The sequence below is a fragment of the Salvelinus fontinalis genome, chromosome 12 (genome assembly GCF_029448725.1).
Source record: "Salvelinus fontinalis isolate EN_2023a chromosome 12, ASM2944872v1, whole genome shotgun sequence".
Classification (NCBI taxonomy): Eukaryota; Metazoa; Chordata; class Actinopteri; order Salmoniformes; family Salmonidae; genus Salvelinus; species Salvelinus fontinalis.
The window spans coordinates 16,357,573-16,479,468 of record NC_074676.1 but is presented as its reverse complement, the minus strand read 5'-3'; the positions used below and the strand labels follow the sequence as shown (position 1 = coordinate 16,479,468).

Sequence of the window (121,896 nt, the reverse complement as noted above, 5' to 3'; positions counted from 1 at the left end):
GTGATTCTGCATGTGGTGACCACAGACCACTTCTCAGTTCCTATGCTTCCTGGCTGATGTTTTGGTCACTTTTGAATGCTGGCGGTGCTCTCACTCTAGTGGTAGCATGAGACGGAGTCTACAACCCACACAAGTGGCTCAGGTAGTGCAGTTCATCCAGGATGGCACATCAATGCGAACTGTGGCAAAAAGGTTTGCTGTGTCTGTCAGCGTAGTGTCCAGAGCATGCAGGCGCTACCAGGAGACAGGCCAGTACATCAGGAGACGTGGAGGAGGCCGTAGGAGGGCAACAACCCAGCAGCAGGACCGCTACCTCCGCCTTAGTGCAAGGAGGTGCACTGCCAGAGCCCTGCAAAATGACCTCCAGCAGGCCACAAATGTGCATGTCAGCATATGGTCTCACAAGGGGTCTGAGGATCTCATCTCGGTACCTAATGGCAGTCAGGCTACCTCTGGCGAGCACATGGAGGGCTGTGCGGCCCCACAAAGAAATGCCACCCCACACCATGACTGACCCATCGCCAAACCGGTCATGCTGGAGGATGTTGCAGGCAGCAGAACGTTCTCCACGGCATCTCCAGACTCTGTCACGTCTGTCACATGTGCTCATGTGCTCAGTATGAACCTGCTTTCATCTGTGAAGAGCACAGGGCGCCAGTGGCGAATTTGCCAATCTTTCTGTTCTCTGGCAAATGCCAAACGTCCTGCACGGTGTTGGGCTGTAAGCACAACCCCCACCTGTGGACGTCGGGCCCTCATACCACCCTCATGGAGTCTGTTTATGACCGTTTGAGCAGACACATGCACATTTGTGGCCGGCTGGAGGTCATTTTGCAGGGCGCTGGCAGTGCACCTCCTTGCACAAAGGCGGAGGTAGCGGTCCTGCTGCTGGGTTGTTGCCCTCCTACGGCCTCCTCCATGTCTCCTGATGTACTGGCCTGTCTCCTGGTAGCGCCTGCATGCTCTGGACACTACGCTGACAGACACAGCAAACCTTTTTGCCACAGTTCGCATTGATGTGCCATCCTGGATGAACTGCACTACCTGAGCCACTTGTGTGGGTTGTAGACTCCGTCTCATGCTACCACTAGAGTTAGAGCACCGCCAGCATTCAAAAGTGACCAAAACATCAGCCAGGAAGCATAGGAACTGAGAAGTGGTCTGTGGTCACCACCTGCAGAATCACTCCTGTTTTGGGGGGTGTCTTGCTAATTGCCTATAATTTCCACCTTTTGTCTATTCCATTTGCACAACAGCATGTGAAATTTATTGTCAATCAGTGTTGCTTCCTAAGTGGACAGTTTGATTTCACAGAAGTGTGATTGACTTGGAGTTACATTGTGTTGTTTAAGTGTTCCCTTTATTTTTTTGAGCAGTGTAGTTATGCACATTCACAAACAGGATTTATCTACAATTATAAACGGTGTGGTTTGAGCCCTAAATGCTGATTGGTTGAAAGCCGTGGTATATCAGACTGTGTACCACAGGAAGGAGAAAAAATATACTTTTTACTATTCTAATTACGTTGGTAAGCAGTTTATAATAGCAATAAGGCACATAAAGGGGTTTGTGGTATATGGCCACGGCTAAAGGGTATGTCCTAAGAACATCCAAATACCACACCTCCTCGGCCTTACTGCTTATTAATAGCAGTCAAAACAAGTTAAATCGACATCCATTTATGGAAAATGATCTGGAGAGTTTAATAATGTATCTTTTCTCTTGCGAAATTCTTAAACTCTCAATTATTTTGATGATAAACTAAATTTAGCTTCTTAGCCTATATCGTTAAAATTACGTCGATATTTAGCTTGATAACGTTATGGAAAAAGGTTTTGATGGATAAATGTGGCAACTCGTTTCTCGCTGAAAAAAAATAAAACGTCGGCTAGTTTTAAGCACTTGTGAGCTGGTTTTCAGAGCTCACTGGTTAGACATGTTTTGCTAGAACCTGGCAACCCTGCCATCGCAGCGGGTGGTTAGTGAAGAAACTGAGGCGAAGTTCAGGCTTTTTCTCTCGCGAGGAAGGACGCCGTTATCGAAATCCCTACAAACAACACGAGAATTCAACATTCACACGGTAATATAACCCAATCTAACACCGTACATACCCGGTGAGCCAGAAGTGGAGATACTGTATGCTTTGAACCTGCATTCAACATTTCATTTTGAGGACTATTAATATAAGATAAACCACATAAATTTACAACGCGGCCACGGATATGGGCATTGAGGCCTAGTGTACCATTGTATTGCGTGCTTGTTGAACTTGTGGCTAGCTAATGCGAATTATAAATGGTTAACGTTAGTTAGCTAGTTTAGTGTACCTTCTACAATGGCAATTGTTTTTGCCCTGATATATTACATATAATTACACAACTCTGACTGAATTTGTAGCCTCCTTTTTGTTGACGTTTTGTAAGATATGGCAGCATTCAGAAATGTTATTCCTTATTTACCATGCAAGTTAGCCCAGCTAGCTAAGTAGCCCACCTGTCGGGTAATGTCTGACATGTTAGTTAGTTTACTACTGTAATCATGGTTTGTCATGCAATAGTTTATCGTTCAGAATTTCTGCTGTTAAGAATACACATATACATGGATGAATCTAGGCTTATCTAGAATGTAAATTAGACGGGCTAACTAGCGAGTTTCTTTACAACTCACTTGAATTGGCCTATGTCAACGTTTCCCAAACTTACTGGGGGACCCCAAAGGCTGTACGTTTCTTGTTTAACCCTAGCAGTTCACGGCTTATTCAAACAATCAAAGTTTGATCATTTGAATCAGCTTTGTGGGGTTTCGAGGACCGAGTTTGTGAAACGCTGGCCTAGATATTAACTAGCTAGCTACATGCAATGGTGGACAGTCTTGATTTAGGCTCAGGGACTTATTCATTAACGTTACGTCGATTCTGTGGAAAAACCTTAAACGGAAGCAAACCGGGAGGGACCTACCTAAATTTGTCCAATAGAAACTCGAATTCGTTGCAAAACTGAACCGTTTGGACTGGTGATTACACCATAGGTTTTAGCTAGTTTAGAGTCAATATCAAGACTTAGAATATCTGCAACTTTCTTGTTTAAAGTTAGGTTGTAAACATATTGTCAGCGAATGAAGACATGCTGTATCATTTGTGCACAGTCGCCTGTTCGTTCAAGTTCAGACATCTAGCTTTAATTGTATTGCCATACCTATATTTACTATTGCCAACAAGATAATGACCATAATTAAGTGTAAATTGTTGATAAATAAAGCTATTTATTTTCACACCCCTCCACACAGTGGTGTTCAAACCAAAATCCAGATATTTGCAATTAGGTACAGGTGGACCCTTTGCGCCACTGTAGGCTGCTACACAATATCCCATGTTTAGTAGGCAAAGTTGGACACATGACACATAAGCTATGTTTGAATGCCCATACTGTATACTACATATTTAATGACTATATACTATTAGTTCATTTTAGTATACTGTAAACCATGGGTGGGCAACTTCAGTCCTCGAGGGCCTGATTGGTGTCACTTTTTCTTCATCCCTAGCAAACAGCTGATTAATCAAATTGCATTCTAAACTGAAGATCATGATTAGGTGATTATTGGAGTCAGGTGTGTTAGCTGGGGCAAAACTGTGACAGGCCCTCGGACTGGAATTGCCCACCCTGCTGTAAACAAACGGTATCCTTTCAGTTGAGCGTACTAACGCTTCGCCTGTCTACCTGAAGTTGGTGCTGTTGCTATGCAGCCTCTTGCTAGCGTAACAAATTACTAGCTAGACATTGTATGACTGTGTGTGTTCTTGAATTCAATCTGGAGTGCCAGAGTGCACTCTGAGTTACTAAATTCAGAGAGTTGTCATTTTTAAATTCAGAGCGTTTTTCCCTGGGGGCGTTCAAGGCACACACTGGACGCTCTTACCGAGGAGCAGTGTTGTTTCGTTCTGACCTTAGAGAAGCAGTCAAGCACCCAAGCTAACCGGCTAACTACTTCCAGACACAAATGAGAGAACACCTCAATCTGACCATTTTACTCGCCCTAGCAGAGGTGGTTGGCAGTTTTCATGTTATCCAGAGCATTGGTGACTGTAAATGTGCTGCTGGCAACAATTTAATTACGCTTTGTTTTGCCAACGTTTAATTACACAGGCCATATTCAATGGGTGTTGAGTGTTTGTAAATTCATCATTTATTCTGTGCTCTGTAACACTCAGGCGAGAGTGCTCCGAACGGAGATAGCCAGATCGAATTTACAAAAGCACCTGAATATTCATTGAGAACGCACGACGACTATACCATTTAGTTAAGAATGACGGGAATAATCAAGTCAATAAATGTTGGGTAGTTCATTAGATAGCATATAGTTAATATACTGGCAAGTTTGATGTATTGGTAGCCAACTAATGTCAGATAGCTAGCAAACATACCTGCTGTAATGATATGCTATGTGGCTCGTAAGGATAGCGTAGCTAACAAATTGTCAGCCAACATTACGTGTAAGGTAACTTATTTGAAAAGTCATTATTTTATTACATTGCTCTACATTTTCTTAACATTTGTCATAATTAGTTAAAGCAATGAATTTGTATCCACTCTCGTCGGACTTCGGCTGCATATTTTCTTCAAAACTGAAAATGTTGTGAAGCCACACCCATTTTCTGAAGAATTGCATTATGGGGCCTATACTTTGTATTTTGGCGAATGTAGTACGACATCCGGGGACTTTTGCCATACTAACTATATATGTACTATGACCAATAAGCATACTATATACACCATCAGAACATTCACTTTACATAAGTGAATGCTTATGTAAATCAGATATTTTTGTATTTCATTTTAGAAAAATTTGCTAACATTTCTAAAAATGCATGAATCCATTTTGAATTCAGGCTGTAACTCAACCAAATGTGGAATAAGTCAAGGGGTATGAATACTTTCTGAAGGCACTCTACATCTCATTATAAAGTAGCTTCTTTGTCTTTCTAGATGAGAAGACGAGAGGATACCACTTAAGCAGTGGTGTAAAGTACTTAAGTAAAAATACTTTCAAGTAATACTTCAGTAGTTTTTTGGGGTGTCTGTACTTTACATTTTTGACGACTTTTACTTCACTACATTCCTCAAGAAAATAATGTACTTTTTACTCCCTACATTTTCCCTGACACCCAAAAGTACTATTTTGAATGCTTATCAGGACAGGAAAATGGTCCAATTCGTGCACTTATCAAGAGAACATCCCTGGTCATCCCTACTATCTCTGTTCTGGCGGATTCACTAAACACAAATGCTTTGTTTGTAAATGATGTCTGAGTGTTGGAGCGTGCCCCTGGCTATCTGTAAATGAAAAAAGAAAAAAAAGATAATAATAGAAGGAATTTGAAATTATTTATACTTTTACTTTTGATACTTAGGTACATTTGATCAATTACATTTACTTTTGATACTTAAGTATATTTAAAACAAAATACTTTTGGACTTTTACACAAGTAGTATTTTACTGGGTGACTTTCACTTTTACTCAAGTCATTTTCTATTAACTTAACTATGACAATTGGGTACTTTTTCCACCACTGCCCTTAAGACACCCACATTAGGATGCTTGCTCAACAAGAAGCCAACACTCTACCTGTTATTATTAGTTCTATGACCCAGACCCACTCAGGTAAAACTGCACACAGGGAATAGAGCAGGAAATAAATCAGACTCTTTCTCAGTTGTTTTCTCCTTGAATCTGGGGCCCTGTCCAGAACCCAAGAGGAAAAAAATCAAGGACAATCAATAAAATACTTAATTCAACCTGAATTTCAAACAGGGTTAGGGTTGAGTGCCCTCTGGTGGAAATCTGGTATTTTGACAAATGGAACCAGACAGTAACCACTTATTACTATTACCTACATTTGATTAACTGAGTTTATAGATATTTAATAATATTGACAATAAAATGTATACTTTTACTAGCTACAAGGCTAAGAGCACATTCATTTCTCAGTTGCAGGGCATAGCTCAAGTAGTCAGTTCTTCAGTCATCTTATATCAACCTTGAGGTAATTTGCCTGTTATTTGCAGGTTGGAATATTGAAATGATGAGTTACTCATATTCTATGCCATGTCAGGATATGCGGCCCTCTAATCAAGCCTAGTAAATTCACATGACTCAACCAATATTGAAACAAATGTATCCCAGTCCCCAATCAGTGAGTGGTGATATGTGCCAAACTATTGAATTATGAGGTCCAGTTAAGCAAAAGGAACAGAACAAATCACATTTTAATTGTCACATGCTTCGTAAACAACAGGTGTAGACTAACAGTGAAATGCTTACTTACATTTTGCTTACTGCATCCCAACAATGCAGAATACAATAAATAAATAATATTTTTTTAAATTATTATTATTATTATTTTTATTATTATTATTAACACAAGGAATAAATACACAATGAGCAATGATAGCTTGGCTATAAACATAGGGTACCAGTACTGAGTCCATGTGCAGGAGTACAAGGAATTAGGCTATTGAGGTAGATATGTACAGATAGGTAGGGGTAAAGTGACTAGGCAACAGGATAAATAATAGACAGTAGTAGCAGCAGTGTATGTGATGAGTGTGTAAATGTGTGTGAATCCAGTGCGTGTGTGCATAGTCAAAAGGAGTTGACTCTTATTTTTATTTTTCCTCCCCCAATTTCGTGGTATCCAATTGGTAGTAGTTACAGTCTTGTCTCATCGCTGCAACTCCTGTACGGACTCGGGAGAGGCGAAGGTCGAGAGCCATGCGTCCTCCGAAACACAACCCAACCTAGCCACACTGCTTCTTGACACAACGCACATCCAACCCGGAAGCCAGCCGCACCAATGTGTCGGAGGAAACATGCACAGCGTGCACTGCGCCCGGCCCGCCACAGGAGTTGCTGGTGCGCGATGAGACAAGGATATCCCTGCCGGCCAAAACCTCCCTAACCCGGACGATGCTGGGCCAATTGTGCGTCGCCCCCTGGACCTCCCGGCTGCGACGGAGCCTGGGCTCGAACCCAGAGTCTCTGGTGGCACAGCTAGCACTGCGATGCAGTGCCTTAGACCACTGCGCCACCCGGGAGGCCACCGTGCCCTCTTCATGACTGTGTTGGTGTGTTTGGACCATGATAGATCCTTAGCGATGTGGACACTGAGGATCTTGAAGCTCTCAACCCGCTCAACCAGTTCGGCCCTCCGTTTCCTGTAGTCCACGATAAGCTCCTTTGTCTTGCCCACATTGAGGGAGAGGTCTTTGACCTCCTCCCAGTAGGCTGTCTCATAATCGTTAATGATCAGGCCCACCACCTTCGTGTCATGGGTGAACTTGATGATGGTGTTGGAGTCGTGTGCGGCCACACAGTCATGGGTGAACAGGGAGTACAGCAGTGGGCAAAGCACGCACCCCAGAGGGGCCCCCGTGTTGAGGGTCAACGTGACGGATGTGTTGTTGCCTACTCTCACCACCTGGAGGCGGCCCGTCAGGAAGTCCAGGACCCAGTTGCAGAGGGTGGTGTTCAGTCCCAGGAACTTAACTTAGTGATATCTTGGAGGGCATTATGGTGTTGAATACTGAGCTGTAGTCTATTAACAGCGTTCTCAAATAGGTGTTTCTTTTGTCCAGGTGGGAAAGGGCTGTGTGGAGTGCAATAGAGATTGTGTCGTCTGTGGCTCTGTTTGGGCATGAAGTGAATTGGAGTGGGTACAGGGTTTCTGGGATGATGGTGTTGATATGAGCCATAACCAGCCTTTCAAAGCTTTTCATGGCTACAGATGTGAGTGATATGGGACGGAAGTCATTTTGACAGATTACATTGGTGTTCTTGGGCACAAGGACTATAGTGGTCTGCTTGAAACATGTAGCACAGACATCAGGTTTTCTTTTTAGAACAACCCCCTTTGTCAAACTGTTTTATTCGCTTATTGCTGATTGTCATAGATTCACTGACATTGGGAATGAAGAGCCAGAGAATGTCAATGATCTTTTTATTTGCAATAATGATGTTGTTTTGTGGTCCTCTGGCTATACAGGTCTGAATAATGTCGGAACAAGATTTGGCGGAGATAGTGCAGATAGCAGTGGAGGACTTGGGCCAGGGCGACCAGACTGGTAAGATCTATATTACAGACCACAAAGTTCTGTCCAATCACCATAACTAGGGCCATGTGACCTGACAAGGAAAACCACAAGGGGGAAATTGCTGGCTCTCGATAAATGTCATGCTAATACATCCAAAAATGTCTCGATACATCCTTTTGTGTGTATTGAAAAGGAAAGGTTCACCACTGACTAACTATCCATTGGCTAATGGTGAAGCTTCACTTCTGGCTTTAGATGTTTTATTTTAATGGTAGCTACTACCCATGTGTGTACATTAGCAACGGTCATCGAAATTGTTAAAAGGTTTTAAAAACAATTCTAAAATTGAAAATTGATTTTTACAATCTATCAGATATCGACAGAATAATAGAACATCATCTTTTTTACTGGCATGGACAAATAATGTTGGGTCATTGTCCTGTTGAAAACAAATTATAGTCTCACTAAGGTCAAACCAGATGGTCGGAATTCGGGTGTTAAATTTGTCAAATTTCACTTTTGTAGAATGCACATATAGTAATGTATGTATGTATGTATGTATGTATGTATGTGTATATATATATATATACACACATACATACACACATTTTGTTAATGTATCGAGTATAACAAAAATATTCTTTGTTAAAATAAAGTTAAAGATATTTGCATAAATAAACCAGGTTATAACCGTTGCAGAAATGTTACACTAAATATCTGCGTGCACTATTTCTGAAAAGACTGCACGCTGTCGTGGAAATTTCCTTTATTACTCAATAAAGAGAGAGAGAGAGCCAACCACACACAAGTCAGAGTTAAATTTTATATTCCATCTTTAATATATATATACAAGCTTCACCAAAGCCCTTTAATGACTCTCAGATCAATTCAGTGTCTATAAATGAATTCTCTCAGAGTGCTTACAAAACAATTCTTAGTTTCATTTATAGCTAAGATACACCCCTCTCAACTTACAAAGAATCCTTTACCCGAAAGAAGAGTATCCTATCGCTAGACAGCATCAGCTATAAATCATCGTTCAGTTTGATCTCCCAAGACCACGTTTAAATCTCATGCTTGATACTTCACTGTCTACCAAAACATTACCTCATTCAATGGCATATATCAATTGTCATTTCTACATACTCCCAAACCTGGACAAACTCAAAATCAGACAGTGAGCCCCTTAGGTCAAATACTAGGTCAAGATAAGGGCAACCTCAGAGGGGACATACAATGGTTCCAAACACGGCCAAACTCCTTCCCCCTATGAGAAAAGTAGGGAGTGACTGGCGTACAGACATTGTATGAGATAACTAACTGGTTTCCCAATTAATAACTCCATCCCATGGTTTTAGGAATAGAAATAAACAACGTTCCCATAAGAAACCAACATTCCACTCTGTCCTCCTCCCCTTCTAATATTCTACTTAGCACCACATGGTTTAACAGATAGATTGACATATGAAGACCAGCCTGACCTCTCCCCTCTCTGGCCCCAAGTTACCAATCCCTAGCTCAGAAGATTCTAATGACAAGTATCTCACAAGCATATGATGAAAATAACATCTTATCTATCTGTTACTTAGCTAAATCTGATTCTTCCACGACAATGCACACACAAATATTGAGATTTATAAACTTGGCACATGCCATACATACACATGTTTCCCATTATAAATCAGACCTGAATGAAAAAGTGTGCACGCGTAAACACGCATTATAACTCTTCCTGAATAGTGCCCATCATTCACCTTTTATGGTGATAATAATGCTGTTATTTGCTGTATACTTTGGAATTAGGCCAAGACAGTATATATAAAGGAAATATCAATGGCGAACTTGATCAAATGTCTTTGGCGGTGTTGGCAAAATATTTTTTTTGCAGTGACATTTGCTGTATCTGACCGTTTCAAATTGTTGTGGACCTGTAAACAGATTGTTTGAATTCAATAATGTTTTGCATTTACTTTCTCCTGAACCTAAATATGCTGGACTGCCTGCGATTTCTGAAACATTGTCTACTCTGAAAAAAATGAAAAACAACAGTAGGCCTATTTAAAGTGGTAGCCTATACACTTCAATGCAAAAGATCAACTGTCTATTCACCTGTTAAATTCTACTGTATGTTATAAACCGTGCTTCCTTTCGGATGCATAGAGCAAAAACGTGAAATTATAATAATCTAATATGCCCAATGAAATGAGAGATGCACATGGTAATTTGTTGTATGGCTATTTCGGGAATATGAACTCATGGCCAGAAAAGGTAGAATGGTTATGATATACAGTACCAGTCAAAAGTTTGGACACACTTACTCATTAAGGGTTTTTCTTTATTTTTACTATTTTCTACATTGTAGAATAATAGTGAAGACATCAAAACTATGAAATAACACATAGAATCATGTAGTAACCAAAAAAGTCTTAATATTTTATATTCTTCAAAGTAGCCACCCTTTGCCTTGATGACAGTTTTGCACACTCTCGGTATTCTTTCAACCAGCTTCACCTGGAATGCTTTTCCAACAGTCCCGAAGGAGTTCCCACATATGCTGAGCACTTCTTTGCTGCTTTTCCTTTACTCTGGGGTCCAACTCATCCCAAACCATCTCAATTGGATTGAGGTCAGGTGATTGTGGAGGCCAGGTCATCTAATGAAGCACTCTGTCACTCTCTTTCTTGCTCAAATAGCCTTTACACAGCCAGGAGGTGTGTTGGGTCATTGTCCTGTTGAAAACAAATTATAGTCTCACTAAGGTCAAACCAGATGGGATGGCGGATCGCTGCAGAATGCTGTGGTAGCCATCCTGATGTAGTGTACCTTGAATTCTAAATAAATCACTGACGGTGTCATCAGCAAAGCACCATCACACCTCCTCCTCCATGCTTCACGGTGGGAACCACACATGCAGAGATCATCTGTTCACCTACTCTGCATCTCACAAAGACACGGCGGTTGGAACCAAAAATCTTACATTTGGACTCATCAGACCAAAGGACAGATTTCCACCGGTCTAATGTCCATTGCTTGTGTTTCTTGGCCCAAGCAAGTGTTTTCTTCTTTTTGGTGTCCTTTAGTAGTGGTTTCTATGCAGCAATTTGACCATGAAGGTCTGATTCACACAGTGGTATCTGAATAGTTGATGTTGAGATGTGTCTGTTACTTGAACTCTGTGAAGCATTTATTTGGGCTGCAATCTGAGGTGCAGTTAACTCTAATGAATTTATTCTCTGCAGCAGAGGTAACTCTGGGTCTTCCTTTCCTGTGGTGGTCCTCATGAGAGCCAGTTTCATCATAGCGCTTGATGGTTTTTGCGATTTTCCGCATTGACTGACCTTCATGTCTTAAAGTAATGATGGACAGTCGTTTCTCTTTGCTTATTTGAACTGTTTTTGCCATAATATGGACTTAGTCTTTCACCAAATAGGGCTATCGTCTGTATACCACCCCTACCTTGTCACAACACAACTGATTGTCTGAAATGTTTTAAGAAGGAAAGGAATTCCACAAATTAACTTTTAAGAAGGCACACCTGTTAATTGAAACGCATTCCAAGAGACTACCTCATGAAGCTGTTTGAGAGAAGGCCGAGAGTGTGCAAAGTTTTCATCAAGGCAAGGGGATGGCTACTTTGATGAATCTGAAATATATTTTGATTTGTTTAACACTTTTTTGGTTACTTGATTCCATATGTGTTATTTCATAGTTTTGATGTATTCACTATTATTCTACAATGTACAAATTAAGAAAAACCCTGGAATGATTAGGTGTGTCCAAACCTTTGACTGGTACTGCATGTATTATGTTTATAAATGAAATAGTCTAGGCTACTCGATAAATTTGACTTTACAGTTTTCAGACGTAGCCTACAAATGTCAATAGAAAAGGTGAACAGTCTGTTCAACCGTTAAACTGTGCTTTGGATTGTATAGAATGGTAGCCTATACAAACTTGTTGTAGGCCTATAAGCTATTTTGCGAGTATGAAACCATCACAGTCAGAAAAGGTGAGGAATTTATTCTGCAATGATCATGGAAATGAAATAAATAATTGGAAATAGATATGTAATTATTTTAGAATGCAAAGATAAAATAAGTCTACTTTTGCTCTTCTCACTAACAGCAAATTATCATATTATATTTAGCTTCCTGTTTTTTTGTTATGAATATGTCAAGATATAGTTCCCATTTGCACAAGGCTACCATTAGAAATTGCGTACACATGGTCTAAAGGTGGCGGGAGGATAAGCACATTCTCACATCAAGTTCAGTTTTTATAAGGCCAATTAATGCGTGAACTGGCGCATGCATGTTTTGGGGAATATTTTGTGTTTGCACAATGTTTATAAACGAGGCCCCAGGTTTTTTTTAAATATATGATTTAACATAAGGGTAGAACAGGGCTGCCACACAAGCTCTATCTACCTTACCTGCTCTGTCTAGTCTGTCTCATTAGTTACTGTTGTCATATTTTCTTGCATAATTCAACAATTGTGTCAATAGCAGGATACACTCGGATTAAAAATCTAAATCTATCTAAACATACTTTACATTGTTTGCGAGATCAAAGATAATATCACAATAATCCGTGTTCATTTTTGGAAGTAGCTTGGAAGTTCAAAATGAAAGCAATCATTCCAGTGAGATGTAAGTGACTGGTGGATTTTTGCACCCCTCAAACACAGGAAATAGATTGTTCAAAAAGACAAATCCTTAGGTGGGTGGGGTGGGGGGGCTGCTAGGGTACATTTGGATAAATCACTTTGAAAGAGCCATACCAGCAGCAACAGTGCATCTTTTTTTTTATGATTGTGTGTGATGTGTTAGATGTGTTGGAAAATCATGAAGATTCTGATGACAAGCCTGACAAGAAAAGGCCAAGGGTGGACAACAACACCCAGGATGCATCTCTAAAGGTAGGTTACTTGTGGACTACTTCGGGGGTATATTGGATATGATATGCAGTTCTAAGCTGAGTCAGTCATGTGAGCATGTCAGTTTGTTTGTCCTATGAAAATAAATCAAATTGCATTGATGTAGTGTTACGTTCCCAAACATGAACTCCAAAAAAACACTGCTCAACAGAAAAATTGAACAAACTAATGAGCCACTGACAACCAGTACAAAACAGGTGGAGTTTTAAAATGGGTTCTGAAAGGCATCTACGGGGGGTGCCTACAGTCTGGGTGCTGGCCAAGTAAGCTCAGGTAGGGTCTTAACACCCACCATGGACGCCTATGAGATTTGCCATATAACGGAGAAACAAAAAGGAAATGAAAACCCACACCAGCTTCGGTTAGAAAGTGAAAATAAATATGGCGGAGGGATACATCCGAGGTGAGGATTTACAGATTTACTCCTGTGTACACCTGTATCACAGCTGTGGTCCGCCCCTACATATAGACCCTATGGCCGCGACACACATTCTCTTTCATTTTCTCAGCGGACGTCCGTATCGTTTGAGGTAAAAACTTTCTGAAGTTTGCTTGGTATGTCACTGGTAAGTGTAATATCTTGCGTGGAAGTATACTCACTGGCTGTTTGCAGCCTGGAGAAGCTGGCCACATGCCGAGCACCTCCTCTTGAGTGCTCCACTCGCTGCACGCGTTTGATCTGTATCTTCCGCCCCTGGTTTGTCGTACTTGTGTTTCGCTAGCGTTACACTACGACTCCGTGTGCATCCATTAGTATGGTGGCTCTTTCTGCCACAAACTAATTCACCTTACACAACTTGGCCACTGGCTTGTTCTATGTGTGTGTTGTAAATTGCTTTAACATGCTGCTCCCGATGCCATAGGTGCAGGTTTTCTGCTAATTTCCCTGTGGGCTTTTTGTCTTGTTCTTTCCCCTGCAGAGTGTAAGAGTATCGCGGTGGGCTTTCCACTACGTTGAGACATTAACTTTGGAGTTCCTTAACGGAGTTACTCCATCATATGGTGCTGTTTTTACTGTTTGCATATTAAAACCAGCTAGGTAATATTGCAGTTGGCGTAAAACACAAACAAAAAAACTAATAAATCAAATCCATGACCTGGTTGCGTTTTTTTTGTCTGCCTGCTTTTCCCACACGGGTCTTCTCCGTTTTTTGCAGAGGTACTGGGTAATTTATCCCTCACCAGGTTCCTATTCCTCTAAGCGGGTCACAACATAGCTCTCCCAGGGCGTCGGACCCCTGCTCCGTGGTCTTGTTGGCTTGGCTGAGCTTATGGCTTCCCTTTGTGACAGGGGTGATGGTGGTATGCACTGACTGGGCTTGAGCCACGCGGAGAGGTCAGTGGAGCGCGGTGTGTATGCACTGACTGGGCTTGAGCCACGCGGAGAGGTCAGTGGAGCGCGGTGTGGTGTGGGGTTCTCAGAACGCCTGCACCTGGCACGATTGGAGGCCATGGACGAGTGGGTCGGCCAGGCTCGGGCTCAGGCTGGGGACGAGCTCCCTCCCTCAGGAGTAGTGTACCAGCGAGCTGTTAGTCCCTCTCCTGGGCCCAGTATCCCTCCTAGGAAGCATGGCTGGAGCCACCGCAGGCATTGCCCATCTGCTGCCAGTCCTGGACAGGGGCAGGAGTCGGACCTCTGGCACCACCTTAAACGGAGGGCGCATGCCCTGCATCAGGAGGTTGATAGCTTCGATGGCGATGACAGCTGTTTCCTGTTGACCAGTGATAAGGCTGTTCCTGGGTGACGATGCTGGCACTGTTCACCCCCGTGAGCGGGGCTACAAGGCTGACAGGCCATCAGAAGCCGGCAGCAGGGCTTCATTGCCCCCGGCCTACTCGCTCTGATGTCCAGTGCAGTGGCTACCCAACTGGTGGACAGAGATGACTCTCCATCTGTCCCCATCTCTGCTGAGTTCTGCGAGGCCTTGCAGGAGAACTTGGCCTCTGCCAGGGGGCTCTTCCGACTCACAGCAAAGACTGGACCATGGAGTTATGTTACGAGTCACTCGGCCTCCGGGAGTACACGACCATGGATGCCATGATAGCTGCCATGGTCTTCCCGGACCGGGAGATTATAGTGTGGAACCCGCGACTGAAGCCAGGACCCCCATCGCCTCGTGCTGAGGGACGACAGCGGGGAGGGGCACAGTGTGGGGTGGAGCAACAACCTGTCAACTGTCACCGCTATAGGGACATGCCTGGGGGATCCAGGCGCTCATGGTGCCAGAGGAGAGCCATGGCAGGACCCCTGACACACCCTTCCCCGGCCGCTTCTCCCAGTCTCCAAGGGCAAAGTGGGGAGGAGGGTGTGGAGTCTCCCTGGGTGTTGTCCAAAATGCTTGAGGGGTACCGACTCCAATTCCGGTGCCGACCCCCGTCCTTCAGGGGCCTTCGTGTCACCATGGTGTCTGAACCTACCTGCGGGTGCCATCCGCAGGATCAAGACATCAGAACGGCTAGGTGGGTTCTACTCCACTTATTTTGTGGTCACAAAAAGAGACGCAGGATTTCGACCGATTCTGGACCTCCGCAACCTCAATGGGTACTTGAAGGTACTGAGGTTGTACATGCTGTCCCCAGCCACGTGTTGCAGGCCGTGTCCAGGGACCAGTGGTTTATGACGCTGGACCTGAGGGATGCGTACCTCAAGGTTCTTGTTCACCCAGCTCATTGGCAGTACCTCTGATTCACTTTCGAAGGGGCGGCTTATGAATTCATGGTTCTTCCCTTCGGTCTCTCCTTGGCATCCTGCACTTTCACAAAGTGCATGGACGCTGTCTCTGGCACCTCTCACGTCGAGAGGATTGTTGATCCTCAATTACCTGGACGATTGGCTGATTTGTGTCCCCACCAAGACCCAGGTCCTGTCAGACTGAGACATGACCCTGACCCACATCGGTGGGCTGGGTATTACTGTAGTGGCGCAGTGGTCTAAGGCACTAGAGATCCTAGTTCAAGTCCAGGCTCTGTCGCAGCCGGCCGCGACCGGGAAACCCATGGGGCAGTGCAAAATTGGCCCAGCGTCGTCCGGGTTAGGGGAGGGTTTGGCCGGCAGGCGTGTTCTTGTCTCATTGCGCTCTAGTGACTCCTGTGGCGGGCCGGGCGCAATGCACGCTGACACGGTTGCCAGGTGTCCGGTGTTTCCTCTGACACATTGGTGCGACTGGCTTCCGGGTTAAGCGGGCATTGTGTCAAGAAGCAGTGTGGCTCTCGACCTTCGCCTCTCCCAAGTCCGTACGGGAGTTGCAGCGATGAGACAAGACTAACTACCAATTGGATACCACAAAATTGGGGAGGAAAAGGGGTAAAAGTTTTTAAAAAGGTGGCCTTTGGCATGGAACTGGACTCAGTCCTCATGAGACCACGCCTGCCCACCAGAAGGGTTCAGGCGATCTTATCTTGTCTCGACCACTTTTGGCAGGGGTGGGTGGTATCCACCCTGACCTGCCATCGCCTGTTGGGCTTGCTGACGGCGGCCTCGTTGCTGATTCCCCTGGGCCTGCTCCATCTCCGGCCTCTTCAATGGTGGTTCAACTCCCACCGGCTGCACCCAAAGCGTCACCGCCAGCTGCAGGCGACCGCGCAGTTCCTCAGGGCATTGTTGAAGTGGCGCTGTCGCTCCTTTCTCTCAGGTGGGGTGGAGATGCTGAGGATGTGCCGCTAAGAGCGGGTCAGCACAAACGCCTCCCAGATTGGCTGGGGGGGTGTGACCAAGGGCAGGTCGGCAAGCGGCTGTAGGCTTACCCCCTTGGAGCGGCAGCCACATCAACACACTAGAGCTCCGAGCTGTACAGCTGGCCCTGCGGTCTTTCCTTCCACATCTGAGGGGAAGACATTTCCTGGTGAGAACGGATAACACCACAGTGGTGGCTTGCATCAACCATAAGGGTGGACTGAGGTTCCACCACCTCCATCTTATGGCACGGGAGCTCCTTCTCTGGGCTCAGGGACATCTAGCGGCTCTACACACAGCGCACGTACATGGCATCCTGAATGCGGCAGCGGATATGCTCTCGAGGGAGGGCCTGCCACCTTGGGACTGGAGCCTACATCCCCAGGTGGTGCAGCACCTGTGGGGCAAGTTCAGGAGGGCGCAGGTGGACCAGTTTGCCTCCCTGGACAATGCATACTTCCCCTTGTGGTACACCATGTCGGAGCCACCAGGGCCTCTGGACTTGATGCTCTGGCTAATGATTGGCCAGGGCTGGAGCTTTACGCATTACCTCCTTTTCCCCTGATCCAGGCTGTGCTGGACAGGACCTGGATGGCGGAGCATCGTCTGCTAGTGGTGGCCACATACTGGCCCAGACGACTCTGGTTCAGCCTTCTCCTGTCCCTGTTGTCTGGGACACCTTGGCAACTGCCCCTGAGACCCGACCTGCTGTCTCGGGCCGGGGGAACTCTGTGGCATCCAAGACCACACCGCCTCAGTCTGTGGGCTGCACCAATGGTCCATGTTAGGACTACAGGAGGGCGTAATGAAGACCATGCAGAGCGCAAGGGCACCGGCTACAACCGTGGCATACCACATTGTTATACTTTTTGTGCACTGGTATTGAGGTTGTGCCCGAGTCATGTGGGGTGCAGTATGTCCTCCAGTACCTGCAGTCTCGCTTGGATGAGGGCTTGGCAGCCTTTACACTGAGAGGGTATTTGGCCGATACTTCTGCCTGCCATGTGGGGTGGATGGACAGGCCAGTTGGGCGCCATCCCTTGGTCTCTAGGTTTACGAAGGGGGTTCGTTGCCTGCGTCCAGCTAGGACCCGCTCAATGGCGAGCTGGGATCTGGTTGTGGTCTTGGCTGCTTTGGCAAAGCCGTTGGAGTCTGCCTCACTGAAACACCTCACTATGAAGGTGGCTTTCTTGGTAGTGATTACTTCCATGAAGAGGGTGGGTGAGCTCCATGCTCTTTCGGTTCGTTCTTGAGTGCTACCAAATGGACCACGGTGGGAGGAGTATATCTCTCTACCCCAACCCATCATTCCTCCCAAAGGTTCCGTCAGACAGGCATGTGAACATCCCTTTTATTCGGTCTGCTTATGACCCACTGGCAGTGGCGGGGGAGTCTGCGGGCACTGGCTACCTATGTGGAGCGGACACGGTCAGTGAGAACAACAGGCCAGCTCTTTGTCTGCTATGGTGAGAGAGTCCTGGATGCTGTGCTATCAAAGCAGAGGCTCTCTCACTGGATCGTGACACGATTACGATAGCATACCGCCTTGCTGGCAGGCCAGTGCTGGGATCTGTGCTGGCATATTCAACATGAGGTGTGGCTGCGTCCTGGGCTCTACTGAGAGGTGTACCCCTCGCTGATATCTGTGCTGCAGCCTGCTGGGCTTCCTCTTGCACCTTTGCTAGGTACTATCGGGTAAATGTGGCACCTCCCTCTGCGGTTGGTTCAGCAGTCCTGGGCGTCACCTCCCCTTCTGGGGATGGTGCCGGGACCCCCCTTCCACATTGACGGCCCCTGGATCTCGATCCCGCGCTGGGACTTCGCTGCTGGCTGGCCAGGTACCTCTAGCACCGACAAAATCTGGTACGGGTATACCAATATATTGTAGTGATCCAATATAGTTAACTTCTTTGGGCTGCAATCCCGTTAACGGGATGATATGACAACAGCCAGTGAAAGTGCAGGGCGCCAAATTCAAAACAACAGAAATCTCATAATTAAAATTGCTCAGACATACATGTGTCTTATAGCATTTTAAAGGTAATCTTGTTGTTAATTACACCAAAGAGTCCGATTTCAAATATGCTTTTCAGCGAAAGCACCACAAATGATTATGTTAGGTCACACCAAACCACAATAAGCACAGCCATTTTTCCAGCCAAAGATAGGAGTCACAAAAAGCACAAATAGAGATAAAATTAATCACTAACCTTTGATTATCTTCATCAGATGACACTCATAGGACATCATGTTACACAATACATGTATGTTTTGTTTGATAATGTTCATATTTATATGAAAAAACTGAGTTTACATTGGCGCGTTACATTCACTAGTTCCAAAAACATCCAGTGATTTTGCATAGCCACATCGATTCAACAGAAATACTCATCATAAATGTAGATGATAATACAAGTTATACACATGGAATTATAGATATACCTCTCCTTAATGCAACCGCTGTGTCAGATTTCAAAAAAACCTTACGGAAAAAGCAAACCATGCAATAATCTGAGACGGCGCTCAGAACAATAGTCAAATTAGCCGCATGTTGGAGTCAACAGAAACCAGAAATTACATGATAAATGTTCCCTTACCTTTGATCTTCATCAGAATGCACTCCCAGGAATCCCAGGTCCAAAATAAATGTTTGTTTTGTTCGATAATGTCCGTTATTTATGTCCAAATACCTCCTTTTGTTAGGCGTTTGGTATACATATCCAAACGCTCGTTCTGGTTGAGCGTTACTTCGGAAAAAAACGTCAAAAAGATATATTACAGGTCGAAGAAACATTTCAAACTAAGTACAGAATCAATCATTAGGATGTTTTTATCAAACATCTTCAATAAAGTTCCAACCGGAGAATTCCTTTGTGTCTTGAGGAGGAACGGAACGCAAGTGGATATCATGTGGATATCATGCGTGACCAGAAAATGGCTGACTGCCAGACACCTGTTCATTCTGTTCTTATTCAGTCCCACAACACAGTAGAAGCATCATTCAAATTTTTATAGACGGTTGACATCTAGTGGAAGCCCTAGGAAGTGCAACTTCATTCATATCTCAAGGGGATTTCAATGGGAACTGTGTTGAAAACCTACCAACCTCAGATTTCTCACTTCCTGTTTGGATTTCTCCTCAGGTTTTTGATTGCCATATGAGTTCTGTTATACTCACAGACATCATTCAAACAGTTTTAGAAACTCCAGAGTGTTTTCTATCCAATACTAATAATAATATGCATATATTAGTAACTGGGACTGAGGAGCAGGCCGTTTACTCTGGGCACCTTTCATCCAAGCTACTCAATTCTGCCCCTGCAGCCATAAGAAGTTAAACATAACCAATGTTCCCTATGTAACCACGGTTATGTGAGCTATATGGATCACTCCAATCCTCTACGGTGCTAGAGGTACCTCAAATTATGTAGAGAATGTGAGTTGCGGCCATTGGGTCTATATATGGGGCGGACCCCAGCCGTGACACAGGTGTACACTGGAGTAAATCTGTAAACCCTCACCTTGGATGTATCCCTCCGCTGCGGAGTGATACCAATATATTGGAGTGATCCATACAGCTCACATAACCGTGGTTATATTTGTAACCTTCGTTGTGGTGCCAGCTGCAGAGAAGTATTTGGGATTACAATATTTTACTGCGGATGCGTTACAGGGGGTGTTGAATGGTAGTGTTCTGTCCTCCCAGGATGTCGGCCTGGGGTAGGATTAGATGGTGGTAAAGTAGTGCAATGGGGTGGTGTTTTTTTAATGACGGTTAATAGTTGGTAGGGTTTTTTCCCCTTTTTCTTCTCCCTTTTCCCTTTTGTATCACCAAGTACACTGCTCAAAAAAATAAAGGGAACACTAAAATAACACATCCTAAATCTGAATGAATTAAATATTCTTATTAAATACTTTTTTCTTTACATAGTTGAATGTGCTGACAACAAAATCACACAAAAATGATCAATGGAAATCAAATTTATCAACCCATGGAGGTCTGGATTTGGAGTCACACTCAAAATTAAAGTGGAAAACCACACTACAGGCTGATCCAACTTTGATGTAATGTCCTTAAAACAAGTCAAAATGAGGCTCAGTAGTGTGTGTGACCTCCATGTGCCTGTATGACCTCCCTACAACGCCTGGGCATGCTCCTGATGAGGTGACGGATGGTCTCCTGAGGGATCTCCTCCCAGACCTGGACTAAAGCATCCGCCAACTCCTGGACAGTCTGTGGTGCAATGTGGCGTTGGTGGATGGAGCGAGACATGATGTCCCAGATGTGCTCAATTGGATTCAGGTCTGGGGAACGGGCTGGCCAGTCCATAGCATCAATGCGTTCCTCTTGCAGGAACTGCTGACACACTCCAGCCACATGAGGTCTAGCATTGTCTTGCATTAGGAGGAACCCAGGGCCAACCGCACCAGCATATGGTCTCACAAGGGGTCTGAGGATCTCATCTCGGTACCTAATGGCAGTCAGGCTACCTCTGGCGAGCACATGGAGGGCTGTGCGGCCCCCCAAAGAAATGCCACCCCACACCATGACTGACCCACCGCCAAACCGGTCATGCTGGAGGATGTTGCAGGCAGCAGAACGTTCTCCACGGCGTCTCCAGACTCTGTCACATGTGCTCAGTGTGAACCTGCTTTCATCTGTGAAGAGCACAGTGCGCCAGTGGCGAATTTGCCAATCTTGGTGTTCTCTGGCAAATGCCAAACGTCCTGCACGGTGTTGGGCTGTAAGCACAACCCCCACCTGTGGACGTCGGGCCCTCATACCACCCTCATGGAGTCTGTTTCTGAGCGTTTGAGCAGACACATGCACATTTGTGGCCTGCTGGAGGTCATTTTGCAGGGCTCTGGCAGTGCTCCTCCTGCTCCTCCTTGCACAAAGGCGGAGGTAGCGGTCCTGCTGCTGGGTTGTTGCCCTCCTACGGCCTCCTCCATGTCTCGTGATGTACTGGCCTGTCTCCTGGTAGCGCCTCCATGCTCTGGACACTACGCTGACAGACACAGCAAACCTTCTTGCCACAGCTCGCATTGATGTGCCATCCTGGATGAGCTGCACTACCTGAGCCACTTGTTTGGGTTGTAGACTCCGTCTCGTGCTACCACTAGAGTGAAAGCACCGCCAGCATTCAAAAGTGACCAAAACATCAGCCAGGAAGCATAGGAACTGAGAAGTGGTCTGTGGTCACCACCTGCAGAACCACTCCTTTATTGGGGGTGTCTTGCTAATTGCCTATAATTTCCACCTGTTGTCTATTCCGTTTGCACAACAGCATGTGAAATTTATTGTCAATCAGTGTTGCTTCCTAAGTGGACAGTTGGATTTCACAGAAGTGTGATTGACTTGGAGTTACATTGTGTTGTTTAAGTGTTCCCTTTATTTTTTTGAGCAGTGTATAATAGATTGTACAGAAGGTGGTGGCATGCAGCTTTAACTTTTGTTTGCGGACCGCCATAATACTATAGAAGAAGAACGAAAACCGAAGATTGTTAGAATAGGTCTACTGTAGTGCTTAGTCTCTAAGCTCATTGTAAAGAAAGGCACTTACTTCATCCACCACCAATGTGTAACATGCATTTGCACGCACGCACGCACGCACGCACGCACGCACACACACACACACACACACACAATTAACTTTCTCTCACTCTCACTCTTTACCTCTTCTGCTCTCCAGACCTTGTTGTACTCCATCAGCCAAACGATCTGCCAGCGTCTGGACAACATGGAGGCCAAGTTGCAGCTGGTAGAGGTGACGTGCCGGACCCTGGAGAAGAAGCTGGATGCCGTGGTCAACAAGAACCAGGCACCCATCCAGGTCCCTATGGTGGCCGGTTCCCCTCTAGGGGCCACCCAGACCTGGAACAAAGTGCGCTGGTGAGTTGAAGTGTGGACCCGGGTCTATATTCATTAAGGTATATCGCAGCAGGCCATTTTGCCACGACAAACAAAAATGAGAGTTTCTTATTGGACATGTTCAGGTAGTCTTTTCTGTCTCAGTCTGTTTTCTTCTGGTGCCTAATGAATACAACCTGGTTAGGACTGGGGCTCATGATGGGATAAAATTCTGGGACTGGTCAGGGTGAGATGAGGACTTGGAGACAAAGGGTGATACACTGGAGGATGTTGACACTGGTTGACTTGTACTTTATGAGGGGTGAGGGAGTACTCATTCCCTTACAAGTGAGTGCTTAAGTAGAATGCGCCTTTTCCCATGAACACAATTTGACACTGGAGCCTGTTGTGGTATTTGACACAGAAGAATTCCCCGTCTGCCCCTGCAGTGTTGTTCCACAGACCAATGTGATAGTGAGCCAAGACCGACCGAAGGGTCAGGAGGAGTCAGTAACTCGAGGTGCAGATTCACTGGAGAACCTCCTTAGCAAGTGAGTGACTGACACCTGTTTTTTTAGAATCGTATATAGAACAAATACTGTTGTGCATGAAACTGTGATCTAAAGTCTGATCTACACAGAACCGGCGTAACACAGTGGTCCTATGAAACCTGCAGAGTTTAGTGACTCAAACAGAACACAGTGGAACGCAGTTTGGCTCGGCCCATGGGTCCCTGTGTTGATACCTCGCTCTAACTAAGCCTCTGTGTTTTGTTCCATCAGCACAGTGGGCGGGCGGAGGCAGAATACGTTCCTGGTGAAGGTGCCGGCGCCAGAGGACAGCCAGGAGGAACAGGAGAGTGGTTCAGAGGCCAGCGACTCGGTGTCCAACAGTGGCCAGGCCAACAACTCCCAGAGCACCCAGAACGTCACCCTCATCACCCTCAACTCCGAGGGTACGACCCTGTCGGAGCGTGCACAAGTGATACATGCATGCACATACACAAACCTTCACAGAAAACCATAAACATGCACGCACAGAGAAACGCAGAAACCACAGATACACACACACACACACACACACACACACACGCGTCCCAAACATTGTAAAGAAAAAGCCACATGATCTATTCGTCCCTGTCCCCATTTTGTGAATCGGGCTGGAGTCTTCTTAGTTAGACAGATACATCAACACATTTGAACTCAAATGCAGTTGGAATTTGATTTGATATGTTGCCTAGCACTTCTTAACGCCCAAATACAACCACCTGTGTTCGTGTATAATGGTGCTGTGTTGACGTTTCAGTCTGTATCATTACCAGCGTAGACATCTGTTGTAGCTAGTGTCTCACAAAGACTGTTTTTAAGTCTTCTAGGATGGTCTCACTCTGTCGAGTCAGCGGCTTTCCCAGTGGTCACTGACACGCCTGAGGAGAGGAAATGTTTTTCTGATTGAGCAAAGTCTCTCACTCTGCAGCTCATGCTGTTGTTTTTGTTGTTTGGGCTGTTTTGAGTGGTTTCTGGAAGTTCCTTGGTTAGCTTCAAAGACGTTCCATGCATGCATGTTCATTTATTTGCAGCTGCAAGTTTCCATGACGACGTGTCTTTGTCGGTGTTAGCCGGAGGGCACCATGTGGTTTTCAAAAAGGGTGTGCGTGCGTGTGTGAAAGATCCTTCAACTTTTTATTTATTTATTTTTATTTGACTAGGCAAGTCAGTTAAGAACAAATTCTCCACACCTCTCAAAAGCTTGGAGTCACTTAAAAATGTCATTGTTTTTGAAAGAAAAGCAACATTTTTTGTCCATTAAAATAACATCAAATTGATCATAAATACACTGTAGACATTGTTAATGTTGTAAATGACTATTGTAGCAGGAAATGGCTGATTTTTAATGGAATATCTACGTAGGCGTAGAGAGGCCTATTATCAGCAACCATGTTCCAATGGCACATTGTGTTAGCTAATCCAAGTTTATCATTTTAAAAGGCTAATTGATCATTAGAAAACCCTTTTGCAATTATGCTAGCACAGCTGAAAACAGTCGTGCTGATTTAAAGAAGCAAATAAAACTGGCCTTCTTTAGACTAGTTGAGTATCTGGTGCATCAGCATTTGTGGGTTCGATTACTGTCTCAAAATGTCCAGAAACAAAGACTTTCTTTTGAAACTCGTCAGTCTATTCTTGTTCTGAGAAATGGAGGCTATTCCATGCGAGAAATTACCAAGAAACTGAAGATCTCGTACAACACTGGACTACTCCCTTCACAGAACAGTGCAAACTGTCTATAACAGAATAGAAAGAGGAGTGGGAGGTTCCGGCGCACAACTGAGCAAGAGGACAAGTACATTAGAGTGTCTAATTTGAGAAACAGACACCTCAGAAGTCCTCAACTGGCAGCTTCATTAAATAGTTCCCGCCAAACACCAGTCTCAACGTCAACAGTGAAGAGGCGACTCCGGGATGCTGGCCTTCTAGGCAGAGTTGCAAAGAAAAAGCTTGACAGATGCCATCTGTCAAGCATGGTGGAGGCAATGTGATGGTCTGGGGGTGCTTTGGTGCTGGTAAAGTGGGAGATTTGTACAGGGTAAAAGGGATCTTGAAGAAGGAAGGCTATCACTCCATTTTGCAACGCCATGCCATACCCTGTGGACGGCACTTAATTGCAGCCAATTTCCTCCTACAACAGGACACTGACTCAAAGCACAGCTCCAAACTATGCAATAACTATTTAGGGAAGAAGCAGTCAGCTGGTATTCTGTCTATAATGGAGTGGCCAGCACAGTCACTGGATCTCATCCCTATTAAGCTGTTGTGGGAGCAGCTTGACCGTTTGGTAAGAAGTGCCCATCAAGCCAATCCAACTTGTGGGAGGTGCTTCAGGATGCATGGGGTGAAATCTCTTCAGATTACCTCAACAAATTGACAACTAGAATGCCAAAGGTCTGCAAGGCTGTAATTGCTGCAAATGGAGGATTCTTTGATGAAAGCAAAGTTTGAAGGACCATTATTATTATTTAAATTAAAAATTGTTATTTATAACCTTGTCAACATCTTGACTATTTCCTATTCATTTGGCAACTCATTCCATGTATGTTATCATGGAAAACAAGGACATATCTAAGTGACCCCAAACTTTTGAACAGTAGTGTATATACACTGAGTGTACAAAACATTAAGAACACCTTCCTAATATTGAGTTGCACCCCCCATTTATCCCACACAAAATCCCCAATTCATCGGGCCATGGACTCTACAAGGTGTCAATTGCTTTCCACAGGAATGTTGGCCCATGTTGACTGCAATGCTTCAACAGTTGTGTCAAGGTGGCTGGATGTCCTTTGGGTGGTGGACCATTCTTGATACCCTGATGAAGACAGCTTGTCTGTCGAAACGTTGGACATAAATATTTTTGCATCTGAGCTCCTAGAGTGTGTGGCTCTGCTTTATTTTTTTAAGTGTTCCACTCCGCTATCCAGCACCTCGCCTAAATAGGTGTGGACCATTCTTGATACACACGGGAAACTATTAAGTGTAAAAAACCTAGCAGTGTTGCATTTCTTGACAAAAAACAGTGTGCATAGGCACCTACTACCATACCCTGTTCAAAGGCTCTTAAATATTGTCTTGCCCATTCACCCTCTGAATGGCACACCTATACAATCCATGTCTCAATTGTCTCAAAATCACTCTTTAACCTGTCTCCTCCCCTTCATCTACACTGATTTTGACGTGGATTTAACAGATGACGTTAATAAGGGATCATGGCGTTCACCTGGTCAGTCCATGTCATGGAAAGAGCATAATGTTTTTTTACACTCTGTGTAGATAGATATAGCTATCCCATAGGAAGTGTGTTGTTCCTTGTTGAACTCTGTAATGCCCCAGGGAGATTCCTATTGTTAGAGAATGTCACAACACCCATAATAACCTGTAGAACTGAGTGTTGGTGTACTCCTGATGCTCTCCACAAGGCTGTGCTGTGGTATCAGCAGTAGCAGAGATAGTGGAGGTCTAGGTTTATTATTATAATTTTTTATATATTTACATTTTTTACCAAGTATGTATTTGCGTTGTCATATTTTTGTTAGGGGGGGTTACACGTACATTATTGATGTCAATTTACACTTAATTTATACCTCCATGTATCTATCTGTAGGCTGCCACAAAATACATTCATACAGAGAAAGGATCATATTGATCACACAGAAAAGAGATACAAGACGTGGTGTAGGCCTACCTGTGAAGTATTTTTTCTCTCTGTGTGTTTGCTTATGTGCATGTGTGTTACTGTGTCTATATATAGAGTAGACATCAGAATATATATTAATTAAAACATTTAGCCCAAAAACCTTCACCCATGAAAAAGTGTTAGAGCTATTACTGCTTTACACAAATATGTATTATAGACACCGACCTACAAATACACACATACACTACATACACGACCAAAAGTATGTATTTTATTTGTATTTATTAAGGATCCCCATTAGCTGCTGCCAAGTCCTTGACAGCAGCTACTCTTCCTGGGGCCCTGCAACACTAAGGCACTTATATGCAATTAAAAATATTGCATGACATTTCATAACATTTTCTACAACACATTGTGTTCCCTCAGGCCACTACTCTACTACCACGTGTATATACAAAATTAATGTGTACGTGTGTGTAGAGTGCGTGTCTTATCATGTGTAAGCGTGTGCCTGTGTCTCTTCATGGTCATTGCTGTTCCATAAGGTGTATTTGTACTGCTTGCTTCAGTTACCTGATGAGGAATAGAGTTCCATGTAGTCATGTCTCTATATAGTGCTGTGGGCCTCCCAAAGTCTGTTCTTGACTTTGGTTGTGAAGAGACCTCTGGTGGCATGTCTTGTGGGGTCTGCATGGGTGTCTGATCTGTGTGCTAGTAGTTTAAACAGACACCTCGATGCATTCCGCATGTCAACACTTCTTACAAAAAACAAGTAGTGATGAAGTCAATCTCTCCTCTACTTTGAGCCATGAGAGATTTACATGCATTTTATTAATATTAGCTCTCCGTGTACATTTTAAGGGCCAGCTGTGCTGCCCTGTTCTGAGCCAATTGTAATCTCTCTTTGTGGCACCTGACCACAGGACTGAACATTAGTCCAGGTGCGACAAAACTAGGACCTGCCTTGTTGCTAGTGTTGTTAAGAAGGCAGAGCATCGGTTTACTGTTATGTGGACACCTGCTCGTCCAACATCTCATTACAAAATCATGGACATTAATATGGAGTTGGTCCCCCCCCTTTGCTGCTATAACAGCCTCCACTCTTCTGAGAAGGCTTTCCACTAAATGTTGGAACATTTCTGCAGGGACTTGCTTCCATTCAGCCACGAGCATTAGTGAGGTTGGGCACTGATGTTGGGCGATTAGGCTTGGCTTGCAGTCGGCGTTCCAATTCATCCCAAAGGTGTTCGATGGGGTTAAGGTCAGGGCTCTGTGCAGGCCAGTCCAGTTCTTCCACACCGATCTCAACAAACCATTTCTGTATGGACCTGGCTTCGTGAAAGGGGGCATTGTCATGCTGAAATGGGGAAGGGCCGTCCCCAAACTGTTGCCACAAAGTTGGAGGCACATAATCGTCTAGAATGTCATTGTATGTTTTAGCGTAAAATGGTCCCAGACAATTATTCCTCCTCCACCAAACTTTACAGTTGGCACTATGCATTGGGGCAGGTGGTGTTCTCCTGGCATCCACCAAACCCAGATTAATCTGTTGGACTGCAAAATGGTGAAGCGTAATTCATTACTCCAGAGAACTCGTTTCCACTGCTCCAGAGTCCAATGGCGGTGAGCTTTACACCACTCCAGCCGACGCTTGGCATTGCGCATGGTGATCTTAGGCTTGTGTGCGTACGGCTGCTTTGCCATGGAAAGCCATTTCATGAAGCTCCCAACGAACAGTTCTTGTGCTGACGTTCGTTCCAGAGGCAGTTTGGGACTCTGTAGTGAGTGTTGCAACCGAGGACAGACAATCTTTACGCACTTCAGGACTCGGCGTTCCCGTTCTGGGAGCTTGTGTGGCCTAACACTTTGCGGCTGAGCTGTTGTTGGTCCTAGACGTTTCCACTTCACAATAACAGCACTTATAGTTGACCGGGGCAGCTCTAACAGGGCAGACATTTGATGAACTGACTTGTTGGAAGGTGTCATCCTATGACTGTGCCACATTGAAAGTCACTGAGCTCTTCAGTAAGGCCATTCTACTGCCAATGTTTGTCTATGGAGATTGCATGGCGGTGTGCTCGATTTGTATATACCTGTCAGCAACGGGTGTGGCTGAAATAGCCGAATCCACTAATTTGAAGGGGTGTCCACATACTTTAATTTATATAGTTTTGGGGGTTATACCGAGTAGTCTTTGGGGGTTATACGCAGAGTAGTTTTGGGGGTTATACCTTTTATCACTGCACCCACCCACCCACTTAACTCCCACTTTCACCTCTCTTTATAGACGACTACCCAGCAGGTACGTGGCTTGGCGACGAGAACAATGCAGAGATGTGTGTGCGCTGCCCAGTGTTGCCAGGCGACATGCTCCACCTCAGCACCAACTGTCGCACGGCGGAGAAGATGGCGCTGACACTGCTGGACTACCTTTTCCACCGCGAAGTGCAGGCCATGTCCAACCTGTCAGGACAGGGCAAGCATGGCAAGAAGCAGCTGGACCCGCTCATGATCTACGGCATACGCTGTGAGTCACGCACACCAACCCACTCACTCACACACACTTGACATGGCACCAACTGCCAGTGACTATTTGATCAATCTTTCCCCATAGATGTATCATAGGCAGGGCTCAATCCCTTCACCCTCTAGCACTTAGGTTACCCTTTGACCCTGTCATCAACCACTTGTCACAACAGCCACACCCTCAACTCCAAATGCTCCTGTGTTACCTGTTAAGATAGCACTGACCCATGTTGTAGTGTTGCTCCAGTTCCATCCAGTGAGACCTGAATCTCTCTGCATTCCCCAGGCAGGTTAGAACAACACATGCATTCATGCGTAACACATTTTACAACATACCAAACTCCAATTGACAAGCACATGTAGGTCGGAGTGTTCATGATGGGGCCGTAGCTAATGCGCTGACCCCTTTGATTCCTAATTAAGCTTAAATGGGTAATGAGGGAAGCTGGAGGGGAGCCAGGGGAGGGGAGCCAGGGGAGGCTGGCTGTGGTAGAGGAGTATTTATTGGGAGTAGTCGTGTGTGTGTGTGGTGAGGGATTTGGACTCTGTCTCCCCACATCTATTACTGTCTGTTGATCGCAGGTGCCGTGCAGGAGTGGCGGAGTGTGTTGGTGTGTGTGTGCACTTGTGTGATGCAGGTGTTTTGTGTGTGGCTTTGTGTAATTCAGATGTGTGTTTATGCAATTCAGGTATGGTGTGGATGAATACCTTTGTGTGTGTGTACCTGTGTGTGTACCTGTGTGTGGAGACAGATTTGGGCTGACACTGAGGTATGTGGGGGCTGGGGCAGGGCCAGGTGACTCACTCACAGTAGGCAGGTTTCCATTGACCCGGGTTTATTTGGCAAAAGCAATGACACAAAAATTGTTGCATGTCCAATGGAAACGGCAGATATAGCAGAAATGTTCGAAAGATCGACAACATTTTGTATCTGTTCGACAGGTTAATTTTTTTGTCGACAAACTTTCTTTATTGCGATAAACTATGATGTAAACTGTTTTTTTCCCTAATAAATGATGATTGCCAAATCATTTTGAAGGTACACATGGCACAAAATGTCACCCCGTAACTATAATGCTCCACCCAACATTTAATTTTAAATGCCCAATACTATTTTTCTTACTATAAAAATGTTTACCCATAACTGAATTGCTTTTCTGTTTGGCTGGCAAGTTTAACCATCCAATTATTTCAGATGTACAGGAGTGCAAGTGTCACCAATGCACAGACCGTGGGGATACTTTGGCGCATAAGAATTGTTAGAATATGGCAAATATAAATGATTGCGTTCTATCGATGCTGTCTTTCACGGGCTACCTGAGACCTGAAACAGCTAGGTGGAAGGGCATGCAGACAGTTGCCAATGTATTAATAAGCAATTTGCCTAAATGGGTAAACACTTCAACCACTACATTTCTATTCGACACTAGGTTTTTCTACAAAATGTTTTGTTGGTGTGACGTCATTACGTTCAGCTGTTTTTATTGACACGATGGTTAAATGGAAGCTCACACAAGCAGGCAATTGTCGCATCTATTTTAAATTCGACCTTTCTAATGTCGACTAAAAATCGCTGGACAAGTTCATAGGAACATAGCTACTCCTCTGCCTGCCTGTCCAACTGGGACTGGTGAGGGAGCACCTGCCTTTCGTGCCTGTACACGACTGTCAGGCGTTTTGTGTGTTGGTGTGTGCGTGCTAGAGGCTAACCCCCACACCCCTTCCCCCTCCTCGTGTCTCAACTCTTCCCCTCGGGTGATAGCAGCCTCGTTAATCGGGGTAGAAAGAAGCTGTCAACTCCTCCGTCTCACCCTCAAACCAGCTGCTAACATAACCGCACCCTCTCTCATGTTATATATCCACCTACATGGTCCCCAGTGTCGGAGATTGGGATGATATGAGTACTAGCAGTGGTACCTGACCACCTGTACCTTGACCACCAGATTTAGAATCTAGCTAGAGTTTTCAGTGCTTCTGACATTTTCACAGTTCAGGCAGAGTTGCATTGTTAGTGGGACAAGGTTGCACTGTACAAACTACACACACAGACTTGGCATGAACCGCTCTCCATCTTAAGCAATTATTATGACCATTTCTACCTTGTCATGGTGAGTTAACCATCTTAAACTGAAGTCATCCTAACATGTGCCCTCGGTCCTTGTTCCCCTCAGGTCACCTGTTCTATAAGTTTGGCATCACTGAGTCGGACTGGTACCGGATCAAGCAGAGCATCGACTCCAAGTGTCGCACGGCATGGAGACGCAAGCAGCGCGGCCAGAGTCTGGCGGTCAAGAGCTTCTCCAGACGTAGCACCAACGCACCGGGCAGCTCAGGTAGTCATGATACCTGGGGTCATTACACACACACACACACACACACTTTATAGTAAAACTAGTCTTTCCTCTCACTTATGTAAGTGTTGGTGTATAAGGAACCCAGTGTGTATTGCAAAGTGTAGCAGATGGTTCTAATCTTCACAACACAACAACGCCTCCTGTCCTCCCCTCCCTGTGATCCATCACCTCTCACCCCTGACCAGAGAGAGTGGGACAGCAGGGGAAACCCAAATATCCTGTGAGCCCACACAAGGGGTGTACAGTCACAGCCCGCTCTTTTCCCAGGCCACGCACCCATGCACCCTGCAGAGCACGTTCTCTCACACTCCCCTTAATAAAACTGCTTCGACATTTAAACTAACTTTAAACAGTTATTTGTTAATGTAGAGCGAGGGCTAACACCAAAAGTACAGTCTCCACAAGCCACCAGGCTCTCGCCTCACTGCCAATGGCTGGGCTGGGGCTTATTTACATACTACAGTTCATGGTCTGTGTCCCAGATGGCACCCTATTCACTATATAGTGCACTACTTTTGATCAAGGCCCATAGGGCTCTGGTCAAATGTAGCACACTATATAGGATTAAGGGTGCCATTTGAGAGACACCCGTGGTCATGCTGAAGGTGGGAAGATGGACCTCTTACTGGCAGGAAATACAACACATAGCTATGACAGGAGCTGTCCCAGTCAGATGTCTGTGCATCGTGTTTTATATACCATGATAATATTATTTTGAGAATGAGTCATTTAGGCCTGCTTTGTCCCTTTTATGATCAGTGTGGTGGGATGTAGGCCTACATCAATCTAGCAACAAAACCCCATATTCTCATAGCTAGCACGCACGCACCAGTGTAAACTAATCACACACACCAAGCACACACACCCCCAATGAGATAATAGATGGAGCTATAGTGGGCTGATGGGGGACGTGGGTGTGATAGTGGTGGGTGTTTAGACTGAGGCCGGGGGGTTTGTGTTTGGCCGCTGGGTCATGAGTCTGTTTGGACTGCTAGCTTGAGAGTCCTTGTTGTGTATTTAGACATGATTGATACAGTATAAACACACACCATCATCCAGCAGATGGCCTGAGCTGTTGCCAAGTATTCCTCCAGAGGTGAATGGGCTTTTATTTCAGTTTGCTATCCCTCCCTTTCCACATAATGGATCTGGGGGAGTCGGTCAATAATCTGGTCCTAGATCTGTGTCTGAGCTGGGTAGCTTCTATCCGGAGTATACCTTACTGTTGTTAACTCTATTGCATTACACTAGTGCCTCATCCTGCCCTGTGCTAATGCCCTTCCTCCCCAGAGGGTGGCGCTGTGGCGGAGGTGGCTCACATGGAGGGGGTGACCCAGCAGACTCTACACTACACCCTGGCCAACCAGGCCGTCCAACAGGTCCAGATCCACCGCATAGGAGAGGACGGACAGGTCCAAGTGGTGAGTGTCACAGTCTCCTCTCCAACCTGCCCTACAGCCCTGATTTATTTTGGTTGATCTTTCATCCTCTTTTACTTCTCTCTCATTCTCTTACCTGCCCTGTTTCTCTCTCTGGCTTACTCCCTGTCTTCTATTTCTCTCGGTCGCTCTTTTTACCCTCTTTTTTTTCTTTTGCGCTCCCCATTTCTCTACCTTTGGTCTCAGTTCTTCTCTTCACAAACCCCTGCGCGCACACAACTTAGCATGATGGCTAGGAAAAACTCACTAGAAAGGCAGGAACCTAGGAAGAACCTAGACCAGTCCTCTTCTGGCTGTGCCGGGTGGAGATTATAACAGTACATGGCCAAGATGTTCATAAATGACCAGCAGGGTCAAATAATAATAATCACAGTGGTTGTAGAGGGTGCAACATGTCAGTAGGCTTTTCATAGCCGATCACTCAGAGTTAGAGACAGCAGGTGCGGTAGAGAGAGAGTCCAAAACAGCAGGTCCAGGACAAGGTAGCACGTCCAGTGAGCAGGTCAGGGTTCCATAGCCGCAGGCAGAACAGTTGAAACTGGAGCAGCAGCATGACCAGGTGGACTGGGGACAGCAAGGAGTCATCAGGCCAGGTAGTCCTGATGCATGGTCTTGGGGGGTGTGTGTGAGAGAGAGACTCCCCCCAGATATAACAGACTGACCCTATCCCCCCGACACATTAACTATTGCAGCATACTTACTGGAGGCTGAGACCGGAGGGGTCAGGAGACACTGGCACCGTCCGATGATACCCCCGGACAGCACCAACCAGGCAGAATATAACCCCACCCACTTTGCCAAAGTACAGCACCCACACCACTAGAGGGATATCTTCAACCACCAACCTACCATCCTGAGACAAGGCCGAGTACAGCCCACGAAGATCTCCCCCACGGCACGAACCCGGGGGGGAGGGGCGCCAACCCGGACAGGAAGATCACATCAGTGACTCAACCCACTCAAGTGACGCACCCCTCCTAGGGACGGCATGGAAGAGCACCAGTAAGCCAGTGACTCAGCCCCTGTAATAGGGTTAGAGGCAGAGAATCCCAGTGGAGAGAGGGGAGCAGGTCAGGCAGAGACAGCAAGGGAAACAGTAGGTATGTACGGCAGGACCAAATCAGAAAGATGGGTGGGAGCAAGCCCACGTAATGCTTTGTAGGTCAGCAGTAAAACCTTGAAGTAAAACCTCAGCCCTAGCTTTAATAGGAAGCCAGTGTAGAGAGGCTAACACTGAAGTAATATGATCCAATTTTTTGGTTCTAGTCAAGATTCTAGCAGCCGTGTTTAGCACTAACTGAAGTTTATTTAGTGATTTATCCGGGTAGCCGAAAGGTAGAGAATTGCAGTAGTCTAATCTAGAAGTGACAAAAACATGGATCACTCTGATCACTTCCTGTTGCCTGTGCACCTTCATGGAGTCACAATGTTGCTTTGTTCCAATGTCCACACTATCACTTAGAATGAAGACAGTGCTTTGACCGTTTCAGTGATAATGAAGGAAAGGATCTTAGTAAATGTTATGTCTGCCATTGAAATATATTGAAACCCAACTAAGGAGTAAGTACTGTTCTACTACTCGATCTCACGTCTTCCACCAGGCTGTCCTGTGTTATTGAGGGAAGCATTAGCTTGATAGCCTGAGTGACAGACTGTTTGTGGTTTCATGCCAACTCCGTGTCAGTTATTGCCATGTCAAGTTGGGGAAAAGTAATGTTTATATGCTATTTGAAGATTGCTGTGAGGCCAGTAAGACTGTTTTTGCTTGACAAGGACAGCAAAAGAGTTGGCAAGAGCACAAACAGATCTGGGATCAGGCTAGCAGCTTGACTCTGTTGTATATGTTTAGACTTGAAGAGGCAGAGAGCGTTACGGGAAATGCTGGTAATATTATAATCTATGTCAGGTCAGAGTGTGCTGAAGCTGGCAGTGCCCCGCGCAGACGAAAATGCTTTCTCAAAAGTCCGTAACCGGTTTCTCAAAAATTGACTAGTTATTTGGGAGAAGTATAGTTGTACATACAACGACAGGCTAAGAACAGGCTATGGCCAGAATTCCACCTTTGCGGACTATAAAAAGTAAATGATCATTATTTGTGAAAAGTATAGTTTTCTCGGTTGACCCAGAACTACAATCTTGCGTAATTTGGTCAGATGCTAGTCTGTCCATGAGAGATTAGTTTTGCGTTAATATCCAATGCAATATTATCATATATTGCATTCGAAAAATTTGAAAAATATGTATTAGTGAGTAGACCTGGGTTAAACTATTTGAAATAATTGTAAATACTTATGTGTTTGATTGAGCTTGCCTGGCTTAATGGTCCAATGTAGTAGTCCTAAACTGCAAAACTCACCCATCTGGCACTCCAAGCAGGCTAGAGCAAACGCTCAATGTACATTTTGAAAGATTTCAAATAGTATTTGAATCTAGGCATAGTGGGGAGAGAGTGAATCATGATGGGGAGCTTACCGTTGGGCAGTTATTACCCTCTTGATATTCTACAGAGTATTAGCGGGTGCAGCCAAGCCTGAAATTTACGAGTGCTGCTAATGCAGTGGAGGAAATGTAAAGCATAGGATCTGTCAGGCAGCGACTGCAGCAGGGCTCAGACTAGAGGCTGATGGTGGAGGGGTGGGAGTGGATGTATATGTTAACGGTGCCACACACACATTGTGAGTTCTTGTTCTCTCTCTCTCTCTCTTCCCCCTCCCCCTCTCGTTCTCTCATCTTTTTCTCTCTCTCGCCTTGTTCTCATCTTGTTCTCTCTCTCCATTATCAGATCCCTCAGGGACACCTCCATATTGCCCAGGTCCCACAGGGGGAAGAGGTGCAGATCACACAGGACAGTGAGGTAAGTGTTTCTGTCTGCCCGTCAGCCTGTCTGTCTATCTGGGTATCTCAGTGAGTGACTGAGGGCCACTTTAATAGTCAGTAATGGTAGCCAGTATTAAAGTCATTAGGCAGAGTTCACCGTCAACAGATGTTTAATGTTAACGGTGCTTGTTTATATCTACCGCCTGCCTATGCATGGGTTATTATACTATTTGTTTCCAAATAATACCCAGATGGTCTGTGTCTCTCACTAGACAGCCTCACATGCACACAATGGGTTGGCTCTAAGAGAATCGGACTCAGAACCACACAGTGTCTGAGAAATAATGATCTGCCTCAGCATTATAGTTAAATATTTTGAATAAGATGTGGGGTAGAGATTTATTTTGAGGCGACACTGCGCGCGCACACACACTTGAGTAGACATATACATACACACACATACACATACATGCAACCATTGTGTGTGTGTACACACACACACACACACACACACACACACACACACACACACACACACACACACACACACACACACACACACACACACACACACACACACACCTGCACTGCAAATAGGGCTGACACATCGTCCAGGTATTCTACGGAGGTTCCTAACCTGTACAACCAAGACACAGGGAGGAAGACAGTTTGAGAGAGACTGACGAAGAAAAGCTCTGAAAGCCTTTCCTGCTCTTTGTGATCGGACGCCAGAAAATAATTTTTTTCACTCTATGATTTTGTTTGTTTTGGAAGTTCAAAGCTTAGCAACAAAATCCCACTTTTCCCAACTGTCGCTCAGTGTGCGTTTTCATTAGAAACAGGGGCCTCTTCATCAAAGCCATTGGTTTCAGCATGTTGGAAAAGGAAATAAGGCTATTTGGGAGAGATTACCATGCTGCCTGTCCATATGGCAGCTCAGACAGCATTGAATAAGAAATAGAATTAGGAGTGAAAACAGCACAGGGGAATATAGGCTAAATTGGGCTTGTTTTTCATGTGGTCTTGTTAATGTCATGGTGTCTGTGTGATTTGTTTATGCTGTGTGTGTGTGTGAGTGAATGATGCTGTGATTGGTATGTTCATTATGCAGTATGATTAGTGTGTGTTTACAAAATGTATGTGAGACTGTGATGCTCTCAGGCTGTCTGAAGGATCCCTCTCTTCTCTCTCTCAGGGGAACCTTCAGATCCACCAGGTACATGTTGGGCAGGATGGACAGGTAAGTCCCTTCACCCCCTGCAGTAACTTTATCCTCAAGCTTCATTATGGAAAACACTTTAAAACATTTTGCAACAGAACACGTGAAAACGTGAGCTTTTCTTCAGTTTGGTCCCTAATGAACACGACCCATGGAGGTTTAAGGTTTAAAGTTCCCACGGATTGTTCATTACTTCTGGGTTACCTCAGTGTGCTGGTCCCCCTCTTTCCTGCAGACCCCTTAAATGCGCACCGAGAGGAGCTAGCTCTCTATCCCTGTCTGGTCTGCCTCTCACTCTGGCTCTCTCTTTCTCTCTCGCTCTCGCTCTCTCTCTCGCTCTCGCTCTCGCTCTCGCTCTCGCTCTCGCTCTCGCTCTCGCTCTCGCTCTCGCTCTCTCTCGCTCTCGCTCTCGCTCTCGCTCTCGCTCTCGCTCTCGCTCTCGCTCTCGCTCTCGCTCTCGCTCTCGCTCTCGCTCTCGCTCTGGCTCTGGCTCTGGCTCTGGCTCTCGCTCTGGCTCTCGCTCTGGCTCTCGCTCTGGCTCTCACTCTCACTCTCACTCTCACTCTCACTCTCACTCTCACTCTCACTCTGGCTCTCTCTCTCTCTCGAATGTCTTTCTTTCTAATCTCTCGTTCTCTTGCTCTTTCTCTGTTTTATGTGCCTCTCTCTCACTGTCTGTCTCGCATGCTTTCTCAACTTCCTGTCAGTCTCCCCCCCCCCCCCATCTCTCCATCCTTCCCAACTCTCCTCTCTGTGTGGATAGAGGAGAGGATGGTGTGTTTAGTACAGAGGGCTCTGTTCTTCCTGTTTCTCTGTTCTTTCCTCTGGGATCAAAGGGAACCTCCTGATCAAAGCACCAGGGCTGTGTGACGATCGCAGATCATACATCACAGATGGGCGCTGTGCAGACCAGGGCATTATTTCATATTCATGATCTCGATCGTCTAGAAGCCTGGCTGTAGAGGAAGTGGCTCGCTCTCTTTCTCACGCTCCCTAGACTGTTTTTCTTTCTGAGGACAGGTGCGTGTGTGCACAGCACCATTTGTGTGACGTTAACTCTTTCTCAGCTTATGAGTTCTGCTCTTACTAAACCCAAGCTATTTCTCAGCCAATTAGCTCATCCCTTATTCCAAGGTGCTGTCATTGTTTGGAGAGCAGCTAATGTTAGGTAAGGAACTCCAACAGTCCTGGCTACTCAAAACTCTAGACTTGGCTAGCTAGGCTAGAGTAAATGCCCCTATGTGTGCCAATGGTACTTTCCACAATATAATAGTTTATCACTTGTCATTTACCTAGCTTGAACTCCAGCTGTTTTCGGTATCTCCATAACTCATTGAACTTGGTGATTCTCAAATTAGTATGTGTTGATTGCGAGACTACCTGGCTTAGAGCTAGCCTGGATGCCAGTCTGTTTCTGCTCTCTTGTCATGCCAATGTTGTTTGGCTTGACGATGGCAATGGAGAAGGTACACACTGAGACTAAGACACACTCACGTCCTCAGTTGAACCGGTCGTTGAGTCCGGTGGGCCTGACAGCAGCATTCCTGTTTCTCTCTTGCATCTTGGCTCCGGTTGCAATTTGGTACTGGTTCTGATTTTGAAGCCAACAAAAGCGGAAAAAGTTATACAGTAGTGGTACAACGCTGTTTCCAATGTTATTTAGCACTAACGTGTTGTTAACTCTGTCTTTCTGCTTAATTTAGTACATCTCACTTGTCAGGTCATGGCTAGTTCCTCATTGTTTTCACTATTAAATGTAAGACTATCAAATGCACCCCCCTCCCCACACTCTGATGACATTGTAAAACACCTTCTGCCATTAACACTAGATCCAGCCACTCTGTGTAAACACACTGTGTAGTGCATTGAAGAGCAGAGTGTGTCTTAGATTGTAGTGCCCCTCACTGTGCCAGAGTGTAGCTAACTAGGCCTGCGTCTCAAATGGCACCCTATCCCCTATAATATAGTGCACTACTTTTGACTACATAGGGAATAGGGTGCCATTTGGGACGTGCCCTAGCTGTGTATAGGGACTTAACGAGGCAGGGTCCTATCCCCCTGGCAGAGCATGGAAGCCTTGTCCAATAAAGACCCTCTTTTCTTTTCCCCCTTAACTTTATTCATAGTTTGCACCTCTGTCACGCCATTGTTTTGAACGTTCTCAAGCTGCCCTCTGTTGGTGGTGCCATAGTGGTGCCCTAAAGTGTTGATAAGACAAATATTTAGTAGGAAACAACTTTGCCATGTTGTCAAATTTACTTTTGACAGATGGCAATGTTGCCATTAACTAGCAAAGTTTGTCAGAAATAGCTAGCAATACGAATGTTAGCTAACTAAAATTGGCCTACCCCAAATTTTAGCTAGCTAGCTAATGTTATACTGCATCTAAGTCAATCTGGTGACATCAAAATGATGACAGGTTTCTACTAATTATTGAGTAGAATGAGTAGAATGACAACTTGCAATCCATGAATAGCTCGTATTTTTGATTGTATCTGTAAAATGATATGAGGCCCGCGCCAAAACAAACACACTGACTTATTCTTCTAGCCTTGTGTTCCAGGTTGGCTTTTCACACACCCACACACACATAGACATAGACACAGACACATGGCACACACGCACATGCACAAACAGTGACTCAATGGCATTTCCCTGCCTTGCTAGTGTGTTTTCCCAGGGAGTGAGACGAGAATAGCACTAGCTGACTGTCAGTATTGTTCATATAAGAGCGTAGTGTTTTTGTGTTTGTGTAATTGCTCTGAACATGGATGCAACCCAGATCAAATAAAAGGAAGGACACAGACATTCTCTCTCTCACACACACACGCACACGCACACACACACACACACAGAATAAAAAGGCACATAATAATGGCGCGTGAGTCACTTCTGACTTATGAGTCACTTCAAATCAAAGTTTATTGGTTGCTTACACAGTTTTGCAGATGTTATCGCAGGTGCAGCAAAATCTTATGTTTCTAGCGCCAACAGTGCAGCAATATCTACCGATAACAATACACACCAGTGGAGGCTCCTCAGAGGAGGAAGGAGAGGAGCATTTTTTTTTTATAGTGAAACATTAGTTACCCTTTTTAGATAAAACTATACTAAATATATTCACGTCACCAAATCATTTCTCAAAACACACTGTTTTGTAATGAAGGTCTACAGTAGCCTCAGCAGCACTCTCTGGGGCAGCACCATGGGGTAGCCTGAGGACAGCTAGTTTCCATCCTCCTCTGGGTACATTGACTTCAATACAAAACCTAGGAGGCTCATGGTTCTCACCCCCTTCTATAGATTACACAGTAATTATAACTTCCTAAGGACGTCCAACTACCTGTCAGAGCTCTTGCAGCATAGGCCTCCCGAGTGGGGCAACGGTCTATGGCACTGCAATGCTAGAGGCATCAGTACAGACCCTGGTTCGTTCCCAGGCTGTGTCACAACCGGCCGTAATTGGTAGTACCATAGTGCGGCGCACAACTGGCCCAGCATCATCCGGGTTAGTGGAGGGTTTTGCCCGGGGGGGGTAGGCCGTCATTGTAAATAAGAATTTGTTCTGAACTGACTTGCCTAATTAAATAAAAAATGTATGAACTGGCATGTTGTCAACCTATCAAAGGATCAGAGAATGAATCTAGTACTGAAAGCCTAAGCTAGCAGTGCATAAAATGTGGTGAGTTGTTGACTCAAAGCGAGAGAAAGACAATAGTTGAACAGTTTTGAACAACTGTATTTCTTCAAAGAGGAAGAGAGAGCTAGCTATATTTTTGTATTTTTTTCACTTTCACTTAATTTGCTAGCGAATGCAGCTAGCTAGTTTAACATACTCAATCATCCTGCTCAAACAGAGAGGGATGCTGTGTTAGCCAGGTGGCTATGGCTATCCAACACTGGAGCTCTTCCAAGTCAAGGTAAGTTTTTGTTTTTATTAATTTATTGCAACCTGGGCCCGCTGAACTGCTTACTTTACTGTACACTGTACTGCATGATTGTTTGCGTGTGAGTAGGGGTGTATTCATTCTGCAGATTCTGTTGACGAATGTTTCTTAACTTCTTATGGCTGCAATCCAGGTAACGGGATGATATGACAACAGCCAGTGAAAGTGCAGGGCGCCAAATTCAAAACAACAGAAATCTCATAATTAAAATTCCTCAGACATACATGTGTCTTATACCATTTTAAAGGTAATCTTGTTGTTAATCCCACCAAAGTGTCCGATTTTCAAATATGCTTTTCAGCGAAAGCACTACAAACGATTATGTTAGGTCACACCAAACCACAATAAGCACAGCCATTTTTCCAGCGAAAGATAGCAGTCACAAAAAGCACAAATAGAGCTAAAATTAATCACTAACCTTTGATGATCTTCATCAGATGACACTCATAGGACTTCATGTTACACAATACATGTATGTTTTGTTTGATAAAGTTCATATTTATATTAAAAAATCGGAGTTTACATTGGCGCGTTACATTCACTAGTTCTAAAAACATCCAGTGATTTTGCACAGCCACATCGTTTCAACAGAAATACTCATCATAAATGTAGATGATAATACAAGTTATACACATGTAATTATAGATATACCTCTCCTTAATGCAACCGCTGTGTCAGATTTCAAAAAAACTTTACAGAAAAAGCAAACCATGCAATAATCTGAGACGGAGCTCAGAACAATAGTCAAATTAGCCGCCATGTTGGAGTCAACAGAAACCAGAAATTACATGATAAATTTTCCCTTTGAGGATCTTCATCAGAATGCACTCCCAGGAATCCCAGGTCCACAAAAAATGCATGATTTGTTCGATAATGTCCGTTATTTTTGTCCAATTAGCTACTTTGGTTAGCGCGTTTGGTAAACAATTCCAAAGTCACGAATCGCGTTCACTCAAACCTGACGAAATGTCAAAAGGTTCCGTAACAGTCAGTAGAAACATGTCAAACGATGTATTGAATCAATCTTTAGAATGTTGTTAAAATACATCTTGAATAACGTCCCAACCGGAGAATTACATTGACTTCAGATGAGCGATGGAACGGAGCTCCCTCTTATGTGAAGGCGCATGGTGAAAGAATGGTCAACTCATGGCAGTGGTGACTTATTCCTGTCTTCTTCGGCCCCCCTTCACAGTAGAGTCTACAGACTGTTGACATCTAGTGGAAGCCGTAGGAAGTGAATACTTATTCATATCTCGCTGTGATTTCAATGGGATCTTGGTTGAAACTCGACCAGCCTCAGAATTTCCACTTCCTGTTTGGATTCTTTCTCAGGTTTTTGCCTGCCATATGAGTTTTGTTATACTCACAGACATAATTCAAACAGTTTTAGAAACTAAAGAGTGTTTTCTATCCAATACTAATAATAATATGCATATATTAGTAACTGGGACTGAGGAGCAGGCCGTTTACTCTGGGCACCTTTCATCCAAGCTACTCAACACTGCCCCTGCAGCCATAAGAAGTTAAACGGAAGCAAACACGAGGAAATGGGATAAATATACCTGAATTTCGCTAATAGAATCTCTTGTTTGCAACTGTTAGACTGATGATTACAACTTAGATCAGATAGATGCAGGCAAGAGTGTGCAAGGCGGTAATGAATGTCACGGTCTCTCACTTTGATTACTCAAATTTCTCAAGATCTGTGCAACTACAGTGGGGCAAAAAAGTATTTAGTCAGCCACCAATTGTGCAAGTTCTCCCACTTAAAAAGATGAGAGAGGCCTGTAATTTTCATCATAGGTACACTTCAACTATGACAGACAAAATGAGAGAAAATACTTATTTTCCACCATAATTTGCAAATAAATTAATAAAAAATCCTACAATGTGATTTTCTGGATTTTTTCCCCTCATTTTGTCTGTCATAGTTGAAGTGCACCTATGATGAAAATTACAGGCCTCTCATCTTTTTAAGTGGGAGAACTTGCACAATTGGTGGCTGACTAAATACTTTTTTGCCCCACTGTACATTAATGAGCCGTTTGGGACAGGCACTACAAAGTCAGCCCAATTCCCTTAGCTCGGGTCCTTATCCTGCATACCCGGAAGCTACAGAGATGGAGAGAGAGAAGAACAGAACAAACAAACAAGCGCTCATCCACAACATCAATAAGTATAATAAATATTGCTTATATTAAATATGAACACTGACATAAGTGTGAAATGTATGTACTAAGACAGAGAAGTTAACTTGTGTGTCGACCCACATTGTTAACTTATCTGATTATTTATTTTATTTATTTATTTCACCTTTATTTAACCAGGTAGGCAAATTGAGAACACGTTCTCATTTACAATTGCGACCTGGCCAAGATAAAGCAAAGCAATTCGAAAAAAGTAAAGTACCAAATGCGGCCCGCGGCCAGTGACGGACCTTTACGTCACAGAAGACATATCAGAACAGAATATATGCATGTGAATGGTGTGTATGGACAATTTAAGTTAAGACACTTATAAGTGAAGTCAGATTTATCCAAATAACTCTACTTGATTGCATTCCGGATTGTGTTCTGTTAATTGGGCACTGGTAATGCTCGAACATGGTGAGGTCATAGCACACATTGTAAAAAGACCATAGAGAAATGTGGTTGTCCATTTGCAGCATATCCATTTAGGCCTGTGAATGAATCTGCTACAAGGCCTGTTTCTGAGTAGGCAGGCTACAGCTACACTTAGGCTCTGTGATGTCATTGTTCTTCCAGTGCAGTGGGATACTGCTCACTCAGGCTATGTTAGCGTAACTTATAGCACACTGCTGGAAGACTTCCACATCTCCACCCTCCCTCGTCTGCTCTCTTATCTGGGCCGCTCCTTCCTCCCTTTCTCCATCCCACTCCTTCTGCTATAGATAGACTGGCCCTGTCAGGCAGAAGCTGGGTGCTTCCCTCTGCACCTCTCACTTCCTCTCCTCACAGCTGCTGACCGCTGCCCTCTGAGGTGCGGTGGGGATGCTATGTTTCATGTGGTGACTGATGTTTCTGTGGCGGTGGGATCCACAGTGGTTGTTTGGGGGATTGTGGCTTGTGTAAGGGGCGTGTATTCATGGTCCAGACTAGAGGTCGACCGAATATGATTTTTCAACGCCGATACCGATTATTGGGGGACCAAAAACCGCTGATACCGATTAATCGGCCGATTTTTAAAAATGTATTTGAAATAATGACAATTACAACAAAACTGAATGAACACTTATTTTAACTTAATATAATACATCAATAAAATCAATTTAGCCTCAAATAAATAATGAAACGTTCAATTTGGTTTAAATAATGCAAAAACAAAGTGTTGGAGAAGAAAGTAAAAGTGCAATATGTGCCATGTAAGAAAGTTAACGTTTAAGTTCCTTGCTCAGATCATGAGAACATATGAAAGCTGGTGGTTCCTTTTAACATGAGTCTTCAATATTCCCAGGTAAGAAGTTTTAGGTTGTAGTTATTATAGGAATTATAGGACCATTTCTCTCTCTACCATTTGTATTTCATTAACCTTTGACTATTGGATGTTCTTATAGGCACTTTAGCATTGCCAGTGTAACAGTATAGCTTCCATCCCTCTCTTCGCTCCTACCTGGGCTCGAACCAGGAACACAACGACAACAGCCACCCTCGAAGCAGCGTTAGCCATGCAGAGCAAGGGGAATAACTACTCCAAGTCTCAGAGCGAGTGACGTTTGAAACGCTATTAGCACGCACCGTGCTAACTAGCTAGCCATTTCACATCGGTTACACCAGCCTAATCTCGGGAGTTGATAGGCTTGAAGCGCAGCGAAGAGCTTCTGGCAAAACGCAGGAAAGTGCTGTTTGAATGAATGCTTACGAGCCTGCTGCTGCCTACCACCGCTCAGTCAGACTGATCTATCAAATCATAGACTTAGTTATAACATAATAACACACAGAAATACGAGCCTTAGGTCATTAATATGGTCGAATCCGGAAACTAAACGTTTATTCTTTCAGTGAAATACGGAACCGTTCCGTATTTTATCTAACGGGTGGCATCCATAAGTCTAAATATTCCTGTTACATTGCACAACATTCAATGTTATGTCATAATTACGTAAAATTCTGGCAAATTAGGTGGCCCAAACTGTTGCATATACACTGACTCTGCGTGCAATGAATGCAAGAGAAGTGACAATTTCACCTGGTTAATATTGCCTGCTAACCTGGATTTCTTTTAGCTAAATATGTAGGTTTAAAAATATATACTTCTGTGTATTGATTTTAAGAAAGGCATTGATGTTTATGGTTAGGTACACATTGGAGCAATGATATGCACCGCATCGATTATATGCAACGCAGGACCCGCTAGATAAACTAGTAATATCATCAACCATGTGTAGTTAACTAGTGATTATGATTGATTGATTGTTTTTTATAAGATAAGTTTAATGCTAGCTAGCAACTTACCTTGGCTTCTACTGCATTCGCGTAACAGGCAGGCTCCTCATGGAGTGCAATGTAATCAGGTGGTGAGAGCGTTGGACTAGTTAACTGTAAGGTTGCAAGATTGAATTCCCCGAGCCGACAAGGTAAAAATCTGTTGTTCTGCCCCTGAACGAGGCAGTTAACCCACCGTTCCTAGGCCGTCATTGAAAATAAGAATGTGTTCTTAACTGACTTGCCTAGTTAAATAAAGATTATATAAAGGTGTACATTTATTTTATATATATATATATATTTTTTTTTATCGGCCAAATCGGTGTCCAAAAATACCGATTTCCGATTGTTATGAAAACTTGAAATCAGCCCTAATTAATCGGCCATTCCGATTAATCGGTCGACCTCTAGTCCAGACACAACAGTTGTAGTATAGGCCTGAGTCATTGCAGTGGTGTGCAACATACTGGGGATTGTGACTCCCTATCACAGGTCTAGTTAATGGCTGAGGGTCTACAGTCTGCTCTGGGTTTAGAGAGGAAGACTAAGAGAGAGGGTTTTGGCCAGAACAATACAGACGGAGACTGGCCCCCATCTTGCCCTCTCCGCCCTCGCCACTTTACTGTGACTGCCATAGTTTCTGGACATTTCCTGCCTGCTAAGAGACCGCAGCACGGTATATCACTTACCCTGTGCGTGTGCGTGTGTGTGCGTGTGCGTGCTTGTAGGTTTGTGCACTCGAATGTGTGTCCATCCCTCATTGCCAGCTTACTGCCAGTCTATGGCTGTTGAGGTCCTGGCAGGGCTGGATGATGGATCCAAGCAGTCCGATAACTTATTCATGATGCTGGAAGAGCAGGCTGGCCTGTGAAACCATAAAGAAATACTCTTCTGCAGCACTCCCCCTCAGCCCTCCTGAAACCTCTCATCTGCTGCCCTCTGTCCTCTCTGCTCTGATCTAACCATACCTTGATGGACACTGAATGTGTGTGAGAGAGAGGGCTCTGTCACACCACCGGGAGCTGAACCACATCTCACTCCTGGAGATAACCATAGACATCAGCCTCTAAATTTACTGGCACCTTCTTCCAAGTCTGTGTCATTCACTGAGGCTGTACCAGAACATTCCGAATCCATGGGGTTCAGGGAGTCCTCCCTCCCTCACTCCCCCCATGCAACCTCCGGTAGAGCCTCGGACCAGGCCACCTCCTGTCAGACAGATGTTGCGTAATACCTGGAACATCCTAAGGTTCTGCTGTTGTGGATCAGCAGTGGGAACCGGGTCAGGGATCAGTGGTCCTGGCCGGACGGCTCAGTGTGTCCTGGAGTCTGTCCAGAACCCCAATCCCCTCTCACTTCCCCAGGCCCATCTGTCTGTCAGGGCCTGTATATTGTACACCAGAGGGAGAGAGCGATAGGGAAGGGGAAAGCTGGAGCGATAATTGGATGGGATGGGGGGGGGGGGGGGGAACAAGAGGAAGCTGGCAGGGGAGAGAGAGGGAGAAATGGTGGTTCAGATGAAGAGCGGGAGGATGGGACAGGTAGAGGGAGATGAGATACGGGGGAAGCAGCACCATATCATAGCAGGGCTGTTTGGAACTCAGCTCCCTCTGCTTCTAATCTGTTTCTTCCCTCTGGGGCTCTGCGCTGGACTCTGGCTGGACTGTACTTAGCTCATGGCCCAGAGAACACAAGAAAAGCACCAGGAGATGGCTGCACTCAAACTAGTGAATGCCATTTGGCAGTTTGAGTGCATGTGCACTTTTAGAGTTCACAAGCACGTGTGTAGGAGTTTGTGCTTGTTTGTTGGGTGTGTGTGTGTTTCTAATAGCAGGTTGACATAAGTTCCTCTCACAGACGGCTGCAGTGAGTTTGCAACAAATTAAGCCTAGGTGTGGACCTTCAGTCACCATGTCTCTACTGTCACTAATGTTTGACACAGAGCAGATGTTTAGGAGGTCCACAGGGTTAAGCACACAGACTTAGACACTCCGGATCGAACTGCTGGACCACAGCCCGAATTGACATTTAATCATCCTATTTCTCCCTGTCCAAGAATGTTGTTGATAATATCAGACAGCTTGTTGAGCATTTTGGGATCCACAATGTAGGAAGGAAAGAGAGGTGGGAGACCGAGAGATGGGAGACCGAGTGGGGAGAGAGACAGTTGAAGATGGAGTAAATGGCTCCCCCCGTAAATAATGTCCATGGAGGGGAGGGGGAAGAGGGAATTGGATAATTGAAAACCGAGTGATATACTTACAGAGATACATGGGACATAAAACATGCATGTTAGCAGTGTAGGATTTAAAGCTGGTGCTATTACAGAGGATCCCATTTCAAAGGAACTGTTTTTAGGGAGCCTGCACTATCTCATATAGACCTATGGCATTATGGGAGGAAGATAAGGGGCTTTCCCTCAGATCACAGATCGTTCTGTAGATCTCCAAGATCATAGATGGTCACAGATCGCATGCCACAATGTCTGTCTAGTTGGTTTTTGCTTTGCTGTGTAAGTGTTGGTGCATATATCATTGTTTGATGTTTATGTATGTGTATGTGTTTTTCAGTGCAAGTCTATGTGGGGAGAGTCATTCCTGTGTGTTTGTACTGGGCATAGCCGAGAAGTACTCGATGTCCCTGGTAGTGTGTTAACAAGAACCAGATTTCTCTGGTAGCAACTTCACTGTGCCTGGAGCACAACCACCACCACACTCAACCTCCAGACTCCTGCTGGGTTCTAGCCCACAGCCACCCCACGAAGATGCAGGGCTTAGTGTCTCAAATGACACCCTATTCCCCATTTAGGGGTTAATCATAACTACTACCTAGTGTGTTTTCACACATAGTTTTGAGCTATAGTTATAATCAGAGTTTATTTGTTACATTGTGTTTTTTTTATTTGGCCCATTTTGGTTTTACATTGTCAAACCACTACAATTCCTAAGCAAAACCACTTATCCATGCAAGTAATTTGTTAATTGGACACAAATGCTCACCTTAAATCCATCTATGATTATCATGAAGCATCACTTGTGTCCAAATCTTCATATTACTTTCGCTTTTGTCTTCTAACAACATGATGGGAGGAATTCGCAATAGCCGCTCTAACTTCAACTTGAATAGGTTATATTCAGTAGCCTATAGCCCCTGTCTCCCCTAACCTGCATCGGATACATTCATCAATGCACTGCTACTCACAGAATGTCTGAGATATCAAGTTATGATGCTGCATGCATTTTGCAAACAACTAGTAATACTGCGCGACTGGTTATTTTCCTGTGTTTGGTCTGGACTGCATTCTCACCTGCCGCTGAATCGGACCAAGATCACCCTTTTTGAGCAAACCACGGTGCATTGTGTGGATAGTGTTCACACCAGTCCAAAGGAACCGAACTAAGGGTGTAAACGCACCAGAGTTCTGAAAAAACGCTACAAACCAATTAAGTGTGAAAGGCCCCATAGTCACATTTTCCTTGGTGTCTCATTTACATCAATGCATGACTACGGGACAATTTGACACATTTTGGAAAAATTCCTCTTACTTGAACTTGTCTGTAGGCGAGTAGTGACGTCATCCACAATAATCTGTTGTTTACTTTTGCCACAGCCAGGAGGTAGCATGATTAGCATCTTCCCCCCCAAAATGATGTTAACAAAGCTGCATTGCAAGCCATAACTTCCTAAGTGTCGATACCATATTTTATTTTCTGCGAGAATGTTATTTGTTGCAGTAATATCTGAATATTGCAATGCTCTCATAGTTTCATCAAGCCACCGGTGAGTTTTGCAGCTGGTAATCAATCTGCGTCTGAGTGCCCAACAGAAAAGGAAGCACACAATACAACTTTATTGTCCATGTTACAGCAAACAGACTGATGTGGCTGTGAGAATACATAAGGAAATAGTTCCAGTTTTGCGTAACAAAATCCCAGTGACTATTACAGAGGTATGCATGCAAATAAAAATGTAAAAAATTAACCAAACTTAGTTTGAAGTGTTTTTGAGGACGTTTCGACTTGCAAGGCAGCTTTGCTAACATCGGTACCATGAATTACATGCATTCTTTTGAGATGATGCTAATCATGCTAACCCCTGGCTGTGACAAAAGTTAACAACAGTTTATTGTGAACTCAACTCAACGTTGTATGTGTAGGCCAAAGAGGAATTTGACCCCAAAATCTATTTTGGATGTTTACATTTACATTTAAGTCATTTTGTGTGTTAAAGGGATGTGCTATCCCTTTAAGAATACACAGCCAATAAACACACATGTTCCATCCCATCCCGCTTTGATGACACAAGCAAGCAAAGATGATGAAGAGGATCCCTTTAAAAGGGTCCATCTTTTGTTTTCTTTTTCTGATGAAGACTGCTCGTATAAACAGCAGTAAAGAAACTGAATGATGCCTCAATATCAGGATAAAGAGGCTTTTAGTTACGTCTGTAAATAAGCCAGAGATGTTCTTTCATGTAAGACAGTTGTATCGTGCGCCATGTGGGCGGCATGTGAAAAGCACGGAGGCGAGGGTGCGGCCGCTCCCTCCCAGGCTCCTCAGAGCGGGGTTGCCAGAGGTTGCCGGGAGGTCAGAATGTTTTTTTGGTCTTACGGCGTATATATCACATCTATCTAAACAAACACGCTAATTAGAATCATGATAAAGTGATCATTGTAAATAATTATTTTAAAGGCCCTCGTAAAAATCTATTTGTCAATCAGCTAGGCCAAGCTAGATTTTTGAGCCAGAGAACAGACACGAGTGTATATAGTACACTGGGGGCCTGCCTCGTTAAAATAAAAAGGCCCTGCTAAATTACAGAAGTTATTTCAGTCATCGCAGAGGTCGACCGATGTCCTTTGATTATACTGGTCCTGGATCAGAATTCAAACCGATCTGGTTTAGTCAAAACCACACTAGCCTTGACTGAAACTAGTCTACTGAAAGGCATGGGAGTTGGAGGAGAGAAAGAAAATAATATAAAGCAGGGTTAGTGTTAATGGAGGTGTCAAGCCTGTGTTTAGAAATGGTGTCATCGAGTGGGTGGAGGAGAAACCGAAGATGCAGCAGAAAGTGTGAGAGTAAGTGCCTTTAGGACAGATTTACAAAGGTTTGGGCTTTATTTTCATTTGTATTTCTGCGACTCCTCACATCCTAACTCCTTGCCGCCTCCTCTCTTGAATATTAAGATGGTGGTTACATGATAGTGCCAGGAGTTTTTCCCTTGCCACCTGACGATAAAAAAAAAAAAACACTTGAGCCTACCTACTGTAGTTATCTACATGTTTTTCCTGGTCAGGTCATGTGGTTAGGAAAAACTCCTGGCCTTAGTTCTATGACTTGAACTGATTCACTCCGGTAGGCATTCCACTCATAAGCAAAGCAAAATATTAAAGTTGTGGAGATGATGACAGGTGGATTTCAGGGCGCTCTCTTTCCAGCTGTGGAGACTGTACAGATGTGCTATCTTATTTTGATCACTCTGATGTCGCTGAGATTTTACTGCAAAGCAGGACATTCCAATGAGCCTTGTGATTTGCATAAATTCACTGAAAACCCTCAGTTCTCTTTCTTGCTCGCTCAAATGCTAAAGCACCAAACAGAAGAAATGTCCTACTACTGTCGGTCCTACTCTACTACGGCAACATTCAAATGTACAAAAATGTATCTGAAGGGCAGCCATACACATCAACAACCATAATTTTATATAGCTTGACACAAGATAGATATCGGTCTTCACTACGACGTACAAGTGTATCTGAAATACAGCCATAGGGTACACCTAAACTGTAACCTATTTTTAACCTATCAAAATTAATGAACTTTTTTTTAAAATATATAATCAAATCCTCCTGCTGCAGGATTATTTTTCTCCTGTGATGATAACTGATCAAATTAATATCCGACTGTAGATCTGTGTTGAGAAAGTTATTTAGTGGGGATAGTTGACTTGGAGAGGGTATTTTTCAACTGACGCTCCAGGGGTAGGCTTAACTAATAGAGGATCTTCAGTGTGACTGAGTGTTGGGTTTACATCTGAGCATTGAATTCTATAGAGGAATACAGCAGACTGACAGACTTTTGGAAGGATTGAGTAGGAAAGGGGACTCAGAGCATCAACTCCAGCTGCTCCCTCTGTGTCCTGATGCCCCCCCCCCCACATCTGTCCTGACTGGCTCAGGAGAGCTGCTGCAGATGTTGTTGACGGGCTATAAAGCAGGGAGGAAGTTCCAACCTCTCAAACTCCAAACGTTTATTTTTCCTATTCTTTTCTTTTTACACGTTAGATCTGAGAGGATATGAGTGATTCTATTGGGACTGATAGAAAACAGATTGGAGTGGTGCCTCTGATTTATTTGAGCGGTGCCTCATAAAAGTGTTTGTGTGTGCTTGTAGGTCTTTGTGTGTTTGTGGGTTGCAGTGAGACAGAGCTCTTTGACAAAACATGCATTCATGCACTTAGATAAATGTGCACACACACACTACCCAGTGCCAGAGACCTGGGTTACAACACAATTCATGATTTCAGATCAATTGCACAGTCAAACTTTAACCGTTGAAGACCGAATGGTTGTGTACAAGTTAACAAAACAAATATGCTTTATTTAGTTTTCTAACAACTGTCTTATTGCCCTGTATCTTTTCATTATTCAATCTAAACCAGAATCATATGCAACCAAAAGTGCAGTTTGAATTGGGACAACAAAAAAGAGGGTGGGCTGGGAAAAAGGTCCTTGTTTGCACAGTTGGTTATTGTGTTTCAATCTGGCCCTCCCTGGCTGTTTTTTGCATTAAGATGTATTTGTTGTTTGGTTCTCTGCCTTGCGCCCGACGCTGTATTTCTTCAGTATCCTGTCTCCATTTCTGTTGAAAGCATTATGGCATAAAGAACAAAAAAAGATAGATTTATCCACTTTTCTGTTCTTTTCAGAAGGTCATCGCAACTAGCAAACTCTGCTGAAGTGAATTTAAGCTGACTTGTTTGTTCGTTGTATTTTCTCCTCCAGCTCTCTTTTGGCATGGAGACAGTGTGGGCTGTTCTGATGCAGCCTTCTAATCCTCCCTTCTACACACACACACACACACACACACACACACACACACACACACCTCATTGGGCCCCGCTAGTATGTTACCGGTGTGGACAGACAATAAGAAATACTATTTAGGGGCCCCAATCCCACAAGCCGGAGGACAACAGTAACTAATGCACTTAAGAGCAGCCAAACTACCAGGTCCTATTCTCATTTATGTGGTTTCTCTCGCCAGTTAGATTGTTCTTTCTATTGGGTGTTTTTTTTCTGACAACTCACTGCAAGTGGATGTGATTTCGACTTGCGTAATGCGTGCGAACTTGGGTCTAAAGCACAAATTAGGCTATTGGAAGCAGTGCAAGAGTTGCGTGCCTGTGTAAAAGTCAGAATATGGCACTGAATGGATTGGCCCTCCCGGGGGGCTGCATGTGTCTGACTGTGTCCAAGTGTGAGATGGTGTGTAGTTTATGCCGTATCGCTAACAGATCTCTATCATGTGTTTGGGTTAATGTGGTTGATGTGTTTCCCGAGTGTCAGACCCATAATTTCATACTACAGTATGAGTGTTTTTGATCAGAACACAGTCCCTCCCCTCCTGACCTTTTCCTACAATGTGTTCTGAGAAGAAGGTGAGGAGACCGGATTTGAGGAATCAGGGAATGTCAAATTGGGAAAGTGATGAGTTCTTTTTGCATACCAAGTAGTGGGACAGGAAGTGGTCCCTGGGAGACTTCCTGTATTCACTGTAGAGATCTCACACAACGTTCCAGAACATTAAACCCCTCTGCTCTCTGTGTGCTCAGATCCTCACAGCTGAGAATGCTCTCATGAAGGTTTGAAGTCCCAACCTTTAATTGAATTGTACAAGAGTTAGTCAACCCTGGAATCCCCCGTCCTCCTTGATTGCACACTTACAGTGCATTCGGAAAGTATGCAGATCGCTTGACTTTTTCCACCTTTTGTTACGTTAGAGCCTTATGCTAAAATAGATTTTTTTTTTTTTTTTTAAATACCCTCATCGATAGCAAAACCAGATTTGTAAAAATGTTTGCACTTACTACAAATAAAAAAACTGAAATCACATTTACATAAGTATTCAGACCCTTTATTCAGTACTTTGTTGAAGCACCTTTGGCAACGATTACAGTCTCGAGTCTTGGGTATGACGCTACAAGCTTTGCACACCTGTATTTGGGGAGTTTCTCCCATTCTTCTCTGCAGATCCTCTCAAGCTCTGTCAGGGTGGATAGGGAGCATCACTGCAGTCATTTTCAGTACTCTCCAGAAATGTTCAATCGGGTTCAAGTCCAGGCTCTAGCTGGGACACTCAAGGACATTCAGAGACTTGTCCCAAAGCCACTTCTGCGTTGTCTTGGCTGTGTGCTTAGGGTTGTTTTCCTATTGGAAGGTGAACCTTCGCCCCAGTCTGAGGTTCTGAACGCTCTGGAGCAGATTTTCATCAATGATCTCTCTTTACTTTGCTCTGTTCATCTTACCCTCAATCCTAAATAGTCTCCCAGTCCCTGTCGCTGAAAAACATCCCCACAGCATGATGCTGCCACCACCATACTTCAGTGTAGGGATGGTGCCAGGTTTTCTCCAGACGTGACGCTTGGCATTCAGTCAAAATGGTTCAGTCTTGGTTTCATCAGACCAGAGAATCTTGTTTCTCATGGTCTGAGAGTCCTTAAGGTGCCTTTTGGCAAACTCCAAGTGGACTGTCATGTACCTTTTACTGAGGAGTGGCTTCCGTCTGGCCACTCTACCATAAAGGCCTGATTGGTGGAGTTCTGCAGAGATGGTTGTCCTTTTGGAAGGTTCTCCCATCTCCACAGATGACCTTTTGGAGCTCTGTCAGAGTGACCATTGGGTTCTTGGTCACCCCCCTCCCTGATTGCTCAGTATGGCTGGGCGGCCAGCTCTAGGAAGAGTCTAGGTGGTTCCAAACTTCTTCCATTTAAGAGTGATGGAGGCCACTGTGTTCTTGGGAATTTTCAATGCTGCAGAAATGTTTGGTACCCTTCCCCAGATCTATGCCTCGACACAATCCTGTCTTGGAGCTCTACGGACACTTCCTTCGACCTCATGGCTTGGTTTTTGCTCTGACATGCACTGTCAACTGTGGGACCTTGTATAGACAGGTGTGGGCCTTTCCAAATCATGGACTCCAATCAAGTTGTAAAACATCTCAAGGATTATCAATGGAAACAGGATGCACCTGAGCTCAATTTTTGAATGCACCTGAGCTCAAGGATATTTGAATCTCAAAGCAAAGGATCTGTATACTTTGAAATAATATATTTCTGTTTAAAAAATATATACATTTGCAAAAATGTCTAACAACATGTCTTTGCTTTGTCATTATTGTGTGTAGATTGAGGATTCTTTATTATTTAATCATTTTTAGAACAAGGCTCTAACGTAACAAAAAGGGAAGGGGTCTTAATACTTTCTGATGGCACTGTAAATATACTAGTAGACACTCAAATGCTACACCTAACACACTTGGAATTTCGCTTTACCTATCAAGGTCAGAATCAATTAATTATTATTCGCTAATCATTAAGTACCTGCCCTGCCATGTTTACCTACACTGTTACTCCCTACCGCATACCAGCTCCACCATTTTCACCCAATACCTACTATAGTTCCTTACTTACCTGCCTTGTTGAATTCATTCATCATGTTGTAAGTTATCATTTATTTGCTCTTCATCTATTACCATGTTCCTTTTCACCTATTATCCCCCACACACCAGCTCAACTATTTTCCGTCATTACCCACCACATCTACCTGTCAGTCTTTCATTACCTCACAGAATTACCTGCTTTCTCATTTTCACCTATCACCCCTCATATACCAGCTTAAGCTTTTTCATTTAGTACCAACTACATTCCTAGAATACTGTCATGACATTCCTGCTCCACCTGTATGTAAATGACGGGTCGAATGTGTGTATCCCTAATAAACCGATTAAGCCTAGTGTCTTTCTACAGGGTTCGTATGACTGATTTATTTATGTCACAGCTGTCTGTCTTTTTATGCAGAGCTGACTTGAACTTTTCATGTAACAGAATGTTTACAATCGATTTGTCTGTCTGTAAAGACCCTTTGTCAGTCTGTTTTGCTGTGGTCAGTTAGTATATACACAATCACTCAGACTACAATCTGCAGCCTTCAGTTTGTGTATGTTCACTCAGATGACTCTCAGCAAGACCACTCTCAGACCAAGGCTATGATCCTCTAAGTGGTCAGTGTGTGTACGGACCCCTTGTCAAGCATTTCGCTACACCTGCAATAACATCTGCTAAACATGTGTATGTGACCAATAACATTTGATTTGAATCACACACACCCTGTTAGTGTGTGCGTGTATATTACTATACCACAGAGCAGTGCCCCTAGAGCAGATTTGGGGGGTTAAGTGCCTTGCTCAAGGGCAAAATGGTAGTAGGTAGGACATAGGATATTAGACCCAGCAACCCTCCAGCTGCTGGCTCACTCCTGCAGGATTCCTCTGTCAGTCCTGGGATTCGAACCGGCTACTCTTTGATTACTGGCCCGTCTCTCAAGGCTACCGTCACACCAAATCAGCCGGTCTCTAGTTCACTATGTCTGTCTAATTTTGTGGCACTGATCTGGCTAGCGTAGCCATTGAGGCTTCCTTTTCATCTAATAGTTCCCATCAGGCTGGCTGGGAATGGTGTGTTCTGGCTGCATCAGACATTGTGGTGAAGTGAAAAAATCTGTCTAAATCTCCTGGAGCCAACCCCCCCCCCCCCCCGAGCCCGGTGGGTTAACACGACTCACAAAACACATTACAGAGTCAGCAACTTCAAAGTGAAGGTCGAGGTTTGGTTGGGGGTGGAAGGGGGCGGGTTGGTAGGGCAAGTGGGTCACATACAGCATCTGTAATTGGGGTTTTTAAGGTTTAGTTTTTTTCTGCAAATTCTGAGTCATCCCCAAATTGGGAATGTCTGTTAGGCCTGCACCCAGCTGCTCTACTCTACTAGCATGGGAGTAAGTCAGACTGGGTTAGAGCTGGAGACGGCATCAAATACCAGAGGAGCTTCACATCATGCAAGAGGTAGAGAGAGACAGACCATGTTGTAGTGTAGAGTATTAAATGCAAGCGAGAGCCATGGTTTTATTTACACACACACAGCTGTCTTACTATACCTGTGAGGACTTTTTGGGTACCAACAGTTGATTCACATTCAAAATCCTATTTGCCTTAACTCCTAATTATAACCCATACGCCTTAAATGGCTTTTTCACATTTTAGGATCGGCCATAATGTCCTCACTTGTTCGAATTCTCCTTGGTTTACTATTCTTGTGAGGATTTCTGGTCCTCACAAGTATAGTATCAAACACACACACAGCTCACTTAATATTTCCCTCCATCAGTCTTGCTGGGTCAGATGTGATTGTATGTTAGCTTTGCATGTCTGTTTACACATTCAACAACTTATTACAGTTGGCCTACTGTATGTTATCCAATAAGGTCTAGATATCATAACTCTAAACCTATAGCCCCGGTTTCCTATAGTGTGTGTGAATGTAAATCTACAGGAATACCCCACATCATGTTTCAGTTGCCCCATCGGGCTCTATTATTAATGAGTGTGTTAGAAAATGAGCTTTGGCACAGCTTGGCTGTAGTTCAACACAACAGGGTTTAGGGGTTTCCCCTCTCTCTCCTCTTCTCTCTGTTTTATCTTTCCCTCCCTCTCCCCCTTTCTCATTTTCTCTCTCTCTCTCTCTCCTCTTCTCTCTGTTTTATCTTTCCCTCCCTCTCCCCCTTTCTCATTTTCTCTCGTTCTCTCTCTCTCTCTCTCTCTCTCTCTCCATGGCGGCTGTGCATGGGAAACAAAACACTTTTTCAAATGGTAGGGCTCTTATTGGCTGATCTGTCTTTAGCGTTCCTTATTGGTCCGCTGCGTCCTCCGAGACTTGTTTGCTAGATTTTCCCTAAAGAAAGAGCATTCTCTCCTTCTAGTCACTGTTACCTGTGTGTGTGTGTGTGTGTGTGTGTGTGTGTGTGTGTGTGTGTGTGTGTGTGTGTGTGTGTGTGTGTGTGTGTGTGTGTGTGTGTGTGGCGCTAGTCTGTGCTTGTTACACCCTGATAGTTGTGACTAATAAAATAATGTAAACACACATCGGAGCATAAATGTCTTTCTGCTGTTTGTTTTAATTGGCCTCTCTTCAGGGAAGTGTAGCCAGCCAGTTAGTTACAGAGCAGACCCAGGTCCTGGCAGTAAACTCTTGATTCAGAGCATTAGCTAGCTGGCAGAAGCAGCTAACACTGACTGCATCTGAAATGGCACCCTATTCTCTATATAGTGCACTACTTCTGACCAGAGCCCTATGAGCCCTGGTCAAAATCAGTGCACTATGTAAGGAATAGGGTGCCATTTTGGCTGATGCTAAGCAGACCTCTTCTTGGGGTCGTGTGTGTTGAAGTTTGACACACAGACACATTGGTTGACCCTTGCACAAGCACTCACCACAGGCAAAATTGTTACTTCAATTATATTAACAATAGTTTTGTGATTAATTTAAGCAAATTAATTGTGATAAAGATTCACTCTATTTTTTTCAATTACATTTTATATTAATATCTCCCTTTCGCTCCCCTCTTCCTCCCTATTTTTCTCGTACTTTTTCTCCCCCTCACATTCTATCCCACCTCCCCTCTTTCTCTCACGTTCTCCCTCCCTATCTCTCCTCCCCCTGGTCAGGTGCTGCGTGGGGCCCAGCTGATAGCAGTGGCATCAGCTGACGGAGGGGCCACAACAGTGGAGGGCTCCCCCCTACAGGCCAGTGACATCCAGGTGCAGTACGTCCAACTGGCCTCCGTCAACGAGCACACCGCTACTGTACAGGTGAGGAACGCACACAAACACACAGAGACACACGTCCTTGGATGAACTGGCCATTGAGTCCGGTGGGCCTGACAGCAGCATTTCTGACCTTCTCTTTTGGATCTTAGCATCGGTTCCAACTTCCTGTTGCTCAAATTCCTGAGGTACACCTTTTACATTTACACACATCCAGTAAAGTAGACTGCGAAGGTACATTAGAGGTCTGTGCGGGACTGATTTCCTCATCACGCTGCTGCAGCTTTTCATACTGTAACAGCCTGGTCCCGCTGGCTTTTTGTCGGATTTCTACCCGCTTTCGCAAGAACTGGTCCCGAACCCAACCTCAGTCCCACAAATGTTATTTTAGGTGTATGTGACGCAGATCACTTGACAGCCATGGTCCCAGCTATTTTGCATTCAGTAGGCAATACAAAAATGTGCAAAAAATAACCCAAGAAATAGGTGAAATTCCCAGAGTTTCTCATGTGGCCCATTATTTATATTAGGCTATCAGTATTACTGGGCTACGTCAGCGAATAGGCTAAACTTAGTTTGAAAGAGAGACAGAGTTGGCTCAAGAATGGACACTTGCACTTTCTCTTGAGCTATGTGTTGCATAATAGCATACCTTAATAGGAGCAGAATGCTTGGAGGCAGAGACAAATATGAGTGATCAATATTTATTACCAGACAATGTGGTAGGCTTAAACTTGAATCATATTTAGGACGTACATTTCCTTCATTTCCTTGCATATAGCCTACTCTATTTAATAGAGACCACACGCGCAGCGGATCTCGCAAACCCAACTAGGAGAGGTAGGCTACTTAACTTGAAGCAGCAACAATGATGAGAGCGGATACATGCACTTTCTTTTACATTTTGCATAGCCTATAGCCTACCTTCTAGGAGCGGGGCGATTTGCAGGCAGAGACAAATAAATGGGTTATCAATATTCACTGAAAAGGAAAAGGCGCATCCGTGCACCTTTTCAATGATGATCAAATGTTTTAGTTGCATCTCGACTCGCGTTGATTGAGCGCCTTCCACTTCTTTCCATTATCAATATTTATTTCCAGACACTAGTAAACTCTAACCTTAACATGATTAACCACCACTTGATGGTGGCATCACAGGCCTCTGGAGGGGGGTGGATTAGTGTAAGGTATTGTGGAGGTGAGGGGGAAATAAGGAGAGGATATGGATGAAGTAGGTATTTGTAGATGATGTTAGAGTAGGTGGTTGAATGGGTGTTGTGTTTTTATTTATTTATTTATTTTATTTAACCTTTATTTAACCAGGTAGGCAAATTGAGAACACGTTCTCATTTACAATTGCGACCTGGCCAAGATAAAGCAAAGCAGTTCGACACATACAACAACACATAGTTACACATGGAGTAAAAACAAACATATAGTCAATAATACAGTGAAATAAATAAAAATAAATAAGTCTATATACAATGTGAGCAAGTGAGGTGAGATAAGGGAGGTGAAGGCAAACAGATATATGTATAAATAAATAAAAATATAAAAAGGCCATGGAGGCGAAGTGAGTACAACACAGCAAGTAAAATAAAACTAAAAAAAACACTGGAATGGTTGGTTTGCATTGGAAGAAAGTGCAAAGTAGAGACAGAAATAATGGGGTGCAAAGGAGCAAAATAAATTAATAAATAAATACAGTAGGTAAAGAGGTAGTTGTTTGGGCTAAATTGTAGATGGGTTATGTACAGGTGCAGTAATCTATGAGCTGCTCTGACAGCTGGTGCTTAAAGCTAGTGAGGGAGATGGGTGTTTCCAGTTTCAGAGATTTTTGTAGTTCGTTCCAGTCATTGGCAGCAGAGAACTGGAAGGAGAGGCGTCCAAAGGAAGAATTGGTTTTGGGTAGGGGTGTTAAAGCTGGTTCAGATGTTAGGGACATTAGGGGTAGGTGAGGTGGGGGAGGAGTATAGAGGGTTGGGTTCTAAATATACCTGAGTGGTTAAGAGCTCACACAGACATTCAGTCTCTCACACCCCCTTTAAATGACTCACACCATCTTGTACAATATCCCAGTAAAACTATGTGGTGCGATGCTCTTTCTCCTTATAATTAGTGACATGTTGAAATCAAAATGCCAGTGTAATAATTAGCAATTTCACCAAACTGCTTGCAGGTACTCAACACTCTGCTTTTCTCCCTATTGTCATGCTTTCATTCAAAGCGAATGCCCTTCTCCTTTAAGTCCTACAGTTGGTGTTTTAATTTAACAATGTAAAATGCACAGATGCATCTTCAGAAAGAGGAAAGTAATAATTACTAGATTAGCTTTGAATCCCTTGATGGTTGAGTTCAGAGAATGGGAGCCATGTGTTGAAAGCAGTAAGGGTACACAGGCACCCACAGCAGTCCCTCCTTTTATGTGGTCAAATTGGCAAGGCCAGAAACACAACAAAAGAACGAGACCTTCGCTTAGTTTTTCACTCATGTTTTGTTTTTGAAAACCATGTTGAATGCCACATGTCCTCCGTAATGCTTGGTTTGCTCACTTCCCCAAAAGTCAAGTTTTATATGGATATCTCCGATTCGTCCCATCGCCGATTCGTCCCTGCGTGACATTATAAAAAGAGTACCCGAAAAAAGCTTGGCTCTTTTAAAAGTGATTTGTTTGGCTGTTTGTAGAAATGCCAGTCCTGCTCGGAGTTGGAGTAATTTGAGTCTCCTTGTTCATTTGGACTGATGTGATTGTATACCTATGCATACACAGAGAATATCCTGCCCGCCACCTATCACTTTTTTTGGGCGACTAGCTGAATGAGGCATGGCATCCTCTGTCATCCCTGGTGTCATCTGGTCCTCCCCACATCACTTTGTCAGTTCTGTAATTTGTCCCACCTGTCCCCCATTCCCCTCTTGGAACCATAGACATCCTAAATTAATACTTCCACCAGGCTTGTGTTTGTGATGTTTCTATAGATGTATACATGATTGCCACCCCATGCATTGTGTTGAGCTGCGGTCTGGGTTCCATTTCACTTCTCTCCCCTCTCTCAGCAATCAGACCGTTGTTTGTGTACACTTTTGTGAATGGGCTTTATTTGTTCTAATGGTTGATTGTACACAGACAGCTTGACAGAAATCAACAAAGTTGACCGGGCCCTGATCAATCTCCAATTTTCTGTTCCCAAGAGATGAAATTAAGCCTCTTGGGTTAACCAAGGGCATATGGACCAGGCAGCGGAGAGAATACAACTGGCTACTCAAAGAGAGACTACTCCATTGTCATTTAACAAAGTTTTAGAGCCCACTCTTTATTTTGAAATTCAACAAAACGGTGGCCACCAAAATTTCACCTTGTTTGCTATAAAGCTGAAGGATTGGTGTTTGAGAAATGTTGGCTAACATTCAAATTCATATAAAAACGTCTGTAAATGTCAGAGTGGGCCTTTAAACATTTAGCAAATCAATCACAGTGGGCTTGTGAGGAGATGTACACTCAAGGCCAATACTGACCGTTGGGGTGCCACCCTTTCCAATTCTAAGGTCATGGAAAGGTCACTACATTTTCCCCTCCCTGAAATGTGTCGAACTGTTTTCCCAAACATATGGTAGCATTTATAACTAAGCTCTTGAAAAATTACTTCAGCTTTTTATTTATTTATCTTTTACATTTTTTCTCCCTCTTTATTTAATAGTTTCCATTACACAAGCTAGATCAAATAAAGTACACAAGCTAGATTCAAATAAGATATTTCCGAACAGGAAGGCCTGTTTGGCCTCGTGACAGATTATGCTATGTTTTTTTACATTTAGCCTTGTGATGGTTCAGACACTGGTCAGGTCTAAAGCTGGCCCTATTACACCCTAACAGGGTCTGGTCCTGGGCGGGGTCCTCATACGGTGCCAGAGATGCCTGTTATAACCAGATGAAAAACAATTGCGTAGATGAATAGAAAGAGTTTTTTTAGTTTGACACCTGGGTCATATTCATTAGGCACCAAATGGAAGAAAGCTGACTGAAACAGGGAGGGACTACCAGGACTTGCTCAATAACAACCTCTTGTTTTATTTTTCTGTTGAAAAACACATTTAAATGGTTTCCTATGGTGTGCTCTGATGGATACGATCCTGGGATATGCTTGGGAGGTGGTACAACTTACTATTAGATGTGTTTGGTTGGATGCTGTAGCAAGGTGGTCGCATAGTTTAAGCTGTGCGCTTTCTGTTGCAGGGCTGATTTCATGGCTGTTACTTATGTTGATGTCATGAGAGTTTGGTTTAATCTAGTGAAATCTTTTCAGTGTGGATATAATACTGTTGTCCAGATCAGACACCAGCTGGTATCCACTCACCTTTGTCTTGTGTTGGCTAGTCTGGTGCACCAGACACTTCTGTGTGCAATAGCTTGGGTAACTTGGGGATCAGTGGAGGCTTCTCAGAGGAGGAAGGGGAGGACCATCCTCAGTGAATTTCATGTACAACTATGCTAAATATAATCTCATGTCACCAAATAATTTATTAAAACACACTATTTTGCAATTAAGGTCTACAGTAGCCACACCAGCATGCTGTAGGGTAGCACCATGGTGTAGCCAGAGGACAGCTAGCTTCAAATCAAATCTACGTTTATTTGTAACATGCGCCGAATACAACAGGTGTAGACCTTACAGTTAAATGCTTACTTACAGGCTCTAACCAACAGTGCAATTAAAAAAAAAGAAGGTAATATGTGAACAGTAGGTGGTAAGTAAAGAAATAAAAACAACAGTAAAAAGACAGTGAAAAATTACAGCAGCGAGGCTATATACAGGCACCAGTTAGTCAGGCTGATTGAGGTAGTATGTACATGTAGATATGGTTAAAGTGATACTGCATATATGATAAGCAGAGAGTAGCAGCAGCGTAAAAGAGGGGTTGGGGGGGCACACAATGCAAATAGTTTGGGTAGCCATTTGATTACCTGTTCAGGAGTCTTATGGCTTGGGGGTAAAAACTGTTGGGAAAAAAACTGTTGGCTTTTTGTCCTAGACTTGGCACTCCGGTACCGCTTGCCATGTGGTAGTAGAGAGAACAGTCTATGATTGGGGTGGCTGGGCTCTTTGACAATTTTTAGGGACTTCCTCTGACACCGCCTGGTATAGATGTCCTGGATGGCAGGCAGCTTAGCCTCAGTGATGTACTGGGCCGAGCAATTGCGGTACAAGGCAGTAATGCAACCAGTCAGGATGCTCTCGATGTTGCAGCTGTAGAACCTTTTGAGGATCTGAGGACCCATGACAAATCTTTTTAGTTTCCTGAGGCGGAAATGGCTTTGTCGTGCCCTCTTCATGGCTGTCTTGGTGTGTTTGGACCATTCTAGTTTGTTGGTGATGTGGACACCAAGGAACTTGAAGCTCTCAACCTGCTCCACTACAGAGCGTGCTCGGTCCTCCTTTTCCTGTAGTCTACAATCATCTCCTTAGTCTTGGTTACGTTGAGGGATAGGTTGTTATTCTGGCACCATCCGGCCAGGTCTCTGACCTCCCTATAGGTTGTCTCATCGTTGTTGGTGATCAGGCCTACCACTGTTGTGTCGTCTGCAAACTTAATGATGGTGTTGGAGTCGTGCCTGGCCATGCAGTTGTCGTGTCTTTGGCATCATTAAACTGAAGACTGTTATTTTATCAAATCAATTCTCTGTAATTATTATTACGTGATTAAACTAATCACGTAAATGTAATTAACTAGGAAGTCGGGGCACCAAGGAAAATATTCAGATTACAAAGTTATAATTTTCCTAATATAACTTTCAGATACTTTAATATCTGATCAATTAATCTTCTAATTAATGAATTATTCTTTACCTCACATAAGTCTCATTCCAAACATCGTAAATTGTTGGTTATCTGCACGAACCCAGTCTTCACTATGAATCATCCATACATCAATTGTCTCAATCATTTATTTATTAACTAACAAAATAATCACAGAAATGCATAAACAAACAAACAAAGTAGATATGGTTACAAAGAAATGATAGGGGATGTGCCCTAGTGGGCTAAACTGGTATGGCGGCTTGGTAGACAAAGGGACTGAGAAGGCGCGAAAGACAAAAGACACTACACAGTTGATAATTCTAACAATTGAAATGCTAATCCTTTGCACATGAACGCTCACTCATTCGGGAATAATTGCAATCAATATATATATTTACGCTCAGTGTGTCGTCGTCATCTCTGTTGGAATTGTCCTTTTCTGTTGGAGAGTTCAGCCGAGATTCTCTCTGCGTCCCTAGAGTCTTTGGTTAGAATGGATATTTCAGAGTAACATTCAGAAATGTTCTTATAGATAGATGTTTTGGCGGTTGTCGGTCTTCGCGTTCAATGGTAGAATTTCTAGCTGCAGACTAGTAATTAGTATCAAAGATTTGCTCTTATTCTGTCGGTATCAGTTAGTCTCAGAGTTTAACCACATGGTATGGTTAAAAGATTCAGCAACCATTACAACCTTAGCTCCCTCGATGGTTGAGGTACACATGGTCTGTATTCAAACCTTAGCTCCCTCTGTGATCGAGGTACTGGTCTACTGGGAAATTCCCAATGTGGGGGTTATATCCATAACCGTAGGAAAGGGCTGTCCCATGATGCCAGATCAATGTCTGTGCTCATGGGGCGGGCCTATGACTTAGTTAAACTCCAACGGGAATTGGAGTTTCCTTCATTAACTTCTTTGGGATACCCCCCCCTTCTCTCAATTTCTGCCTGAAGACATACCCTAATCTAACTGTCTGTATCTCAGGCCCAGAAGCAAGGATATGCATGTTCTTGGTATCATTTGAAAGGAAGCACTTTGAAGTTTGTAGAAATGTGAATTGAATGTAGGAGAATATAGATCTGGTAGAAGAAAATACAAGGAAATAAACATACGTTTTCTGTTTTTTTATTGTTGTTGCATCATCTTTCAACTGAACAAGAACAGCCAAACATTCAGATATGATGCTGTGGATAATTTCGATACAGAACATAAGATGGCAACAGTATTTGAAAAAAGTTTCAGAAAGATATCTTCAGGAATGAGTGAGCTACATGACATTGAGCATGTAGTCACCCAGGTGTCCCACACAAGTTGCCCAAATGTACCCAAGTGGCCGAATTGGTACAGTGAGAAGAGAGAAGGTTTCACAGGAGAACAAAGGAACCTCTTCTCCATCATAGAACTTGAGAACTGTCTGGCTATGAGGAGAGAGACTCCTCTAGGAATTTATGACCTGCGATAACAGAGCCTGGTTGTTGGGGGAAGAGATAGAGGTGGTGAGAGAGAGAGGGGGGATGGTGGAGAGAGAGGGGGATGGTACTCGCTATCCCCAAAGAGGGTCACATCATGACACAGTCGTGGTTGAACAGGGAGTACAGGAGGAGACTGAGCACGCACCCCTGAGGGGCTCCAGTGTTGAGGATCAGCGTGGCAGATGTGTCGCTACCTATCCTCACCACCTGGGGGCGGCCCGTCAGGAAGTCCAGGATTCAGTTGCAGAGGGAGGTGTTTAGTCCCAGGATCCTTAGTTTAGTGATGAGCTTTGAGGGTACTATGGTGTTGAACGTTGAGCTGTAGTCAACAAATAGCATTCTCAAATAGGTGTTACGTTTGTCCAGGTGGGAAAGGGCAGTGTGGAGTGAAATAGAAGTTGCATCATCTGTGGATCTGTTTGGCGCTATGCAAATTGGACTGGGTCTAGGGTTTCTGGGATAATGGTGTTGATGTGAGCCATTACCAGCCTTTCAAAGCACTACAATGGCTATGGACGTGAGTTCTACGGGTCTGTAGTTATTTAGGCAGTTTGCATTCGTGTTCTTGGGCACAGGGACTATGGTGGTCTGCTTGAAACATGTTGGTATTACAGACTCAATCAGGGACATGTTGAAAATGTCAGTGAAGACACCTGCCAGTTGGTCAGCACGTGCCCAGAGCACACGTCCTGGTATCCATCTGGCCCCACAGCCTTGTGAATGTTGACCTGTTTAAAGGTCTTAGTCACGTCGGCTACGGAGAGCGTGATCACACAGTCGTCCGGACCAGCTGATGCTCTCATGTATGCCACAGTGTTGCTTGCCTCGAAGCAAACATAGAAGTGATTTAGCTCATCTGGTAGGCTTGTGTCACTGGGCAGCTCGCGGCTGTGCTTCCCTTTGTAGTCTGTAATAGTTTGCAAGCCCTGCCACATAAGACGAGTGTCAGAGCCGGTGTAGTACGATTCAATCTTAGCCCTGTATTGATGCTTTGCCTGTTTGATGGTTCGTTGGAGGGCATAGCAGGATTTCTTATAAGCTTCCGGGTTAGAGTCCCGCACCTTGAAAGTGGCAGCTCTACCCTTTAGCTCAGTGTGAATGTTGCCTGTTATCCATGGTTTCTGGTTGGGGTATGTACATTCGTGGCCAAAAGTTTTGAGAATGACACAAATATACATTTTCACAAAGTCTGCTGCCTCAGTTTGTATGATGGCAATTTGCATATACTCCAGAATGTTATGAAGAGTGATCAGATGAATTGCAATTAATTGCAAAGTCCCTCTTTGCCATGCAAATGAACTGAATCCCCAAAAAACATTTCCACTGCATTTCAGCCCTGCCACAAAAGGACCAGTTGACATCATGTCAGTGATTCTCTCGTTAACACAGGTGTGAGGGTTGACGAGGACAAGGCTGGAGATCACTCTGTCATGCTGATTGAGTTCGAATAACAGACTGGAAGCTTCAAAAGGAGGGTGATGCTTGGAATCATTGTTCTTCCGCTGTCAAACACGGTTACCTGCAAGGAAACACGTGCTGTCATCATTGCTTGCACAAAAAGGGCTTCACAGGCAAGGATATTGCTGCCAGTAAGGTTGTACCTAAATCAACCATTTATCATCAAGAACTTCAAGGAGAGCGGTTCAATTGTTGTGATGAAGGCGCCCAAGAAAGTCCAGCAAGTGCCAGAACCGTTTCCTAAAGTTGATTCAGCTGCGGGATCGGGGCACCACCAGTACAGAGCTTGCTCAGGAATGGCAGCAGGCAGGTGTGAGTGCATCTGTACGCACAGTGAGGCGAAGACTTTTGGAGGATGGCCTGGTGTCAAGAAGAGCAGCAAAGAAGCCACTTCTCTCCAGGAAAACATCAGGGACAGACTAATATTCTGCAAAAGATACAGGGATTGGACTGTTGAGGACTGGGGTATAGTCATTTTCTCTGATGAATCCCCTTTCCGATTGTTTGGGGCATCTGGAAAAAAGCTTGTCTGGAGAAGACAAGGTGAGCGCTATCATCAGTACTGTGTCATGCCAACAGTAAAGCATTCTGAGACCATTCATGTGTGGCGTTGCTTCTCAGCCAAGGGAGTGGGTTCACTCACAATTTTGCCTAAGAACACAGCCATGAATAAAGAATGGGACCAACACATCCACTGAGAGCAACTTCTCCCAACTATCCAGGAACAGTTTGGTGACGAACAATGCCTTTTCCAGCATGATGGAGCACCTTGCCATAAGGCAAAAGTGATAACTAAGTGGCTCGGGGAACAAAACATCGATATTTTGGGTCCATGGCAAGGAAACTCCCCAGACCTTAATCCCATTGAGAACTTGTGGTCAATTCTCAAGAGGCGGGTGGACAAACAAAACCCCACAAATTCTTACAAACTCCAAGCATTGATTATGCAAGAATGGGCTGCCATCAGTCAGGATGTGGCCCAGAAGTTAATTGACGGCATGCCAGGGCGGATTGCAGGGGTCTTGAAAAAGAAGGGTCAACACTGCAAATACTCTTTGCATCAACTTCATGTAATTGTCAATAAAAACCTTTGACACTTATGAAATGCTTGTAATTATTCTTCAGTATTCCATAGTAACATCTGACAATAATATCTAAAGACACTGAAGCACCGAAGCAGAAATTAATATTTGTGTCATTCTCAAAACTTTTGGCCACATGTATGTAAAGTCACTGTGGGGACGACGTCCTCGATGCACTTATTGATAAAGCCAGTGACTGATGTGGTGTACTCCTCAATGCCATCGGAAGAATCCCGGAATATGTTCCTGTCTGTGATAGCAAAACAGTCCTGTAGTTTAGCATCTGCTTCATCTGATCGTTTTTTTTGTAGACTGAGTCACTGGTGCTTCCTGCTTGTAAGCAGGTATCAGGAGGATAGAATTTTGGTCGGATTTACCAAATGGAGGGCGAGTGGGAGCTTTGTACACGTCTCTGTGTGTGGAGTACAGGTGATCTAGAATTTTTCCCCCCCTCTGGTTGCACATTTAACTTTAATCGAAATTAGGTAGAACTGATTTAAGTTTCCCTGCATTAAAGTCTCCGGCCACTAGGAGCACCACCTCTGGTAGAGCGGTTTCCTGTTTGCGTATTTCCTTATACAGCTGACTGAGTGCGGTCTTAGTGCCAGCATCTGTCTGTGGTGGTACATAAACTGCCACGAAAAGTATAGCTGAAAACTCTCTAGGCAAATAGTGTGGTCTGCATTTTATCGCAAGATCCTCTACTTCAGGCGAGCAAAATCTAGAGACTTCCTTAGATTTTGTGCAACAACTGTTGTTTACAAATATGCACAGACCGCCCACCTCGTCTTACCGGAGTGTGCTGTTCTATCTTGCCGGTGCAGCGTATATCCCGCTAGCTGAATATCCATTTCATCATTCAGCCATGATTCCGTGAAACATAAGATATTACAGTTTTTGATGTCCCGTTGGTAGGATATTCGTGATCGTACCTAGTCTAATATATTTTCCAATGATTGCACGTTGGCGAGTAATATTGACGGTCATGGCAGCTTTCCCACTCGCCTTCTGCGGGTCCTCTCGAGGCACCCCGCTCTGTGTCCTCTGTACCTACGTCTCTTCCTCTTGCAAATAACTGGGATGTTGGCCTTGTCGGGTGTTCGAAGAATGTCCTGTGCGTCCTGCTTGTTGAAGAAAAAATCTTTGTCTAATCCGAGGTGAGTGATCGCTGTCCTGATATCCAGAAGCTCTTTTTTTGCCGTAAGATATGGTACATTGACTTGCTTTTTTGCCTTAAGCTTCTGGGTACATTGACTTCAATACAAAACCTAGGAGGCTCATGGTTCTCACCCCCTTCCATAGACTTACACAGTAATTATGTCAACTTCTGGAGGATGTCATCCAACCTATTAGAGCTCTTGCAGCATAAACTGACATCTTTTCCACCCAATCATTTTTTGCTGTTTTAAAGCTAATTTCCTGTAATTCTACACATTTGCCATGAGGCAGAGAGAAACAAATTCTGTTTTAAAGCTAATTTCCTGCATATCTAGAAAGTTTTACCACGGGGCTGAGAAAAAAATGGCCGTTTTTAAAGCCAATTTCCTGTTTTTAGTTGTTTAAGTTAACACTGAATGTTTTCCCACGCTAAATCATTTTCAAAAATGCAGAAAAAAACCTTGCAGGTACGCTGTTGGGGAGAACTTTGGCATCTCGGCCAGGAAAGAATGACTCAACGCTGTTCTCACTTTCTGTCTCTCTCTCTCTCTCTCTCTCTCTCTCTCTCTCTCTCTCTCTCTCTCTCTCTCTCTCTCTCTCTCTCTCTCTCTCTCTCTCTCTCTCTCTCTCTCTCTCTCTCTCTCTCTCTCTCTCTCTCTCTCTCTCTCTCTCTCTCTCTCTCTCTCTGTCTCTCTGTCTCTCTGTCTCTCTCTATGTCTCTCTCTATGTCTCTCTCTATGTGCACAGTGACTCTTCCTTGACTCATCTTTTACTGGGGTTTACCCATTCCACCTCTCCGTGCCTCTCGGATCGGAGGTTGGCCCAGGAGATAATACGTCTGCATTTTATTAGAGACTATAGCCCTTCCCTGGTGAGGATAACAAGCACGCAGAGGAGCTTCCCTGAGACGATTTCTGACATTTTGTGCGGGAATTCTACAGTTGTGTAAGACAACAGTTTCATCAGCTGTCCGGGTGGCTCGTCTCAGGCCATCCCGCAGGTGAAGAAGCCATATGTGGAGGTCCTGGGCTGGCGTGGTTACATGTGGTCTCCAGTTGTAAGGCCCTTTGGACGTACTGACAAATTCTCCAAAACGATGGAGGCGGCTAATGGTAGAGAAATTAATATTCAATTCTCTGGCAACAGCTCTGTTGGACATTGCTGTAGTCGCATGGCAATTGCACGCTCCCTCAACTTCAGACATATTTGGCATTGTGTTGTGACAAAACTGCACATTTTAGTGGCCTTTTATTGTCCCCAGCAGAAGGTGCACCTGTGTAATTATCATGCTGTTTAATCAGCTTGATATGCTGGGGATATGTCACACCTGTTAGGTGGATGGATTATCTTGGCAAAGGAGAAATGCTCACTAACAGGGATGTAAACAAATGTGTGCACAACATTTCAGAGATGCATTTTGTGCGTATGGAAATTTTCAGGGATCTTTTTTATTTCAGCTCATGAAACTTGGGACCAACACTTTACATGTTGCATTTTTATATTTTTGTTCAGTATATTTCCTCTTCAACAAAACTGTTTGAATAAGGCTTGGAAAATACTTAAATTCTTTCTAAATATACACGGTATAATCAAATTATAAAACCACTAACCTTCCTTATAACTGTAAAGTACATATTTTCTAAAGGTGTCTCTCTTGATAAAAAAATCTGCCCCCACCGCTGTGAATGTCACACAGATATCTAGCTCATTAGGAACTATGACCTTTGTTTTTTGTTTAAAATCTATTAAGAATTTTAGATTAATGGCTATAAATCAATTTCCGAATGTGATATAGTGATGAAACCACTCTCCCCTGCTGCGCTACGATGTAAGGATTGCAGGCATGTGCTTTGTCATATGGTTCAGCCATGAGTTGATGGAAAGTCGGAAGAGTGAATGAAATGGTAGGAGGGACATCCAAGCTTTAAGTGGTTTCAGGTTTCACATCCTATGTCACACAGGCGCAAGAAAATATACTACTGTGTCCTTGGGAACCTAGGCTATTGCTCAGTGTACACAGAACGATTTATAAGCAAATATGTCGGTCTGAACCAGTACCAGAAACACGCATGTCCCCTAAACAGAAGACTTTACATCTAAGAGGTTTGAAGACGTGCATCCATAGATGCTATACTCCAAATTTGGTGTGGAGCGGTTCTGGAGAAGACATTTTAAAGTAGTCAACGTCATGAACATTTTTCCAAATTACATGAAAAGCATTCTGCATGATCTGTTCGATTTTGAGTTCTGATATTTGGCAAGCGTAGTAAGGATTACAGAAGAAGCTCATCCTAGGTTGAGGTGTCAACCTAGGACCATAGCTTGAACCCTGCAATGTCTGCTTGCAGCTATATTTTATAACTTGTCTCTCTCTTTCTCTCGCTCTACTTTGGTTTCATCTTCATCTTCCCTCTCTCTCCACCTCTCCCCTCCAACTCACTGCTCTCTGTATCTCCCCTTCTTCCGCTGTCCTCCTCACTCTCTCTTCCCTGGCTTCCCTATATTCTCCTGCATTTCTCCTACCCCTCTTCCTCCCTTGTTTCTTCCCTCCCCATCTCTTCCTCCCGCCCCCACTCCCCTTCTCATCCCTCCCCTCCTTTCCCTCCCCAACTCTCTGTTCCCAGGTGGCAGAACTGGCCCCAGCCATGCAGGGTGAGATGGAGGTGAAGGAGGGATCCATCCATCTGCCAACAGAGGAGAATGGGGAGGTGGTGCAGATCGTCAGTTCTGTGGGCACCTGAGGGCCTGGAGAGGGAGATGGCCACCACAGAGATACAGAGGTGTGGATGAAAGGGATGGGGAGTGGGGGATTCAATAAATACAGACAATTAAATGAACAAACAATTAACTAAGAGAGAAAAATGAGCAAATGTCAACAGAACAGATCAAGAAAAGTGTTTTAGTTATTTAGTTATTCCTCTGATTGATTGTCATCATCAGAAGAGGACATGGCCTGGGATTAAACCCCACCCATGAAGGATGCTGCTCAGGCAGACAGACCCTCACTGGCTACACCTCAGCGCTGGAAAAGCATGGAGCTATTAGAATTTAAGCTGATTGGCTCAATTTATATTTGCAGTAGGCTACACTAACCCCCTAGACACGTACTTCCAATACTGTACTGTTCTCCTCTATAGCATCATGCAATCGTGCCATGTTGGACTGCTGTGGAAAGTAGTACAAGCCTAAAATGGGCACTTATTCATGGTTGAGTTTTCTTTGACTTTGCCTGTTTGTCCATCATTTCTGGTCTGGACCCTGGCTTTCGTTGCCATCTTTTCCCAGCTTTTCCTGAAATTATTGACACCCTTGATAAAGATGAGCAATAATGACTGTATAAAGTAATTAAGTAATTAAATTACTGAGCTATATTGTATGCTCAAAAAATGTGGTAATTATATTTTATACTAATACAATTGCTCAAATGTTTAGTTAACTCAGCAAAAAAAGAAACATCCTCTATCTATTTTCAGAAAACTTAACTTGTAAATATTTGTATGAACATAAGATTCAACAACTGAGACATAAACTGAACAAGTTCCACAGACATGTGACTAACAGAAATGGAGTAATGTGTCCCTGAACAAAGGGGGGGGGGGGGGTCAAAATCAAAGTAACAGTCAGTATCTGGTGTGGCCACCAGCTGCATTTCGCACTGCAGTGCATCTCCTCCTCATGGACTGCACCAGATTGTGCGTTCCTGGTGTAACTCGGGCAGTTGTTGTTGCCATCCTGTACCTGTCCCGCAGGTGTGATGTTCGGATGTACCGATCCTGTGCAGTTGTTGTTACACGTGGTCTGCCACTGCGAGGACAATCAGCTGTCCGTCCTGTCTCCCTGTCGCGCTGTCTTAGGCGTCTTACAGTACGGACATTGCAATTTATTGCCCTGGCCACATCTGCAGTCCTCCTGCCTCCTTGCAGCATGGCTAAGGCACTTTCACGCAGATGAGCAGGGACCCTGGGCATCTTTATTTTGATGTTTTTCAGAATCAGTAGAATGGCCTCTTTAGTGTCCTAAGTTTTCAGTTTAAACTGTGACCTTAATTGCCTACTGTCTGTAAGCTGTTAGTGTCTTAACGACCGTTCCACAGGTGCATGTTCATTCATTGTTTATGGTTCATTGAATAAGCATGGGAAACAGTGTTTAAACCCTTTACAATGAAGATCTGTGAAGTTATTTGGATTTTTACGAATCATCTTTGAAGACAGGGTCCTGAAAAACGTGCGTTTCTTTTGTTGCTGAGTTTATTTGGTCCCATAATCCTAGCACGCAATGACTACATTGAAATTGACTTACATGTAGAGTATCCAGAGAAAAATAAACTTGTTTTTCTTGCTGTATTTCTTTGGAGGACACATTCACGTGAATAAAATATTTTGTGGTGCCGCAAATGTAAGTTTTGCTCTTACATTTCAAATGTATTTTCATCTTCTCTTTATAGACAGTGGTCAACAAACTCCAAATCAATCTCAAGAGGTTCAAGATGTACAGAAATATGCTTCTGTGGAGATGTTAAGAGAGTGGGAAGGAGCGCTCACTGCTCAACATTTGGGTGTTTGGGTCCATGGTGTGTGATGATATGCTATTGCAGTGCTATTTTTGAGCTAGCCTGTGTTTTTCCATTTACATTACTTTAAGGGCCTATCTTTTCTAAGAGGAAAAACAAAACCAACATGAATGATGGCTGTGCCCAGCTGGTGGCTGTCCTATCACCTCAGACCACAAAACATCAGCTGACATTTTCTATTAATTACCCAACAATTCTATGTTGGGTAATTGTTGAACCGCCAGTGTTTGTCGACACCCAGCAGGTGATCTACTGCCCCCGATATTCATGTTGGTCTTTCTTCCATGTAATGTAATGCAGGTAAACAAACGTAACACTTTCTGGTAAACAATTAACCATGATACACTGATAAAGATTCACATGGAGTTAGACATGCTCAGGAGGAATAGATTATACACATACACAGTGGAGTTATATTACAAGATGGCTTACGTTATCTGATGTAAGTTTCCACACTTGACACACTCATATCGATTAATTGTACAGATCACTCATTCTTTCACTCATTCCCTCCCTTCACAAAACACATCCTGTGTGTGTGTGTGTATGCACACCTGGTCATGCATACAGTACATGTCAAGGTGTGTGTGTGTAAGGAGCGATTCTATTCCAGATAAATTGGGCTCTTCGGCGCACTTTAGTGCATATGGGAGATTTCCCAGACACAGTGTGACGTAATGGTGTACAGTATTTTGGAGCGGCAGCAAGAACCAGTCGTACTAGGAGAGCAGAACTAGATAACATCTGTTGTTTCCCTTTATTTTCTCTCATTCTGTCTGCCTACACTCTGTCTCCTATGTTTCAATCCCACTCGGTTTCTCCTTTCGTCTCGCTGTCTTCCTCTGTCGAACTCTGACTCTCACACACTCTTTGACACTGTAGAGCAGTAAGTTTTGGCATGGGCAGTCCCAGCCTCCCCCTGGCCTGCTCTTCCCTCCTCCCTTCCCCCTCTGAATCCAAGGAGGACCTGGCCGTCCTATCTCCTATTTCCTCAAGATGAGCAAACAGCCCTGGGTGTAACGGCCTGGATCCTTCACGTTTTACAACCCTGGACCCTGGCAACTGCATGGGCCTTCTGAGCTCTGGCACGGAAACCTGCTGAAAAACAGAGATAAATGATGCAGGGATGGAGTGGCTAAGTTTGGAGGAGAGACCAGAAAACCGGGCACCAGGATAAGGTGACTAAGGGGGCAATTCAATTTAGACATTTTGGGGGGGGGGGGGGGGGGGGGGGGTCGGTCTTGCATTGGAATTAAATTGAATTATGCTCATCACGCTACACCACAAACAAAGTTAAGATGCAGAGACTGAGATCCTTGAAGGCTTTTGAAGTGACAGGTACACTACATAACCAAAAGTATGTGGACACCTGTTTGTTGAACGTTTCATTCCAAACTCATGGGCATTAATATGGCTTTCCACTAGGTGCTGGAGCATTGCTTCCATTCAGCCTCAAGCATTCATGAGGTCGGGCACTGATTTTGGCAATCTAGGCCTGGCTCGCAGTCAGTGTTCCAATTCATCCCAAGGGTGTTCAATAGGGTTGAGGTCAGGGCTATCAGGCCAGTCAAGGTCTTCACCGATCTCGACAAACCACTTCTGTATGGACCTCACTTTGTGCATGGGGGTATTGTCATACTGAAACAGGAAAGGGCCTTCCCCAAACTGTTTCCATAAAGTTGGAGCACATAATTGTCTAGAATGTCATTGTATGCTCTAGCGTTAAGATTTCCCTTCACTGAAACTAAGGGGCCTAGCCTGAACCATGAAATACAGCCCCAAACCATTATTCCTCCTCCACCAATCTTTAGTTGGCACCATGCATTGGAGCAGGTAGCGTTGTCCTGGCATCCGCCAAATACAGATTAGTCAGTTCATGTGTTGACGTTGCTTCCAGAGGCAGTTTGTAACTCTGTAGTGAGTGTTGCAATCGAGGACAGAATATTTGTACGCGCTTCAGCACTCGGCGGTCCCGTTCGGTGAACTTGTCAGGCCTACCACTTTGTGGCTGAGCCGTTGTTGCTCCTAAACATTTCCACATCACAATAACAGCACTTACAGTTGACCAGGGCAGAAATTTGACGAACTAAATTGTTGGAAAGGTGGCATCCTATGACGGTGCCACATTGAAAGTCACAAAGCTCTTCAGTAAGGCCATTCTACTGCGAATGTTTGTCTGGGGAGATTGCGTGGCTGTGTGCTTGATTTTATACACCTGTCAGTAACGGGTATGGCTGAAATAGCCGAATCCACTAATTTGAAGGGGTGTCCACATACTCTTGCGTGTATATATAGTGTAGGTTAGTGCGAAATCTGTAGTCTCGTGCGCTGTATCAGCACCATGGGCAGCGCCATACACACTAAAGTAGCAAGGCCGTTTTGGTAATGAATACAGGCTACAAGATAGATGAGGCAATTCACCTATTAAGCAGCCTATTTGAATGCAACCGTACACACTGCTGTTTTACCAAAATAATGCTAGCTAAATGCTGAAAGTATTAGCCTAGTTATACATTCATGCAAACAAAAATACTGAACAGCAGTTTGGCTTAGAATACCGACACAACTGGGAATGAATGACTGCATACAGAACAAAACAAAGGTATCAAGTAGTAGGCCTAGTAAACAAAATATCAGATCGCTAAAGGCATGACACAATCTATATTTAGGATAGTTACAGTAAACAAACGCAGTAAACAAAAGGTGACTTGAGATCCAAAACAGCATACAGCCTACTACAGTGAGATGCAGCCATGCACAGCTGTCTTGCCAAATAAATAGGCCTACAGTATAGGCCCGCTTCAAACATGGAAAATTTGCCGCTCATCAGTTCAGCAACACGTTGTGATATGGCACAATGCACTTCTGTGTATCAAATTCGACCCATAGAATCAATTAAGCAATGCCAGCCTAGCATAAACAATACCAACAGTTCCATTTACAACCACGAAAACCAATAGGCTATCAAGAAAACCATAATCGAATATCGTTCTATGATGAAACGTACCGATATGTAGCTATACCCAGGGGCATCATTTGGGATCTTGTATTGGAACTGTATTGATTTCTGCTTATATCATGCTATACCACAATGAACATAAGTTCAAATGCTTTCAACCAATAAGTCAGGTTGGTGCGAAATCGTCACTGTGCTCTCAGCACCATGGACAGCGCCTTACACACAAAATAAAGATGTTGATAAAGCAAAACAGCTAGATTGTTTCTTACCCTTTCAGAAGAGTTGGAGGCTCCTTGATGCTCTGTGGAACTTCCTGAGTAATCGATCATTACATTTTCCCTGAAATCTTCCTGTAAGATTCCCCTCAAATGCCAGTTGGATTAGTTGAGCTTCAAGTGGTTTCCATTTGGAGAGGGCGATATCAGTCTGCAAAAACTGGTGAGCGTCACTAAACTTACAGTAGCTATCACCTAATCTGTTTTGCTAAGTTCCAGCAGTGGTTTCACCTTTATCACATCTATATACTCATGGCTCTCTGGGTCAAGGGCACACAGGGCCTCAACCAGATGGATGTTGCGTTTGTTCTGACATTTCACCAATGACAGCATCCAACATGCTGAAGAACAGTATTTTACACTCAATGGATATATTTTCACATCCTGTAGGACTCTTGGTCCCATCTACCTTCAGCTGTGTACCAAGATTCTCTGGTTTCTTCAACTATTTCCTCAGTGACAATCTCATTCATGAGCCCCACGATTTCATTTTGAATATTGTGTGACGTGTGTGGCATTTTGGGGTATGGTGCTAAACACCTTGGCAAGTTCCTTTTTTGGAGAGAATATTCCATCATAGACAGAACAAGTCCACTACTCCCCTCCCCTCTTGACTATCGCATCCAATGTCCCCCGCAGTGATTGCTGGTTTGAAACAAGGAACTCAATAATGTCGACAATCGGCGACATGTACAGTACCAGTCAAAAGTTTGGACACCTACTCATTCAAGGGTTTTTATTTATTTTTACTATTTTCTACATTGTAAAAACCAAGAAATATATGTATATATTTTTCAAAGTAGCCACCCTTTGCCTTTTTGAAAGCTTTGCACATTCTTGGTATTCTCTCAAACGGTCTTGAGGAGTTCCCACATATGCTAAGCACTTGTTGACTGCTTTTCCTTCACTCTGCGGTTCAACACATCACAAATCACCTCAATTGGGTTAGCTGGTTTGATCTAGCTAAATAGGCTAAGGCTAATAACACTAATGCTTTTTACAGCTAGATAAGAAGCTAAATAAACTCTAGTGGTGGGGTGTGAGGCAGGGTTGAGTGAAGCAGCTTCAACTGTGAACTTGACCCCGCCCTTATAAATCAAACCACGTTATTCACTTAGCCTACCACAGTTGAAGTGTTTTTTACCACTTTTTATGGAAACCCAAAGGAGTCATATCTAACAGGCCCGGTGGCTTTCCAATTCCATAGCCCCCATACACAGCCGCGGCACTCTGTCCATTGTGTTAACAAAGCGCAGCAGAGATACAGATTTTGCGCCAACCTTCAATCATTCACATTTTTTTTGCAATTTTTATATAGGGACATAAAGCTAAAACTGAGGGGGCACAAGTTTCAAATGAGGGAGCTAAGCCACCTTTTGCCCCCTCGTGGAGCTGGATATGAATGACTCCCATCCTCCTCTCAACACCCACATGTTCTTTTGATGGCAGCCCCATCAAGGATCCAGCCTGGTTGTAGATTGATATGTGCTTAGCCAACTCCTCAGACTGTCATGAACGATCCAATGATTTCCCATAGTTGTATGTATGGCATGACATATGTAACATGACAATGGCTGTCAGGGGAGTTGGCTAAAGCACATTCTGATCGGGGACCAGGAGATTCACTGATGTTTACTATATCAACTCTTTATTGCCAAAGTGAAGTTTTACAATGCTTGAAGGGTTATCCTGGGATACGTAAAATGCAGAGAACATAGTTTGGCTTTTAAATTTTTTATTTTCATCCAATCATATTGTTTCCAGGGAAATAAATCAGCACTTGTTATAATCTTGTGAAAGCAATGCTCCTCAGAGCCAGGAGGTGTCTGATGCTGGCTCACACTCAGCTGAAACACCAGGGCAGAGTCACTGTTTAAGAATCACATTTCCTCACCATCCTTTTACATCTCCCAGGCTCTGACATATGGATCTCTGTAGAGTGGGTGGTCCTGTGCCAGGGATTCACGGCTGGCTTATGGTGAGAGCTATTGTTTGTATGTTGAGTAGGGAATGAGTGAGTGTTTGCATTGTCTTTACACTGGTTTGATTAGAGAAATGGATCATTGAGTGCGTGGAGATTTCACAGGTTGGGGATCACAGAGTCTGAGGAACTCAGGAGCTCCCATTATTTATCCAACTGCCTGCAGGCTGGAGAGTGCAGACCACCAAGCATTCTAATGGGAACAGTCAAGCATATTAAATGCTCTTTCTTATAAATGATCTTTCCCTTGAGGTAATTGCCAATATGGCATGATGGGTGAAAGCTATGTGATAAGAGTTAAACATTTTCTTACATTTGCTTACACATTCAATTATGTTGCATTAGTGAAGGAGGAAATATGCATCTTGAGTATTTGAGTAAGCCAGGCCAAGGACACATATTTGAGAGGACCACGCATCATGTACAAATCATCTGAAAGTATCTAAAATTGATTGTGTAGCTCAACGAAGTCCCTTATAGATGATTTGAACATGATGTGTGAAAAATGCTAATACCAGTACCATGTTAAATAGAATTTCTTCCACAAATGCTAAAGCAATAAACAGTGCCATGAAACAAAACCATATCATAGATTGCAGTCATACCTTGTCAAATCAAATCAAATTTTATGTCACATACACATGGTTAGCAGATGTTAATGCGAGTGTAGCGAAATGCTTGTGCTTCTAGTTCTGACAATGCAGTAATAACCAACGAGTAATCTAACCGAACAATTCCACAACTACTACCTTATACACACAAGTGTAAAGGGATAAAGAATATGTACATAAAGATATATGAATAAGTGATGGTACAGAACGGCATAGACAAGATGCAGTAGATGGTATCGAGTACAGTATATACATATGAGATGAGTAGTGTAGGGTATATAAACATAAAGTGGCATAGTTAAGTGGCTAGTGATACATGTATTACATATAGATGGCAAGATGCAGTAGATGATATAGAGTACAGTATATACATTATATTAAGTGGCATTGTTTAAAGTGGCTAGTGATACATTATTGATCAATTCCCAATCAATTTCCGTTATTAAAGTGAGCTGGAGTGGAGTCAGTATGTTGGCAGCAGCCACTCAATGTTAGTGGTGGCTGTTTAACAGTCTGATGGCCTTGAGATAGAAGCTGTTCTTCAGTCTCTCGGTCCCTGCTTTGATGCACCTGTACTGACCTCGCCTTCTGGATGATAACGGGGTGAACAGGCAGTGGCTCGGGTGGTTGTTGTCCTTGATGATCTTTATGGCCTTCCTGTGACATCCGGTGGTGTAGGTGTCCTGGAGGGCAGGTAGTTTGCCCCCAGTGATGCGTTGTGCAGACCCCACTACCCTCTGGAGAGCCTTCCAGTTGTGGGCGGAGCAGTTGCCGTACCAGGCGGTGATACAGCCCGACAGGATGCTCTCAATTGTGCATCTGTAGAAGTTTGTGAGTGCTTTTGGTGACAAGCCAAATTTCTTCAGCCTCCTGCGGTTGAAGAGGCGCTGCTGCGCCTTCTTCACAACGCTGTCTGTGTGGGTGGACCAATTCAGTTTGTCCGTGATGTGTACGCCGAGGAACTTAAAACTTACTACCCTCTCCATTACTGTCCCGTCGATGTGGATAGGGGGGTGCTCCCTCTGCTGTTTCCTGAAGTCCACAATCAACTCCTTTGTTTTGTTGACGTTGAGTGTGAGGTTATTTTCCTGACACCACACTCCGAGGGCCCTCACCTCCTCCCTGTAGGCCGTCTCGTCGTTGTTGGTAATCAAGCCTACCACTGTAGTGTCGTCCGCAAACATGATGATTGAGTTGGAGGCGTGCATGGCCACGCAGTCGTGGGTGAACAGGGAGTACAGGAGAGGGCTCAGAACGCACCCTTGTGGGGCCCCAGTGTTGAGGATCAGCGGGGTGGAGATGTTGTTACCTACCCTCACCACCTGGGGGCGGCCCGTCAGGAAGTCCAGTACGCAGTTGCACAGGGCGGGGTCGAGACCCAGGGATGAGTTTGGAGGGTACTATGGTGTTAATTAAATGCTGAGCTGTAGTCAATGAACAGCATTCTCACATAGGTATTCCTCTTGTCCAGATGGGTTAGGGAAGTGTGCAGTGTCGTTGCGATTGCGTCGTCTTTGGACCTATTGGGGAGGTAAGCAAATTGGAGTGGGTGTATAGACAAGACAGGGTAAGGAAACCAGTATGTCATTTTGTAATTTGAGTGAACTCTTTTTAAAAGCGGCAATCTTTAGTTGGCACAATAACAAAGGGAACTCCCAGCCCCTATTTCAGTAAAAAGCTAAGGGATGGGGCTGGAAAAGCCACTCTCAAATTCATAGACAGAGGTATGGATGCAAGGACTGACCATCCATGATATGAAAATTATAGTTTAAATCATGTTTTGAGGCTATATTGGCCTAGTGTTTGTTGACATTTGCTTTGTTTATGTTATGCTGGTGAATGAGGACCCAAAAGCGACTTAACATAAACAGAGTCTTTATTCCAGTCTTAAACAAAACGATACTCCTGGATATATCTTAGGTGACACCTGCTCACACGCAGCATCTGATGAAGGCAAAAACACGACAGGGCGGAACAAGGACACAGAACAGCAAACATCAAACAATGATCCGACAAGGACAGAAGCGGAAAACAGAGGGAGAAATAGGGACTCTAATCAGAGGGCAAAATAGGGGACAGGTGTGAAAGAGTAAATGAGGTAGTTAGGAGAATGAGGAACAGCTGGGAGCAGGAACGGAACGATAGAGAGAGCAAGAGAGAGAGAGAGAGAGAGGGAGGGGGAGAGAGAGGGATAGAAAGAGGGAAAGAACCAAATAAGACCAGCAGAGGGAAACGAATAGAAGTGAAGCACAGGGACAAGACATGGTAATCAATGACAAAACATGACAGTACCCCCCCACTCACTGAGCGCCTCCTGGCGCACTCGAGGAGGAACCCTGGCGGCAACGGAGGAAATCATCAATCAACGAACGGTCCAGCACGTCCCGAGATGGAACCCAACTCCTCTCCTCAGGACCGTAACCCTCCCAAGCAGTCGCACAGCAACAGGATTGACGACCTGAGAGACACGGAACGGACCAATGAACCGCGGAGTCAACTTGCGAGAAGCTGTCGTAAGGGGAAGGTTACGAGTGGAAAGCCACACTCTCTGACCGCGACAATACCTAGGACTCTTAATCCTACGTTTATTGGCGGCTCTCACAGTCTGCACCCTGTAACGGCAAAGTGCAGACCTGACCCTCCTCCAGGTGCGCTCACAACGTTGGACAAAAACCTGAGCGGAGGGAACGCTGGACTCGGCGAGCTGGGACGAGAACAGAGGAGGCTGGTACCCAAGACTACTCTGAAACGGAGATAGCCCGGTAGCAGACGAAGGAAGCGAGTTGTGAGCATATTCTGCCCAAGGGAGCTGTTCTGCCCAAGACGCAGGGTTACGAAAAGAAAGGCTGCGTAATATGCGACCAATCGTCTGATTGGCCCTTTCTGCTTGACCGTTAGACTGGGGATGAAACCCGGAAGAGAGACTGACGGAAGCACCAATCAAACGACAGAACTCCCTCCAAAACTGTGACGTGAATTGCGGACCTCTGTCAGAAACGGCGTCTAACGGGAGGCCATGAATTCTAAACACATTCTCAATGATGATTTGTGCCGTCTCCTTAGCGGAAGGAAGCTTAGCGAGGGGAATGAAATGTGCCGCCTTAGAGAACCTATCGACAACCGTAAGAATCACAGTCTTCCCCGCAGACAAAGGCAGACCGGTAATAAAGTCTAAGGCGATGTGAGACCATGGTCGAGAAGGAATGGGAAGCGGTCTGAGACGACCGGCAGGAGGAGAGTTACCTGACTTAGTCTGCGCGCAGTCCGAACAAGCAGCCACGAAACGGCGCGTGTCACGCTCCTGAGTAGGCCACCAAAACCGCTGGCGAATAGAAGCAAGCGTACCCCGAACGCCGGGGTGGCCAGCTAACTTGGCAGAGTGAGCCCACTGAAGAACAGCCAGACGAGTAGAGACAGGAACGAACAGAAGGTTACTAGGACAAGCGCGCGGCGACGCAGTGTGAGTGAGCGCTTGCTTTACCTGTCTCTCAATTCCCCAGACAGTCAACCCGACAACACGCCCCTCAGGGAGAATCCCCTCGGGGTCGGTAGAAGCCACAGAAGAACCAAAGAGACGGGATAAGGCATCAGGCTTGGTGTTCTTATTTCCCGGGCGATAAGAAATCACGAACTCGAAACGAGCGAAAAACAACGCCCAACGAGCTTGACGTGCATTAAGTCGTTTGGCAGAACGGATGTACTCAAGGTTCTTATGGTCAGTCCAAACGACAAAAGGGACGGTCGCCCCCTCCAACCACTGTCGCCATTCGCCTAGGGCTAAGCGGATGGCGAGCAGTTCGCGGTTACCCACATCATAGTTGCGTTCCGATGACGACAGGCGATGAGAAAAATAAGCGCAAGGATGGACCTTATCGTCAGAATGGAAGCGCTGGGACAGAATGGCTCCCACGCCCACCTCTGAAGCGTCAACCTCGACAATAAATTGTTTAGTGACGTCAGGAGTAACAAGGATAGGAGCGGACGTAAAACGCTTCTTGAGGAGATCAAAAGCTCCCTGGGCGGAACCGGACCACTTAAAGCACGTCTTGACAGAAGTCAGAGCTGTGAGAGGAGCAGCCACTTGACCGAAATTACGAATGAAACGCCGATAGAAATTAGCGAAACCGAGAAAGCGCTGCAACTCGACACGTGACTTAGGAACGGGCCAATCGCTGACAGCCTGGACCTTAGCGGGATCCATCTGAATGCCTTCAGCGGAAATAACAGAACCGAGAAATGTGACAGAGGAGACATGAAAGGCGCACTTCTCAGCCTTCACGTAGAGACAATTCTCTAAAAGGCGCTGGAGTACACGTCGAACGTGCTGAACATGAATCTCGAGTGACGGTGAAAAAATCAGGATATCGTCAAGGTAAACGAAAACAAAGATGTTCAGCATGTCTCTCAGTACATCATTAACTAATGCCTGAAAGACAGCTGGAGCATTAGCGAGACCGAACGGCAGAACCCGGTATTCAAAATGCCCTAACGGAGTGTTAAACGCCGTTTTCCACTCGTCCCCCTCTCTGATGCGCACGAGATGGTAAGCGTTACGAAGGTCCAACTTAGTAAAGCACCTGGCTCCCTGCAGAATCTCGAAGGCTGACGACATAAGGGGAAGCGGATAACGATTCTTAACCGTTATGTCATTCAGTCCTCGATAATCCACGCATGGACGCAGAGTACCGTCCTTCTTAACAAAAAAAACCCCGCTCCGGCGGGAGAGGAAGAAGGCACCACGGTACCGGCGTCAAGAGAAACAGACAGATAATCCTCGAGAGCCTTACGTTCGGGAGCCGACAGAGAGTATAGTCTACCCCGAGGAGGAGTGGTTCCCGGAAGGAGATCAATACAACAATCATACGACCGGTGAGGAGGAAGGGAGTTGGCTCTGGACCGACTGAAGACCGTGCGCAGATCATGATATTCCTCCGGCACTCCTGTCAAATCACCAGGTTCCTCCTGAGAAGAGGGGACAGAAGAAACAGGGGGGATAGCAGACATTAAACACTTCACATGACAAGAAACGTTCCAGGATAGGATAGAATTACTAGACCAATTTATAGAAGGATTATGACATACTACCCAGGGATGACCCAAAACAACAGGTGTAAAAGGTGAACGAAAAATCAAAAAGGAAATGGTCTCACTGTGGTTACCAGATACTGTGAGGGTTAAAGGTAGTGTCTCACATCTGATACTGGGGAGAAGACTACCATCTAAGGCGAACATGGGCGTGGGCTTCCCTAACTGTCTGAGAGGAATGTCATGCTTCCGAGCCCATGCTTCGTCCATAAAACAACCCTCAGCCCCAGAGTCTATCAAGGCACTGCAGGAAGCAGCTGAACCAGACCAGCGTAGATGAACCGACAATGTAGTACAGGATCTTGATGGAGAGACCTGAGTAGTAGCGCTCACCAGTAGCCCTCCGCTTACTGATGAGCTCTGTCTTTTACTGGACATGAAATAACAAAATGTCCAGCAGAACCGCAATAGAGGCAAAGGCGGTTGGTGATTCTCCGTTCCCTCTCCTTAGTCGAGATGCGAATACCTCCCAGCTGCATGGGCTCAGTCTCTGAGCCGGTGAGAGGAGATGGTTGAGATGCGGAGAGGGGGAACACCGTTAACGCGAGCTCTCCTCCACGAGCTCGGTGACGAAGATCTACCCGTCGTTCTATGCGGATGGCGAGTGCAATCAAAGAGTCCACGCTGGAAGGAACCTCCCGGGAGAGAATCTCATCTTTAACCTTAGCGTGGAGTCCCTCCAGAAAACGAGCGAGCAACGCCGGCTCGTTCCAGTCACTGGAGGCAGCAAGAGTGCGAAACTCTATAGAGTAATCCGTTATGGATCGATCACCTTGACATAGGGAAGCCAGGGCCCTGGAAGCCTCCTTCCCAAAAACTGAACGATCAAAAACCCGTATCATCTCCTCTTTAAAGCTCTGATAATCGTTAGTACACTCAACCCTTGCCTCCCAGATAGCTGTGCCCCACTCCCGAGCCCGACCAGTAAGGAGTGATATGACGTAGGCGATCCGAGCTCTCTCTCTTGAGTATGTGTTGGGCTGGAGAGAAAACACAATATCACACTGGGTGAGAAAGGAGCGGCACTCAGTGGGTTGCCCAGAGTAACATGGTGGGTTATTAACCCTAGGTTCCGAAGACTCGGAAGACCAGGAAGTAGCAGGTGGCACGAGACGAAGACTCTGAAACTGTCCTGAGAGGTTGGAAACCTGAGCGGCCAGGGTCTCAACGGCATGACGAGCAGCAGACAATTCCTGCTCGTGTCTGCCGAGCATTGCTTCCTGGATCTTGATAGCAGTGTTGCGAGAATCCGTAGTCGCTGGGTCCATTGTTGGTCGGATCATTCTGTTATGCTGGTGAATGAGGACCCAAAAGCGACTTAACATAAACAGAGTCTTTATTCCAGTCTTAAACAAAACGATACTCCTGGATATATCTTAGGTGACACCTGCTCACACGCAGCATCTGATGAAGGCAAAAACACGACAGGGCGGAACAAGGACACAGAACAGCAAACATCAAACAATGATCCGACAAGGACAGAAGCGGAAAACAGAGGGAGAAATAGGGACTCTAATCAGAGGGCAAAATAGGGGACAGGTGTGAAAGAGTAAATGAGGTAGTTAGGAGAATGAGGAACAGCTGGGAGCAGGAACGGAACGATAGAGAGAGCGAGAGAGAGAGAGAGAGAGAGGGAGGGGGAGAGAGAGGGATAGAAAGAGGGAAAGAACCAAATAAGACCAGCAGAGGGAAACGAATAGAAGGGAAGCACAGGGACAAGACATGGTAATCAATGACAAAACATGACAGTTTACAAACATCGGCGTAAAACAAGCTTACATTTTGGGTTCTGATGAGGTATGACAGTTTAACTGAGCTCATGATGCATTTTATAAATGTGTATTCTTCAAATATTTAATTATAGAATAAATAATGGATGTAACAACTGCAGATTGCCCTTTTTCCCCATATTAGATAAAATGTTAGAATTTTCCTGACAGTCTGCTTAATTTGTTACATTAGGCATGCACCGTTTATGTAACGTGTCAACTCCAATTCTAAGAGGGGAAAGTCTGTTTCATATTGAAGAAAAATGCCTGTTGTGACACTTGTTTTTATGGAGACTTTTTGTACAGAAAATCGCAACATGCTTTACTCGTCTTCACCAGGAGATTGTTGGATGTTCTTCTTTTTGGCAAGATATGTTCAAAATTCCCACTTGGATTAAGCGGAGTATTCATGCAGTAATGGGTCGAGGTGTGGAAACAGGCATAGCTACATATTTTAGATATTTAAAATAATTGAAATTGTGAAATAAAGACAATTCCTTATAAGAATATTTGCCCCAAATGACGAAGTCCATCAGGAAAACTAATCACCCAACACGCGGAGACCCTGCATGCTGTTGGACCAGCCTTGAGATGGAGCAGGAAGGGTTGCCCTGTGGCTCAAAATCCGGTTTTAACAGCGACAAGAAAAGTGTGGCCTACAGTTCTGATGGAAAGAATTACAACTTCCATCGCAGCCTGGAAATATTACATTTGGACGTCGTAGGTGAGTTTAACCTCTGAAAACTACATTGTGTGTGTCCTGTCCTCCCCGAAGCCTGTTTTGCAGACCACAGTGATATCCTCAAGTTGAACTTCCCCGTCATCTCCTGTTGTCCTCAGACAATGATGGACGTCGAATACTAACTTTTATCACCGGTGACCTGACTGATTTTGAGCCACTTCATGTAAAGTGTAGGACCTATTTCTCATGAGCTGAAATAAAAGGTCCCAGAAATGTTCCACACTCACAAAAAACACATGTATCTCAAATTTACTTCCCAAAAACTGTGTTTACATCCCTGTTAGTGAGCATTTATCATTTACAAAGATAATCCATGCACCTGACAGGTGTGACATATCAATAAACTGATTAAACAGCATGCTCATTACACAGGTGCACCTTGTGCTGTGGACAATAAAAGGCCACTTTAAAATGTGCAATTTTGTCACACAACACAATGCCACAGATATCTGAAGTTTTGAGGGAGCGGGCAATTGGCATGCTAACTGCAGGAATGTCCAACAGAGCTGTTGCCAGATAATTGAATGTTAATTTCTCTACCATAAGCCGCCTCCAACCTCGTTTTCGAGAATTTGGCAGTACGTCCAACCGGCCTCACAAACCACAGACCAGGTGTATGGCATCATGTGGGCAAGCGCTTTGCAGATGTCAACATTGAACAGAGTGCCCCTTTTTTTACTTTAGTTTATTTGGTAAATATTTTCTTAACTCTTCTTGAACTGCACTGTTTGTTAAGGGCTTGTACGTAAGCATTTTACGGTAAGGTCTACACTTGTTGTATTCGGCGCATGTGACAAATAAAGTTTGATTTGATGGTGGTGGTGGGGTTATGGTATGGGTAGGCATAAGCTACGGACAATGAACACAATTGCATTTTATTGATGGCAATTTGAATGCAGAGATACCGTGACGAGATCCTGAGGCCCATTGTCGTGCCATTCATCTGCCGGCATCACCTCATGCTTCAGCATGATAATGCACGTCCCCATGTCACAAGGATCTGTACACAACTCCTGGAAGCTGAAAATGTCCCAGTTCTTCCATGGCCTGCATACATACCAGACATGTCACCCATTGAGAGCATGTTTGGGATGCTCTGGATCGACGTGTTTGACAGTGTGTTCCAGTTGCCGCAAATATCCATCAACTTCGCACAGCCATTGAAGAGGAGTGGGACAACATTCCACAGACCACAATCAACAGCCTGATCAACTCTATGCGAAGGAGATGTGTCGTGCTGCATGAGGCAAATGGTGGTTACCAGATACTGACTGGTTTTCTGACCACGCCCCTATTTTTTCAGTTATCTGACCACCATATGCACATCTGTATTCCCAGTCATGTGAAATCCATAGATTAAGGCCTAATTAATTTATTTCAATTGATTGATTCCCTTACAGTGCATTCAGAAAATATTCAGACCCCTTCCCTTTTTCCACATTATGTTACGTTACAGCCTGATTCAAAAATGTATTAAATAAAAATCCTCAACAATCTACACATGATCTACACATGGTGTTTCTCTGCTAAGTTCAGACTTGTGCTAATTGATGTTCTAAGTGTGTGCTGATAACAAAGCCCACCTTTGATACTGTTTGCAGCAAGTGATGGAATACCAGTATGCTGTCCAAAGATGCTTGTCAGTGGGCGATGATCTGTAAGAAGGATGAACTTCCTCCCGTACAGATATCGGTGAGACTTATGAACTCCAAAAACCATGCCTAGGGCTTTGCATTCTATCTGTGCATAGTTACTTTATGCTTTGTCCTTTGTCCTCATCAGCGATTGGCTTCTCTTCACCTGGAAGCATGATATGGGACACGACTGCACCCACACCATATGGACTAGCATCACAAGCTAGTTGGATGGGCAATGACGGGTCAAAGTGTGTCAATGCCTCAGAAGTGTTTCCTTGATTTTCACAGATGCTTCCTCGCATTGTTCTGTCCATTTCCATGTTTTGTCCTGAAAATGGAACTGATGCAGTGGCTTCAGCTTCATTGCTAAGCTCGGGATAAAGCGTTCGTAGTATTTCAGTAACCCCAGGAAAGAACGTAGTTGGCTAATGTTCTGAGGAGTTGGGGCATCCAAGACAGCCTTGACCTTGGACGGAGCCTTGTGAAGGCCTGTGGCATCGACGATGTGTCCAAGGTATTCAACCGAAAGAATGTACGTGTCCTTACGAATTCGTAGTCCTTTTTAGGTTGCTTCCAAGTTCTGGAGATGGTCGTCTTTTCCAGTAACGAGGATGTCATCCAGGTAGCATTGTACTCATGGCAATCTACTGAAGCTCTGGTCCATTGCCCTCTGGAACAGAGGTGGTGCAGTTGTGATTCCAAATGGTAGACAGCACCTGAAGAGCTCCTTGTGTGTCAGGACGGTCAGCAGTCTCCACATATCCTGATTCCACCATTCTTTTTAAGGACTGGTATGAAGGGTTTAGCCCATTTACTCACACTGACCAGCTCCAGTACTTTGTTCTTGATTATTGCTAAACTTCATTGTAATGTATTTCATGCTGCCCAGCTCTCCATTAAAGACTTGTCCATGTTTCTTTAAGATGGCATGTATGTGTGTGTCTCCATGTGTCATTGTACAAACTGATGGCCAGTAAGTCCAGTGTGATTTTCTCCAGCCACAAACGTCTCAGTAGTGATGGATAGTCTCCTTTCACGACAGTGGCAGCTTTCAGTTTGTCCACTTAACTGAACTGTGACATCAGTGATGCCTTTCACGGTGACAGATTCACCTGTGTAATTCTTTAGTACGATGTGTGCTGGCTGAAGTGGAAGGTGTTTGTGTCTTTTTGTAGACTTCTGTCTGACATGAGATACAGCTACCCCTGTGTCAATCTCTATAAGATCCGACAGCCCCTCTAGCAAGGAAGAGACATAGTAACCGTGTGGGCCCCCCACCAACAGCCAGTATATTCAGTGTGACTTCCACGTCTGAGTCACTCACCTACTTTTTTTGTTATTGGAATGTCTCTTTCTTGATTTCAGTCTTTGAGGTTTTCTCTGAGCTCTTTTTGTTTCTGCAGGCTCATTCGATGTGGCCCTTTTTTCCACAGGCTCTGTAATTCATGACCTTACACCTGATGCCTTGCTTTGCCACAGTGGAAGCATGTGCCTTGATTTCCCTGTCTCAGATTTTCAGTTGAAACTCGGCACTCATCCTGATGAACCCATCTGCTGAGCCTCTTTAGCAGCTAGTTCCATTGGCAAGATTACTTTCAGTCAATATTCTCTTTTGTGTAGCTTCACTCTGTAGCTCACATACTAGTCTGTCTCTAATGGGGTTATTTAGAACATCTTTAAACTCAGTGCTCTGATTCTCCTTCTTCCACACCTCTCCTGTGGAACCTAAACCTTTCAGTACTAACTAGTGATTTTGGTGAAAAGTGTTCTTTTAGCAACATCAACAGGGTTAAGCTTTTGGAAAGGTATTTCATTTTTGCTGTCTCTGATAGTGGGGTTTGTGACGCAGCAGGGGAGGTAAGTGCTATGTCTTGTGGATTTCATAACCATGTCTATATAACAATTCAATAATGATGAGACGATTGACCGGAATTCAGTTCAACAATTTTATCTAGAACGTGATCATCTACAACATTCAACACCCATGATGCTCCGCACACACAATCAAGGTAAGTACAGAGGTACGGAAGGTACAGTACAACCTTAATATACAACAGTTTGGAGAGAGATACTGGGAAGAAAGAAGGGAGGAGGATGAGTGGTTTCCCAGAAACTCTACAATAGTGTTCTTTGGATGATTCCCATGAAGGCAAATGTGATGCAAATATCAAGAAAATTTACTTTTGTTGTTGTTGTGAAGTCCGTATTGGAGTGTAGTACAACACTGACCCTGTTAAGAGGTTTGGACCTCTCGGCCTAAGTCCTAGACTAACAGATACGGGGTTAACCACCAAGTTTGCTGCGTTGGTGGTAGAAGTATGATGCTGTTACAGTGGGGTGACTGGAAGTTGGAGGTAAGGATGACAGTGGTCTTGGGCGCTGCGTTCAGGTTGCAGTCTCCCCGGCGGTGTGGATTCGAATCCCATTTCTGACATTGCTGGGACAGCATTTAGCCTAGATACTATGGATTGTACTCAAGCACATACTCAAATGTTTTTGAAGTTAGCTGCTTTTGTAGTTTCGATTTTTTAAATATTTTTATTCTTATAATTTTAGTATGCATTTTTCACTGCTCAACCCTTATGGTGGTTTGAGATTCACCAGACACCTCAATTGGTGGGTCACAAAGTAAAAAGTTAAACAGGCGGGCTAGCAACTGAAGGTTTGCCAGTTTGAATCCCAACAGGAATAGTTGAATAGTTGAATAGATCTCAACATAATGGAATGCTTGGCCTGGTTCTGTATGTCTTTTAGTGAAACAAAAATTTTATAAGAATTATGTTTTGGAAGACAATGAGGTCAGGCTTTTTTACGAGTCGCAATGCAACTCTCAGCTCAACAAGCAGTGTTCTCACAGTTATGAACCCCTTAAACCCACTTTTGTTGGATATGCTCTGTACACTCCAGTAGTTTCATATTATTACAGTGAAGGGATTTCTATAATAAGCAAAGTACTGTTTTATTGGAAACCTATTACAGTCCAGATGTTGATCCTGGGTTTGAACTGTGAAACCTAGCTATCTGTTGCATTTGCCATCCAATGTTTTTGTACACATAGGCTGTTTCCTTTTTGTGCCTTGACCAGCGGCTCACTGGATTGAGATGGTCTGTTAGGCATACTCTTTTATGTTACACAAAATACCTGGTCACACAGTTTGAACAAGCCTAATATAGAGTAGGCCTTTTGTTTTTCCGGAGCTAAGGAAAACTCGGGAAGGTCACTAAGTTTGGAATGGGGTATGGTCTGATTCCATGGGAGAACAACCAAAACGAATGAGTTTGTTCACGCCAAAACACTCTCAGTCTCTCACGTGATGAAAGCCAAATAAACTCCATTTAGCTTTTTCATTGAGCAATTTTTTAAAAATCTGGTAACACTTTACATGACACCCAGTGTCATAAAATATTATGACATGGCCAGAACCAGCAGTGCTTCTCAATTATTTTCTGTTACGCCCCCCCCTAGGAAGAAGTAAACATTTCGCGCCCCCCAACTGTAAATAGTATAATTTGTCTATAACATTGTTAGCTCTGCATAGCATTGTATCCTTATTAATATAAAAAAATATGAAAAAAGAAAGAAATATAGATCAACTTACAACAAAGAATAACTTTATTAACATTGTTTTTTAGTCTGTAACAGAAAAGACTTAAAGTGCATCAATTTGCCTGAAATGTAAAAAAAAATTCAAGCCTTAAACTGTAAACATTTTTTGACCATTTGATACTGAAAAATAAAATAAAATATAATCAATAAATAATAATCAATTCAAATTGATCAGCAACATTAACTCAGGAGCACAATATATGAAACACTTTGACCTATAAAATGAATAAAACAATGTGCTGATTTTTTAAAATCAAAATGAGGAAGTCAGGATTAATAGCTACAATGAGCACGTTTTGCAGAGCACAGCTTTTCGAAGCGGGGTTTGAAGCATGATACTGCAACTCTCAGCTCCTGCTCAATATTTAGCTGGGACCTGTACTTTGTCTTCAGTGCAGAAACAGCAGAGAAGCCAGTCTCACAAAGATAAGATGTTGCAAAAGGAAGAAGAATGCCCATGGCCCTCTGCCCTAAGAGTGGATACTGCCTCTACACTCAGCCAGAATTCACTCAGTGTCTGTGATGTGAACCTCAGTCTCAATGTGGAGTCAGGCGTCGTATCAATGAACTGGTCCTCCTCTGCAGAGCTGAAACCAGTTGGAGCTGGTGCATTGAAAGGATCTCTCACCCAGTCATATTGAGAACTGTTTTCAGGGAAGTACTTTTTAAAGAATCCCATCTGTGATGAAATAGGCTCCTTAATATATGGAATCACTGAGGTGGCATCATAGTCAGTAGTGTCAACAAATTCATGCAGGTTCTCAAATTAATCAGTATTTCCTGATTCCTGATTAGTATTTTATTTTTGCAGCACTTGCGTCATCCAGCATGACAGAGACCATATCTAATGCTGCAGGCAGTATCAGCTCCTCTGCTATGGAGTGTTTTTTTTTGCACTGAGCAATTTGGTATGCCACCTTATGATGCTAACAGTGCTCGCTGGTTTACTGAAGTAGCATTCACAAAGCGGGACGATTGTTGGCAATATTCGGCACGTTTTCGCTAAAAAAAACTCAGGCGGCTTATCAGCGTGATTGGGTTGTAATGTCTTTAAGTGACGCCTTAATTTATTTGGCTTCATGCTGTCCGCTGCCAACATTTTTAGACACAGTAAACATACCGGTCTTTCCTTGTCTCTCACCGTAGTCACAGTGAAGCCAAGCGCTACATACGCGTCGTCATATTTCCTCGTCTTAGCTTTCGGGAGACTTACGTTTGTCTCATTATCTCCGTCTCTCTCCGCCTTTCTTTTCATCCCTGTTAAATATTTTTCCATGGTGTCTCTTAAAACTTCTTATGGCTGCAATCCCGCTACCGGGATCGATGACAACAGTCAGTGATAGTGCAGGGCGCCAAATTCAAACAACAGAAATCTCATAATTAAAATTCCTCAGACATTCATGTGTCTTATATCATTTAAAGGTAATCTTGTTGTTAATCCCACCAAAGTGTCTGATTTCAAATATGCTTTTCAGCGAAAGCACTACAAACGATTATGTTAGGTCACCACAAAACCACAATAAGCACAGCCATTTTTCCAGCGAAAGATAGCAGTCACAAAAAGCACAAAGAGATAAAATGAATCACTAACCTTTGATTATCTTCATCAGATGACACTCATAGGACTTCATGTTACACAATACATGCATGTTTTGTTTGATAAATCTGAGTTTACATTGGCGCGTTAGATTCACTAGTTGCAAAAAACATCAAGTGATTTTGCATAGCCACATCATTTCAACAGAAATACTCATCATAAATGTAGATGATAATACAAGTTATACACATGGAATTATAGATGTACCTCTCCTTAATGCAACCCCTGTGTCAGATTTCAAAAAAACTATACGGAAAAATAAACCATGCAATAATCTGAGACGGAGCTCAGAACAATAGCCAAATTAGCCGCCATGTTGTACTCAACAGAAACCAGAAAATACATGATAAATGTTTCCTTACCTTTGATGAACTTCATCAGAATGCAGTCCTAGGAATCCCAGGTCCACAATAAATGCTTGATTTGTTCGATAATGTCCGTTATTTATGTCCAATTAGCTACTTTCGAATTGTTTACCAAACGCCCTAACCAAAGTCTCAAAGCGCGTCCACTATAACATGACGAAATGTCCAAAAGTTCCGTTACAGTCAGTAGAAACATGTCAAACGATGTACTGAATCAATCTTTAGAATGTTGTTAACATACATCTTTGAATAACGTTCCAACCGGAGAATTACATCGACTTCAATTGACCGATGGAACGGAGCTCACTCTCACGTGAACGCGCCAGTTCAATGCGTGGGCACCTCATGGAAGTGATTACTTATTCCTGTCTCCTTCGGCCCCCCTTCACATTAGAGTCATCAGACAAAGTTCTATTGCCTGTTGACATCTAGTGGAAGCCGTAGGACGTGAAAACCCATCCATATCTCTCTGTATTTTCAATGAGAGCTTGGTTGAAAATCTGGCACCCCCAGAAAATATCCAAACAGGATGTGGAACTTCTCAGGTTTTTGCCTGCCATATGAGTTCTGTTATACTCATAGACATAATTCAAACAGTTTTAGAAACTTCAGTGTTTTCTATCCAATACTACTAATACTATGCATATATTAGCAACTATGACATAGGAGCAGTCCGTTTTACTCTGGGCACCTCAGTGCACCTTTCATCCAAGCTACTCAATACTGCCCCTTCAGCCATAAGAAGTTAAGGGTTTGTTATCTGCACTTCATATCTTCTGCTCTGTGCTGTGTGCTCTTGTTCGGTGCAAAAAAACCCTACTCCCTGCGGCAAAAAAAACATGTTCCCCGGGGTCACACGCATCGCTCTGAGCCCCCCCAGGGGGGCGCGCCCCACTATTTGAGAAGGGCTGGGTTAGGGGAACGGTTACCTAACATGCTAAGTAGCTAAAAAGTAGTAAGTAGTAAAAAATCTGCTAATTAGCAAAACTGCTAGAGTAACATTTTAACTTTTGTTTTGTCCTACTCCTGAAATCTGCTCCTGCATTCATCCCAGGCTTCATAAACAGGGCATTGGGGTAGGTGCATGTCTGACATCAATGTGTGCACAATTACAAAGATAACATTTTGTTAAATGTACCATATTAAGTTATGTAAAAAAACATACTGTTGACAAGCAGGCTTGGTGTAATGGAATGTTTTGCCTTGTGTGGTAGGTTATGTGGGTTTTGACACATGTAGGTGTCATAACCAGCCATAGGAAAATGCAATACATGTCACAACAGGTCTACATATATGCGTCATTATATTATTATGACAGGTTATGACAAGTTATGTCAGCTGTAATGACATTATGACAAGGTTATGACCGTGTATTAACGTGTTATAATGCTGGGTGTCAAGTAAAGTGTTATCAAAAATCACTTCTCTCTTGGCCTGGAAAAGGCGGTCTTTGATTTACCTCCTCGTATCTTTGTTATGCTTACATATATCATTATGCCAGAAGTGGCACGAGTACAATGGCTCGCTGGGAGCCAAGAAGTGGTTGATAACAAAGTTCGGAGTGTTTTCCTCCAGCCGGTCCGTGCCAGAAGGTCAGCCCAAGGAGACGGGGGCTAACAGATCTCTCGCTCTCTTAAAGAAGGCCCATTTTTCTTTCTCTCTTTGACGATTGCAGCATCTGCATCCCACTGGATCTGATTACCATTCAGATATACTGTACTGTGTATGCAATCAAGTTTATCTTGAGGGATTTTGTGTGAGTGATTGAGCGACGAAGTGAGGGTTTGACAAGTGTGTACAGTGCATTCGGAAAATATTCAGACCCTTTGACTTTTTCCACATTTTGTTACATTAGAGCCTTATTCTAAAATGGATTGAATAAAATTAGCTGACAAAGGTGCTTCCACAAAGTACTGAGCAAAGGGTCTGAACACTTATGTAAATGTGTTTATTTATTTTATTTTTAAAACAAACATTTCTAAAAAACGTTTTTTGCATTTTCATTATTGGCTATTGTGTGTAGATTGATGAGGGGGAAAATAATTTCATCAATTTTATAGTAAGGCTGTTAAGTAACAATGTGGAAAAAGTCAAGGGGTCTGAATACTTTCGGAATGCACTGTATAGGAGGGGGTGAGTCTGTGTTAGTGTGCTTTTTAAGAGTGAGCCTTTGTGTTGTGTGTACTCTTAAGTGTGCTTGCGCTTATAGCCCTCTGGTGTGCTGGGTCGTGTGCGTGAGAGCAGCTCAGCGCCCATGGATTGTCAGCAGGCAGGCACACTGTTCCAGACAGACGTGAGGGTCGCGCCCTTACAGCACTCACACATTCACATGCCAAATAATTTACCGGCTCACTTAACCCCAGCCAGTCTGCATGATGCCTCTGCCCTGCTAGACAGACTGACACTGAGGAGGAACAGGAGATAGTCACCCACAATAGTCTCCATACAGCTCCCTGGCTAGACAAAAGGGGGAGTGACAGAGAGTGAGTGAGTTAATTAGCAGGTATTATCTTCTGTAATGTGTGAGCAGGTAATGCTCTGTTTTGCTTTCCCTTGGACAAAGTGTCTTACTGAAGTCACAAGATTGATGGGGGTATGGAGAGTGAGGGATGGACATAAGAAAAGAGGGATGGAGGTATGGAGAGTGAGGGATGAAGGTAAGAAAAGAGGGGTGGAGGGAAGGATGGAAGAAAGAAAAGCGAGGGGTGAGAGAGGAAAGGAGAAAGGTAATTGGAGGGAAGTAGAAAGATGTTGGTGATAGGAAAAGGAAACTTCAGTTAGGTTGAAAGTACTGTATCCCTGAAAAATTGAATTTAGCGTTTTCTGGCAACTGCGTAGGCTCACTTTATGCTGACTTGGATTCTACAGTATACTGGACATTAGACAGCTGTTATGATTTGGGTGCTCTACAGCTACTTGGCAGTTGATGGCAGTCTGGATGTTGAGGCTCTTTGAATTTAACTTACAAATCAGAGTTTAGAAAAGGTGCATAGAGTATGCAAGGATTATGTATGGTATGTAGGCCTATACAGGGACATGTATTTGTAGATTTGTTCAGTTTCTTTAGGGCTGACCCCATTTAGTCGGCTGGTCGATTGTTTGGTCAATAGGCTGGCTGTTGGTCGACAGATTGTTTTTAGTCGAGCAGTCGCAAAAGTATGTCAAAAATGTATGTCGCACAAGACATCTGTCAGATTCACACTTGTCTCAGTGAACTAATCCATTGGAGGCCGCAGGGATGGCACAATCCATTACACTGTTACTGAAAATGTATATGGTTATATTATATAAGAACAATGGTGCAACACTAATACAAATATTATTTTATAACAAATGCGCTTTCTCCTGGGTGGATAAGCGGTCGCTGTCCACGGTTCTGAACCGATCTTCAGTGAGCCATTGAATTGCTGCCTTTCCCTAAACCATGTTGCTATGTGCATAATATCAAAGTTAACCAGCATATTTGTGTTGAGAACAATGTGGCGGAGGCAGCAGCGGAGTGAAGAGATGAGGAAACACCCCTTGCCTTAATTGTGTAAGAAAATGAAGGAGAGAGGAAATCAACTTAATTAGGGCTATAATTAATATGCTAACTGTTAAATGTGTTTGGCTTTATACACTGAGTGTACAAAACATTAAAAACTCTACAGGGATGCTGGCCAATGTTGACTCCAATGCTCCTCACAGTTGTGTCAAGTTGTCTGGATGCCCTTAATCTGATCCCTTCCAGAATGTCAACAAAGTTACAAGATGTCTGTACACTTTTATTTTAATAGTGTGTGCGTGTCCGTACATATAAAACAGCATGCACCAGTATCAGGAAAGATAATTGACCTAATGGTAAATGCTGACTCTGAAATATTACCATGTCTTGCATGGCATGCTTTCAAATGTATTAAAGTTATTATATTAATGCCATTTTGACATTTATGTTTCCATCATTACACGACATGTCGTAAAGTGGCAATCAGCAGTAGAAACAATAGCAAAGAGGTCTCCCCTCCGCTGGTACGGTGAAAAGCTGAGGGATGGGCCTGGAGAAATGTAATCACTCAAATTCATAGACAGAGCCATGGATGCAAGGACTGACCATCCATAATATCATGGTTTTAACCATGTTTTGAGGCTATATAGCGTTTGTTTAAAAACTTTGGAGTAAAACAAGCTTGTATGCTGGGATCAGATGGGATACGGCAATTGAACTATGCTAATGAGGCATTTATACATTGGATACATCAATGGATACACATAATTCATTTATAAGTCCAAAAATGGATGTAACAACAGTTACCAGCCTGGGGTTTGCCACCCCAGGCTGGCAAACCTGGATAAGATGTTCTTGACGTGACATTCTGGTGAAATCCTCCCTACTCCTGGTCATGTGTTATGTCTGCATATCAAATCAAATTTCCTCAGTCTACCATAATTATATCTAAAGTATAAATGTATAATATCCTACTAAAGCAAAATTGATGGGTAGCCAACTGGGACTCCCTGTGACAATCAGTCCCACACCTGTGTCTAGGGGTGTCAAACTCAATTCCTGGATAGCTGCATGTCTACTGGGTTATTTCCTTTGAATTTGTATTCAATTAAGACCTAAAAAAACAGGTTAGAGGAGTTCCAAACGAATAAACCAACAGACACTCGCCCCAACAGGAATTGAGTTTGACACCCAAGTGCTTAGTCCTTACATTGAGTTCTGAGTATAACATCTGAGTATAACAATACATTTTAAATGCCAGAATTCATTATTAATTGGGCTTCCAAAAATAATATGGTTGCTGGGGTAGGTTTATTTTGAATGCAGATTTTCTGCAAATTATAAAGTTATACGGCCTATCTAAACAGCAGCTGCCCCCTGATTTTATGTCCCTTTTGAGAGGATTCGATTAAGCTTGCCAAGGCGGAGACTTCACCGGGTGAAAAGTGATTGCATTCGTTTTGAAACCGGGCTGCCTCCTGGGTGTGAGCCAGGTGACATGGCAAAGTCGTCTCAAAACAAAGTGAAGTATGTAAAGCACATGGAGTAATGATTACAACACTCGAAAGTGTTTCCTCTGCATTCGGGAATTATTCAGACGCCTTGACTTTTTCCACATTTTGTAACATTAGAGCATTATTCTAAAATGGATGAAATACATACTTTTTGTCGTCAATCTACACACTTTACCGCAAAATGGCAAAGCGAAAACATATTTTTTTAGCAAATGTACTAAAAATATAAAACAAATACCTTAGTTAAATAAAGGTTAAATAAAATGTAAATAAAATATTTACATAAGTATTCAGACCTTTTGCTATGAGACTTAAATTTGAGCTCAGGTGCATCCTGTTTCCATTGATCATCCTTGAGATGTTTCTACAACTTGATTGGAGTTCACCTGTGCTAAATTCAATTGATTGGACATCATTTGGAAAGGCACACACCGGTATATATAAGGTCCCACAGTTGACAGGGCATGTGAGAGAAAAAAAACAAGCCATGACATTTACATTACATTTAAGTCATTTAGCAGACGCTCTTATCCAGAGCGACTTACAAATTGGTGCATTCACCTTATGACATCCAGTGGAACAGCCACTTTACAATAGTGCATCTAAATCTTTTAAGGGGGGGGGGGGGCAGAAGGATTGCTTTATCTTATCCTAGGTATTCCTTGAAGAGGTGGGGTTTCCGGAAGGTGTTCTCCGGAAGGTGGTGATTGACTCCGCTGTCCTGGCGACGTGAGGGAGTTTGTTCCACCATTGGGGTGCCAGAGCAGCGAACAGTTTTGACTGGGCTGAGCGGGAATTGTACTTCCTCAGTGGTAGGGAGGCGAGCAGGCCAGAGGTGGATGAACGCAGTGCCCTTGTTTGGGTGTAGGGCCTGATCAGAGCCTGAAGGTACTGAGGTGCCGTTCCCCTCACAGCTCCGTAGGCAAGCACCATGGTCTTGTAGCGGATGCGAGCTTCAACTGGAAGCCAGTGGAGAGAGCGGAGGAGCGGGGTGACGTGAGAGAACTTGGGAAGGTTGAACACCAGACGGGCTGCGGCGTTCTGGATGAGTTGTAGGGGTTTAATGGCACAGGCAGGGAGCCCAGCCAACAGCGAGTTGCAGTAATCCAGACGGGAGATGACAAGTGCCTGGATTAGGACCTGCGCCGCTTCCTGTGTGAGGCAGGAAGTCGAAGGAAGTGTCCGTAGAGCTCCAAGACAGGATTGTGTCGAGGCGCAAATCTGGGTACGGTTTCCAAAGAATATCTGTGGCATTGAAGGTTCCCAAGAACACAGTGGCCTCCATTCTTAAATGGAACAAGTTTGGGACCACCAACACTCTTCCTAGAGCTGGCCACCCAGCTAAACTGAGCAACCGGGGGAAAGGGCCTTCGTCAGGGAGGTGCCCAAGAACACAATGGTCACTGACAGAGCTCCAAAGTTCCTCTGTGGAGATGGGAGAACCTTCCAGAAGGACAACCATCTCTGCAGCCCGCTTGGAGTTTGCCAAAAGGCACCTAAAGGACTGACCATTAAAAACAAGATTCTCTGGTCTGATGAAACCAAGATTGAACTCTTTGGCCTCAATGCCAAGCGTCACGTCTGGAGAAAACCTGGCACCATACGCATGGTGGTGGCAGCATCATGCTGTGAGGATGTTTTTTTGGTAGCAGGGACTGGGAGACTAGTCAGGATCGAGGGAAAGATGAACGGAGCAAAGTACAGAGAGATCCTTGATGAGTGCTCAGGACCTCAGACGGGGGCGAAGGTTCACCTTCCAACAGGGCAACAAGCCTAAGCACTCAGCCTATACAACGCAGGAGTGGCTTCGGGACAAGTCTTTGAATGTCGTTGAGTGGCCCAGCCAGAGCCCGGACTTGAACACAACCGAATATCTCTGGAGAGACCTGAAAATAGCTGAGCAGCGACGCTCCCCATCCAACCTGACAAAGATTGAGAGGGTCTGCAGAGAAGAATGGGAGAAACTCACCAAATACAGGTGTGCCAAGCTTGTATTGTCATACCCAAGAAGACTCGAGGCTGTAATCACTGCCAAAGGCGCTTCAACAAAGTACTGAGTAAAGGGTCTGAATACTTATGTAAATGTGATTTTTCTGTGTTTTCTTATTTTTATAAATTTGCAAAAATGTCTAAACTTGTTTTTGCTTTGTCATTATGGGGTATTGTGTGTAATTTGATGAGAGCAAAAAACTATTTCATCCATTTTAGAATAAGGCTGTAAAGTAACATAATGTGCAAAAGTCAAGGGGTCTGAATGCACTGTATGTACTTTATCTACCTTAAAATAATTTGAAAATGTTTACATTTATTTATGTAAAATACATGTTGTATGTTCCTGAACGATGCACCATGCTGCTTTGTGGACAATATGTCCTGGTGGCGCAGATTAAAGTTCTATTCGAGCAGGGCGCTCCTGCCCGTTCACGTCATGGGCCATAGCCCGGTACACACTGGTTCAGCTTAATCAAACTCCCTCATTCATATGCAGAAACAGTGTCAAACAAGGCATATCCACATGGGCAGTAAATTAAATACACTTCATCAGAGGTTCAGATGCTACGATGCTATTCAATAAGCTAACAAGAAAGTTAGTGTTAAGTAATTACACTGTGGTATGACATGAGAAGGAGATCATCTCACTTTAAAGGAGAAACAGTATACTTTTTTGGTGTTTGTGTACTTTCTCTGTCAACCTTATCACATACTGTTGGGATATGGAAAAAATAACAGTAGATTGGATTGTTAAGAACAAACTGATAAGTATGTGCCACGGCACTATACACTGGATATGTCTTCATGTTGTCTTTTTTCTTACCTGCTGCCTGGACCAACCAGCTGCTTGGCTCAGAACCAGTCTTGCCTGGCCCAGTCCACTCTTGCTTCTTGCCCCTCACTGTGCTGGGTAACACAGGGTCACAAACCAGGCTGGAAAAGTAAGTGAAAAAAGTTGTCAGTGAGTTTCAAGATAGTAGGTAGCTGGCTATGCAGCCTCAAAGACAAGAATAGGCACACAAAAAGGGCAAGGACATCATTTCTAACCAGTATGCCTTCCTGCCATCAGGGCACAGGATCGTGGAAGTGACTTCTAGCTTTATAGCTGCCTCTACCCTAGCTGCCTATTTAGGGTTTTATGGATACATTTATTATCAGGCTACTGTATTTTATTTGCTAATGTACACATGCCCTGTTCACGTAATGATGCATCGTTCTATGTGTTTTACATTAAAGTGTGTTCGATGTATCTGACACCACAAATGAAGTTCCCTCTGGAAAATAGTCCTACACTGCTATGTTTTGCTATGATGTGTTTCCAATAGCCTTCCTTTCTATATTGCATCCATTTGCCATGTGATTGCTACAACAGGACTGCGTTGTTTATCTCCTCCACAAGCTATTTCCTTCCAGTACCAGTCAAGAGTTTGGACACCTACTCATTCAAGAGCTTTTCTTTATTTTACTATTTTTTTATTGTAGAATAACAGTGAAGACATCAAAACTATGAAATAAGAATGCAAAGCTGTCATCAAGCCAAAGGGTGGCTACTTTGAAGAATCTCCAAATATATTTGGATTTGTTTAACACATTTTTTTGTTTACTACATGATTCCACATGTGTTATTTCATAGTTTTGATGTCTTCACTATTATTCTACAATGTAGAAAATAGTAAAAATAAAGAAAAACCTTTGAATGAGTAGGTGTGTCAACTTTTTTTTTTACATTTAAGTGTATAAGGTAGTTGTTGTGAAATTGTTAGATTACTTGTTAGATATTACTGCACTGTCGGAACTAGAAGCACAAGCATTTCACTACACTCGCATTAACATCTGCTAACCATGTGTATGTGACCAAATTTTTTTGATTTGATTTGACTTTTAAATTATGTCAACCTCAACCGTTGATCTTTTCCAGTGATGAAGACATGGATGTCTCATGGTATTGTTGGGTATGCAAAATAGGTCAACTTTGAGCACCTTTATCTCTTGAATGCTTTGGAATTCAAGTCCAAAAAGTCACTTTCTGAGCACTTATGGAAGGTTTCGTTTGAAGCAAAAGGGGTGTTATCAAAAGTGATTGAATTCAAATTGATTTACCCGTATGGAACATGTTATGTTCCAGCTCCATCAACATGTTGCATTAATGTTGCCAGGTGATCCTCAGGGCTGCCGCTTTAATGAAATGATTCATGATTTTATTTTCACACTGGATATACAGTACCAGTCAAAAGTTTGGACACACTTACTCGTTCAAGGGGTTTTCTTTATTTTTACTATTTTCTACATTGTAGAATAATCGAAGACATCACAACTACAACATAACACATGGAATCATGTGGTAACCAAAATAGTGTTAAACAAATCAAAATATATTTTATATTTCACATTATTCAAAGTAGCCTTTGCATTTGATGACAGCTTTGCACACTCTTGGCATTCTCTCAACCAGCTTCACCTGGAATGCTTTTCCAACAGTCTTGAAGGAGTTCCCACATGTGGTGAGCCCTTGTTGACTGCTTTTCCTTCACTCTGCGGTTCAACTCATCCCAAATCACCTCAATTGGGTTAAGGTTGGGTGATTGTGGAGGCCAGGCTATCTGATGCAGCACTCCATCACTCTCATTCTTGGTCAAATTGCCCTTACACATCCTGGAGGTGTGTTGGGTCATTGTACTGTTGAAAAACAAATGATAGTCCACTAAGCCCAAACCAGATGGGATGGCGTATCGCTGCAGAATTCTGTGGTAGCCATGCTGGTTAAGTTGCCTTGAATTCTAAATAAATCACTGACAGTGTCACCAGCAAAGCACCCCCACACCATCACACCTCGTCCTCCATTCTTCACGGTGGAAACTACAAATTCAGAGATCATACATTCACCTACTCTGCGTCTCACAAAGACACAGGGGTTGGAACCAAAAATCTCACATTTGGACTCATCAGACCAAAGGACAGATTTCCACCGGTCTAATGTCCACTGCTTGTGTTTCTTGGCCCGAGCACATCTTTTCTTCTTATTGGTGTCCTGTAATAGTGGTTTCTTTACGGCAATTCGACCATGAAGACCTGATTCACGCAGTCTCTGAACAGTTGATGTTGAGATGTGTCTGTTACTTGAACTCTGTGAAGCATTTATTTGGGCTGCAATTCCTGGGGCTGGTAATTCTAATGAACGTATCCTCTGCAGCAGAGGTAAATCTGGGTCTTCCTTTCCTGTGGCGGTCCTCATGAGAGCTTGATGGTTTTTGCGACTGCACTTGAAGAAACTTTCAAAGTTCTTGTAATTTTCGGTATTGACGGATTGTAATGATGGATTTGCTTATATGGACTTGGTCTTTAAACAAATAGGGCTGTCTTCTGTAAACCAACCCTACCTTGTCACAACACAACTGATTGGCTCAAACGGATAAAGAAAGAAAGAAATTCCACAAATTAACTTTTAACAGGGCACACCTATTAATTGAAATACATCCCAGGTGACTACCTCATGAAGCTGGTTGAGAGAATGCCAAGAGTGTGCAAAGCTGTCATCAAGGCAAAGGGTGGCTACTTTGAAGAATCTCATATGTTGTTTAACACTTTTTGGGTTACCACATGATTCCATATGTGTTATAGTTTGGATGTCTTCACTTTTATTTTACAATGTAGAAAGTAGTAAAAATAAAGAAAACGCATTGAATTAGTAGGTGTGTCCAAACTTTGACTGGTACTGTACACTAGAAAACAGCTTAAAAATCACGATGTGGAATCCCGTTCTCAGATCAGCCTGGCTCAGTGGAGCGCTGGTGTGTGCCTCTGGCTGTGTACGGTAGGACGGCTAAATCGAATTAACCTATAGAAAGATCCCCCTAAACCCTTTGGTAAACTCCCAGTTAATCAGTCAGAGACTTAACACTGTCCTGTGTCTCAGCAACGGCAGCGCTGGCTGTTCCAATGCACAAATTCCCATCCCCCGACCAAACGACTGAACCTCCACACTGTCTCTGTACGTTCTGTTGTTTTCTTCATCTCCCATAATGAGCTCCAGAGCATGTGGTGGAGGGAGAGTGGGAACAAAACGAGAAGCAGACGCTTATTAAATCTCTCACAATGAAACAAATCACCAGTGGTACGTTAAGTTAAGCACACTGAGTGCCGAGCGGCAGTTATGATTATCTGGGCCTCTGAGTATCTTGGCTGAGGCACCCGCACGCGTGTTCTGCTTCAATCAGGGCCTGCCGTTCTGTGATGCAAAGCTGGGCCATGCCAGTGTTCTAATGCGAGTGAGGAGAGGAGAAGAGAGGAGGGGAAGAACAAGAGAAGAGAGGGGCTGCAATGTGAGCCTCCCTGCATGGTTGATAAGCCCTGGTAATTAGCCTATTCCAGCAATCGGGCCTAAGCAAAAAGCGTTTTATATTCAGGGATGAGGCCTGCCTGCTCTCCTTAACTCAGCTCAGCCTAGCTTCTGGAGATGATATGACTCTGGTTGTGTGCATGACCTGTTGTCTCCAGGCTCACTGATGATTTAGCACAATTAGAGAGTGAGAAAGTTCCGGAAAACATCCCAATATTGTGTCACTGCCATTCTTCCGCTCTAGGTGCCCCCCCCCCCCCCCCCCAAAAAAAATAGAATAGTCCCAGTAAACAAAATGACGATTACAAGATGTCTAAAATATGTCTTTTCCAGACATTGAAGTTAGGTACAATTTCGGTTCTGAATGAAAGGTGAAAAGGTATTTTCCGCATGTTTAAAATATATATTTTCCAGGACGTTGAATAGGCATATTTTCCAGATGTTAAATCAGGTACATTTTCGGTTCTGAATGAAAGTTGAAAAGGAGCAATTTATTGACATGTATGTTTGGGACAAATCAAGGCGTTCAGATTTAGTCTGAACTGGACCGAAAACCTATGTCTGTGGACTTTGAAATCAAGCCCAATCTAGACGTCTTTCAGATTTGGTCTGGACTAGACCTAAAACCAATGTCTGTGAATGTGAAAATCAAGGCTGGTCCGAACTGCACCAAAAAAAGACGTCCAAAAGGGTTCGGCATCGGTCCGTGCTTACTGAGGTGTAGCTTATAGTGTGCCTGAAATATCATTTTATGAATGTCCATCTATGTGGTAGGCCCACCATTTGTAAAACAGGCCGTTGCATTGGCTTTATTAGTCCTGATTCCTGTGACTAATCAATTTGGCTATTTAAGCTCTGAATATCAGCTACCCAACTTTATCAGGAGTTATCGTGAGCCTAAGTGTTTACACAGCGGGAAATGCAGAAGTAATGTCTTTTTCGCTATGATCAGCGTGTCAAAAATGTACGGATACAAACTTGAAACCACTGATCATGACCCTCTTCAATCTGACACCACAGGCCTAATCCTGCCAAGTGAGTGGGCCAGCCGTGCTAGCAATGATCAACAAACAACTTGACAGAGATTGAACAAATGTTTTTACAATAAAGTGCATATATTGTACAATCCAGGTGTACAAAGCTGTTAGTCCTTGTTCACACTGCAGGCCTTAATGTGCAAATCAGTTTTGTTTTCCAAATCCTTTTTGGACTACTGACTGTCCAAGCAGCAAATTACAAGTGACCAAATCGGATGTGTGTTCAAACAGCACTCATTTGCTGACAAGGCTACACTAGTTGTCATAAACTCAGCAAAAAAAGAAACGTCCTCTCACTGTCAACTGCGTTTATTTTCAGCAAATTTAACATGTGTAAATATTTGTATGAACATAACAAGATTCAACAACTGAGACATAAACTGAACAGGTTTGAACAGGCTGAACAGGTGACTAACAGAAATGTAATAATGTGTCCCTGAACAAATGAGGAATTGGTCAAAATCAAAAGTAACAGTCGGTATATCGTGTGGCCACCAGCTGCATTAAGTACTGCAGTGCATCTCCTCCTCATGGACTGCACCAGATTTGCCAGTTCTTGCTACTCTTCAACCAAGGCACCTGCAAGTTTCCGGACATTTCTGGGGGATCCAACAGGTCCTAGACGTGCTCAGTGGGATTGAGATCCGTCTCTTCACTGGCCATGGCAGAACACTGACATTCCTGTCTTGCAGGAAATCATGCACAGAACGAGCAGTATGGCTGGTGGCACTGTCATGCTGGAGGGTCATGTCAGGATGAGCCTGCAGGAAGGGTACCACATGAGGGAGGAGGATGTCTTCCCTGTAACGCACAGCGTTGAGATTGCCTGCAATGACAACAAGCTCAGTCCAATGATGCTGTGGCACAGTGCCCCAGACCATGACGGACGCTCCACCTCTAAATCGATCCCGCTCCAGAGTACAGGCCTCGGTGTAAAGCTCATTCCTTTGACCATAAACGCGAATCCGACCACCACCCCTGGTGAGACAAAACCGCGACTCGTCAGTGAAGAGCACTTTTTGCCAGTCCAGTCTGGTCCAGCGACGGTGGGTTAGTGCCCATAGGCGATGTTGTTGCCGGTGATGTCTGGTGAGGACCTGCCTTACAACAGGCCTACAAGCCCTCAGTCCAGCCTCTCTCAGCCTATTGCGGACAGTCTGAGCACTGATGGAGGGATTGTGTGTTCCTGGTGTAACTTGAGCAGTTGTTGTTGCCATCCTGTACCTGTCCCGCAGGTGTGATGATCGGATGTACCGATCCTGTGCAGGTGTTGTTACACGTGGTCTACCACTGCGAGGATGATCAGCTGTCTGTCCTGTCTCCCTGTAGCGCTGTCTTAGGCGTCTCACAGTACGGTCATTGCAATTTATTGCCCTGGCCACATCTGCAGTCCTCATGCCTCCTTGCAGTATGCCTAAGGCACGTTCACGAAGATGAGCAGGGACCCTGGGCATCTTTCTTCCAATGTTTTTCAGAGTCGGTAGAAAGGCCTCTTTAATGTCATAAGTTTTCATAACTGTGACTTTAATTGCCTACCGTCTGTAAGCTGTTAGTGTCTTAACAACCGTCCCATAGGTGCATGTTCATTAATTGCATGGCAAACAGTGTTTAAACCCTTTACAATGAAGATCTGTGAAGTTATTTGGATTTTTACGAATTATCATTGAAAGACAGGGTCCTGAAAAAGGGATGTTTTTTTGTTGTTGCTGAGTTTGGTAACGATGAGTGTGTGTGTGCAGTGGTGTAGATTGATTGTTGGTGGTGCTTGTGCTTCCTATCACTCAGAGGTTAAGTAGCAAGCTAAGGTGACAACAATGCCTGTGATGGATGTTTCTCAGTTGCTTTGATTGTTCAAAATCATAGGGTAAGAACACTTTTAAAGCCTCAAAGGATAAGATGATCCAACTTTCAAAACAAGTCTTTTTTGGCTAGCCGCATCAGTTATCTACCTACCTAGGTAGCTGTTTACCTTTCAAGCACATTTGAGTCACTTTAAATTGCCTGTGTAAACATGGCTTTAGAGACTTACCCAGAAAGACTTACAGCTGTAATCACTGTGAAAAGGTGATTCTAACATGTACTGACTCAGAGGTGTGAATATTTTTCTGCATTTTATTTTCAATAAATTTGCAAAAAAAAATCTAAAAACATGTTTTCACTTTGTCATTATAGGGTATTGTTTGTAAATGGGTGAGAAAAATGTTTTAATCCATTTTGAATTCATTTTGCGGAACCAGTTCAGAAAGGAAACCCGAGTTCCCCGCCTCAGCTAAAGCATCAGCATCAACATGGTGCCACCACCATGCTTCACCGTAGAGATGGTGCCAGGTTTTCTCTAGACGTGTAGCTTGACATTCAGAACAAATAATTACATCTTGGTTTCATCACACCAGAGTGTGCAAAGCTGTCATCAAGACAAAGGGTGGCTATTTTGAAAAATCTCAAATATATTTTGATTTGTTTAACACTTTTTGGTTACTACATGACTCTATATGTGTTATTTCATAGTTTTGATGTCATCCCTTTTATTCTACAATGTAAAAATTAGAAAAAATAAAGACAAACCCTGGAATGAGTAGGGGTTTCCAAACTTTTGACTAGTACTGTCTATTAGTAGTGGCTGCAGGCCACGTCAGCACTTCTCTTATAAATGCCTACAAACAGCTGTCAACAGGGCTTTTCAAGGTACCTTTACTTGCCCTCACTCTAGTATTCTCTATAAGACTCTCTCTTGCCTTATTCTGTAATATGTATCACTGCCACGGTTTCTCTATAGTCCCTCAGTATCCATAGTACCATACCGCACAAACAGATCCACAGACAACGCAATCTCAATCGCACTCCACACTGCCCTTTCGCACCTGGATAAAAATAACACCTATTTGAGAATGCTGTTCACTTGACTACAGTTCAGCGCTCAACACCATAGTGCCCACAAAGCTCATCACTAAGCTAAGGTCTCTGGGACTAAACACTTCCTTCTGCAACTGGATCCTGGACTTCCTGATGGGCCACCCCCGGGTAGTAAGGGTAGGCAACAACACATCTGCCACGCTGATCCTCAACACTGGGGCCCCTCGTGGGTGCGTGCTTAGTCCCTTTTTGTACTCCTTGTTCACACACGACTGCGTGGCCAAACACGACTCCAACACCATCATTAAGTATGCTGATGACACAACAGTGATAGACCTGATCTCCGACAATGATGAGACAGCCTATAGGGAGGAGTTCAGAGAACTGGCAGTGCGGTGCCAGGACAGCAACCTCTCCCTCAATGTGTGCAAGACAAAGGATTGTGGACTACAGGAAAAGGCGGGCCGAACAGGCCCCCACTAACAATGACTGGGCTGTTGTGAAGCGGGTCGAGAGTTTCAAGTTCCTTGGTGTCCACATCACCAACTCACTATTAGGGCTCAAACACACTACGACAGTCGTGAAGAGGGCACAACAACACATTTTCCCCCTCAGGAGACTGAAAAGATTTGGCATGGGTCCTCAGATCCTCAAAATGTTATACAGTTTGCACTATCGAGATCATCCTGACTGGTTGCATCATCGCCTGGTGTGGCAACTGCTCGGCATCTGACTGTAAGGCACTACAGAGGGTTGTGCGTATGGTCCAGTCTAGGATCAACAGGCTCCTTAACAGCTTCTACCCCCAAGCCATAAGGCTGCTGAACAATTAATCAAATGGCCACCTGGACTATTTACATTGACACCCCCCTCATCCATTTGTTTTTTACACTGCTGCTACCCGCTGCCTAATTCTATGCATAGTCACTTTACCCATGCCTACATGTACAAATTACCTCGACTAACCTGTACACCCGCACATTGACTCGGTACCGCTACCCCCTGTATATAGCCTCGTTATTGTTATTTTATTGTGTTACTTTAGTTTATTTAGTATATATTTTCTTAACTCTATTTCTTGAACTGCATTGTTGGGTAAGTAAGCATTTAACTGTAAGGTTTACACCTGTTGTATTCGGTGCATTCGGTGACAAATACAATTTGATTTCATCAATGGTTTATATAGTCATACATGCAATGGTCAAATGAAATACAATTTTATTGGTCACATACACATGGTTATCAGATGTTAATGTGAGTGTAGTGAAATGCTTGTGCTTCTAGTTCCGACAGTGCGGTAATATTTCACAAGTAATCTAACAAATTCACAACGACTACCTTATACACACAAATAAATGTAAGGGGATGAATAAGAATATGTACATATAAATATATGGATGAGCGATGGCCATGCGGCATAGGCAAGATGCACTCGATGGTATAGAGTACAGTATATACATATGAGATGAGTAATGTAGGATATGTAAACATTATTAAAGTGGCGTTATTTAAAGTGACTAGCGATACCTTTATTAAGTCCATATATTAAAGTGGCCAGAGATTTGAGTTTGTATGTTGACAACAGCCTCTCTATGTTAGTGATGGCTGTTTAACAGTCTGATGGCCTTGAGATAGAAGCTGTTTTTCAGCCTCTCGGTCCCAGCTATGACACACCTGTACTGACCTCACCTTCAGGATGATAGCGGGGTAAACAGGCAGTAGCTCGGGTGGTTGTTGTCCTTGATGCTCTTTTTGGCTGTGACATCGGGTGCAGTAGGTGTCCTGGAGGGAAGGTAGTTTGCCCCCGGTGATGCGTTGTGCAGACCCCACTACCCTCTGGAGAGCCTTGCGGTTGAGGGCGGTGCAGTTGCCGTACCAGGCTGTGATACAGGATGCTCTCGATTGTGCATCTGTAAAATTTTGTGAGTGTTTTATATGACAAGCCAAATTTCTTCAGTCTCCTGAGGTTGAAGAGGCGCTGTTGCACCTTCTTCACCACGCTGTCTGTGTGGTTGGGGGGGGGGGGGGGGGGGGGGGGGGGGGGGGGGGGTGCTCCCTCTGCTGTTTCCTGAAGTCCACGATCATCTCCTTTGTTTTGTTGACTTTGAGTGAGAGGCCATCTCGTCGTTGTTGGTAATCAAGCCTACCACTGTAGTGTAGTCTGCAAACTTGATGATTGAGTTGGAGGCGTGCATTGCCACGCAGTCACGGGTGAATAGAGGGCTGAGAACGCACCATTGTGGGGCCCCAGTGTTGAGGATCAGCAGGGTGGATATGTTGTTTCCTACCTGCACCACCTGGGGGTGGCCCGTCAATGTCCAGGACCCAGTTGCACAGGGCGGGGTTGAGACCCAGGGTCTCGAGCTTAATGATGAGTTTTGAGGATACTATGGTGTTAAATGCTGAGCTGTAGTCAATGAACAGCATTCGTACATAGGTATTCCTCTTGTCTAGATGGGTTAGGGCAGTGTGCAGTGTGATGGCGATTGCGTCGACTGTGGACCTATTGGGGCGGTAAGCAAATTTCAGTGGGTCTAGGGTGACAGGTAGGGTGGAGGTGATATGGTCCTTGACTAGTCTCTTAAAGCACTTCATGATGACAGAAGTGAGTGCTATGGGGCAATAGTAATTTACTTCAGTTAGCTTTCTTGGCAACAGGATCAATGGTGGCCATCTTGAAGCATGTGTGGACAGCAGATTGGGATAGGGATTGATTGAATATGTCCGTAAGCACACCAGCCAGCTGGTCTGCACATGCTCTGAGGAAGCGTCTAGGGATACCGTCTGGGCCGGCAGCCTTGCGAGGGTTAACACGTTTATCAAATCAAATCAAATCATCAAATCAAATTTTATTTGTCACATACACATGGTTAGCAGATGTTAATGCGAGTGTAGCGAAATGCTTGTGCTTCCAGTTCCGACAATGCAGTAATAACCAACAAGTAATCTAACCTAACAATTCCACAACTACTACCTTATACACACAAGTGTAAAGGGATAAAGAATATGTACATAAAGATATATGAATGAGTGATGGTACAGAACGGCATAGGCAAGATGCAGTAGATGGTATAGAGTACAGTATATACATATGAGATGAGTAATGTAGGGTATGTAAACATTATTAAAGTGGCATAGTTTAAAGTGGCTAGTGATACATGTATTACATAAAGATGGAAAGATGCAGTAGATGATATAGAGTACAGTATATACATATACATATGAGATGAGTAATGTAGGGTATGTAAACATTATATTAAGTGGCATTGTTTAAAGTGGCTAGTGGTAAATTTTTACATAATTTCCATCAATTCCCATTATTAAAGTGGCTGGAGTTGAGTCAGTATGTTGACAGCGGCCGCTAAATGTTAGTGGTGGCTGTTTAACAGTCTGATGGCCTTGGAGATAGAAGCTGTTTTTCAGTCTCTCGGTCCCTGCTTTGATGCACCTGTACTGACCTCGCCTTCTGGATGATAGCGGGGTGAACAGGCAGTGGCTTGGGTGGTTGTTGTCCTTGATGATCTTTATGGCCTTCCTGTGACATCGGGTGGTGTAGGTGTCCTGGAGGGCAGGTAGTTTGCCCCCGGTGATGCGTTGTGCAGACCTCACTACCCTCTGGAGAGCCTTACGGTTGTGGGCGGAGCAGTTGCCGTACCAGGCGGTGATACAGCCCGACAGGATGCTCTCGATTGTGCATCTGTAGAAGTTTGTGAGTGCTTTTGGTGACAAGCCGAATTTCTTCAGCCTCCTGAGGTTGAAGAGGTGCTGCTGCGCCTTCTTCACAACGCTGTCTGTGTGGGTGGACCAATTCAGTTTGTCCGTGATGTGTACACCGAGGAACTTAAAACTTTCCACCTTCTCCACTACTGACCCGTCGATGTGGATAGGGTGGTGCTCCCTCTGCTGTTTCCTGAAGTCCACAATCATCTCCTTTTGTTTTGTTGACGTTGAGTGTGAGGTTATTTTCCTGACATCACACTTCGAGGGCCCTCACCTCCTCCCTGTAGGCCGTCTCGTTGTTGTTGGTAATCAAGCCTACCACTGTAGTGTCATCCACAAACTTGATGATTGAGTTGGAGGCGTGCATGGCCACGCAGTCGTGGGTGAACAGGGAGTACAGGAGAGGGCTCAGAACGCACCCTTGTGGGGCCCCAGTGTTGAGGATCAGTGGGGTGGAGATGTTGTTACCTACCCTCACCACCTGGGGGCGGCCCGTCAGGAAGTCCAGGACCCAGTTGCACAGGGCGGGGTCGAGACCCAGGGTCTCGAGCTTGATGACGGGTTTGGAGGGTACTATGGTGTTAAATGCTGAGCTGTAGTCGATGAACAGCATTCTCACATAGGTATTCCTCTTGTCCAGATGGGTTAGGGCAGTGTGGTTGCGATTGCGTCGTCTGTGGACCTATTGGGTCGGTAAGCAAATTGGAGTGGGTCTAGGGTGTCCGGTAGGGTGGAGTTGATATGGTCCTTTACTAGTCTCTCAAAGCACTTCATGATGACGGAAGTGAGTGCTACGGGGCGGTAGTCGTTTAGCTCAGTTACCTTAGCTTTATTGGGAACAGGAACAATGGTTGCCCTCTTCAAGCATGTGGGAACAGCAGACTGGGATAAGGATTGATTGAATATGTCCGTAAACACACCAGCCAGCTGGTCTGCGCATGCTCTGAGGACGCGGCTGGGAATGCCGTCTGGGCCTGCAGCCTTGCGAGGGTTAACACGTTTAAATGTTTTACTCACCTCGGCTGCAGTGAAGGAGAGCCCGCAGGTTTTGGTAGCGGGCCGTGTCAGTGGCACTGTATTGTCCTCAAAGCGAGCAAAAAAGTTATTAAGCCTGTCTGGGAGCAAGACATCCTGGTCCGCGACGGGGCTGGTTTTCTTTTTGTAATCCGTGATTGACTGTAGACCCTGCCACATACCTCTTGTGTCTGAGCTGTTGAAATGCGACTCAATTTTGTCTCTGTACTGGGATTTAGCTAGTTTGATTGCCTTGCGGAGAGAATAGCTACACTGTTTGTATTCGGTCATGTTTCCGGTCACCTTGCTCTGGTTAAAAGCAGTTGTTCGCGCTTTCAGTTTCACGCGAATCCACGGTTTCTGGTTTGGGAATGTTTTAATATTTGCTGTGGGTACGACATCGTCAATGCACTTTCTAATGAACTCGCTCACCGAATCAGCATATTCGTCAATGTTGTTGTTGGACGCAATGCGGAACATTTAAATGTTTAAATGTTTTACTCACGTTGGCCACGGAGAAGAAGGAGAGCCCACAGACTTTGGTAGCGGGCCGTGTCAGCGGAACTGTATTGTCCTCAAAGTGAACAAAGAAGTTGTTTAATATGTCTGGGAGGAAGACGTCGATGTCCTCGACAGAGCTGGTTTTATTTTTGTAATCCATGATTGACTGTAAACCCTGCCACATACGTCTCCTGTTTGAGCCGTTGAATTGCGACTCTACTTTGTCTCTATAGTGACGCTTTTCTTGTGTGATTGCCTTGCAGAGGTTATATCTAAACTGTTTGAATTCGGTCATGTTTCCAGTCACCTTGCCATGATTAAAAGCGGTGGTTCGCACTTTCAGTTTCGCGCTTACAGTTTTGCGCGAATGCTGCCATCAATCCACAGTTTCTGGTTAGGGAAGGTTTTATAGTCACAGTGGGTACAACATCTCCGATGCACTTGATAATAAACTCACTCACTGAGTCAGCGTATACGTCAATGTTATTGTCTGAGGCTATCCGGAACATATCCCAGTCCACGTGATCGAAGCGATCTTGAAGCATGGAATCCGATTGGTCAGACCAGCATTGGATGGACCTGAGCATGGGTGTTTCCTGTTTTAGTTTCTGCCTATAGGATGGGAGCAACAAAATTAAGTTATGGTCAGATTTGCCGAAGGGAGGGCGGGGGAGGGCTTTGTATGCATCGCGGAAGTTAGAGTAGTATGGTCCAGAATGCTACCAGCTCGTGTCGCACATTCAATATGCTGATAGAATTTAGGAAGCCTTGTTCTCAGATTAGTTTTATTGAAATCCCCAGCTACAATAAATGCAGCCAAAGAATATATTGTTCCCAGTTTACATAAGAGTCCAGTGAAGTTTTCTCAGGGCCGTCAAGGTATCTGCTTGGGGGGGATGTACACGGCTGTGACTATAATCGAAGAGAATTCTCTTGGGAGAAAATGATGTCGGCATTTGAATGTAAGGAATTCTAGTTCAGGTGAACAAAAGGACTTGAGTTCCTTTATGTTGTTATGATTACACCATGAGTCGTTAATCATAAGGCATACACCCCTGCCCTTCTTCTTACAAGAGAGATGTTTGTTTCTGTTGGCTCGATGCATGAAGAAACCGGGTGGCTGTACCGACTCTGACAACATATCCCGAGTGAACCATGTTTCTGTAAAACAGAGAATGTTACTATCTCTGATGTCTCTCTGGAAGGCAACTCGTACCCTAAATTCGTCCACCTTGTTGTCTAGAGATTGGATATTGGCGAGTAATATGCTCGGAAGTGGTGGATGGTGTGCTCGCCTTCTAAGTCTGACCAGTACGCCGCTCCGTCTGCCTCTCCTGCGGCGACCGCGCTGTTTTGGGTCGGTCTCTGGGATAAGATCCCATGTCCAGGTTGGAGGTCCGAACAAAGGATTCGCTTCAGGAAAGTCGTATTTCTGGTCGTAATGTTGGTAAGTTGACGTCGCATTTATATCCAATAGTTCTTCCTGGCTATATGTAATAACATTAGAGATTTTCTGGGTTGACAATGTAAGAAATAATATGTACATTTTTTTTTACTTCACAGTTTCCTAAGGACCTGAAGCGAGGCAACCATCTCTGTCGGCGCCATCCAACTCTATGGTCTTGCCACATACATATAGAATAACAGACGCACTTTCACACATTCCCTCAGTACTTACTATACACATTTCAATCAGCTTATTATACACATTTCAATCACTTAACTAATATTCCTTAATTTCTTATGGCTGCAATCCCGCTAACGGGATCGATATGACAACAGCCAGTGAAAGTGCAGGGCGCCAAATTCAAACAACAGAAATCTCATAATTAAAATTCCTCAAACATACATGTGTCTTATATCATTTTAAAGGTAATCTTGTTGTTAATCCCACCAAAGTGTCCGATTTCAAATATGCTTTTCATCGAAAGCACTACAAACGATTATATTAGGTCACCACCAAACCACAATAAGCACAGCCATTTTTTCCAGCGAAATATAGCAGTCACAAAAAGCAGAAAGAGATAAAATGAATCACTAACCTTTGATGATGTTCATCAGATGACACTCATAGGACTTCATGTTACACAATACATATATGTTTTGTTTGAGAAAGTTCATATTTATATCCAAAAACCTCAGTTTACATTGGCGCTGTCAGAGTTTACTAGGAGTGGTGGGTTGGAGTCAGGCGCAGAGAGCAGAGGGTTCGGTAAATTTATATAAATGTAATTTATTCTCCGGCACAAAACGGTCACGCCAAAATACAGGGCGCATAAAACAGACCAGCCCAAACACAGGACCAAACAGTCCGGAGAAAAGAAACACGGAAACACATCCACAACCAACAGAGTAACAATCCCGCACAAACCTAGGCGGACCTAGCAGGCTTAAATAGACATAAATCAAGAAATGAAACAGGGAACAGGTGCAACCAATAAGATAAAACGAAATGAAAAGGAAAAAGGGATCGGTGGCGGCTAGTAGACCGGCGACGACGACCGCTGAGCACCGCCCGAACAGGCAGGGGAGCCACCTTCGTTGGGAGTCGTGACAGGCGCCATGTTCAGAAATGCCTCCAAAATACCCGGAGAAATTGCAGAGAGCCACGTCAAATAACAAATACTCATCATAAACTTTGATGAAAGATACATGTTTTACATAGAATTAAAGATACACTTGTTCTTAATGCAACCGCGGTGTCAGATTTCAAAAGCTTTACGGCAAAAGCACAATATTCAATAATCTGAGAACAGCGTTCAGCCACAAAAGGAAGCCATACAGTTACCCGCCAAATTGTGCAGTCAACAAAACTCATAAAAAGCATTATAAATCTTCACTTACCTTTGCTGATCTTCGTCAGAATTCCACAAGAAATGTTCGTTTTGTTCGGTAATGTCCATCATTTATGTCCAAATAGCTATTTTTGTTAGCGTGTTTGGTAAACAAATCCAAAGTCAGGAAGTGCGTTCACTAAAAGCAGACGAAATTTCAAAAAGTTCCATAACAGTCAGTAGAAACATGTCAAACGATGTATTGAATCAATCTTTAGAATGTTTTTAACATAACTCTTCAGTAACGTTACAACCTGAGAATTACATTGACTTCAGATGTGCGATGGAACAGAGCTCCCTCTCATGTGAACGCGCATGGTCAGAGCATGGTCAGGTCATGATAGACCTGACTAATTCCTGTCTCCTTCGGCCCCACTTCACAGTAGAGGCATCATACAAGGTTCTATAGACTGTTGACATCTAGTGGAAGCCGTAGGAAGTGCAAACTCATCCATATCCCACTGTGTATTCAATAGGGTCTTGGTTGAAAATCGACCAACCTCAGAATTCCCACTTCCTGGTTGGATTTTTTCTCAGGTTTTTGCCTGCCATATGAGTTCTGTTATACTCACAGACATCATTCAAACAGTTTTAGAAACTTGAGAGTGTTTCCTATCCAATAGGAATAGTAATATGCATATATTAGCAACTGGGACTGAGGAGCAGGCAGCTTACTATGGGCACCTCTGGGCACCTTTTATCCAAGCTACTCAATACTGCCCCTGCAGCCATAAGAAGTTGGTGAAATCAATAAAGAGCGTGTTTTGTTTTTGTACAGTCAGTGTATAATGCCCCCACGGCACGAGTGGTCACTGAATGGTTTGATGATCATTAAAACAATGTAAACCAAATGCCAAGGCTGCCTCAGTCACCAGATCTCCACCCAATTGAACACTTATGGGAGATTCTGGAGTGGCACCTGGCTCCAGTCTTACAATGATCTAACAATGATCTTACAATGATCCTGCAGACATGCACTAAAATATATGCTCAACTCTTACTAAGTTCTATAAAATGTATCTTTGTGTGCGGTAGCTCTCAATAGGAGTCTAGTTTTGTCCTTTTTGAATAGATGATTTTGCCCTTAGACTCGTAAGCAAGCGTGGTTGAATAGCCTACTTCTAACGTATGTACAGGTAACTGTCAAAATAAAGGAAACACCAACATAAAGCGTCTTAATAGGGTGTTGGGCCACAGCAAACCAGAACAGCTTCAACCTTGCTATAGATTCTAAAAGTGTCTGGAACTCTATTGGAGGGATGCAACACCATTCTTGTCACGTTCGTTCTCCTCCTCGTCTGAGGAGGTGAATGGATCGGACCAATACGCAGAGTGATATGAATACATCTTCTTTTATTAGAGACGAAGACGAAACGAACAATATACAAACTAATACAAAAAACAATAAACCACGACCGTGAAGCTACAAACGAAAGTGCACACACAGCTACTAACGTTAGACATAGACAATTACCCACAATCACCTAAAGCCTATGGCTGCCTTAAATATGGCTCCCAATCAGAGACAACAATAAACAGCAGTCTCTGATTGAGAACCAAACCAGGCAACCATAGACTTTCCTAATCCTCTCTACTCCCCATACACTATACACAACCCCCTAAACAATACACACACCCTAAACGAGACAAAACACACAAACATCCCATGTCACACCCTGACCTAACTAAACTAATAAAAAAAATCAATATAACAGAGGCCAGAGTGTGACAATTCTTCCACGAGAAATTCCATAATTTGGTGTTTTGTTGACAAAACACCAAATGATGGAATTTCTCAATAGAGTTCCAGACACTTTTAGAATCTATAGCAAGGTTGAAGCTGTTCTGGTTTGCTTCAACATTATTATGTTCTGATGTATTTCTAATACTTTTTGTGAATTTTTCTGCTAGATGTTTTCTAAGACCCCTTTTCCATTCTGTTTGACCAGAAATCAAAGGCTTTGCTGATTCAAACATGTTACGGTTGGAAAATGGTTGAAAAAGTATATATGCCTTGAAATAAAATAAATATATAGACTCTTAGCTTTCACTTGACACCAAATGTGATGTGCTCCTATGAACTTCATGTTAGTGCTCATGGCCTTTTACATGGAAATGTCCATGTCTTGATCAACCCACACACTTCCTATTATGCCCCAGAGTTCCTCACAATGCACCTCATATCCGTTCTCTCTCTTCCTGCTCTGTCTCGCTTACTGCTCTCTCTCTTTTTCCTTCCCTACAGAGCCGTACCCGGCACACAAAAAAAAAACATAGAAAATACTGTCTGCCATTAAAGTTTTGATGGATATAAGTATGGATAATATCTCTTTGGTGGGAAATAATTTGTCTTCTGAGAACTTGTTGAGGCATACGTATAAGTAATTGGTGGTCGAGTCGGATTTGACTTGTGCGTATGGATTGTTTCCTGGGGAAGAGATTCATGTAAATGTGTCTGGGAGATGAATGACTGGTAGTGGAGAGAGCTACTGCTGCTGGCTTTCTCTTTAGCCGAGATGCATTCTTGCTTTACGATGCACTAAGTGCTACCTGAGGTTTTATTGGCAGAAACATGACGTTGTATTCCAGGGAATGTGTGTGACCAGGTATACGTAGTGTAATAGGTGTGTGTGTGTGCACATATCAGATGATCTGAATCTTGATAAATGTCTGCTTTATGGGAGTGTGTGTGTGTGTGTGTGTGTGTGTGTGTGTGTGTGTGTGTGTGTGTGTGTGTGTGTGTGTGTGTGTGTGTGTGTGTGTGTGTGTGTGTGTGTGTGTGTGTGTGTGTGTGTCTATTGCATTTGTACAGGTCTGTGTGTGTCCTGTCCGGATATGTGCGCATATTTTTTGTGTGTATGCCATTTATAAAATCTGCTAACATCGTCTTAGTTGAATGTATCTACTTTTTGGGTGTGATTGTCTTGCATGGGTTATAGTGTTTGTGTGTGTGTCTTAACTCTGTTTGAGTGTGTGAGGCCTCGGCTGGGGCTGAATGGCCATTGGGGTGTTCTGATGAGTAACTGCTCTTCCTCGGGAATGGAATGTTTTGAAGCAAAACAAAATATTTAACATATGCATGACAGTTGAGTCCACCAGAAATACTGGCTGACCTCTAACCCCTGACTGGGCTGTCATTGGTAAATACTGTACATACAATGCAGACTGTGTAGATCCCAGAGCTCCAGTGTATTAAGCATCCAGGGCTGGGCCAGATACTAATATATAGCCATTCCAGTAGGACGTTCCTCTATATTATTTACAGTGAGAAATGCATCTGCTCAAGTTAGACTCTCTTTCAGTGTATTTCTAACTGTGGATTCTATCATGGGATTAAAAAATATATTTTTACAGTTTTCTACAGGCTTTTTATGGGTTATTATCGTTTAGTAGTAACATAGCTGTAAATGTCTATAGAATGAAGGAATCTCATTAAGGTTTTTATGTTGGCGAGCGCTATTGACTTCAAAGCCAAACTGAACACATGTGTTACTATAATATAATAGCGTTTATGTTGTCAGATTTCTCGCAGCAAAGATGACAAATTTCCCTTGGCTTGAAAGCGTGATACGACAGTTTTACATATTATCTAGGCCCCCATATTCAAGTGGGTAATTGTAGCACTTGATGAAATATTGCTGTTCACTTTTATTGTCTTCTTTTTAGAGAGTTGGGCCTAGTCTCCTGGTTGTACCAGACATTCTGTCAGACATAGTTGGTTTAGTCAGATATACTGTTCCATTATTCCATATCCATTGCACTATGTCAGGCAATGGAAGAATGCCTCTGTGGAAGAGATGGCTGTGGTGGTAGCAGCAGAGAAGGCATACAGGCAATGACTCAAGTTGCCTTGTGAATAGTATTCAGTATTACCTAGTATTAAGTCTTACCATCGACATATTTTGATAAGACATCCGATTTCGGTCATTAATGATATATCTTCACTCAGAAAGCCACATTAGCCGGGCTCTGAAGTAAGCTCTCGTACTGCATAGAAGAAATCTGACCTCTCTGACATGAAAATGGATGACCCTCCCTTCAGTAAAATACATTTTACCTAAACACTCCCCAGTGACGTAGACAG

General features: G+C 44.0%; 1 protein-coding gene across 4 annotated transcripts; it reads left to right on the top strand.

The window, feature by feature from the left end:
• The first annotated feature begins 1,958 nt into the window (after positions 1–1,958).
• On the top strand, positions 1,959–73,672 carry LOC129866880 (protein BANP-like). Of its 4 annotated transcripts, none has more exons than XM_055939892.1 (13): positions 1,973–2,080; positions 8,042–8,120; positions 12,920–13,008; positions 22,393–22,592; positions 23,000–23,101; positions 23,333–23,505; positions 29,029–29,268; positions 31,439–31,600; positions 32,912–33,042; positions 35,843–35,914; positions 37,073–37,117; positions 58,265–58,408; positions 71,954–73,672. In XM_055939892.1, the coding sequence occupies exons 2-13, from the start codon at positions 8,051–8,053 to the stop codon at positions 72,068–72,070; spliced, it is 1,545 nt and encodes a 514-aa protein (XP_055795867.1). In that variant the 5' UTR covers positions 1,973–2,080; positions 8,042–8,050; the 3' UTR covers positions 72,071–73,672. The 4 variants fall into 4 exon arrangements, with proteins under 4 accessions (XP_055795870.1, XP_055795867.1, XP_055795869.1 ...); XM_055939893.1 differs by having other exon boundaries at positions 2,060–2,114; XM_055939894.1 differs by lacking the exon at positions 8,042–8,120 and having other exon boundaries at positions 1,998–2,080.
• The last annotated feature ends 48,224 nt before the right edge of the window (positions 73,673–121,896 follow it).

What these genes read in the sequence shown, in the direction of transcription:
- LOC129866880 (XM_055939892.1), top strand. Translation starts at nt 8,051, where the DNA reads ATGTCGGAACAAGATTTGGCGGAGATAGTGCAGATAGCAGTGGAGGAC. An exon ending in ATGTTGGGCAGGATGGACAG is followed by an intron (nt 37,118 to 58,264) that starts GTAAGTCCCTTC and finishes CCCCCTGGTCAG; the next exon opens with GTGCTGCGTGGGGCCCAGCT. An exon ending in AGCACACCGCTACTGTACAG is followed by an intron (nt 58,409 to 71,953) that starts GTGAGGAACGCA and finishes CTCTGTTCCCAG; the next exon opens with GTGGCAGAACTGGCCCCAGC.